This window comes from Lissotriton vulgaris, chromosome 8 (assembly GCF_964263255.1).
Source record: "Lissotriton vulgaris chromosome 8, aLisVul1.2, whole genome shotgun sequence".
NCBI lineage: Eukaryota > Metazoa > Chordata > Amphibia > Caudata > Salamandridae > Lissotriton > Lissotriton vulgaris.
The window spans coordinates 1528245139-1528388157 of NC_141696.1; the positions used below are offsets into that span (position 1 = coordinate 1528245139).

The 143019-nt window shown below is 38.7% G+C and overlaps 38 non-coding genes across 38 annotated transcripts; all 38 read right to left on the reverse strand.

Moving 5' to 3' along the window:
• Window positions 1-9335: 9335 nt before the first annotated feature.
• On the reverse strand, window positions 9336-9408 carry TRNAF-GAA (transfer RNA phenylalanine (anticodon GAA)). The gene has a single exon. It is a non-coding gene; the product is annotated as a tRNA-Phe (tRNA).
• An 8079-nt stretch (window positions 9409-17487) lies between these two features.
• On the reverse strand, window positions 17488-17560 carry TRNAF-GAA (transfer RNA phenylalanine (anticodon GAA)). The gene has a single exon. It is a non-coding gene; the product is annotated as a tRNA-Phe (tRNA).
• Window positions 17561-18651: 1091 nt separating this feature from the next.
• Window positions 18652-18724, reverse strand: TRNAF-GAA (transfer RNA phenylalanine (anticodon GAA)). The gene has a single exon. It is a non-coding gene; the product is annotated as a tRNA-Phe (tRNA).
• Window positions 18725-23305: 4581 nt separating this feature from the next.
• Window positions 23306-23378, reverse strand: TRNAF-GAA (transfer RNA phenylalanine (anticodon GAA)). Its single transcript has one exon. It is a non-coding gene; the product is annotated as a tRNA-Phe (tRNA).
• Window positions 23379-25058: 1680 nt separating this feature from the next.
• Window positions 25059-25131, reverse strand: TRNAF-GAA (transfer RNA phenylalanine (anticodon GAA)). The gene has a single exon. It is a non-coding gene; the product is annotated as a tRNA-Phe (tRNA).
• Window positions 25132-26223: 1092 nt separating this feature from the next.
• On the reverse strand, window positions 26224-26296 carry TRNAF-GAA (transfer RNA phenylalanine (anticodon GAA)). Its single transcript has one exon. It is a non-coding gene; the product is annotated as a tRNA-Phe (tRNA).
• A 2841-nt stretch (window positions 26297-29137) lies between these two features.
• On the reverse strand, window positions 29138-29210 carry TRNAF-GAA (transfer RNA phenylalanine (anticodon GAA)). Its single transcript has one exon. It is a non-coding gene; the product is annotated as a tRNA-Phe (tRNA).
• Window positions 29211-29718: 508 nt separating this feature from the next.
• On the reverse strand, window positions 29719-29791 carry TRNAF-GAA (transfer RNA phenylalanine (anticodon GAA)). The gene has a single exon. It is a non-coding gene; the product is annotated as a tRNA-Phe (tRNA).
• Window positions 29792-32046: 2255 nt separating this feature from the next.
• On the reverse strand, window positions 32047-32119 carry TRNAF-GAA (transfer RNA phenylalanine (anticodon GAA)). Its single transcript has one exon. It is a non-coding gene; the product is annotated as a tRNA-Phe (tRNA).
• Window positions 32120-36700: 4581 nt separating this feature from the next.
• On the reverse strand, window positions 36701-36773 carry TRNAF-GAA (transfer RNA phenylalanine (anticodon GAA)). The gene has a single exon. It is a non-coding gene; the product is annotated as a tRNA-Phe (tRNA).
• A 1091-nt stretch (window positions 36774-37864) lies between these two features.
• TRNAF-GAA (transfer RNA phenylalanine (anticodon GAA)) lies at window positions 37865-37937 on the reverse strand. Its single transcript has one exon. It is a non-coding gene; the product is annotated as a tRNA-Phe (tRNA).
• Window positions 37938-39013: 1076 nt separating this feature from the next.
• Window positions 39014-39086, reverse strand: TRNAF-GAA (transfer RNA phenylalanine (anticodon GAA)). The gene has a single exon. It is a non-coding gene; the product is annotated as a tRNA-Phe (tRNA).
• Window positions 39087-39594: 508 nt separating this feature from the next.
• On the reverse strand, window positions 39595-39667 carry TRNAF-GAA (transfer RNA phenylalanine (anticodon GAA)). Its single transcript has one exon. It is a non-coding gene; the product is annotated as a tRNA-Phe (tRNA).
• Window positions 39668-41342: 1675 nt separating this feature from the next.
• Window positions 41343-41415, reverse strand: TRNAF-GAA (transfer RNA phenylalanine (anticodon GAA)). Its single transcript has one exon. It is a non-coding gene; the product is annotated as a tRNA-Phe (tRNA).
• An 11480-nt stretch (window positions 41416-52895) lies between these two features.
• TRNAF-GAA (transfer RNA phenylalanine (anticodon GAA)) lies at window positions 52896-52968 on the reverse strand. Its single transcript has one exon. It is a non-coding gene; the product is annotated as a tRNA-Phe (tRNA).
• Window positions 52969-54059: 1091 nt separating this feature from the next.
• TRNAF-GAA (transfer RNA phenylalanine (anticodon GAA)) lies at window positions 54060-54132 on the reverse strand. Its single transcript has one exon. It is a non-coding gene; the product is annotated as a tRNA-Phe (tRNA).
• Window positions 54133-55208: 1076 nt separating this feature from the next.
• On the reverse strand, window positions 55209-55281 carry TRNAF-GAA (transfer RNA phenylalanine (anticodon GAA)). Its single transcript has one exon. It is a non-coding gene; the product is annotated as a tRNA-Phe (tRNA).
• Window positions 55282-59829: 4548 nt separating this feature from the next.
• TRNAF-GAA (transfer RNA phenylalanine (anticodon GAA)) lies at window positions 59830-59902 on the reverse strand. Its single transcript has one exon. It is a non-coding gene; the product is annotated as a tRNA-Phe (tRNA).
• Window positions 59903-61573: 1671 nt separating this feature from the next.
• Window positions 61574-61646, reverse strand: TRNAF-GAA (transfer RNA phenylalanine (anticodon GAA)). Its single transcript has one exon. It is a non-coding gene; the product is annotated as a tRNA-Phe (tRNA).
• Window positions 61647-62727: 1081 nt separating this feature from the next.
• On the reverse strand, window positions 62728-62800 carry TRNAF-AAA (transfer RNA phenylalanine (anticodon AAA)). Its single transcript has one exon. It is a non-coding gene; the product is annotated as a tRNA-Phe (tRNA).
• Window positions 62801-65061: 2261 nt separating this feature from the next.
• Window positions 65062-65134, reverse strand: TRNAF-GAA (transfer RNA phenylalanine (anticodon GAA)). Its single transcript has one exon. It is a non-coding gene; the product is annotated as a tRNA-Phe (tRNA).
• A 4005-nt stretch (window positions 65135-69139) lies between these two features.
• Window positions 69140-69212, reverse strand: TRNAF-GAA (transfer RNA phenylalanine (anticodon GAA)). The gene has a single exon. It is a non-coding gene; the product is annotated as a tRNA-Phe (tRNA).
• Window positions 69213-71476: 2264 nt separating this feature from the next.
• TRNAF-GAA (transfer RNA phenylalanine (anticodon GAA)) lies at window positions 71477-71549 on the reverse strand. Its single transcript has one exon. It is a non-coding gene; the product is annotated as a tRNA-Phe (tRNA).
• A 1092-nt stretch (window positions 71550-72641) lies between these two features.
• TRNAF-GAA (transfer RNA phenylalanine (anticodon GAA)) lies at window positions 72642-72714 on the reverse strand. Its single transcript has one exon. It is a non-coding gene; the product is annotated as a tRNA-Phe (tRNA).
• Window positions 72715-81372: 8658 nt separating this feature from the next.
• Window positions 81373-81445, reverse strand: TRNAF-AAA (transfer RNA phenylalanine (anticodon AAA)). Its single transcript has one exon. It is a non-coding gene; the product is annotated as a tRNA-Phe (tRNA).
• Window positions 81446-87190: 5745 nt separating this feature from the next.
• Window positions 87191-87263, reverse strand: TRNAF-GAA (transfer RNA phenylalanine (anticodon GAA)). Its single transcript has one exon. It is a non-coding gene; the product is annotated as a tRNA-Phe (tRNA).
• Window positions 87264-89525: 2262 nt separating this feature from the next.
• On the reverse strand, window positions 89526-89598 carry TRNAF-GAA (transfer RNA phenylalanine (anticodon GAA)). Its single transcript has one exon. It is a non-coding gene; the product is annotated as a tRNA-Phe (tRNA).
• A 1092-nt stretch (window positions 89599-90690) lies between these two features.
• TRNAF-GAA (transfer RNA phenylalanine (anticodon GAA)) lies at window positions 90691-90763 on the reverse strand. The gene has a single exon. It is a non-coding gene; the product is annotated as a tRNA-Phe (tRNA).
• A 3433-nt stretch (window positions 90764-94196) lies between these two features.
• On the reverse strand, window positions 94197-94269 carry TRNAF-GAA (transfer RNA phenylalanine (anticodon GAA)). The gene has a single exon. It is a non-coding gene; the product is annotated as a tRNA-Phe (tRNA).
• A 10387-nt stretch (window positions 94270-104656) lies between these two features.
• TRNAF-GAA (transfer RNA phenylalanine (anticodon GAA)) lies at window positions 104657-104729 on the reverse strand. The gene has a single exon. It is a non-coding gene; the product is annotated as a tRNA-Phe (tRNA).
• A 9792-nt stretch (window positions 104730-114521) lies between these two features.
• Window positions 114522-114594, reverse strand: TRNAF-GAA (transfer RNA phenylalanine (anticodon GAA)). The gene has a single exon. It is a non-coding gene; the product is annotated as a tRNA-Phe (tRNA).
• Window positions 114595-123244: 8650 nt separating this feature from the next.
• TRNAF-GAA (transfer RNA phenylalanine (anticodon GAA)) lies at window positions 123245-123317 on the reverse strand. Its single transcript has one exon. It is a non-coding gene; the product is annotated as a tRNA-Phe (tRNA).
• A 1645-nt stretch (window positions 123318-124962) lies between these two features.
• TRNAF-GAA (transfer RNA phenylalanine (anticodon GAA)) lies at window positions 124963-125035 on the reverse strand. Its single transcript has one exon. It is a non-coding gene; the product is annotated as a tRNA-Phe (tRNA).
• An 8075-nt stretch (window positions 125036-133110) lies between these two features.
• TRNAF-GAA (transfer RNA phenylalanine (anticodon GAA)) lies at window positions 133111-133183 on the reverse strand. The gene has a single exon. It is a non-coding gene; the product is annotated as a tRNA-Phe (tRNA).
• A 6905-nt stretch (window positions 133184-140088) lies between these two features.
• On the reverse strand, window positions 140089-140161 carry TRNAF-GAA (transfer RNA phenylalanine (anticodon GAA)). Its single transcript has one exon. It is a non-coding gene; the product is annotated as a tRNA-Phe (tRNA).
• A 508-nt stretch (window positions 140162-140669) lies between these two features.
• On the reverse strand, window positions 140670-140742 carry TRNAV-GAC (transfer RNA valine (anticodon GAC)). Its single transcript has one exon. It is a non-coding gene; the product is annotated as a tRNA-Val (tRNA).
• A 510-nt stretch (window positions 140743-141252) lies between these two features.
• Window positions 141253-141325, reverse strand: TRNAF-GAA (transfer RNA phenylalanine (anticodon GAA)). Its single transcript has one exon. It is a non-coding gene; the product is annotated as a tRNA-Phe (tRNA).
• Window positions 141326-141835: 510 nt separating this feature from the next.
• Window positions 141836-141908, reverse strand: TRNAF-GAA (transfer RNA phenylalanine (anticodon GAA)). Its single transcript has one exon. It is a non-coding gene; the product is annotated as a tRNA-Phe (tRNA).
• Window positions 141909-143019: the final 1111 nt, after the last annotated feature.

The following is a 143019-nucleotide window of genomic DNA, read 5'->3' on the forward strand; positions in this document are numbered from 1 at the left end:
ATCTGTGCCGAAACCCGGGACTGAACCAGGGACTTTTAGATCTTCAGTCTAACGCTCTCCCAACTGAGCTATTTCGGCCTTCTGATAGCTAGGGTCTTCATACTTTAATTTGAACCATTTAACAAAATAGATGCAGGACCTGGATTTTCAACCTCATATGGTAGAGATATGTTTTAAGGAGTACTGTATCATTCCGCAGTAAACTGGTGCAATGGGTAAATAGCATTTTTGGGATCCAGGTTAGGTAGTTGTTTTTTTAACTCTGAATGGACTAGCACTATATTACCCAGATATATTTGGCATGAGTAGGTAAGCAATGTCATCTGACTACTGACATCTGTGTTCAAGGGGAAGTGGAATGTGATGCAGACAAGAGTTTACTTTACAAAAAAGGACGAAATGGGAAACATTCATAGTCAAACCTGAAGACAAGATAGGTGGAAGAAAGTTTAAAAGGAGGACAGAAAGCAAAGTCTATGTTGAATTGATCATTTTGTAGATCAGTTGATAAAAATGTTGATAGAGAAAAAAGTACTACAGCTGATTCCAAGACCTATTTTGTTAGAAGCAAGGAACCTCTCAACTGTGCCGAAACCCGGGATTGAATCAGGGACCTTTATATCTTCAGTCTAACGCTCTCCCAACTGAGCTATTTCGGCCTGCTTATATTTGTGGTCTTCATACTTTAATTTAAACCATTTAACAAAATCGATGCAGGACCTGGATTTTTAACCTCATATGGTAGAGATATGTTTTAAGGAGTCCTGTATCATTCCGCAATTAACTGGTGCAATGGGTAAATAGCATTTTTGGGATCCAGGTTAGGTAGTTGTTTTTTTTAACTCTGAATGGACTAGCACTATATTACCCAGATATATTTGGCATGAGTAGGTAAGCAATGTCATCTGACTACTGACATCTGTGTTCAAGGGGAAGTGGAAGGTAATGCAGACAAGAGTTTACTTTACAAAAAAGCATGAAATGGGAAATATTCATTGTCAAACCTGAAGGTAAGAGAGGTGGAAGTAAGTTTAGAAGGAGGACATAAAGCAAAGTCTATGTTAAATTGATTGTGTTGTAGATCAGTTGGAAAAAAATTGATGAATAGAGAAAAAGTACTACAGCTTATTCCAAGACCTATTTTGTTAGAAGCAAGGAACCTCTCAACTGTGCCGAAACCTGGGACCTTTAGATCTTCAGTCTAACGCTCTCCCAACTGAGCTATTTCGGCCTTCTGATAGCTGGGGTCTTCATACTTTAATTTGAACCATTTAACAAAATAGATGCAGGACCTGGATTTTTAACCTCATATGGTAGAGATATGTTTTAAGGAGTCCTGTATCATTCCCCAGTTAACTGGTGCAATGGGTAAATAGCCTTTTTGGGATCCAGGTTAGGTAGTTGTTTTTTTAACTCTGAATGGACTAGCACTATATTACCCAGATATATTTGGCATGAGTAGGTAAGCAATGTCATCTGACTACTGACATCTGTGTTCAAGGGGAAGTGGAATGTGATGCAGACAAGAGTTTACTTTACAAAAAAGGACGAAATGGGAAACATTGATAGTCAAACCTGAAGGCAAGATAGGTGGAAGAAAGTTTAAAAGGAGGACAGAAAGCAAAGTCTATGTTGAATTGATCATTTTGTAGATCAGTTGATAAAAATGTTGATAGAGAAAAAAGTACTACAGCTGATTCCAAGACCTATTTTGTTAGAAGCAAGGAACCTCTCAACTGTGCCGAAACCGGGGATTTAACCAGGGACCTTTAGATCTTCAGTCTAATGCTCTCCCATCTGAGCTATTTCGGCCTGCTTATATCTGTGGTCTTCATACTTTAATTTAAACCATTTAACAAAATAGATGCAGGACCTGGATTTTTAACCTCATATGGTAGAGATATGTTTTAAGGAGTCCTGTATCATTCCGCAATTAACTGGTGCAATGGGTAAATAGCATTTTTGGGTTCCAGGTTAGGTAGTTGTTTTTTTAACTCTGAATGGACTAGCACTATATTACCCAGATATATTTGGCATGAGTAGGTAAGCAATGTCATCTGACTACTGACATCTGTGTTCAAGGGGAAGTGGAATGTGATGCAGACAAGAGTTTACTTTACAAAAAAGGACTAAATGGGAAACATTCATAGTCAAACCTGAAGGCAAGATAGGTGGAAGAAAGTTTAAAAGGAGGACAGAAAGCAAAGTCTATGTTGAATTGATCATTTTGTAGATCAGTTGATAAAAATGTTGATAGAGAAAAAAGTACTACAGCTGATTCCAAGACCTATTTTGTTAGAAGCAAGGAATCTCTCAACTGTGCCGAAACCCAGGATTGAACCAGGGACCTTTAGATCTTCAGTCTAACGCTCTACCAACTGAGCTATTTCGGCCTGGTTGTAGCTGTGGTCTTCATACTTTAATTTAAACCATTTAACGAAATAGATGCAGGACCTGGATTTTTAACCTCATATGGTAGAGATATGTGTTAAGGAGTCCTGTATCATTCCGCAATTAACTGGTGCAATGGGTAAATAATATTTTTGGGATCCAGGTTAGGTCATTTTTTTTTTTTAACTCCGAATGGACTAGCACTATATTACCCAGACGTATTTGGCATGAGTAGGTAAGCAATGTCATCTGACTACTGACATCTGTGTTCAAGGGGAAGTGGAAGGTAATGCAGACAAGAGTTTACTTTACAAAAAAGCATGAAATGGGAAATATTCATTGTCAAACCTGAAGGTAAGAGAGGTGGAAGCAAGTTTAGAAGGAGGACATAAAGCAAAGTCTATGTTAAATTGATTGTGTTGTAGATCAGTTGGAAAACGTTGATGAATAGAGAAAAAGTACTACAGCTGATTCCAAGACCTATTTTGTTAGAAGCAAGGAACCTCTCAACTGTGCCAAAACCCGGGATTGAACCAGGGAACTTTAGATCTTCAGTCGAACGCTCTCCCAACTGAGCTATTTCGGCCTTCTGATAGCTGGGGTCTTCATACTTTAATTTGAACCATTTAACAAAATAGATGCAGGACCTGGATTTTCAACCTCATATGGTAAAGATATGTTTTAAGGAGTCCTGTATCATTCCGCAGTTAACTGGTGCAATGGGTAAATAGCATTTTTGGGATCCAGGTTAGGTAGTTGTTTTTTTAACTCTGAATGGACTAGCACTATATTACCCAGATATATTTGCCATGAGTAGGTAAGCAATGTCATCTGACTACTGACATCTGTGTTCAAGGGGAAGTGGAAGGTAATGCAGACAAGAGTTTACTTTACAAAAAAGCATGAAATGGGAAATATTCATTGTCAAACCTGAAGGTAAGAGAGGTGGAAGCAAGTTTAGAAGGAGGACATAAAGCAAAGTCTATGTTAAATTGATTGTGTTGTAGATCAGTTGGAAAACTTTGATGAATAGAGAAAAAGTACTACAGCTGATTCCAAGACCTATTTTTTTAGAAGCAAGGAACCTCTCAACTGTGCCAAAACCTGGGATTGAACCAGGTACCATTAGATCTTCAGTCTAACGCTCTCCCAACTGAGCTATTTCGGCCTTCTGATAGCTGGGGTCTTCATACTTTAATTTGAACCATTTAACAAAATAGATGCAGGACCTGGATTTTTAACCTCAGATGGTAGAGATATGTTTTAAGGAGTCCTGTATCATTCCGCAGTTAACTGGTGCAATGGGTAAATAGCATTTTTGGGATCCAGGTTAGGTAGTTGTTTTTTTAACTCTGAATGCACTAGCACTATATTACCCAGATATATTTGGCATGAGTAGGTAAGCAATGTCATCTGACTACTGACATCTGTGTTCAAGGGGAAGTGGAATGTGATGCAGACAAGAGTTTACTTTACAAAAAAGGACAAAATGAGAAACATTGATTGTCAAACCTGAAGGCAAGATAGGTGGAAGAAAATTTAAAAGGAGGACAGAAAGCAAAGTCTATGTTGAATTGATCATTTTGTAGATCAGTTGATAAAAATGTTGAAAGAGAAAAAAGTACTACAGCTGATTCCAAGAACTATTTTGTTAGAAGCAAGGAACCTCTCAACTGTGCCTAAACCGGGGACTGAACCAGGGACCTTTAGATCTTCAGTCTAATGCTCTCCCAACTGAGCTATTTTGGCCTGCTTATATCTGTGGTCTTCATACTTTAATTTAAACCATTTAACAAAATAGATGCAGGACCTGGATTTTTAACCTCGTATGGTAGAGATATGTTTTAAGGAGTCCTGTATCATTCCGCAATTAACTGGTGCAATGGGTAAATAGCATTTTTGGGTTCCAGGTTAGGTAGTTGTTTTTTTAACTCTGAATGGACTAGCACTATATTACCCAGATATATTTGGCATGAGTAGGTAAGCAATGTCATCTGACTACTGACATCTGTGTTCAAGGGGAAGTGGAAGGTAATGCGGACAAGAGTTTACTTTACAAAAAAGCATGAAATGGGAAATATTAATTGTCAAACCTGAAGGTAAGAGAGGTGGAAGCAAGTTTAGAAGGAGGACATAAAGCAAAGTCTATGTTGAATTGATTGTGTTGTAGATCAGTTGGAAAAAATTTGATGAATAGAGAAAAAGTACTACAGCTGATTCCAAGACCTATTTTGTTAGAAGCAAGGAACTTCTCAACTGTGCCGAAACTCGGGATTGAACCAGAGACCTTTAGATCTTCAGTCTAACGCTCTCCCAACTGAGCTATTTCGGCCTTCTGATACCTGGGGTCTTCATACTTTAATTTGAACCATTTAACAAAATAGATGCAGGACCTGGATTTTTAACCTCATATGGTAGAGATATGTTTTAAGGAGTCCTGTATCATTCCGCAGTTAACTGGTGCAATGGGTAAATAATATTTTTGGGATCCAGGTTAGGTCATTTTTTTTTTTTAACTCCGAATGGACTAGCACTATATTACCCAGACGTATTTGGCATGAGTAGGTAAGCAATGTCATCTGACTACTGACATCTGTGTTCAAGGGGAAGTGGAAGGTAATGCAGACAACAGTTTACTTTACAAAAAAGCATGAAATGGGAAATATTCATTGTCAAGCCTGAAGGTAAGAAAGGTGGAAGCAAGTTTAGAAGGAGGACATAAAGCAAAGTCTATGTTAAATTGATTGTGTTGTAGATCAGTTAGAAAAAATTTGATGAACAGAGAAAAAGTACCTCAGGTGATTCCAAGACCTATTTTGTTAGAAGCATGGAACCTCTCATCTGTGCCGAAACCCGGGATTAAACAAGGGACCTTTAGATCTTCATTGTAACGCTCTCCCAACTGAGCTATTTCGGCCTTCTGATAGCTAGCGTCTTCATACTTTAATTTGAACCATTTAACAAAATAGATGCAGGACCTGGATTTTTAACCTCATATGGTAGAGGTATGTTTTAAGGAGTCCTGTATCATTGCGCAGTTAACTGGTGCAATGGGTAAATAGCATTTTTGGGATCCAGGTTAGGTAGTTGTTTTTTTAACTCTGAATGGACTAGCACTATATTACCCAGATATATTTGGCATGAGTAGGTAAGCAATGTCATCTGACTACTGACATCTGTGTTCAAGGGGAAGTGGAATGTGATGCAGACAAGAGTTTACTTTACAAAAAAGGACGAAATGGGAAACATTCATAGTCAAACCTGAAGGCAAGATAGGTGGAAGAAAGTTTAAAAGGAGGACAGAAAGCAAAGTCTATGTTGAATTGATCATTTTGTAGATCAGTTGATAAAAATGTTGATAGAGAAAAAAGTACTACAGCTGATTCCAAGCCCTATTTTGTTAGAAGCAAGGAACCTCTCAAATGTGCCGAAACCCGGGATTGAACCAGGGACCTTTAGATCTTCAGTCTAATGCTCTCCCAACTAAGCTATTTCGGCCTGCTTATATCTGTGGTCTTCATACTTTAATTTAAACCATTTAACAAAATAGATGCAGGACCTGGATTTTTAACCTCATATGGTAGAGATATGTTTTAAGGAGTCCTGTATCATTCCGCAATTAACTGGTGCAATGGGTAAATAGCATTTTTGGGATCCAGGTTAGGTAGTTGTTTTTTTAACTCTGAATGGACTAGCACTATATTACCCAGATATATTTGGCATGAGTAGGTAAGCAATGTCATCTGACTACTGACATCTGTGTTCAAGGGGAAGTGGAAGGTAATGCAGACAAGAGTTTACTTTACAAAAAAGCATGAAATGGGAAATATTCATTGTCAAACCTGAAGGTAAGAGAGGTGGAAGCAAGTTTAGAAGGAGGACATGAAGCAAGTTTAGAAGGAGGACATAAAGCAAAGTCTATGTTAAATTGATTGTGTTGTAGATCAGTTGGAAAACTTTGATGAATAGAGAAAAAGTACTACAGCTGATTCCAAGACCCATTTTGTTAGAAGCAAGGAACCTCTCAACTGTGCCGAAACCTGAGATTGAACCAGGGACCTTTAGATCTTCAGTCTAACGCTCTCCCAACTGAGCTATTTCGGCCTTCTGATAGCTGGGGTCTTCATACTTTAATTTGAACCATTTAACAAAATAGATGCAGGACCTGGATTTTAACCTCATATGGTAGAGATATGTTTTAAGGAGTCCTGTATCATTCCGCAGTTAACTGGTGCAATGGGTAAATAGCATTTTTGGGATCCAGGTTAGGTCGTTGTTTTTTTAACTCTGAATGGACTAGCACTATATTACCCAGATATATTTGGCATGAGTAGGTAAGCAATGTCATCTGACTACTGACATCTGTGTTCAAGGGGAAGTGGAAGGTAATGCAGACAAGAGTTTACTTTACAAAAAAGCATGAAATGGGAAATATTCATTGTCAAACCTGAAGGTAAGAGAGGTGGAAGCAAGTTTAGAAGGAGGACATAAAGCAAAGTCTATGTTAAATTGATTGTGTTGTAGATCAGTTGGAAAAAATTTGATGAATAGAGAAAAAGTACTACAGCCTATTCCAAGACCTATTCTGTTAGAAGCAAGGAACCTCTCAACTGTGCCGAAACCGGGGACTGAACCAGGAACCTTTAGATCTTCAGTCTAATGCTCTCCCAACTGAGCTATTTTGGCCTGCTTATATCTGTGGTCTTCATACTTTAATTTAAACCATTTAACAAAATAGATGCAGGACCTGGATTTTTAACCTCGTATGGTAGAGATATGTTTTAAGGAGTCCTGTATCATTCCGCAATTAACTGGTGCAATGGGTAAATAGCATTTTTGGGTTCCAGGTTAGGTAGTTGTTTTTTTAACTCTGAATGGACTAGCACTATATTACCCAGATATATTTGGCATGAGTAGGTAAGCAATGTCATCTGACTACTGACATCTGTGTTCAAGGGGAAGTGGAAGGTAATGCGGACAAGAGTTTACTTTACAAAAAAGCATGAAATGGGAAATATTAATTGTCAAACCTGAAGGTAAGAGAGGTGGAAGCAAGTTTAGAAGGAGGACATAAAGCAAAGTCTATGTTGAATTGATTGTGTTGTAGATCAGTTGGAAAAAATTTGATGAATAGAGAAAAAGTACTACAGCTGATTCCAAGACCTATTTTGTTAGAAGCAAGGAACTTCTCAACTGTGCCGAAACTCGGGATTGAACCAGAGACCTTTAGATCTTCAGTCTAACGCTCTCCCAACTGAGCTATTTCGGCCTTCTGATAGCTTGGGTCTTCATACTTTAATTTGAACCATTTAACAAAATAGATGCAGGACCTGGATTTTTAACCTCATATGGTAGAGATATGTTTTAAGGAGTCCTGTATCATTCCGCAGTTAACTGGTGCAATGGGTAAATAATATTTTTGGGATCCAGGTTAGGTCATTTTTTTTTTTTAACTCCGAATGGACTAGCACTATATTACCCAGACGTATTTGGCATGAGTAGGTAAGCAATGTCATCTGACTACTGACATCTGTGTTCAAGGGGAAGTGGAAGGTAATGCAGACAACAGTTTACTTTACAAAAAAGCATGAAATGGGAAATATTCATTGTCAAGCCTGAAGGTAAGAAAGGTGGAAGCAAGTTTAGAAGGAGGACATAAAGCAAAGTCTATGTTAAATTGATTGTGTTGTAGATCAGTTAGAAAAAATTTGATGAACAGAGAAAAAGTACCTCAGGTGATTCCAAGACCTATTTTGTTAGAAGCATGGAACCTCTCATCTGTGCCGAAACCCGGGATTAAACAAGGGACCTTTAGATCTTCATTGTAACGCTCTCCCAACTGAGCTATTTCGGCCTTCTGATAGCTAGCGTCTTCATACTTTAATTTGAACCATTTAACAAAATAGATGCAGGACCTGGATTTTTAACCTCATATGGTAGAGGTATGTTTTAAGGAGTCCTGTATCATTGCGCAGTTAACTGGTGCAATGGGTAAATAGCATTTTTGGGATCCAGGTTAGGTAGTTGTTTTTTTAACTCTGAATGGACTAGCACTATATTACCCAGATATATTTGGCATGAGTAGGTAAGCAATGTCATCTGACTACTGACATCTGTGTTCAAGGGGAAGTGGAATGTGATGCAGACAAGAGTTTACTTTACAAAAAAGGACGAAATGGGAAACATTCATAGTCAAACCTGAAGGCAAGATAGGTGGAAGAAAGTTTAAAAGGAGGACAGAAAGCAAAGTCTATGTTGAATTGATCATTTTGTAGATCAGTTGATAAAAATGTTGATAGAGAAAAAAGTACTACAGCTGATTCCAAGCCCTATTTTGTTAGAAGCAAGGAACCTCTCAAATGTGCCGAAACCCGGGATTGAACCAGGGACCTTTAGATCTTCAGTCTAATGCTCTCCCAACTAAGCTATTTCGGCCTGCTTATATCTGTGGTCTTCATACTTTAATTTAAACCATTTAACAAAATAGATGCAGGACCTGGATTTTTAACCTCATATGGTAGAGATATGTTTTAAGGAGTCCTGTATCATTCCGCAATTAACTGGTGCAATGGGTAAATAGCATTTTTGGGATCCAGGTTAGGTAGTTGTTTTTTTAACTCTGAATGGACTAGCACTATATTACCCAGATATATTTGGCATGAGTAGGTAAGCAATGTCATCTGACTACTGACATCTGTGTTCAAGGGGAAGTGGAAGGTAATGCAGACACGAGTTTACTTTACAAAAAAGCATGAAATGGGAAATATTCATTGTCAAACCTGAAGGTAAGAGAGGTGGAAGCAAGTTTAGAAGGAGGACATAAAGCAAAGTCTATGTTAAATTGATTGTGTTGTAGATCAGTTGGAAAACTTTGATGAATAGAGAAAAAGTACTACAGCTGATTCCAAGACCCATTTTGTTAGAAGCAAGGAACCTCTCAACTGTGCCGAAACCTGGGATTGAACCAGGGACCTTTAGATCTTCAGTCTAACGCTCTCCCAACTGAGCTATTTCGGCCTTCTGATAGCTGGGGTCTTCATACTTTAATTTGAACCATTTAACAAAATAGATGCAGGACCTGGATTTTAACCTCATATGGTAGAGATATGTTTTAAGGAGTCCTGTATCATTCCGCAGTTAACTGGTGCAATGGGTAAATAGCATTTTTGGGATCCAGGTTAGGTCGTTGTTTTTTTAACTCTGAATGGACTAGCACTATATTACCCAGATATATTTGGCATGAGTAGGTAAGCAATGTCATCTGACTACTGACATCTGTGTTCAAGGGGAAGTGGAAGGTAATGCAGACAAGAGTTTACTTTACAAAAAAGCATGAAATGGGAAATATTCATTGTCAAACCTGAAGGTAAGAGAGGTGGAAGCAAGTTTAGAAGGAGGACATAAAGCAAAGTCTATGTTAAATTGATTGTGTTGTAGATCAGTTGGAAAAAATTTGATGAATAGAGAAAAAGTACTACAGCCTATTCCAAGACCTATTCTGTTAGAAGCAAGGAACCTCTCAACTGTGCCGAAACCCGGGATTGAACAAGGGACCTTTAGATCTTCAGTCTAACGCTCTCCCAACTGAGCTATTTCGGCCTTCTGATAGCTGGGGTCTTCATACTTTAATTTGAACCATTTAACAAAATAGATGCAGGACCTGGATTTTTAACCTCATATGGTAGAGATATGTTTTAAGGAGTCCTGTATCATTCCGCAGTTAACTGGTGCAATGGGTAAATAGCATTTTTGGGATCCAGGTTAGGTAGTTGTTTTTTTAACTCTGAATGGACTAGCACTATATTACCCAGATATATTTGGCATGAGTAGGGAAGCAATGTCATCTGACTACTGACATCTGTGTTCAAGGGGAAGTGGAATGTGATGCAGACAAGAGTTTACTTTACAAAAAAGGACGAAATGGGAAACATTCATAGTCAAACCTGAAGGCAAGATAGGTGGAAGAAAGTTTAAAAGGAGGACAGAAAGCAACCTCTATGTTGAATTGATCATTTTGTAGATCAGTTGATAAAAATGTTGATAGAGAAAAAAGTACTACAGCTGATTACAAGACTTACTTTGTGAGAAACAAGAAACCTCTCAACATTGCCGAAAACCGGGATTGAACCAGGGACCTTTAGATATTCAGTCTAACGCTCTCCCAACTGAGCTATTTCGGCCTGCTGCTAGCTGTAGTCTTCATACTTTGATTTTAACAATTTAACTAAATAGATGCATGACCTGGATATTTGAGCTTATATGTTAGAGATATGTTTTAAGGAGTCCTGTATCATTCAGCAGTTAACTGGTGCAATGGGTAAATAATATTTTTGGGATCCAGGTTAGGTCATTTTTTTTTTTAACTCGAATGGACTATCACTATATTACCCAGACGTATTTGGCATGAGTAGGTAAGCAATGTCATCTGACTACTGACATCTGTGTTCAAGGGGAAGTGGAAGGTAATGCAGACAACAGTTTACTTTACAAAAAAGCATGAAATGGGAAATATTCATTGTCAAGCCTGAAGGTAAGAAAGGTGGAAGCAAGTTTAGAAGGAGGACATAAAGCAAAGTCTATGTTAAATTGATTGTGTTGTAGATCAGTTAGAAAAAATTTGATGAACAGAGAAAAAGTACCTCAGGTGATTCCAAGACCTATTTTGTTAGAAGCATGGAACCTCTCATCTGTGCCGGAACCCGGGATTAAACAAGGGACCTTTAGATCTTCATTGTAACGCTCTCCCAACTGAGCTATTTCGGCCTTCTGATAGCTAGCGTCTTCATACTTTAATTTGAACCATTTAACAAAATAGATGCAGGACCTGGATTTTTAACCTCATATGGTAGAGATATGTTTTAAGGAGTCCTGTATCATTGCGCAGTTAACTGGTGCAATGGGTAAATAGCATTTTTGGGATCCAGGTTAGGTAGTTGTTTTTTTAACTCTGAATGGACTAGCACTATATTACCCAGATATATTTGGCATGAGTAGGTAAGCAATGTCATCTGACTACTGACATCTGTGTTCAAGGGGAAGTGGAATGTGATGCAGACAAGAGTTTACTTTACAAAAAAGGACGAAATGGGAAACATTCATAGTCAAACCTGAAGGCAAGATAGGTGGAAGAAAGTTTAAAAGGAGGACAGAAAGCAAAGTCTATGTTGAATTGATCATTTTGTAGATCAGTTGATAAAAATGTTGATAGAGAAAAAAGTACTACAGCTGATTCCAAGCCCTATTTTGTTAGAAGCAAGGAACCTCTCAAATGTGCCGAAACCCGGGATTGAACCAGGGACCTTTAGATCTTCAGTCTAATGCTCTCCCAACTAAGCTATTTCGGCCTGCTTATATCTGTGGTCTTCATACTTTAATTTAAACCATTTAACAAAATAGATGCAGGACCTGGATTTTTAACCTCATATGGTAGAGATATGTTTTAAGGAGTCCTTTATCATTCCGCAATTAACTGGTGCAATTGGTAAATAGCATTTTTGGGATCCAGGTTAGGTAGTTGTTTTTTTAACTCTGAATGGACTAGCACTATATTACCCAGATATATTTGGCATGAGTAGGTAAGCAATGTCATCTGACTACTGACATCTGTGTTCAAGGGGAAGTGGAAGGTAATGCAGACAAGAGTTTACTTTACAAAAAAGCATGAAATGGGAAATATTCATTGTCAAACCTGAAGGTAAGAGAGGTGGAAGCAAGTTTAGAAGGAGGACATAAAGCAAAGTCTATGTTAAATTGATTGTGTTGTAGATCAGTTGGAAAACTTTGATGAATAGAGAAAAAGTACTACAGCTGATTCCAAGACCCATTTTGTTAGAAGCAAGGAACCTCTCAACTGTGCTGAAACCTGGGATTGAACCAGGGACCTTTAGATCTTCAGTCTAACGCTCTCCCAACTAAGCTATTTCGGCCTTCTGATAGCTGGGGTCTTCATACTTTAATTTGAACCATTTAACAAAATAGATGCAGGACCTGGATTTTTAACCTCATATGGTAGAGATATGTTTTAAGGAGTCCTGTATCATTCCCCAGTTAACTGGAGCAATGGGTAAATAGCATTTTTGGGATCCAGGTTAGGTAGTTGTTTTTTTAACTCTGAATGGACTAGCACTATATTACCCAGATATATTTGGCATGAGTAGGTAAGCAATGTCATCTGACTACTGACATCTGTGTTCAAGGGGAAGTGGAATGTGATGCAGACAAGAGTTTACTTTACAAAAAAGGACGAAATGGGAAACATTCATAGTCAAACCTGAAGACAAGATAGGTGGAAGAAAGTTTAAAAGGAGGACAGAAAGCAAAGTCTATGTTGAATTGATCATTTTGTAGATCAGTTGATAAAAATGTTGATAGAGAAAAAAGTACTACAGCTGATTCCAAGACCTATTTTGTTAGAAGCAAGGAACCTCTCAACTGTGCCGAAACCCAGGATTGAACCAGGGACCTTTAGATCTTCAGTCTAACGCTCTCCCAACTGAGCTATTTCGGCCTGCTTATAGCTGTGGTCTTCATACTTTAATTTAAACCATTTAACGAAATAGATGCAGGACCTGGATTTTTAACCTCATATGGTAGAGATATGTTTTAAGGAGTCCTGTATCATTCCGCAATTAACTGGTGCAATGGGTAAATAATATTTTTGGGATCCAGGTTAGGTCATTTTTTTTTTAACTCCGAATGGACTAGCACTATATTACCCAGACGTTTTTGGCATGAGTAGGTAAGCAATGTCATCTGACTACTGACATCTGTGTTCAAGGGGAAGTGGAAGGTAATGCAGACAAGAGTTTACTTTACAAAAAAGCATGAAATGGGAAATATTCATTGTCAAAACTGAAGGTAAGAGAGGTGGAAGCAAGTTTAGAAGGAGGATATAAAGCAAAGTCTATGTTAAATTGATTGTGTTGTAGATCAGTTGGAAAACTTTGATGAATAGAGAAAAAGTACTACAGCTGATTCCAAGACATATTTTGTTAGAAGCAAGGAACCTCTCAACTGTGCCGAAACCCGGGATTGAACCAGGGACCTTTAGATCTTCAGTCTAACGCTCTCCCAACTGAGCAATTTCGGCCTTCTGATAGCTGGGGTCTTCATACTTTAATTTGAACCATTTAACAAAATAGATGCAGGATCTGGATTTTTAAACTCAAATGGTAGAGATATGTTTTAAGGAGTCCTGTATCATTCCCCAGTTAACTGGTGCAATGGGTAAATAGCCTTTTTGGGATCCAGGTTAGGTAGTTGTTTTTTTAACTCTGAATGGACTAGCACTATATTACCCAGATATATTTGGCATGAGTAGGTAAGCAATGTCATCTGACTACTGACATCTGTGTTCAAGGGGGAGTGGAATGTGATGCAGACAAGAGTTTACTTTACAAAAAAGGACGAAATGGGAAACATTGATAGTCAAACCTGAAGGCAAGATAGGTGGAAGAAAGTTTAAAAGGAGGACAGAAAGCAAAGTCTATGTTGAATTGATCATTTTGTAGATCAGTTGATAAAAATGTTGATAGAGAAAAAAGTACTACAGCTGATTCCAAGACCTATTTTGTTAGAAGCAAGGAACCTCTCAACTGTGCCGAAACCGGGGATTTAACCAGGGACCTTTAGATCTTCAGTCTAATGCTCTCCCATCTGAGCTATTTCGGCCTGCTTATATCTGTGGTCTTCATACTTTAATTTAAACCATTTAACAAAATAGATGCAGGACCTGGATTTTTAACCTCATATGGTAGAGATATGTTTTAAGGAGTCCTGTATCATTCCGCAATTAACTGGTGCAATGGGTAAATAGCATTTTTGGGTTCCAGGTTAGGTAGTTGTTTTTTTAACTCTGAATGGACTAGCACTATATTACCCAGATATATTTGGCATGAGTAGGTAAGCAATGTCATCTGACTACTGACATCTGTGTTCAAGGGGAAGTGGAATGTGATGCAGACAAGAGTTTACTTTACAAAAAAGGACTAAATGGGAAACATTCATAGTCAAACCTGAAGGCAAGATAGGTGGAAGAAAGTTTAAAAGGAGGACAGAAAGCAAAGTCTATGTTGAATTGATCATTTTGTAGATCAGTTGATAAAAATGTTGATAGAGAAAAAAGTACTACAGCTGATTCCAAGACCTATTTTGTTAGAAGCAAGGAATCTCTCAACTGTGCCGAAACCCAGGATTGAACCAGGGACCTTTAGATCTTCAGTCTAACGCTCTACCAACTGAGCTATTTCGGCCTGGTTGTAGCTGTGGTCTTCATACTTTAATTTAAACCATTTAACGAAATAGCTGCAGGACCTGGATTTTTAACCTCATATGGTAGAGATATGTTTTAAGGAGTCCTGTATCATTCCGCAATTAACTGGTGCAATGGGTAAATAATATTTTTGGGATCCAGGTTAGGTCATTTTTTTTTTTTAACTCCGAATGGACTAGCACTATATTACCCAGACGTATTTGGCATGAGTAGGTAAGCAATGTCATCTGACTACTGACATCTGTGTTCAAGGGGAAGTGGAAGGTAATGCAGACAAGAGTTTACTTTACAAAAAAGCATGAAATGGGAAATATTCATTGTCAAACCTGAAGGTAAGAGAGGTGGAAGCAAGTTTAGAAGGAGGACATAAAGCAAAGTCTATGTTAAATTGATTGTGTTGTAGATCAGTTGGAAAACGTTGATGAATAGAGAAAAAGTACTACAGCTGATTCCAAGACCTATTTTGTTAGAAGCAAGGAACCTCTCAACTGTGCCAAAACCCGGGATTGAACCAGGGAACTTTAGATCTTCAGTCGAACGCTCTCCCAACTGAGATATTTCGGCCTTCTGATAGCTGGGGTCTTCATACTTTAATTTGAACCATTTAACAAAATAGATGCAGGACCTGGATTTTTAACCTCATATGGTAAAGATATGTTTTAAGGAGTCCTGTATCATTCCGCAGTTAACTGGTGCAATGGGTAAATAGCATTTTTGGGATCCAGGTTAGGTAGTTGTTTTTTTAACTCTGAATGGACTAGCACTATATTACCCAGATATATTTGCCATGAGTAGGTAAGCAATGTCATCTGACTACTGACATCTGTGTTCAAGGGGAAGTGGAAGGTAATGCAGACAAGAGTTTACTTTACAAAAAAGCATGAAATGGGAAATATTCATTGTCAAACCTGAAGGTAAGAGAGGTGGAAGCAAGTTTAGAAGGAGGACATAAAGCAAAGTCTATGTTAAATTGATTGTGTTGTAGATCAGTTGGAAAACTTTGATGAATAGAGAAAAAGTACTACAGCTGATTCCAAGACCCATTTTGTTAGAAGCAAGGAACCTCTCAACTGTGCCGAAACCTGGGATTGAACCAGGGACCTTTAGATCTTCAGTCTAACGCTCTCCCAACAGAGCTATTTCGGCCTTCTGATAGCTGGGGTCTTCATACTTTAATTTGAACCATTTAACAAAATAGATGCAGGACCTGGATTTTAACCTCATATGGTAGAGATATGTTTTAAGGAGTCCTGTATCATTCCGCAGTTAACTGGTGCAATGGGTAAATAGCATTTTTGGGATCCAGGTTAGGTAGTTGTTTTTTTAACTCTGAATGGACTAGCACTATATTACCCAGATATATTTGGCATGAGTAGGTAAGCAATGTCATCTGACTACTGACATCTGTGTTCAAGGGGAAGTGGAAGGTAATGCAGACAAGAGTTTACTTTACAAAAAAGCATGAAATGGGAAATATTCATTGTCAAACCTGAAGGTAAGAGAGGTGGAAGCAAGTTTAGAAGGAGGACATAAAGCAAAGTCTATGTTAAATTGATTGTGTTGTAGATCAGTTGGAAAAAATTTGATGAATAGAGAAAAAGTACTACAGCCTATTCCAAGACCTATTCTGTTAGAAGCAAGGAACCTCTCAACTGTGCCGAAACCCGGGATTGAACAAGGGACCTTAAGATCTTCAGTCTAACGCTCTCCCAACTGAGCTATTTCGGCCTTCTGATAGCTGGGGTCTTCATACTTTAATTTGAACCATTTAACAAAATAGATGCAGGACCTGGATTTTTAACCTCATATGGTAGAGATATGTTTTAAGGAGTCCTGTATCATTCCGCAGTTAACTGGTGCAATGGGTAAATAGCATTTTTGGGATCCAGGTTAGGTAGTTGTTTTTTTAACTCTGAATGGACTAGCACTATATTACCCAGATATATTTGGCATGAGTAGGTAAGCAATGTCATCTGACTACTGACATCTGTGTTCAAGGGGAAGTGGAATGTGATGCAGACAAGAGTTTACTTTACAAAAAAGGACGAAATGGGAAACATTCATAGTCAAACCTGAAGGCAAGATAGGTGGAAGAAAGTTTAAAAGGAGGACAGAAAGCAACCTCTATGTTGAATTGATCTTTTTGTAGATCAGTTGATAAAAATGTTGATAGAGAAAAAAGTACTACAGCTGATTACAAGACTTACTTTGTGAGAAACAAGAAACCTCTCAACATTGCCGAAAACCGGGATTGAACCAGGGACCTTTAGATATTCAGTCTAACGCTCTCCCAACTGAGCTATTTCGGCCTGCTGCTAGCTGTAGTCTTCATACTTTGATTTTAACAATTTAACTAAATAGATGCATGACCTGGATATTTGAGCTTATATGTTAGAGATATGTTTTAAGGAGTCCTGTATCATTCAGCAGTTAACTGGTGCAATGGGTAAATAATATTTTTGGGATCCAGGTTAGGTCATTTTTTTTTTTAACTCGAATGGACTATCACTATATTACCCAGACGTATTTGGCATGAGTAGGTAAGCAATGTCATCTGACTACTGACATCTGCATCTGTGTTCAAGGGGAAGTGGAAGGTAATGCAGACAAGAGTTTACTTTACAAAAAAGCATGAAATGGTTAATATTCATTGTCAAACCTGAAGGTAAGAGAGGTGGAAGCAAGTTTAGAAGGAGGACATAAATCAAAGTCTATGTTAAATTGATTGTGTTGTAGATCAGTTGGAAAAAATTTGATGAATAGAGAAAAAGTACTACAGCTGATTCCAAGACCTATTTTATTTGAAGCAAGGAACCTCTCATCTGTGCCGAAACCCGGGATTGAACCAGGGACCTTTAGATTTTCAGTCTAACGCTCTCCCAACTGAGCTATTTCGGCCTTCGGATAGCTATTGTCTTCATACTTTAATTTGAACCATTTAACAAAATAAATGCAGGACCTGGATTTTTAACCTCATATGGTAGAGATATGTTTTAAGGAGTCCTGTATCATTCCGCAGTTAACTGGTGCAATGGGTAAATAGCATTTTTGGGATCCAGGTTAGTTAGTTGTTTTTTTAACTCTGAATGGACTAGCACTATATTACCCAGATATATTTGGCAGGAGTAGGTAAGCAATGTCATCTGACTACTGACATCTGTGTTCAAGGGGAAGTGGAATGTGATGCAGACAAGAGTTTACTTTACAAAAACGGACGAAATGGGAAACATTCATAGTCAAACCTGAAGGCAAGATAGATGGAAGAAAGTTTAAAAGGAGGACAGAAAGCAAAGTCTATGTTGAATTGATAATTTTGTAGATCAGTTGATAAAAATGTTGATAGAGAAAAAAGTACTACAGCTGATTCCAAGACCTATTTTGTTAGAAGCAAGGAACCTCTCAACTGTGCCGAAACCCGGGATTGAATCAGGGACCTTTATATCTTCAGTCTAACGCTCTCCCAACTGAGCTATTTCGGCCTGCTTATATTTGTGGTCTTCATACTTTAATTTAAACCATTTAACAAAATAGATGCAGGACCTGGATTTTTAACCTCATATGGTAGAGATATGTTTTAAGGAGTCCTGTATCATTCCGCAATTAACTGGTGCAATGGGTAAATAGCATTTTTGGGATCCAGGTTAGGTAGTTGTTTTTTTAACTCTGAATGGACTAGCACTATATTGCCCAGATATATTTGGCATGAGTAGGTAAGCAATGTCATCTGACTACTGACATCTGTGTTCAAGGGGAAGTGGAAGGTAATTCAGACAAGAGTTTACTTTACAAAAAAGCATGAAATGGGAAATATTCATTGTCAAACCTGAAGGTAAGAGAGGTGGAAGCAAGTTTAGAAGGAGGACATAAAGCAAAGTCTATGTTAAATTGATTGTGTTGTAGATCAGTTGGAAAACATTTGATGAATAGAGAAAAAGTACTACAGCTGATTCCAAGACCTATTTTGTTAGAAGCAAGGAGCCTCTCAACTGTGCCGAAACCTGGGATTGAACCAGGGACCTTTAGATCTTCAGTCTAACGCTCTCCCAACTGAGCTATTTCGGCCTTCTGATAGCTGGGGTCTTCATACTTTAATTTGAACCATTTAACAAAATAGATGCAGGACCTGGATTTTTAACCTCATATGGTAGAGATATGTTTTAAGGAGTCCTGTATCATTCCCCAGTTAACTGGTGCAATGGGTAAATAGCATTTTTGGGATCCAGGTTAGGTAGTTGTTTTTTTAACTCTGAATGGACTAGCACTATATTACCCAGATATATTTGGCATGAGTAGGTAAGCAATGTCATCTGACTACTGACATCTGTGTTCAAGGGGAAGTGGAATGTGATGCAGACAAGAGTTTACTTTACAAAAAAGGACGAAATGGGAAACATTCATAGTCAAACCTGAAGACAAGATAGGTGGAAGAAAGTTTAAAAGGAGGACAGAAAGCAAAGTCTATGTTGAATTGATCATTTTGTAGATCAGTTGATAAAAATGTTGATAGAGAAAAAAGTACTACAGCTGATTCCAAGACCTATTTTGTTAGAAGCAAGGAACCTCTCAACTGTGCCGAAACCCAGGATTGAACCAGGGACCTTTAGATCTTCAGTCTAACGCTCTCCCAACTGAGCTATTTCGGCCTGCTTATAGCTGTGGTCTTCATACTTTAATTTAAACCATTTAACGAAATAGATGCAGGACCTGGATTTTTAACCTCATATGGTAGAGATATGTTTTAAGGAGTCCTGTATCATTCCGCAATTAACTGGTGCAATGGGTAAATAATATTTTTGGGATCCAGGTTAGGTCATTTTTTTTTTAACTCCGAATGGACTAGCACTATATTACCCAGTCGTTTTTGGCATGAGTAGGTAAGCAATGTCATCTGACTACTGACATCTGTGTTCAAGGGGAAGTGGAAGGTAATGCAGACAAGAGTTTACTTTACAAAAAAGCATGAAATGGGAAATATTCATTGTCAAACCTGAAGGTAAGAGAGGTGGAAGCAAGTTTAGAAGGAGGATATAAAGCAAAGTCTATGTTAAATTGATTGTGTTGTAGATCAGTTGGAAAACTTTGATGAATAGAGAAAAAGTACTACAGCTGATTCCAAGACATATTTTGTTAGAAGCAAGGAACCTCTCAACTGTGCCGAAACCCGGGATTGAACCAGGGACCTTTAGATCTTCAGTCTAACGCTCTCCCAACTGAGCAATTTCGGCCTTCTGATAGCTGGGGTCTTCATACTTTAATTTGAACCATTTAACAAAATAGATGCAGGACCTGGATTTTTAAACTCAAATGGTAGAGATATGTTTTAAGGAGTCCTGTATCATTCCCCAGTTAACTGGTGCAATGGGTAAATAGCCTTTTTGGGATCCAGGTTAGGTAGTTGTTTTTTTAACTCTGAATGGACTAGCACTATATTACCCAGATATATTTGGCATGAGTAGGTAAGCAATGTCATCTGACTACTGACATCTGTGTTCAAGGGGAAGTGGAATGTGATGCAGACAAGAGTTTACTTTACAAAAAAGGACAAAATGGGAAACATTGATAGTCAAACCTGAAGGCAAGATAGGTGGAAGAAAGTTTAAAAGGAGGACAGAAAGCAAAGTCTATGTTGAATTGATCATTTTGTAGATCAGTTGATAAAAATGTTGATAGAGAAAAAAGTACTACAGCTGATTCCAAGACCTATTTTGTTAGAAGCAAGGAACCTCTCAACTGTGCCGAAACCGGGGATTTAACCAGGGACCTTTAGATCTTCAGTCTAATGCTCTCCCATCTGAGCTATTTCGGCCTGCTTATATCTGTGGTCTTCATACTTTAATTTAAACCATTTAACAAAATAGATGCAGGACCTGGATTTTTAACCTCATATGGTAGAGATATGTTTTAAGGAGTCCTGTATCATTCCGCAATTAACTGGTGCAATGGGTAAATAGCATTTTTGGGTTCCAGGTTAGGTAGTTGTTTTTTTAACTCTGAATGGACTAGCACTATATTACCCAGATATATTTGGCATGAGTAGGTAAGCAATGTCATCTGACTACTGACATCTGTGTTCAAGGGGAAGTGGAATGTGATGCAGACAAGAGTTTACTTTACAAAAAAGGACTAAATGGGAAACATTCATAGTCAAACCTGAAGGCAAGATAGGTGGAAGAAAGTTTAAAAGGAGGACAGAAAGCAAAGTCTATGTTGAATTGATCATTTTGTAGATCAGTTGATAAAAATGTTGATAGAGAAAAAAGTACTACAGCTGATTCCAAGACCTATTTTGTTAGAAGCAAGGAATCTCTCAACTGTGCCGAAACCCAGGATTGAACCAGGGACCTTTAGATCTTCAGTCTAACGCTCTACCAACTGAGCTATTTCGGCCTGGTTGTAGCTGTGGTCTTCATACTTTAATTTAAACCATTTAACGAAATAGATGCAGGACCTGGATTTTTAACCTCATATGGTAGAGATATGTTTTAAGGAGTCCTGTATCATTCCGCAATTAACTGGTGCAATGGGTAAATAATATTTTTGGGATCCAGGTTAGGTCATTTTTTTTTTTTAACTCCGAATGGACTAGCACTATATTACCCAGACGTATTTGGCATGAGTAGGTAAGCAATGTCATCTGACTACTGACATCTGTGTTCAAGGGGAAGTGGAAGGTAATGCAGACAAGAGTTTACTTTACAAAAAAGCATGAAATGGGAAATATTCATTGTCAAACCTGAAGGTAAGAGAGGTGGAAGCAAGTTTAGAAGGAGGACATAAAGCAAAGTCTATGTTAAATTGATTGTGTTGTAGATCAGTTGGAAAACGTTGATGAATAGAGAAAAAGTACTACAGCTGATTCCAAGACCTATTTTGTTAGAAGCAAGGAACCTCTCAACTGTGCCAAAACCCGGGATTGAACCAGGGAACTTTAGATCTTCAGTCGAACGCTCTCCCAACTGAGCTATTTCGGCCTTCTGATAGCTGGGGTCTTCATACTTTAATTTGAACCATTTAACAAAATAGATGCAGGACCTGGATTTTTAACCTCATATGGTAAAGATATGTTTTAAGGAGTCCTGTATCATTCCGCAGTTAACTGGTGCAATGGGTAAATAGCATTTTTGGGATCCAGGTTAGGTAGTTGTTTTTTTAACTCTGAATGGACTAGCACTATATTACCCAGATATATTTGCCATGAGTAGGTAAGCAATGTCATCTGACTACTGACATCTGTGTTCAAGGGGAAGTGGAAGGTAATGCAGACAAGAGTTTACTTTACAAAAAAGCATGAAATGGGAAATATTCATTGTCAAACCTGAAGGTAAGAGAGGTGGAAGCAAGTTTAGAAGGAGGACATAAAGCAAAGTCTATGTTAAATTGATTGTGTTGTAGATCAGTTGGAAAACTTTGATGAATAGAGAAAAAGTACTACAGCTGATTCCAAGACCTATTTTTTTAGAAGCAAGGAACCTCTCAACTGTGCCGAAACCTGGGATTGAACCAGGTACCATTAGATCTTCAGTCTAACGCTCTCCCAACTGAGCTATTTCGGCCTTCTGATAGCTGGGGTCTTCATATTTTAATTTGAACCATTTAACAAAATAGATGCAGGACCTGGATTTTTAACCTCAGATGGTAGAGATATGTTTTAAGGAGTCCTGTATCATTCCGCAGTTAACTGGTGCAATGGGTAAATAGCATTTTTGGGATCCAGGTTAGGTAGTTGTTTTTTTAACTCTGAATGCACTAGCACTATATTACCCAGATATATTTGGCATGAGTAGGTAAGCAATGTCATCTGACTACTGACATCTGTGTTCAAGGGGAAGTGGAATGTGATGCAGACAAGAGTTTACTTTACAAAAAAGGACAAAATGAGAAACATTGATTGTCAAACCTGAAGGCAAGATAGGTGGAAGAAAATTTAAAAGGAGGACAGAAAGCAAAGTCTATGTTGAATTGATCATTTTGTAGATCAGTTGATAAAAATGTTGAAAGAGAAAAAAGTACTACAGCTGATTCCAAGAACTATTTTGTTAGAAGCAAGGAACCTCTCAACTGTGCCTAAACCGGGGACTGAACCAGGGACCTTTAGATCTTCAGTCTAATGCTCTCCCAACTGAGCTATTTTGGCCTGCTTATATCTGTGGTCTTCATACTTTAATTTAAACCATTTAACAAAATAGATGCAGGACCTGGATTTTTAACCTCATATGGTAGAGATATGTTTTAAGGAGTCCTGTATCATTCCGCAATTAACTGGTGCAATGGGTAAATAGCATTTTTGGGTTCCAGGTTAGGTAGTTGTTTTTTTAACTCTGAATGGACTAGCACTATATTACCCAGATATATTTGGCATGAGTAGGTAAGCAATGTCATCTGACTACTGACATCTGTGTTCAAGGGGAAGTGGAAGGTAATGCAGACAAGAGTTTACTTTACAAAAAAGCATGAAATGGGAAATATTCATTGTCAAACCTGAAGGTAAGAGAGGTGGAAGCAAGTTTAGAAGGAGGACATAAAGCAAAGTCTATGTTAAATTGATTGTGTTGTAGATCAGTTGGAAAACTTTGATGAATAGAGAAAAAGTACTACAGCTGATTCCAAGACCCATTTTGTTAGAAGCAAGGAACCTCTCAACTGTGCCGAAACCTGGGATTGAACCAGGGACCTTTAGATCTTCAGTCTAACGCTCTCCCAACTGAGCTATTTCGGCCTTCTGATAGCTGGGGTCTTCATACTTTAATTTGAACCATTTAACAAAATAGATGCAGGACCTGGATTTTAACCTCATATGGTAGAGATATGTTTTAAGGAGTCCTGTATCATTCCGCAGTTAACTGGTGCAATGGGTAAATAGCATTTTTGGGATCCAGGTTAGGTAGTTGTTTTTTTAACTCTGAATGGACTAGCACTATATTACCCAGATATATTTGGCATGAGTAGGTAAGCAATGTCATCTGACTACTGACATCTGTGTTCAAGGGGAAGTGGAAGGTAATGCAGACAAGAGTTTACTTTACAAAAAAGCATGAAATGGGAAATATTCATTGTCAAACCTGAAGGTAAGAGAGGTGGAAGCAAGTTTAGAAGGAGGACATAAAGCAAAGTCTATGTTAAATTGATTGTGTTGTAGATCAGTTGGAAAAAATTTGATGAATAGAGAAAAAGTACTACAGCCTATTCCAAGACCTATTCTGTTAGAAGCAAGGAACCTCTCAACTGTGCCGAAACCCGGGATTGAACAAGGGACCTTTAGATCTTCAGTCTAACGCTCTCCCAACTGAGCTATTTCAGCCTTCTGATAGCTGGGGTCTTCATACTTTAATTTGAACCATTTAACAAAATAGATGCAGGACCTGGATTTTTAACCTCATATGGTAGAGATATGTTTTAAGGAGTCCTGTATCATTCCGCAGTTAACTGGTGCAATGGGTAAATAGCATTTTTGGGATCCAGGTTAGGTAGTTGTTTTTTTAACTCTGAATGGACTAGCACTATATTACCCAGATATATTTGGCATGAGTAGGTAAGCAATGTCATCTGACTACTGACATCTGTGTTCAAGGGGAAGTGGAATGTGATGCAGACAAGAGTTTACTTTACAAAAAAGGACGAAATGGGAAACATTCATAGTCAAACCTGAAGGCAAGATAGGTGGAAGAAAGTTTAAAAGGAGGACAGAAAGCAACCTCTATGTTGAATTGATCATTTTGTAGATCAGTTGATAAAAATGTTGATAGAGAAAAAAGTACTACAGCTGATTACAAGACTTACTTTGTGAGAAACAAGAAACCTCTCAACATTGCCGAAAACCGGGATTGAACCAGGGACCTTTAGATATTCAGTCTAACGCTCTCCCAACTGAGCTATTTCGGCCTGCTGCTAGCTGTAGTCTTCATACTTTGATTTTAACAATTTAACTAAATAGATGCATGACCTGGATATTTGAGCTTATATGTTAGAGATATGTTTTAAGGAGTCCTGTATCATTCAGCAGTTAACTGGTGCAATGGGTAAATAATATTTTTGGGATCCAGGTTAGGTCATTTTTTTTTTTAACTCCGAATGGACTATCACTATATTACCCAGACGTATTTGGCATGAGTAGGTAAGCAATGTCATCTGACTACTGACATCTGCATCTGTGTTCAAGGGGAAGTGGAAGGTAATGCAGACAAGAGTTTACTTTACAAAAAAGCATGAAATGGTTAATATTCATTGTCAAACCTGAAGGTAAGAGAGGTGGAAGCAAGTTTAGAAGGAGGACATAAATCAAAGTCTATGTTAAATTGATTGTGTTGTAGATCAGTTGGAAAAAATTTGATGAATAGAGAAAAAGTACTACAGCTGATTCCAAGACCTATTTTATTTGAAGCAAGGAACCTCTCATCTGTGCCGAAACCCGGGATTGAACCAGGGACCTTTAGATCTTCAGTCTAACGCTCTCCCAACTGAGCTATTTCGGCCTTCGGATAGCTATTGTCTTCATACTTTAATTTGAACCATTTAACAAAATAAATGCAGGACCTGGATTTTTAACCTCATATGGTAGAGATATGTTTTAAGAAGTCCTGTATCATTCCGCAGTTAACTGGTGCAATGGGTAAATAGCATTTTTGGGATCCAGGTTAGTTAGTTGTTTTTTTAACTCTGAATGGACTAGCACTATATTACCCAGATATATTTGGCAGGAGTAGGTAAGCAATGTCATCTGACTACTGACATCTGTGTTCAAGGGGAAGTGGAATGTGATGCAGACAAGAGTTTACTTTACAAAAACGGACGAAATGGGAAACATTCATAGTCAAACCTGAAGGCAAGATAGATGGAAGAAAGTTTAAAAGGAGGACAGAAAGCAAAGTCTATGTTAAATTGATTGTGTTGTAGATCAGTTGGAAAAAATTTGATGAATAGAGAAAAAGTACTACAGCTGATTCCAAGACCTATTTTGTTAGAAGCAAGGAACCTCTCAACTGTGCACGAAACCTGGGATTGAACCAGGGACCTTTAGATCTTCAGTCTAACGCTCTCCCAACTGAGCTATTTCGGCCTTCTGATAGCTGGGGTCTTCATACTTTAATTTGAACCATTTAACAAAATAGATGCAGGACCTGGATTTTTAACCTCATATGGTAGAGATATGTTTTAAGGAGTCCTGTATCATTCCCCAGTTAACTGGTGCAATGGGTAAATAGCATTTTTGGGATCCAGGTTAGGTAGTTGTTTTTTTAACTCTGAATGGACTAGCACTTTATTACCCAGATATATTTGGCATGAGTAGGTAAGCAATGTCATCTGACTACTGACATCTGTGTTCAAGGGGAAGTGGAATGTGATGCAGACAATAGTTTACTTCACAAAAAAGGACGAAATGGGAAACATTCATAGTCAAACCTGAAGACAAGATAGGTGGAAGAAAGTTTAAAAGGAGGACAGAAAGCAAAGTCTATGTTGAATTGATCATTTTGTAGATCAGTTGATAAAAATGTTGATAGAGAAAAAAGTACTACAGCTGATTCCAAGACCTATTTTTTTAGAAGCAAGGAACCTCTCAACTGTGCCGAAACCTGGGATTGAACCAGGGACCTTTAGATCTTCAGTCTAACGCTCTCCCAACTGAGCTATTTCGGCCTTCTGATAGCTGGGGTCTTCATACTTTAATTTGAACCATTTAACAAAATAGATGCAGGACCTGGATTTTTAACCTCATATGGTAGAGATATGTTTTAAGGAGTCCTGTATCATTCCCCAGTTAACTGGTGCAATGGGTAAATAGCATTTTTGGGATCCAGGTTAGGTAGTTGTTTTTTTTAACTCTGAATGGACTAGCACTATATTACCCAGATATATTTGGCATGAGTAGGTAAGCAATGTCATCTGACTACTGACATCTGTGTTCAAGGGGAAGTGGAATGTGATGCAGACAAGAGTTTACTTTACAAAAAAGGACGAAATGGGAAATATTCATTGTCAAACCTGAAGGTAAGAGAGGTGGAAGCAAGTTTTGAAGGAGGACATAAAGCAAAGTCTATGTTAAATTGATTGTGTTGTAGATCAGTTGGAAAAAATTTGATGAATAGAGAAAAAGGACTACAGCTGATTACAAGACCTATTTTGTTAGTAGCAAGGAACCTCTCAACTGTGCCGAAACCTGGGATTGAACCAGGGACCTTTAGATCTTCAGTCTAACGCTCTCCCAACTGAGCTATTGCGGCCTTCTGATAGCTGGGGTCTTCATACTTTAATTTGAACCATTTAACAAAATAGATGCAGGACCTGGATTTTTAACCTCATATGGTAGAGATATGTTTTAAGGAGTCCTGTATCATTCCCCAGTTAACTGGTGCAATGGGTAAATAGCATTTTTGGGATCCAGGTTAGGTAGTTGTTTTTTTAACTCTGAATGGACTAGCACTATATTACCCAGATATATTTGGCATGAGTAGGTAAGCAATGTCATCTGACTACTGACATCTGTGTTCAAGGGGAAGTGGAATGTGATGCAGACAAGAGTTTACTTTACAAAAAAGGACGAAATGGGAAACATTGATAGTCAAACCTGAAGACAAGATAGGTGGAAGAAAGTTTAAAAGGAGGACAGAAAGCAAAGTCTATGTTGAATTGATCATTTTGTAGATCAGTTGATAAAAATGTTGATAGAGAAAAAAGTACTACAGCTGATTCCAAGACCTATTTTGTTAGAAGCAAGGAACCTCTCAACTGTGCCAAAACCCGGGATTGAACCAGGGACCTTTAGACCTTCAGTCTAACGCTCTCCCAACTGAGCTATTTCGACCTGCTTATAGCTGTGGTCTTCATACTTTAATTTAAACCATTTAACGAAATAGATGCAGGACCTGGATTTTTAACCTCATATGGTAGAGATATGTTTTAAGGAGTCCTGTATCATTCCGCAATTAACTGGTGCAATGGGTAAATAATATTTTTGGGATCCAGATTAGGTCATTTTTTTTTTAACTCCGAATGGACTAGCACTATATTACCCAGACGTATTTGGCATGAGTAGGTAAGCAATGTCATCTGACTACTGACATCTGTGTTCAAGGGGAAGTGGAAGGTAATGCAGACAAGAGTTTACTTTACAAAAAAGCATGAAATGGGAAATATTCATTGTCAAACCTGAAGGTAAGAGAGGTGGAAGCAAGTTTAGAAGGAGGACATAAAGCAAAGTCTATGTTAAATTGATTGTGTTGTAGATCAGTTGGAAAACATTTGATGAATAGAGAAAAAGTACTACAGCTGATTCCAAGACCTATTTTGTTAGAAGCAAGGAACCTCTCAACTGTGCCGAAACCTGGGATTGAACCAGGGACCTTTAGATCTTCAGTCTAACGCTCTCCCAACTGAGCTATTTTGGCCTTCTGATAGCTGGGGTCTTCATACTTTAATTTGAACCATTTAACAAAATAGATGCAGGACCTGGATTTTTAACCTCATATGGTAGAGATATGTTTTAAGGAGTCCTGTATCATTCCCCAGTTAACTGGTGCAATGGGTAAATAGCATTTTTGGGATCCAGGTTAGGTAGTTGTTTTTTTAACTCTGAATGGACTAGCACTATATTACCCAGATATATTTGGCATGAGTAGGTAAGCAATGTCATCTGACTACTGACATCTGTGTTCAAGGGGAAGTGGAATGTGATGCAGACAAGAGTTTACTTTACAAAAAAGGACGAAATGGGAAACATTCATAGTCAAACCTGAAGACAAGATAGGTGGAAGAAAGTTTAAAAGGAGGACAGAAAGCAAAGTCTATGTTGAATTGATCATTTTGTAGATCAGTTGATAAAAATGTTGATAGAGAAAAAAGTACTACAGCTGATTCCAAGACCTATTTTGTTAGAAGCAAGGAACCTCTCAACTGTGCCGAAACCCGGGATTGAACCAGGGACCTTTAGATCTTCAGTCTAACGCTCTCCCAACTGAGCTATTTCAGCCTGCTTATAGCTGTGGTCTTCATACTTTAATTTAAACCATTTAACGAAATAGATGCAGGACCTGGATTTTTAACCTCATATGGTAGAGATATATTTTAAGGAGTCCTGTATCATTCCGCAATTAACTGGTGCAATGGGTAAATAATATTTTTGGGATCCAGGTTAGGTCATTTTTTTTTTTTTAACTCCGAATGGACTAGCACTATATTACCCAGACGTATTTGGCATGAGTAGGTAAGCAATGTCATCTGACTACTGACATCTGTGTTCAAGGGGAAGTGGAAGGTAATGCAGACAAGAGTTTACTTTACAAAAAAGCATGAAATGGGAAATATTCATTGTCAAACCTGAAGGTAAGAGAGGTGGAAGCAAGTTTAGAAGGAGGACATAAAGCAAAGTCTATGTTAAATTGATTGTGTTGTAGATCAGTTGGAAAACTTTGATGAATAGAGAAAAAGTACTACAGCTGATTCCAAGACCTATTTTGTTAGAAGCAAGGAACCTCTCAACTGTGCCGAAACCCGGGATTGAACCAGGGACCTTTAGATCTTCAGTCTAACGCTCTCCCAACTGAGCTATTTCGGCCTTCTGATAGCTGGGGTCTTCATACTTTAATTTGAACCATTTAACAAAATAGATGCAGGACCTGGATTTTTAACCTCATATGGTAGAGATATGTTTTAAGGAGTCCTGTATCATTCCCCAGTTAACTGGTGCAATGGGTAAATAGCATTTTTGGGATCCAGGTTAGGTAGTTGTTTTTTTAACTCTGAATGGACTAGCACTTTATTACCCAGATATATTTGGCATGAGTAGGTAAGCAATGTCATCTGACTACTGACATCTGTGTTCAAGGGGAAGTGGAATGTGATGCAGACAAGAGTTTACTTTACAAAAAAGGACGAAATGGGAAACATTCATAGTCAAACCTGAAGACAAGATAGGTGGAAGAAAGTTTAAAAGGAAGACAGAAAGCAAAGTCTATGTTGAATTGATCATTTTGTAGATCAGTTGATAAAAATGTTGATAGAGAAAAAAGTACTACAGCTGATTCCAAGACCTATTTTGTTAGAAGCAAGGAACCTCTCAACTGTGCCGAAACCTGGGATTGAACCAGGGACCTTTAGATCTTCAGTCTAACGCTCTCCCAACTGAGCTATTTCGGCCTTCTGATAGCTGGGGTCTTCATACTTTAATTTGAACCATTTAACAAAATAGATGCAGGACCTGGATTTTTAACCTCATATGGTAGAGATATGTTTTAAGGAGTCCTGTATCATTCCCCAGTTAACTGGTGCAATGGGTAAATAGCATTTTTGGGATCCAGGTTAGGTAGTTGTTTTTTTAACTCTGAATGGACTAGCACTATATTACCCAGATATATTTGGCATGAGTAGGTAAGCAATGTCATCTGACTACTGACATCTGTGTTCAAGGGGAAGTGGAATGTGATGCAGACAAGAGTTTACTTTACAAAAAAGGACGAAATGGGAAATATTCATTGTCAAACCTGAAGGTAAGAGAGGTGGAAGCAAGTTTTGAAGGAGGACATAAAGCAAAGTCTATGTTAAATTGATTGTGTTGTAGATCAGTTGGAAAAAATTTGATGAATAGAGAAAAAGTACTACAGCTGATTACAAGACCTATTTTGTTAGAAGCAAGGAACCTCTCAACTGTGCACGAAACCTGGGATTGAACCAGGGACCTTTAGATCTTCAGTCTAACGCTCTCCCAACTGAGCTATTTCGGCCTTCTGATAGCTGGGGTCTTCATACTTTAATTTGAATCATTTAACAAAATAGATGCAGGACCTGGATTTTTAACCTCATATGGTAGAGATATGTTTTAAGGAGTCCTGTATCATTCCCCAGTTAACTGGTGCAATGGGTAAATAGCATTTTTGGGATCCAGGTTAGGTAGTTGTTTTTTTAACTCGAATGGACTAGCACTATATTACCCAGATATATTTGGCATGAGTAGGTAAGCAATGTCATCTGACTACTGACATCTGTGTTCAAGGGGAAGTGGAATGTGATGCAGACAAGAGTTTACTTTACAAAAAAGGACGAAATGGGAAACATTCATAGTCAAACCTGAAGACAAGATAGGTGGAAGAAAGTTTAAAAGGAGGACAGAAAGCAAAGTCTATGTTGAATTGATCATTTTGTAGATCAGTTGATAAAAATGTTGATAGAGAAAAAAGTACTACAGCTGATTCCAAGACCTATTTTGTTAGAAGCAAGGAACCTCTCAACTGTGCCGAAACCCAGGATTGAACCAGGGACATTTAGATCTTCAGTCTAACGCTCTCCCAACTGAGCTATTTCGGCCTGCTTATAGCTGTGGTCTTCATACTTTAATTTAAACCATTTAACGAAATAGATGCAGGACCTGGATTTTTAACCTCATATGGTAGAGATATGTTTTAAGGAGTCCTGTATCATTCCGCAATTAACTGGTGCAATGGGTAAATAATATTTTTGGGATCCGGGTTAGGTCATTTTTTTTTTAACTCCGAATGGACTAGCACTATATTACCCAGACGTATTTGGCATGAGTAGGTAAGCAATGTCATCTGACTACTGACATCTGTGTTCAAGGGGAAGTGGAAGGTAATGCAGACAAGAGTTTACTTTACGAAAAAGCATGAAATGGGAAATATTCATTGTCAAACCTGAAGGTAAGAGAGGTGGAAGCAAGTTTAGAAGGAGGACATAAAGCAAAGTCTATGTTAAATTGATTGTGTTGTAGATCAGTTGGAAAAAATTTGATGAATAGAGAAAAAGTACTACAGCTGATTCCAAGACCTATTTTGTTAGAAGCAAGGAACCTCTCAACTGTGCCGAAACTTGTGATTGAACCAGGGACCTTTAGATCTTCAGTCTAACTCTCTCCCAACTGAGCTATTTTGGCCTTCTGATAGCTGGGGTCTTCATACTTTAATTTGAACCATTTAACAAAATAGATGCAGGACCTGGATTTTTAACCTCATATGGTAGAGATATGTTTTAAGGAGTCCTGTATCATTCCCCAGTTAACTGGTGCTATGGGTAAATAGCATTTTTGGGATCCAGGTTAGGTAGTTGTTTTTTTAACTCTGAATGGACTAGCACTATATTACCCAGATATATTTGGCATGAGTAGGTAAGCAATGTCATCTGACTACTGACATCTGTGTTCAAGGGGAAGTGGAATGTGATGCAGACAAGAGTTTACTTTACAAAAAAGGACGAAATGGGAAACATTCATAGTCAAACCTGAAGACAAGATAGGTGGAAGAAAGTTTAAAAGGAGGACAGAAAGCAAAGTCTATGTTGAATTGATCATTTTGTAGATCAGTTGACAAAAATGTTGATAGAGAAAAAAGTACTACAGCTGATTCCAAGACCTATTTTGTTAGAAGCAAGGAACCTCTCAACTGTGCCGAAACCCGGGATTGAACCAGGGACCTTTAGATCTTCAGTCTAACGCTCTCCCAACTGAGCTATTTCGGCCTGCTTATAGCTGTGGTCTTCATACTTTAATTTAAACCATTTAACGAAATAGATGCAGGACCTGGATTTTTAACCTCATATGGTAGAGATATGTTTTAAGGAGTCCTGTATCATTCCGCAATTAACTGGTGCAATGGGTAAATAATATTTTTGGGATCCAGGTTAGGTCATTTTTTTTTAACTCCGAATGGACTAGCACTATATTACCCAGACGTATTTGGCATGAGTAGGTAAGCAATGTCATCTGATTACTGACATCTGTGTTCAAGGGGAAGTGGAAGGTAATGCAGACAAGAGTTTACTTTACAAAAAAGCATGAAATGGGAAATATTCATTGTCAAACCTGAAGGTAAGAGAGGTGGAAGCAAGTTAGAAGGAGGACATAAAGCAAAGTCTATGTTAAATTGATTGTGTTGTAGATCAGTTGGAAAACTTTGATGAATAGAGAAAAAGTACTACAGCTGATTCCAAGACCTATTTTGTTAGAAGCAAGGAACCTCTCAACTGTGCCGAAACCCGGGATTGAACCAGGGACCTTTAGAGCTTCAGTCTATCGATCTCCCAACTGAGCTATTTCGGCCTTCTGATAGCTGGGGTCTTCGTACTTTAATTTGAACCATTTAACAAAATAGATGCAGGACCTGGATTTTTAACCTCATACGGTAGAGATATGTTTTAAGGAGTCCTGTATCATTCTGCAGTTAACTGGTGCAATGGGTAAATAGCATTTTTGGGATCCAGGTTAGGTAGTTGTTTTTTTAACTCTGAATGGACTAGCACTATATTACCCAGATATATTTGGCATGAGTAGGTAAGCAATGTCATCTGACTACTGACATCTGTGTTCAAGGGGAAGTGGAATGTAATGCAGACAAGAGTTTACTTTACAAAAAAGGACGAAATGGGAAACATTGATAGTCAAACCTGAAGGCAAGATAGGTGGAAGAAAGTTTAAAAGGAGGACAGAAATCAAAGTCTATGTTGAATTGATCATTTTGTAGATCAGTTGATAAAAATGTTGATAGAGAAAAAAGTACTACAGCTGATTCCAAAACCTATTTTGTTAGAAGCAAGGAACCTCTCAACTGTGCCGAAACCGGGGATTTAACCAGGGACCTTTAGATCTTCAGTCTAATGCTCTCCCAACTGAGCTATTTCGGCCTGCTTATATCTGTGGTCTTCATACTTTAATTTAAACCATTTAACAAAATAGATGCAGGACCTGGATTTTCAACCTCATATGGTAGAGATATGTTTTAAGGAGTCCTGTATCATTTCGCAATTAACTGGTGCAATGGGTAAATAGCATTTTTGGGTTCCAGGTTAGGTAGTTGTTTTTTTAACTCTGAATGGACTAGCACTATATTACCCAGATATATTTGGCATGAGTAGGTAAGCAATGTCATCTGACTACTGACATCTGTGTTCAAGGGGAAGTGGAATGTGATGCAGACAAGAGTTTACTTTACAAAAAAGGACTAAATGGGAAACATTCATAGTCAAACCTGAAGGCAAGATAGGTGGAAGAAAGTTTAAAAGGAGGACAGAAAGCAAAGTCTATGTTGAATTGATCATTTTGTAGATCAGTTGATAAAAATGTTGATAGAGAAAAAAGTACTACAGCTGATTCCAAGACCTATTTTGTTAGAATCAAGGAATCTCTCAACTGTGCCGAAACCCAGGATTGAACCAGGGACCTTTAGATCTTCAGTCTAACGCTCTACCAACTGAGCTATTTCGGCCTGGTTGTAGCTGTGGTCTTCATACTTTAATTTAAACCATTTAACGAAATAGATGCAGGACCTGGATTTTTAACCTCATATGGTAGAGATATGTTTTAAGGAGTCCTGTATCATTCCGCAATTAACTGGTGCAATGGGTAAATAATATTTTTTGGATCCAGGTTAGGTCATTTTTTTTTTTAACTCCGAATGGACTAGCACTATATTACCCAGACGTATTTGGCATGAGTAGGTAAGCAATGTCATCTGACTACTGACATCTGTGTTCAAGGGGAAGTGGAAGGTAATGCAGACAAGAGTTTACTTTACAAAAAAGCATGAAATGGGAAATATTCATTGTCAAACCTGAAGGTAAGAGAGGTGGAAGCAAGTTTAGAAGGAGGACATAAAGCAAAGTCTATGTTAAATTGATTGTGTTGTAGATCAGTTGGAAAACGTTGATGAATAGAGAAAAAGTACTACAGCTGATTCCAAGACCTATTTTGTTAGAAGCAAGGAACCTCTCAACTGTGCCAAAACCCGGGATTGAACCAGGGAACTTTAGATCTTCAGTCGAACACTCTCCCAACTGAGCTATTTCGGCCTTCTGATAGCTGGGGTCTTCATACTTTAATTTGAACCATTTAACAAAATAGATGCAGGACCTGGATTTTTAACCTCATATGGTAAAGATATGTTTTAAGGAGTCCTGTATCATTCCGCAGTTAACTGGTGCAATGGGTAAATAGCATTTTTGGGATCCAGGTTAGGTAGTTGTTTTTTTAACTCTGAATGGACTAGCACTATATTACCCAGATATATTTGGCATGAGTAGGTAAGCAATGTCATCTGACTACTGACATCTGTGTTCAAGGGGAAGTGGAAGGTAATGCAGACAAGAGTTTACTTTACAAAAAAGCATGAAATGGGAAATATTCATTGTCAAACCTGAAGGTAAGAGAGGTGGAAGCAAGTTTAGAAGGAGGACATAAAGCAAAGTCTATGTTGAATTGATTGTGTTGTAGATCAGTTGGAAAACATTTGATGAATAGAGAAAAAGTACTACAGCTGATTCCAAGACATATTTTGTTAGAAGCAAGGAACTTCTCAACTGTGCCGAAACCCGGGATTGAACCAGAGACCTTTAGATCTTCAGTCTAACGCTCTCCCAACTGAGTTATTTCGGCCTTCTGATAGCTGGGGTCTTCATACTTTAATTTGAACCATTTAACAAAATAGATGCAGGACCTGGATTTTTAACCTCATATGGTAGAGATATGTTTTAAGGAGTCCTGTATCATTCCGTAGTTAACTGGTGCAATGGGTAAATAATATTTTTGGGATCCAGGTTAGGTCATTTTTTTTTTACTCCGAATGGACTAGCACTATATTACCCAGACGTATTTGGCATGAGTAGGTAAGCAATGTCATCTGACTACTGACATCTGTGTTCAAGGGGAAGTGGAAGGTAATGCAGACAACAGTTTACTTTACAAAAAAGCATGACATGGGAAATATTCATTGTCAAGCCTGAAGGTAAGAAAGGTGGAAGCAAGTTTAGAAGGAGGACATAAAGCAAAGTCTATGTTAAATTGATTGTGTTGTAGATCAGTTAGAAAAAATTTGATGAACAGAGAAAAAGTACCTCAGGTGATTCCAAGACCTATTTTGTTAGAAGCATGGAACCTCTCATCTGTGCCAAAACCCGGGATTGAACAAGGGACCTTTAGATCTTCATTGTAATGCTCTCCCAACTGAGCTATTTCGGCCTTCTGATAGCTAGTGTCTTCATACTTTAATTTGAACCATTTAACAAAATAGATGCAGGACCTGGATTTTTAACCTCATATGGTAGAGATATGTTTTAAGGAGTCCTGTATCATTGCGCAGTTAACTGGTGCAATGGGTAAATAGCATTTTTGGGATCCAGGTTAGGTAGTTGTTTTTTTAACTCTGAATGGACTAGCACTATATTACCCAGATATATTTGGCATGAGTAGGTAAGCAATGTCATCTGACTACTGACATCTGTGTTCAAGGGGAAGTGGAATGTGATGCAGACAAGAGTTTACTTTACAAAAAAGGACGAAATGGGAAACATTCATAGTCAAACCTGAAGGCAAGATAGGTGGAAGAAAGTCTAAAAGGAGGACAGAAAGCAAAGTCTATGTTGAATTGATCATTTTGTAGATCAGTTGATAAAAATGTTGATAGAGAAAAAAGTACTACAGCTGATTCCAAGACCTATTTTGTTAGAAGCAAGGAACCTCTCAAATGTGCCGAAACCCGGGATTGAACCAGGGACCTTTAGATCTTCAGTCTAATGCTCTCCCAACTAAGCTATTTCGGCCTGCTTAAATCTGTGGTCTTCATACTTTAATTTAAACCATTTAACAAAATAGATGCAGGACCTGGATTTTTAACCTCATATGGTAGAGATATGTTTTAAGGAGTCCTGTATCATTCCGCAATTAACTGGTACAATAGGTAAATAGCATTTTTGGGATCCAGGTTAGGTAGTTGTTTTTTTAACGCTGAATGGACTAGCACTATATTACCAAGATATATTTGGCATGAGTAGGTAAGCAATGTCATCTGACTACTGACATCTGTGTTCAAGGGGAAGTGGAAGGTAATGCAGACAAGAGTTTACTTTACAAAAAAGCATGAAATGGGAAATATTCATTGTCAAACCTGAAGGTAAGAGAGGTGGAAGCAAGTTTAGAAGGAGGACATAAAGCAAAGTCTATGTTAAATTGATTGTGTTGTAGATCGGTTGGAAAAAATTCAATGAATAGAGAAAAAGTACTACAGCTGATTCCAAGACCTATTTTGTTAGAAGCAAGGAACCTCTCAACTGTGCCGAAACCCGGGATTGAACCAGGGACCTTTAGATCTTCAGTCTAACGCTCTCCCAACTGAGCTATTTCGGCCTGCTTATATTTGTGGACTTCATACTTTAATTTAAACCATTTAACAAAATAGATGCAGGACCTGGATTTTTAACCTCATATGGTAGAGATATGTTTTAAGGAGTCCTGTATCATTCCGCAGTTAACTGGTGCAATGGGTAAATAGCATTTTTGGGATCCAGGTTAGGTAGTTGTTTTTTTAACTCTGAATGGACTAGCACTATATTACCCAGCTATATTTGGCATGAGTAGGTAAGCAATGCCATCTGACTACTGACATCTGTGTTCAAGGGGAAGTGAAATGTGATGCAGACAAGAGTTTACTTTACAAAAAAGGACTAAATGGGAAACATTCATAGTCAAACCTGAAGGCAAGATAGGTGGAAGAAAGTTTAAAAGGAGGACAGAAAGCAAAGTCTATGTTGAATTGATCATTTTGTAGATCAGTTGATAAAAATGTTGATAGAGAAAAAAGTACTACAGCTGATTCCAAGAACTATTTTGTTAGAAGCAAGGAACCTCTCAACTGTGCCGAATCCCAGGATTGAACCAGGGACCTTTAGATCTTCAGTCTAACGCTCTCCCAACTGAGCTATTTCAGCCTGCTTATTGCTGTGGTCTTCATACTTTAATTTAAACTATTTAACGAAATAGATGCAGGACCTGGATTTTTAACCTCATATGGTAGAGATATGTTTTAAGGAGTCCTGTATCATTCCGCAATTAACTGGTGCAATGGGTAAATAGCATTATTGGGATCCAGGTTAGGTAGTTGTTTTTTTAACTCTGAATGGACTAGCACTATATTACCCAGATATATTTGGCATGAGTAGGTAAGCAATGTCATCTGACTACTGACATCTGTGTTCAAGGGGAAGCGGAAGGTAATGCAGACAAGAGTTTACTTTACAAAAAAGCATGAAATGGGAAATATTCATTGTCAAACCTGAAGGTAAGAGAGGTGGAAGCAAGTTTAGAAGGAGGACATAAAGCAAAGTCTATGTTAAATTGATTGTGTTGTAGATCAGTTGGAAAAAATTTGATGAATAGAGAAAAAGTACTACAGCTGATTCCAAGACCTATTTTGTTAGAAGCAAGGAACCTCTCAAATGTGCCGAAACCTGGGATTGAACCAGGGACCTTTAGATCTTCAGTCTAACGCTCTCCCAACTGAGCTATTTCGGCCTTCTGATAGCTGGGTCTTCATACTTTAATTTGAACCATTTAACAAAATAGATGCAGGACCTGGATTTTTAACCTCATATGGTAGAGATATGTTTTAAGGAGTCCTGTATCATTCCCCAGTTAACTGGTGCAATGGGTAAATAGCATTTTTGGGATCCAGGTTAGGTAGTTGTTTTTTTAACTCTGAATGGACTAGCACTATATTACCCAGATATATTTGGCATGAGTAGGTAAGCAATGTCATCTGACTACTGACATCTGTGTTCAAGGGGAAGTGGAATGTGATGCAGACAAGAGTTTACTTTACAGAAAAGGACGAAATGGGAAACATTCATAGTCAAACCTGAAGACAAGATAGGTGGAAGAAAGTTTAAAAGGAGGACAGAAAGCAAAGTCTATGTTGAATTGATCATTTTGTAGATCAGTTGATAAAAATGTTGATAGAGAAAAAAGTACTACAGCTGATTCCAAGACCTATTTTGTTAGAAGCAAGGAACCTCTCAACTGTGCCGAAACCCGGGACCTTTAGATCTTCAGTCTAACGCTCTCCCAACTGAGCTATTTCGGCCTGCTTATAGCTGTGGTCTTCATACTTTAATTTAAACCATTTAACGAAATAGATGCAGGACCTGGATTTTTAACCTCATATGGTAGAGATATGTTTTAAGGAGTCCTGTATCATTCCGCAATTAACTGGTGCAATGGGTAAATAATATTTTTGGGATCCAGGTTAGGTCATTTTTTTTTAACTCCGAATGGACTAGCACTATATTACCCAGACGTATTTGGCATGAGTAGGTAAGCAATGTCATCTGACTACTGACATCTGTGTTCAAGGGGAAGTGGAAGGTAATGCAGACAAGAGTTTACTTTACAAAAAAGCATGAAATGGGAAATATTCATTGTCAAACCTGAAGGTAAGAGAGGTGGAAGCAAGTTTAGAAGGAGGACATAAAGCAAAGTCTATGTTAAATTGATTGTGTTGTAGATCAGTTGGAAAACTTTGATGAATAGAGAAAAAGTACTACAGCTGATTCCAAGACCTATTTTGTTAGAAGCAAGGAACCTCTCAACTGTGCCGAAACCCGGGATTGAACCAGGGACCTTTAGATCTTCAGTCTAACGCTCTCCCAACTGAGCTATTTCGGCCTTCTGATAGCTGGGGTCTTCATACTTTAATTTGAACCATTTAACAAAATAGATGCAGGACCTGGATTTTTAACCTCATATGGTAGAGATATGTTTTAAGGAGTCCTGTATCATTCCCCAGTTAACTGGTGCAATGGGTAAATAGCATTTTTGGGATCCAGGTTAGGTAGTTGTTTTTTTAACTCTGAATGGACTAGCACTTTATTACCCAGATATATTTGGCATGAGTAGGTAAGCAATGTCATCTGACTACTGACATCTGTGTTCAAGGGGAAGTGGAATGTGATGCAGACAAGAGTTTACTTTACAAAAAAGGACGAAATGGGAAACATTCATAGTCAAACCTGAAGACAAGATAGGTGAAAGAAAGTTTAAAAGGAAGACAGAAAGCAAAGTCTATGTTGAATTGATCATTTTGTAGATCAGTTGATAAAAATGTTGATAGAGAAAAAAGTACTACAGCTGATTCCAAGACCTATTTTGTTAGAAGCAAGGAACCTCTCAACTGTGCCGAAACCTGGGATTGAACCAGGGACCTTTAGATCTTCAGTCTAACGCTCTCCCAACTGAGCTATTTCGGCCTTCTGATAGCTGGGGTCTTCATACTTTAATTTGAACCATTTAACAAAATAGATGCAGGACCTGGATTTTTAACCTCATATGGTAGAGATATGTTTTAAGGAGTCCTGTATCATTCCCCAGTTAACTGGTGCAATGGGTAAATAGCATTTTTGGGATCCAGGTTAGGTAGTTGTTTTTTTAACTCTGAATGGACTAGCACTATATTACCCAGATATATTTGGCATGAGTAGGTAAGCAATGTCATCTGACTACTGACATCTGTGTTCAAGGGGAAGTGGAATGTGATGCAGACAAGAGTTTACTTTACAAAAAAGGACGAAATGGGAAATATTCATTGTCAAACCTGAAGGTAAGAGAGGTGGAAGCAAGTTTTGAAGGAGGACATAAAGCAAAGTCTATGTTAAATTGATTGTGTTGTAGATCAGTTGGAAAAAATTTGATGAATAGAGAAAAAGTACTACAGCTGATTACAAGACCTATTTTGTTAGAAGCAAGGAACCTCTCAACTGTGCACGAAACCTGGGATTGAACCAGGGACCTTTAGATCTTCAGTCTAACGCTCTCCCAACTGAGCTATTTCGGCCTGCTTATAGCTGTGGTCTTCATACTTTAATTTAAACCATTTAACGAAATAGATGCAGGACCTGGATTTTTAACCTCATATGGTAGAGATATGTTTTAAGGAGTCCTGTATCATTCCGCAATTAACTGGTGCAATGGGTAAATAATATTTTTGGGATCCGGGTTAGGTCATTTTTTTTTTAACTCCGAATGGACTAGCACTATATTACCCAGACGTATTTGGCATGAGTAGGTAAGCAATGTCATCTGACTACTGACATCTGTGTTCAAGGGGAAGTGGAAGGTAATGCAGACAAGAGTTTACTTTACGAAAAAGCATGAAATGGGAAATATTCATTGTCAAACCTGAAGGTAAGAGAGGTGGAAGCAAGTTTAGAAGGAGGACATAAAGCAAAGTCTATGTTAAATTGATTGTGTTGTAGATCAGTTGGAAAAAATTTGATGAATAGAGAAAAAGTACTACAGCTGATTCCAAGACCTATTTTGTTAGAAGCAAGGAACCTCTCAACTGTGCCGAAACTTGTGATTGAACCAGGGACCTTTAGATCTTCAGTCTAACTCTCTCCCAACTGAGCTATTTTGGCCTTCTGATAGCTGGGGTCTTCATACTTTAATTTGAACCATTTAACAAAATAGATGCAGGACCTGGATTTTTAACCTCATATGGTAGAGATATGTTTTAAGGAGTCCTGTATCATTCCCCAGTTAACTGGTGCTATGGGTAAATAGCATTTTTGGGATCCAGGTTAGGTAGTTGTTTTTTTAACTCTGAATGGACTAGCACTATATTACCCAGATATATTTGGCATGAGTAGGTAAGCAATGTCATCTGACTACTGACATCTGTGTTCAAGGGGAAGTGGAATGTGATGCAGACAAGAGTTTACTTTACAAAAAAGGACGAAATGGGAAACATTCATAGTCAAACCTGAAGACAAGATAGGTGGAAGAAAGTTTAAAAGGAGGACAGAAAGCAAAGTCTATGTTGAATTGATCATTTTGTAGATCAGTTGACAAAAATGTTGATAGAGAAAAAAGTACTACAGCTGATTCCAAGACCTATTTTGTTAGAAGCAAGGAACCTCTCAACTGTGCCGAAACCCGGGATTGAACCAGGGACCTTTAGATCTTCAGTCTAACGCTCTCCCAACTGAGCTATTTCGGCCTGCTTATAGCTGTGGTCTTCATACTTTAATTTAAACCATTTAACGAAATAGATGCAGGACCTGGATTTTTAACCTCATATGGTAGAGATATGTTTTAAGGAGTCCTGTATCATTCCGCAATTAACTGGTGCAATGGGTAAATAATATTTTTGGGATCCAGGTTAGGTCATTTTTTTTTAACTCCGAATGGACTAGCACTATATTACCCAGACGTATTTGGCATGAGTAGGTAAGCAATGTCATCTGATTACTGACATCTGTGTTCAAGGGGAAGTGGAAGGTAATGCAGACAAGAGTTTACTTTACAAAAAAGCATGAAATGGGAAATATTCATTGTCAAACCTGAAGGTAAGAGAGGTGGAAGCAAGTTAGAAGGAGGACATAAAGCAAAGTCTATGTTAAATTGATTGTGTTGTAGATCAGTTGGAAAACTTTGATGAATAGAGAAAAAGTACTACAGCTGATTCCAAGACCTATTTTGTTAGAAGCAAGGAACCTCTCAACTGTGCCGAAACCCGGGATTGAACCAGGGACCTTTAGAGCTTCAGTCTATCGATCTCCCAACTGAGCTATTTCGGCCTTCTGATAGCTGGGGTCTTCGTACTTTAATTTGAACCATTTAACAAAATAGATGCAGGACCTGGATTTTTAACCTCATACGGTAGAGATATGTTTTAAGGAGTCCTGTATCATTCTGCAGTTAACTGGTGCAATGGGTAAATAGCATTTTTGGGATCCAGGTTAGGTAGTTGTTTTTTTAACTCTGAATGGACTAGCACTATATTACCCAGATATATTTGGCATGAGTAGGTAAGCAATGTCATCTGACTACTGACATCTGTGTTCAAGGGGAAGTGGAATGTAATGCAGACAAGAGTTTACTTTACAAAAAAGGACGAAATGGGAAACATTGATAGTCAAACCTGAAGGCAAGATAGGTGGAAGAAAGTTTAAAAGGAGGACAGAAATCAAAGTCTATGTTGAATTGATCATTTTGTAGATCAGTTGATAAAAATGTTGATAGAGAAAAAAGTACTACAGCTGATTCCAAGACCTATTTTGTTAGAAGCAAGGAACCTCTCAACTGTGCCGAAACCGGGGATTTAACCAGGGACCTTTAGATCTTCAGTCTAATGCTCTCCCAACTGAGCTATTTCGGCCTGCTTATATCTGTGGTCTTCATACTTTAATTTAAACCATTTAACAAAATAGATGCAGGACCTGGATTTTCAACCTCATATGGTAGAGATATGTTTTAAGGAGTCCTGTATCATTTCGCAATTAACTGGTGCAATGGGTAAATAGCATTTTTGGGTTCCAGGTTAGGTAGTTGTTTTTTTAACTCTGAATGGACTAGCACTATATTACCCAGATATATTTGGCATGAGTAGGTAAGCAATGTCATCTGACTACTGACATCTGTGTTCAAGGGGAAGTGGAATGTGATGCAGACAAGAGTTTACTTTACAAAAAAGGACTAAATGGGAAACATTCATAGTCAAACCTGAAGGCAAGATAGGTGGAAGAAAGTTTAAAAGGAGGACAGAAAGCAAAGTCTATGTTGAATTGATCATTTTGTAGATCAGTTGATAAAAATGTTGATAGAGAAAAAAGTACTACAGCTGATTCCAAGACCTATTTTGTTAGAATCAAGGAATCTCTCAACTGTGCCGAAACCCAGGATTGAACCAGGGACCTTTAGATCTTCAGTCTAACGCTCTACCAACTGAGCTATTTCGGCCTGGTTGTAGCTGTGGTCTTCATACTTTAATTTAAACCATTTAACGAAATAGATGCAGGACCTGGATTTTTAACCTCATATGGTAGAGATATGTTTTAAGGAGTCCTGTATCATTCCGCAATTAACTGGTGCAATGGGTAAATAATATTTTTTGGATCCAGGTTAGGTCATTTTTTTTTTTAACTGCGAATGGACTAGCACTATATTACCCAGACGTATTTGGCATGAGTAGGTAAGCAATGTCATCTGACTACTGACATCTGTGTTCAAGGGGAAGTGGAAGGTAATGCAGACAAGAGTTTACTTTACAAAAAAGCATGAAATGGGAAATATTCATTGTCAAACCTGAAGGTAAGAGAGGTGGAAGCAAGTTTAGAAGGAGGACATAAAGCAAAGTCTATGTTAAATTGATTGTGTTGTAGATCAGTTGGAAAACGTTGATGAATAGAGAAAAAGTACTACAGCTGATTCCAAGACCTATTTTGTTAGAAGCAAGGAACCTCTCAACTGTGCCAAAACCCGGGATTGAACCAGGGAACTTTAGATCTTCAGTCGAACACTCTCCCAACTGAGCTATTTCGGCCTTCTGATAGCTGGGGTCTTCATACTTTAATTTGAACCATTTAACAAAATAGATGCAGGACCTGGATTTTTAACCTCATATGGTAAAGATATGTTTTAAGGAGTCCTGTATCATTCCGCAGTTAACTGGTGCAATGGGTAAATAGCATTTTTGGGATCCAGGTTAGGTAGTTGTTTTTTTAACTCTGAATGGACTAGCACTATATTACCCAGATATATTTGGCATGAGTAGGTAAGCAATGTCATCTGACTACTGACATCTGTGTTCAAGGGGAAGTGGAAGGTAATGCAGACAAGAGTTTACTTTACAAAAAAGCATGAAATGGGAAATATTCATTGTCAAACCTGAAGGTAAGAGAGGTGGAAGCAAGTTTAGAAGGAGGACATAAAGCAAAGTCTATGTTGAATTGATTGTGTTGTAGATCAGTTGGAAAACATTTGATGAATAGAGAAAAAGTACTACAGCTGATTCCAAGACATATTTTGTTAGAAGCAAGGAACTTCTCAACTGTGCCGAAACCCAGGATTGAACCAGAGACCTTTAGATCTTCAGTCTAACGCTCTCCCAACTGAGTTATTTCGGCCTTCTGATAGCTGGGGTCTTCATACTTTAATTTGAACCATTTAACAAAATAGATGCAGGACCTGGATTTTTAACCTCATATGGTAGAGATATGTTTTAAGGAGTCCTGTATCATTCCGTAGTTAACTGGTGCAATGGGTAAATAATATTTTTGGGATCCAGGTTAGGTCATTTTTTTTTTACTCCGAATGGACTAGCACTATATTACCCAGACGTATTTGGCATGAGTAGGTAAGCAATGTCATCTGACTACTGACATCTGTGTTCAAGGGGAAGTGGAAGGTAATGCAGACAACAGTTTACTTTACAAAAAAGCATGACATGGGAAATATTCATTGTCAAGCCTGAAGGTAAGAAAGGTGGAAGCAAGTTTAGAAGGAGGACATAAAGCAAAGTCTATGTTAAATTGATTGTGTTGTAGATCAGTTAGAAAAAATTTGATGAACAGAGAAAAAGTACCTCAGGTGATTCCAAGACCTATTTTGTTAGAAGCATGGAACCTCTCATCTGTGCCGAAACCCGGGATTGAACAAGGGACCTTTAGATCTTCATTGTAATGCTCTCCCAACTGAGCTATTTCGGCCTTCTGATAGCTAGCGTCTTCATACTTTAATTTGAACCATTTAACAAAATAGATGCAGGACCTGGATTTTTAACCTCATATGGTAGAGATATGTTTTAAGGAGTCCTGTATCATTGCGCAGTTAACTGGTGCAATGGGTAAATAGCATTTTTGGGATCCAGGTTAGGTAGTTGTTTTTTTAACTCTGAATGGACTAGCACTATATTACCCAGATATATTTGGCATGAGTAGGTAAGCAATGTCATCTGACTACTGACATCTGTGTTCAAGGGGAAGTGGAATGTGATGCAGACAAGAGTTTACTTTACAAAAAAGGACGAAATGGGAAACATTCATAGTCAAACCTGAAGGCAAGATAGGTGGAAGAAAGTCTAAAAGGAGGACAGAAAGCAAAGTCTATGTTGAATTGATCATTTTGTAGATCAGTTGATAAAAATGTTGATAGAGAAAAAAGTACTACAGCTGATTCCAAGACCTATTTTGTTAGAAGCAAGGAACCTCTCAAATGTGCCGAAACCCGGGATTGAACCAGGGACCTTTAGATCTTCAGTCTAATGCTCTCCCAACTAAGCTATTTCGGCCTGCTTAAATCTGTGGTCTTCATACTTTAATTTAAACCATTTAACAAAATAGATGCAGGACCTGGATTTTTAACCTCATATGGTAGAGATATGTTTTAAGGAGTCCTGTATCATTCCGCAATTAACTGGTACAATAGGTAAATAGCATTTTTTTTTTTTTTTTTTTTTGGTGTAAGAACTTTATTGCACTTATTTATCACACATAGGTCAAATCGTTAATCTCCCATGTTGCGGTCGCCTACAACCACATCGGGCCGGCACCTCGCATCCATGGTTACGAGCAACTGTTCCAGAACTACACAGCCCATCAGCCGACATCCAGCGGACCGGCGGCGCATTAGTAGATAGAAATCCGTCGCGCGGCAGTGCTATGGTCGCTTTCTTATACATCAATAATCTTACATTTTCTCGGTTTTTTGTACATGTAACTGAAACTTAACTGAACTTTACAGTCCCCAACTTGTATTACTACCTCTGCAACCCTCCCTCTGCATCACAGCATCCTCCCCCCCATGAGCCTGCACAGTACAACCATTTGTCTCATGTTGTCATCAACGTACGTTTATTCAATCAACTTCTGCTTCTGAATTTGCTGTGCCGTGTACCAGTAAGTAGTCACGCAGGTATCCCCAATAATCCTTGGGCCTAGAGCCGATCGGCAGCTCCTCCTCATACGTGTTGAGCGTGTCTCGGCAGTACACCATGTCCTCAATCCAGCGTTGCACCCCTGGTGCCCTTTTACTATTCCAGTGGATTGACACCCGTCTTTTAGCTAACAGTAGTGCGACCGCACAGAATTTACGCTTCAACGCTCTCAGGTGTGGAGTGATGCCCAATAGGCAGACTTTTGCATCACAGGACATGTTAATCCCCAACATTTCATTCAAAACCTGCACAACTTGTTCCCAATAACCCGCCACCCTTCTACAATGCCATGCCAGATGCATGAAGTCAGCTCCCGCCTGGTTACACCTGCAGCAATTGGAGTCCTCTCGTAAGCCGTATTTGTGTAGTCTTTGTGGGGTGTGGTAGACCTGATGCAGATACTTATAATGTATTATTTTCAGGTTCCCGTTAGGGGTGAGCATGCCCGTAAGCATGCATGCGGAGTCCCATTCCACCTCCGTCAGAGGCTCTGCAAGCCCAGCGCTCCACCTGTCCCTGGCCTTGTGTGTTGTGTTTCCCACTGCCCCTTGCGCACTTGCATAGAGTTTAGATACCATATGAGATGCCTTGGGTGTGGTCAGGAGTAGGTGTAAGGGTGCAAGGGTAGGCGGCTCTTCTGGATATGACGGGTAGTGTTCACGTATAGCTCTATGTAGCCTAAAGAAGTTGAAAGTGAACAGTTGAGACGGGTTTGTGATGTAATGTAATTTATCGAGTGTCTGAAACGCTCCATCCCTGTATAGGTCCCCCAGTGTGTCTATTCCGGCCCGCCGGAACAGCTCCATTCCCACCTGTTCCTGTGTCACCGAGAGGGCAGGGTGGTGTGCCAGTGGGAGAGTGGGTGCGTACAGCGGTAAACAGTTTGCCTCTTTGCCCAGGAGCCTCCATGCTTCAACGGTCGCATCGACTGTGTTAATGTCACGTTCATGTAGTCTGGTGCGTTTGTGCGTGAGTATACTAGTCAGAGGGATCGGGTCAGTGTCCCCCGCTTCTATCGCTACGTGTGTCAGAAAGGGCACTTCATGATACCAGAAGTGTGCGTATTGTGCCTGCGCGCATAAATAATAGAGATAAAAGTCTGGCACCTTGAACCCTCCCTTTGCGTAAGGCAAGGTCATGGTACGTAGGTCCATCCTCGCTTGCTTGCCCGCCCATAGCAGGTTGAGCACAAGCTTCTTGACGTTACGGAAGACCGCCGCGGGAGGTTTTATGGGGATGTTGTTGAATAGATAAAGAAATTTCGGTAAGAGCACCATTTTCACTATCGCTGCCCTGTCCGCCAATGAGAGAGGAAGTCTGTTCCATTTTTTAACTTTTTCCTCCAGGGCTGCAATCGTCCGCCCATAATTGGTCCTGACAACTACCTCTTGGTCTCTGTGAAACCATATACCCAGATATTTTGTGGGTTCCTCCTGCCACTCCAACGGATAGTCCAGGGGAGTTGGCTGCGTGCTGTCTGTTAGCGCCAGTATCAGGGATTTATCCCAGTTGATTTGCAAGCCGGCTTGATGACCAAACTTGATATATTCCCGCAGGAGAGGATTTAGGTGTTGTTCCGGATTTTTGACATATAGCACCATGTCGTCCGCGTACAGTGAAATGTGTATGGGACGGGAGGGCATTTGAATCGCTGAGTGATGATAGTGCTGTCGAATTTTGCAGGCCAGAGGTTCCAGCACCAAAGCAAAAAGCATTGGGGAAAGGGGGCAACCCTGTCTAGTGCCTCTGCAGATAGGTATGGGCTCCGATATGTATCTGTTGACTCTGATGCGTGCCGTCAAGTTTGTGTAGAGCATCGTTATCCATCCCTGAAATATCCATGGGAATCCCATGCGCACCAGCACCGCGTGGATAAATGGCCAGCCAATGGTGTCAAACGCCTTAGCAGCGTCTAACAGCACAGCCACTGCCTTCGTCTCTGGCTCCAGATAGTGCGCTAACGCGAACAGTGTGCGGGTGTTGTGTGAGGTGGCCCTGTCTGGGATGAATCCCGACTGATCCGGTCGGATTAACATTGGCATGAGGGGCTTTAGCCTGTCTGCCAGCAGACTAGCTATGATTTTGGTGTCTACATTTAACAAGGACAGCGGACGGTAGGAGTCACATTTATCTGCGTCCTTGCCGGGCTTCAGCAATGTGATGAGCAGGGCTTCCCTTAGAGACGCCGGCAGTGTCCGGGCTTCATGTGCCGCCCCATACATTCGTACTAAGTGAGGTGCAAGCGTGTCAGCGTATGCTTTATAAAATTCCGCTACAAATCCGTCGGGCCCAGGTGCTTTGTTGTTAGGTAAGCGTTTAATGGTGTCAGTGACTTCCTCTATTGTGATCGGGCGCTCTAGGTACTTTCTATGGTCGTCTGCTAACCATGCCATCTCAATGTCCTCCATATATTTCAATAGATCAGCCTGCGAAGGTGAGGGGTGTGATTCATATAGCGTACCATATGTGTTCATAAATGCACTCAGTATGCCTTTAGTGTCTGTGATCACCTCCCCGGTGCTGGTGGTGATATGTGTGACATTTTGTGGCGTTCTGCCTGCGCATATCTTGGCGGCCAGCTCCCTGCCCGGCCTACCCCCTTCGCCATATCTCCTCGCGGTAACTCGCTTGGTCACATAGTTCACTTCGTCTGCCGCAAAGCTAGCATGTTCCGTTAATAGCACTTGGATATCCCCCAAGAGTGTAGTATCTCCTGTTTGTGTGTATGCCTGCTCGAGAGTTTGAATGGCTTGCTCACGCGTGCGTAGTTGGTGCCTGATGTCTTTCAGGATGCCTGACGCTGTACTGAGGCAGACTCCCCGGATGGTAGCCTTGAAGGCTTCCCATAGCAAGCCTGGGTCCTCTGTCGTCGGTGCATTGATGTCAAAGTATTCCTTTATAGCGTTGTGTATGGTGTCGACAAACACTTGGTCTTTTAATGCTGACGCTTGGAAGCGCCAGGTGAAGGGAGGCGGGTCGTAGTGTGGGATGTCTAATTCTAACAGTACCGGACTGTGATCCGAGAGTGTGCGTGGCAAGTGCCCAACATCCGATACCCATGAGAGTATATCTTGAGTGCCCAGCCAGTAGTCGATCCTGGACCAACTATTGTTCGCCGCATTTATGTGTGTTGCTGCTGTCGCCCCTGGGTTACGAACTCTCCAGAAGTCCACCAAATTAAGGTCCTCCATAGCTTCCCCCACCATTGTCCTAGCGTTCCCATGCTGTTCCGATGTGTGTGCTGCTCTATCTAGTGCGTCTTGCATCGTGACATTGAAATCCCCTCCCCACAGTATATGAGGCATTGCCATGTTTGCGATGTTGTGCCATACTTTGCTGTAAAACCCCGGGTCATCCACATTAGGGCCATAAGTGTTCACCAGTAGGATCTGTTGGCGCCTAAGTCTGCCAGCCAGCAGCACGCATCGCCCAGCAGTGTCTCTTTGTACGTCGGTAACTTCTAGGCCTGTACCCTTCCTGATTAATATGCTAACGCCCCTGGAATACGTCGAGTAGCTAGAGTGAACTACCGTTTCAGCCCAACGTGCCCCCAGTGTTGAGGTGCCATCCCGCTCTAGGTGCGTTTCCTGTAAAAAAACAATGTTAATGTGCAGTCTATCAAAATATGCAAATAGCCGCCTGATCTTTTTCGGGTTGCCTAGCCCCCTCACATTCCAAGTGACCAGTTTTAGCGTGTCCCTACGCGACATGTATACGTATAAGGTGATAAATTAACCACAGCATATCATGCAGAATAGACAATGTTGTTCGCTTACTATGAACATTATTCATTGAACTGTGCGCCCCAAAGGAGTTCGCCATGCTTCTCAGACACAGAGGTTGCAGTGTATTAGGTCCTGGTTGTCTCAATCCCCCCCCACCCACTTTAGCGCCCAAACTTTGCCAAAGCCATCCCTGAGTTAACTTCAACTTGAACAGTAACGTCTTCATCCAACTTAGTTCGGGGTACACCCTCCTGGGGGTGTCACCAGGTTCACACATCTCCATCCACATAATGGATGTGGACGGTCGCATATGCGCTGTACTAGTGAATAACTTGCGTGCGATGTCCTCCAACCCCGTTTCCCCCCCAACACATCTGGTATCACTCAATTGTCAATTCTCCGTTACGCTGTCCTCTCCTTTGTCCCCAGATTCAGCTCGAACTAGAGGTGACACTAATCAAAGTACGCAGTGCCTCCCGCTCAGCTAGAGGTCAAGTAATGAGGCCGGTCAGGGTCTCGGCCACCCACCCATTGCCACTCGGTTCAGTGGCCTGCCCATCCCGCCTGCAATCGCACTGCGTATACTCACATCCGGATCAGCACCTCCACGGCAACACTTACTCGGAGCCAGTACTCACTGCAAGTCTGTAAGTGCTTTTCCGGTCCAATCACCTCCACCCATGTTGCTTTCACGGTCTGTGTGATTGTCTATAAGTGTCCGTGCATAGAAAAATCCTTGTCACGGTCATGCAGGACCAAACTTGTCGCCGGCTTGGTAATGGTTCGACTCACTCATTCCACATCACTTGTCGGTTCAGTTCGGTCATGTTGTTTCCTCCGCTTTCCTTGTTGTTTGACGAAGTCTTGTGCCGCCTGCACCGTTGGCAGTATGACAGGTTTCCCGCCTGTGAGGACTTTGAGTTTCGCCGGATACAGCATGGCATATTCCATGCCCAGTTCTCTCAGCTTTTTCTTGACAGGGGCAAATTCTTTTCGAGCTTGCTGTACCGCCATGGTGTGGTCTGGGTAGAACTCAAGCGTGTTCCCCTGATGCGTAATTTTCCCCAGCTCTCTCGCCAGCCGTAGGACCGTGTCTCTGTCCCTGTAATTAAGCAGACGTGCTATGATCATTCGCGGGGCGGCTCCGGGTTTTGGCACCGGGGCCAGCGACCGGTGCGCACGTTCCACTAGGAACACTGGAGATAGATGTTCAGCTCCAAATAGTTCTTTGAGTAGGGTTTCTATGTAGGTCTCCATTTTCCCCGTGTTTGTGGATTCCGGAAGGCCCGAAATCCGAACGTTGTTCCTCCTGGACCTAGCTTCCTGGTCTTCCACCCTAGCTCGCAGGACCTCCACTGTTTTCTCCAGGGCTCCGCATGTTTTGGCTGTGGCGCTCTGTACATCCTCAAGCTTCGAAATCCGCTGTTCTGCTTCCGTAAGGCGCCCGTCGTGCTGTTCAATTTTTGCCGCCATGCTGTCGACCCTCTGCACCACGTTATCAAGCTTGCCGTTCATCTCCTGTAAACTCTGCTGTATCGCCTTCAGCACTGACTCCATGCCCGTGTTTTCCGGTGTTTCCCGGCCCCCCTCCATCTCCGAGTCTGCTGTTTTGTTGCTGCCTTGGTTCCGCTTCTCGAATTGGAGCTTGGATTGGTTCCGGTCGGGCTTCCCCATTTCGAGATGTCGTTTCGACTGGTGTCGCTCCGCTGTGGCAGGGCTGCAGCCCGATGGTGTGCTTGTATTTGGACCGGCACGAGTCGCTGTTGCCGCAGTCCCCCCTCTCTCAGGCTCGTTCAGTTGTAGTCAGGCCCCATGTGAGGTCTCAGTCGGCGGGCGCGGCAGGTGCCCCTCTGGGCCGGTCGTAGTTGGGGCACTGCGGGGGTTCACATCCACAGCCCCCTCTGCTTGCTAGGTCGCCCGAGCTTTCAATGTGGCCAGCGTGTGTTTTTTCTTTTGTTTTTTTTTTCCTTTTAGTCCCCCTTGCATGCAGCGCCTTGTTAGAGATAGCGCTTGTGAAGGTTAGGTGCCTCTGCACGTTGCATATAACTCCTGCCGGCAGCAGAGGCGTGCTCGGTACTCACTGCGTGTCCTCGCCGGCCGAGCGCTCCACAGGCGCCTACTGCTGATGAGGATTCAAATGCTTCGTCTCTCCCTCATGTGCGAGTGGCACCGCTGGTCTCCGAGGGGCTCCGACCGGCCCGATCGACCGTTGCCGCCGCCAGTGTCGTGCGTTCCACGGGCGCCGCCATCTTGCCCACAGTGGAACGCACGCCGATTTGGAGTTGCGTTAAGTTCTGGGGACCTGCGGGGGCCTCACCGAGCCCCAGGTGTTGTTAGACAGCCATACACCAAGCCGCGCCGAGTGTCAGCTTCAGTCCGGACGCGCTAGGTGCTGGCAATCGCTCCGGGTCCCTGAGCCTCCGGAGCGGCCATTTTGAGCGGCGTCCGCGAGGGCTCCGGTTTTTCAGCCGTTTCGTCTGCTTCTCGCACAGTGGGCCGTGTCACCGTGTCAGGAGAGGTCGGCCCCACATTCCGACGCACAAATCCCTGCTCAGCGCTTGTGTTGGTGGGGTTTTAGGGGGTCAGAAGTCGTTAGAAGCGCGACCGCCCGGCGGAGCTGACTCGCTAGCCAGCCATGCCGCAGTGCGCCCTCTAGCGCCCCATAGGTAAATAGCATTTTTGGGATCCAGGTTAGGTAGTTGTTTTTTTAACGCTGAATGGACTAGCACTATATTACCAAGATATATTTGGCATGAGTAGGTAAGCAATGTCATCTGACTACTGACATCTGTGTTCAAGGGGAAGTGGAAGGTAATGCAGACAAGAGTTTACTTTACAAAAAAGCATGAAATGGGAAATATTCATTGTCAAACCTGAAGGTAAGAGAGGTGGAAGCAAGTTTAGAAGGAGGACATAAAGCAAAGTCTATGTTAAATTGATTGTGTTGTAGATCGGTTGGAAAAAATTCAATGAATAGAGAAAAAGTACTACAGCTGATTCCAAGACCTATTTTGTTAGAAGCAAGGAACCTCTCAACTGTGCCGAAACCCGGGATTGAACCAGGGACCTTTAGATCTTCAGTCTAACGCTCTCCCAACTGAGCTATTTCGGCCTGCTTATATTTGTGGACTTCATACTTTAATTTAAACCATTTAACAAAATAGATGCAGGACCTGGATTTTTAACCTCATATGGTAGAGATATGTTTTAAGGAGTCCTGTATCATTCCGCAGTTAACTGGTGCAATGGGTAAATAGCATTTTTGGGATCCAGGTTAGGTAGTTGTTTTTTTAACTCTGAATGGACTAGCACTATATTACCCAGCTATATTTGGCATGAGTAGGTAAGCAATGCCATCTGACTACTGACATCTGTGTTCAAGGGGAAGTGAAATGTGATGCAGACAAGAGTTTACTTTACAAAAAAGGACTAAATGGGAAACATTCATAGTCAAACCTGAAGGCAAGATAGGTGGAAGAAAGTTTAAAAGGAGGACAGAAAGCAAAGTCTATGTTGAATTGATCATTTTGTAGATCAGTTGATAAAAATGTTGATAGAGAAAAAAGTACTACAGCTGATTCCAAGAACTATTTTGTTAGAAGCAAGGAACCTCTCAACTGTGCCGAATCCCAGGATTGAACCAGGGACCTTTAGATCTTCAGTCTAACGCTCTCCCAACTGAGCTATTTCAGCCTGCTTATTGCTGTGGTCTTCATACTTTAATTTAAACTATTTAACGAAATAGATGCAGGACCTGGATTTTTAACCTCATATGGTAGAGATATGTTTTAAGGAGTCCTGTATCATTCCGCAATTAACTGGTGCAATGGGTAAATAGCATTTTTGGGATCCAGGTTAGGTAGTTGTTTTTTTAACTCTGAATGGACTAGCACTATATTACCCAGATATATTTGGCATGAGTAGGTAAGCAATGTCATCTGACTACTGACATCTGTGTTCAAGGGGAAGCGGAAGGTAATGCAGACAAGAGTTTACTTTACAAAAAAGCATGAAATGGGAAATATTCATTGTCAAACCTGAAGGTAAGAGAGGTGGAAGCAAGTTTAGAAGGAGGACATAAAGCAAAGTCTATGTTAAATTGATTGTGTTGTAGATCAGTTGGAAAAAATTTGATGAATAGAGAAAAAGTACTACAGCTGATTCCAAGACCTATTTTGTTAGAAGCAAGGAACCTCTCAAATGTGCCGAAACCTGGGATTGAACCAGGGACCTTTAGATCTTCAGTCTAACGCTCTCCCAACTGAGCTATTTCGGCCTTCTGATAGCTGGGTCTTCATACTTTAATTTGAACCATTTAACAAAATAGATGCAGGACCTGGATTTTTAACCTCATATGGTAGAGATATGTTTTAAGGAGTCCTGTATCATTCCCCAGTTAACTGGTGCAATGGGTAAATAGCATTTTTGGGATCCAGGTTAGGTAGTTGTTTTTTTAACTCTGAATGGACTAGCACTATATTACCCAGATATATTTGGCATGAGTAGGTAAGCAATGTCATCTGACTACTGACATCTGTGTTCAAGGGGAAGTGGAATGTGATGCAGACAAGAGTTTACTTTACAGAAAAGGACGAAATGGGAAACATTCATAGTCAAACCTGAAGACAAGATAGGTGGAAGAAAGTTTAAAAGGAGGACAGAAAGCAAAGTCTATGTTGAATTGATCATTTTGTAGATCAGTTGATAAAAATGTTGATAGAGAAAAAAGTACTACAGCTGATTCCAAGACCTATTTTGTTAGAAGCAAGGAACCTCTCAACTGTGCCGAAACCCGGGACCTTTAGATCTTCAGTCTAACGCTCTCCCAACTGAGCTATTTCGGCCTGCTTATAGCTGTGGTCTTCATACTTTAATTTAAACCATTTAACGAAATAGATGCAGGACCTGGATTTTTAACCTCATATGGTAGAGATATGTTTTAAGGAGTCCTGTATCATTCCGCAATTAACTGGTGCAATGGGTAAATAATATTTTTGGGATCCAGGTTAGGTCATTTTTTTTTAACTCCGAATGGACTAGCACTATATTACCCAGACGTATTTGGCATGAGTAGGTAAGCAATGTCATCTGACTACTGACATCTGTGTTCAAGGGGAAGTGGAAGGTAATGCAGACAAGAGTTTACTTTACAAAAAAGCATGAAATGGGAAATATTCATTGTCAAACCTGAAGGTAAGAGAGGTGGAAGCAAGTTTAGAAGGAGGACATAAAGCAAAGTCTATGTTAAATTGATTGTGTTGTAGATCAGTTGGAAAACTTTGATGAATAGAGAAAAAGTGCTACAGCTGATTCCAAGACCTATTTTGTTAGAAGCAAGGAACCTCTCAACTGTGCCGAAACCCGGGATTGAACCAGGGACCTTTAGATCTTCAGTCTAACGCTCTCCCAACTGAGCTATTTCGGCCTTCTGATAGCTGGGGTCTTCATACTTTAATTTGAACCATTTAACAAAATAGATGCAGGACCTGGATTTTTAACCTCATATGGTAGAGATATGTTTTAAGGAGTCCTGTATCATTCCGCAGTTAATTGGTGCAATGGGTAAATAGCATTTTTGGGATCCAGGTTAGGTAGTTGTTTTTTTAACTCTGAATGGACTAGCACTATATTACCCAGATATATTTGGCATGAGTAGGTAAGCAATGTCATCTGACTACTGACATCTGTGTTCAAGGGGAAGTGGAATGTGATGCAGACAAGAGTTTACTTTACAAAAAAGGACGAAATGGGAAACATTCATAGTCAAACCTGAAGGCAAGATAGGTGGAAGAAAGTTTAAAAGGAGGACAGAAAGCAACGTCTATGTTGAATTGATCATTTTGTAGATGTTGATAGAGAAAAAAGTACTACAGCTGATTACAAGACTTACTTTGTGAGAAACAAGAAACCTCTCAACATTGCCGAAAACCGGGATTGAACCAGGGACCTTTAGATATTCAGTCTAACGCTCTCCCAACTGAGCTATTTCGGCCTGCTGCTAGCTATAGTCTTCATACGTTGATTTTAACCATTTAACTAAATAGATGCATGACCTGGATATTTGACCTTATATGTTAGAGATATATTTTAAGGAGTCCTGTATCATTCAGCAGTTAACTGGTGCAATGGGTAAATAATATTTTTGGGATCCAGGTTAGGTCATTTTTTTTTTTAACTCCGAATGGACTAGCACTATATTACCCAGACGTATTTGGCATGAGTAGGTAAGCAATGTCATCTGACTACTGACATCTGTGTTCAAGGGGAAGTGGAAGGTAATGCAGACAAGAGTTTACTTTACAAAAAAGCATGAAATGGGAAATATTCATTGTCAAACCTGAAGGTAAGAGAGGTAGAAGCAAGTTTAGAAGGAGGACATAAAAAAAAGTCTATGTTAAATTGATTGTGTTGTAGATCAGTTGGAAAAAATTCGATGAATAGAGAAAAAGTACTACAGCAGATTCCAAGACCTATTTTGTTAGAAGCAAGGAACCTCTCAACTGTGCCGAAACCCGGGATTGAACCAGGGACCTTTAGATCTTCAGTCTAACGTTCTCCCAACTGAGCTATTTCGGCCTTCTGATGGCTGGGGTCTTCATACTTTAATTTGAACCATTTAACAAAATAGATGCAGGACCTGGATTTTTAACCTCATATGGTAGAGATATGTTTTAAGGAGTCCTGTATCATTCCGCAGTTAACTGGTGCAATGGATAAATAGCATTTTTGGGATCCAGGTTAGGTAGTTGTTTTTTTAACTCTGAATGGACTAGCACTATATTACCCAGATATATTTGGCATGAGTAGGTAAGCAATGTCATCTGACTACTGACATCTGTGTTCAAGGGGAAGTGGAATGTGATGCAGACAAGAGTTTACTTTACAAAAAAGGACGAAATGGGAAACATTCATAGTCAAACCTGAAGGCAAGATAGGTGGAAGAAAGTTTAAAAGGAGGACAGAAAGCAAAGTCTATGTTGAATTGATCATTTTGTAGATCAGTTGATAAAAATGTTGATAGAGAAAAAAGTACTACAGCTGATTCCAACACCTATTTTGTTAGAAGCAAGGAACCTCTCAACTGTGCCAAAACCCGGGATTGAATCAGGGACCTTTATATCTTCAGTCTAACGCTCTCCCAACTGAGCTATTTCGGCCTGCTTATATTTGTGGACTTCATACTTTAATTTAAACCATTTAACAAAATAGATGCAGGACATGGATTTTTAACCTCATATGGTAGAGATATGTTTTAAGGAGTCCTGTATCATTCCGCAATTAACTGGTGCAATGGGTAAATAATATTTTTGGGATCCAGGTTAGGTCATTTTTTTTTTAACTCCGAATGGACTAGCACTATATTACCCAGACGTATTTGGCATGAGGAGGTAAGCAATGTCATCTGACTACTGACATCTGTGTTCAAGGGGAAGTGGAAGGTAATGCAGACAAGAGTTTACTTTACAAAAAAGCATGAAATGGGAAATATTCATTGTCAAACCTGAAGGTAAGAGAGGTGGAAGCAAGTTTAGAAGTTAGGACATAAAGCAAAGTCTATGTTAAATTGATTGTGTTGTAGATCAGTTGGAAAACATTTGATGAATAGAGAAAAAGTACTACAGCTGATTCCAAGACCTATTTTGTTAGAAGCAAGGAACCTCTCAACTGTGCCGAAACCTGGTATTGAACCAGGGACCTTTAGATCTTCAGTCTAACCCTCTCCCAACTGAGCTATTTCAGCCTTCTGATAGCTGGGGTCTTCATACTTTAATTTGAACCATTTAACAAAATAGATGCAGGACCTGGATTTTTAACCTCATATGGTAGAGATATGTTTTAAGGAGTCCTGTATCATTCCCCAGTTAACTGGTGCAATGGGTAAATAGCATTTTTTGGGATCCAGGTTAGGTAGTTATTTTTTTAACTCTGAATGGACTAGCACTATATTACCCAGATATATTTGGCATGAGTAGGTAAGCAATGTCATCTGACTACTGACATCTGTGTTCAAGGGGAAGTGGAATGTGATGCAGACAAGAGTTTACTTTACAGAAAAGGACGAAATGGGAAACATTCATAGTCAAACCTGAAGACAAGATAGGTGGAAGAAAGTTTAAAAGGAGGACAGAAAGCAAAGTCTATGTTGAATTGATCATTTTGTAGATCAGTTGATAAAAATGTTGATAGAGAAAAAAGTACTACAGCTGATTCCAAGACCTATTTTGTTAGAAGCAAGGAACCTCTCAACTGTGCCGAAACCCGGGACCTTTAGATCTTCAGTCTAACGCTCTCCCAACTGAGCTATTTCGGCCTGCTTATAGCTGTGGTCTTCATACTTTAATTTAAACCATTTAACGAAATAGATGCAGGACCTGGATTTTTAACCTCATATGGTAGAGATATGTTTTAAGGAGTCCTGTATCATTCCGCAATTAACTGGTGCAATGGGTAAATAATATTTTTGGGATCCAGGTTAGGTCATTTTTTTTTTAACTCCGAATGGACTAGCACTATATTACCCAGACGTATTTGGCATGAGTAGGTAAGCAATGTCATCTGACTACTGACATCTGTGTTCAAGGGGAAGTGGAAGGTAATGCAGACAAGAGTTTACTTTACAAAAAAGCATGAAATGGGAAATATTCATTGTCAAACCTGAAGCTAAGAGAGGTGGAAGCAAGTTTAGAAGGAGGACATGAAGCAAAGTCTATGTTAAATTGATTGTGTTGTAGATCAGTTGGAAAAAATTTGATGAATAGAGAAAAAGTACTACAGCCTATTCCAAGACCTATTCTGTTAGAAGCAAGGAACCTCTCAACTGTGCCGAAACCCGGGATTGAACGAGGGACCTTTAGATCTTCAGTCTAACGCTCTCCCAACTGAGCTATTTCGGCCTTCTGATAACTGGGGTCTTCATACTTTAATTTGAACCATTTAACAAAATAGATGCAGGACCTGGATTTTTAACCTCATATGGTAGAGATATGTTTTAAGGAGTCCTGTATCATTCCCCAGTTAACTGGTGCAATGGGTAAATAGCATTTTTGGGATCCAGGTTAGGTAGTTGTTTTTTTAACTCTGAATGGACTAGCACTATATTACCCAGATATATTTGGCATGAGTAGGTAAGCAATGTCATCTGACTACTGACATCTGTGTTCAAGGGGAAGTGGAATGTGATGCAGACAAGAGTTTGCTTTACAAAAAAGGACGAAATGGGAAACATTCATAGTCAAACCTGAAGGCAAGATAGGTGGAAGAAAGTTTAAAAGGAGGACAGAAAGCAACGTCTATGTTGAATTGATCATTTTGTAGATCAGTTGATAAAAATGTTGATAGAGAAAAAAGTACTACAGCTGATTCCAAGACCTATTTTGCTAGAAGCAAGGAACCTCTCAAATGTGCCGAAACCCAGGATTGAACCAGGGACCTTTAGATCTTCAGTCTAATGCTCTCCCAACTAAGCTATTTCGGCCTGCTTATATCTGTGGTCTTCATACTTTAATTTAAACCATTTAACAAAATAGATGCAGGACCTGGATTTTTAACCTCATATGGTAGAGATATGTTTTAAGGAGTCCTGTATCATTCCGCAATTAACTGGTGCAATAGGTAAATAGCATTTTTTGGATCCAGGTTAGGTAGTTGTTTTTTTAACGCTGAATGGACTAGCACTATATTACCAAGATATATTTGGCATGAGTAGGTAAGCAATGTCATCTGACTACTGACATCTGTGTTCAAGGGGAAGTGGAAGGTAATGCAGACAAGAGTTTACTTTACAAATAAGCATGAAATGGGAAATATTCATTGTCAAACCTGAAGGTAAGAGAGGTGGAAGAAAGTTTAGAAGGAGGACATAAAGCATAGTCTATGTTAAATTGATTGTGTTGTAGATCAGTTGGAAAAAATTTGATGAATAGAGAAAAAGTACTACAGCCTATTCTGTTAGAAGCAAGGAACCTCTCAACTGTGCCGAAACCCGGGATTGAACCAGGGACCTTTAGATCTTCAGTCTAACGCTCTCCCAACTGAGCTATTTCGGCCTTCTGATAACTGGGGTCTTCATACTTTAATTTGAACCATTTAACAAAATAGATGCAGGACCTGGATTTTTAACCTCATATGGTAGAGATATGTTTTAAGGAGTCCTGTATCATTCCCCAGTTAACTGGTGCAATGGGTAAATAGCATTTTTGGGATCCAGGTTAGGTAGTTGTTTTTTTAACTCTGAAAGGACTAGCACTATATTACCCAGAAATATTTGGCATGAGTAGGTAAGCAATGTCATCTGACTACTGACATCTGTGTTCAAGGGGAAGTGGAATGTGATGCAGACAAGAGTTTGCTTTACAAAAAAGGACGAAATGGGAAACATTCATAGTCAAACCTGAAGGCAAGATAGGTGGAAGAAAGTTTAAAAGGAGGACAGAAAGCAACGTCTATGTTGAATTGATCATTTTGTAGATCAGTTGATAAAAATGTTGATAGAGAAAAAAGTACTACAGCTGATTACAAGACTTACTTTGTGAGAAACAAGAAACCTCTCAACATTGCTGAAAACCGGGATTGAACCAGGGACCTTTAGATCTTCAGTCTAACGCTCTCCTAACTGAGCTATTTCGGCCTGCTGCTAGCTGTAGTCTTCATACTTTGCTTTGAACCATTTAACTAAATAGATGCATGACCTGGATATTTGACCTTATATGTTAGAGATATGTTTTAAGGAGTCCTGTATCATTCAGCAGTTAACTGGTGCAATGGGTAAATAATATTTTTGGGATCCAGGTTAGGTCATTTTTTTTTTAACTCCGAATAGACTAGCACTATATTACCCAGATGTATTTGGCATGAGTAGGTAAGCAATGTCATCTGAATACTGACATCTGTGTTCAAGGGGAAGTGGAAGGTAATGATGACAAGAGTTTACTTTACAAAAAAGCATGAAATGGGAAATATTCATTGTCAAACCTGAAGGTAAGAGAGGTGGAAGCAAGTTTAGAAGGAGGACATAAAGCAAAGTCTATGTTAAATTGATTGTGTTGTAGATCAGTTGGAAAAAATTTGATGAATAGAGAAAAAGTACTACAGCTGATTCCAAGACCTATTTTGTTAGAAGCAAGGAACCTCTCATCTGTGCCGAAACCCAGGATTGAACCAGGGACCTTTAGATCTTCAGTCTAACGCTCTCCCAACTGAGCTATTTCGGCCTTCTGATAGCTGGGGTCTTCATACTTTAATTTGAACCATTTAACAAAATAGATGCAGGACCTGGATTTTTAACCTCATATGGTAGAGATATGTTTTAAGGAGTCCTGTATCATTCCGCAGTTAACTGGTGCAATGGGTAAATAGCATTTTTGGGATCCAGGTTAGGTAGTTGTTTTTTTAACTCTGAATGGACTAGCACTATATTACCCAGATATATTTGTCATGAGTAGGTAAGCAATGTCATCTGACTACTGACATCTGTGTTCAAGGGGAAGTGGAATGTGATGCAGACAAGAGTTTACTTTACAAAAAAGGACGAAATGGGAAACATTCATAGTCAAACCTGAAGGCAAGATAGGTGGAAGAAAGTTTAAAAGGTGGACAGAAAGCAAAGTCTATGTTGAATTGATCATTTTGCGATCAGTTGATAAAAATGTTGATAGAGAAAAAAGTACTACAGCTGATTCCAAAACCTATTTTGTTAGAAGCAAGGAACCTCTCAACTGTGCCGAAACCCGGGATTGAACCAGGGACCTTTAGATCTTCAGTCTAACGCTCTCCCAACTGAGCTATTTCGGCCTGCTTATATCTGTGGTCTTCATACTTTAATTTAAACCATTTAACAAAATAGATGCAGGACCTGGATTTTTAACCTCATATGGTAGAGATATGTTTTAAGGAGTCCTGTATCATTCCCCAGTTAACTGGTGCAATGGGGAAATAGCATTTTTGGGATCCAGGTTAGGTAGTTGTTTTTTTAACTCTGAATGGACTAGCACTATATTACCCAGATATATTTGGCATGAGTAGGTAAGCAATGTCATCTGACTACTGACATCTGTGTTCAAGGGGAAGTGGAATGTGATGCAGACAAGAGTTTACTTTACAAAAATCATGAAATGGGAAATATTCATTGTCAAACCTGAAGGTAAGAGAGGTGGAAGCAAGTTTAGAAGGAGGACATAAAGCAAAGTCAATGTTAAATTGATTGTGTTGTAGATCAGTTGATAAAAATGTTGATAGAGAAAAAAGTACTACAGCTGATTCCAAGACCTATTTTGTTAGAAGCAAGGAACCTCTCAACTGTGCCGAAACCCGGGATTGAACCAGGGACCTTTAGATCTTCAGTCTAACGCCCTCCCAACTGAGCTATTTTGGCCAGCTGCTATCTGTAGTCTTCATACTTTGATTTGAACCATTTAACTAAATAGATGCATGACCTGGATATTTGACCTTATATGTTAGAGATATGTTTTAAGGAGTCCTGCATCATTCAGCAGTTAACTGGTGCAATGAGTAAATAATATTTATGTGATCCAGGTTAGGTCATTTTTTTCCGAATGGACTAGCACTATATTACCCAGACGTATTTGGCATGAGTAGGTAAGCAATGTCATCTGACTACTGACATCTGTGTTCAAGGGGAAGTGGAATGTGATGCAGACAAGAGTTTACTTTACAAAAAAGGACGAAATGGGAAACATTCATAGTCAAACCTGAAGGCAAGATAGGTGGAAGAAAGTTTAAAAGGAGGACAGAAAGCAACGTCTATGTTGAATTGATCATTTTGTAGATCAGTTGATAAAAATGTTGATAGAGAAAAAAGTACTACAGCTGATTACAAGACTTACTTTGTGAGAAACAAGAAACCTCTCAACATTGCCGAAAAACGGGATTGAACCAGGGACCTTTAGATATTTAGTCTAACGCTCTCCCAACTGAGCTATTTCGGCCTGCTGCTAGCTGTAGTCTTCATACTTTGATTTGAACCATTTAACTAAATAGATGCATGACCTGGATATTTGACCTTATATGTTAGAGATATGTTTTAAGGAGTCCTGTATCATTCAGCAATTAACTGGTGCAATGGGTAAATAATATGTTTGGGATCCAGGTTAGGTCATTTTTTTTTAACTCCGAATGGACTATCACTATATTACCCAGACGTATTTGGCATGAGTAGGTAAGCAATGTCATCTGACTACTGACATCTGCATCTGTGTTCAAGGGGAAGTGGAAGGTAATGCAGACAAGAGTTTACTTTACAAAAAAGCATGAAATGGGAAATATTCATTGTCAAACCTGAAGCTAAGAGAGGTGGAAGCAAGTTTAGAAGGAGGACATAAAGCAAAGTCTATGTTAAATTGATTGTGTTGTAGATCAGTTGGAAAAAACTTGATGAATAGAGAAAAAGTACTACAGCTGATTCCAAGACCTATTTTGTTAGAATCAAGAAACCTCTCATCTGTGCCGAAACCCGGGATCGAACCAGGGACCTTTAGATCTTCTGTCTAACGCTCTCCCAACTGACCTATTTCAGCCTTCTGATAGCTGGAGTCTTCATACTTTAATTTGAACCATTTAACAAAATAGATGCAGGACCTGGATTTTTAACCTCATATGGTAGAGATATGTTTTAAGGAGTCCTGTATCATTCCGCAGTTAACTGGTGCAATGGGTAAATAGCATTTTTGGGATCCAGGTTAGGTAGTTGTTTTTTTAACTCTGAATGGACTAGCACTATATCACCCAGATATATTTGGCATGAGTAGGTAAGCAATGTCATCTGACTACTGACATCTGTGTTCAAGGGGAAGTGGAATGTGATGCAGACAAGAGTTTACTTTACAAAAAAGGACGAAATGGGAAACATTCATAGTCAAACCTGAAGGCAAGATAGGTGGAAGAAAGTTTAAAAGGAGGACAGAAAGCAAAGTATATGTTGAATTGATCATTTTGTAGATCAGTTGATAAAAATGTTGATAGAGAAAAAAGTACTACAGCTGATTCCAATACCTATTTTGTTAAAAGCAAGGAACCTCTCAACTCTGCCGAAACCCGGGATTGAACCAGGGACCTTTAGATCTTCAGTCTAATGCTCTCCTAACTGAGCTATTTCGGACTGCTTATATCTGTAGTCTTCATACTTTAATTTAAACCATTTAACAAAATAGATGCAGGACCTGGATTTTTAACCTCATATGGTAGAGATATGTTTTAAGGAGTCCTGTATCATTCCGCAATTAACTGGTGCAATGGGTAAATAGCATTTTTGGGATCCAGGTTAGGTAGTTGTTTTTTTAACGTTGAATGGACTAGCACTATATTACCCAGATATATTTGGCATGAGTAGGTAAGCAATGTCATCTGACTACTGACATCTGTGTTCAAGGGGAAGTGGAAGGTAATGCAGACAAGAGTTTACTTTACAAAAAAGCATGAAATGGGAAATATTCATTGTCAAACCTGAAGGTAAGAGAGGTGGAAGCAAGTTTAGAAGGAGGACAGAAAGCAAAGTCTATGTTAAATTGATTGTGTTGTAGATCAGTTGGAAAAAATTTGATGAATAGAGAAAAAGTACTACAGCTGATTCCAAGACCTATTCTGTTAGAAGCAAGTAACCTCTCAACTGTGCCAAAACCCGGGATTGAACCAGGGACCTTTAGATCTTCAGTCTAACGCTCTCCCAACGAGCTATTTTGGCCTTCTGATAACTGGAGTCTTCATACTTTAATTTGAACCATTTAACAAAATAGATGCAGGACCTGGATTTTTAACCTCATATGGTAGAGATATGTTTTAAGGAGTCCTGTATAATTCCCCAGTTAACTGGTGCAATGGGTAAATAGCATTTTTGGGATCCAGGTTAGGTAGTTGTTTTTTTAACTCTGAATGGACTAGCACTATATTACCCAGATATATTTGGCATGAGTAGGTAAGCAATGTCATCTGACTACTGACATCTGTGTTCAAGGGGAAGTGGAAGGTAATGCAGACAAAAGTTTACTTTACAAAAAATCATGAAATGGGAAATATTCATTGTCAAACCTGAAGATAAGAGAGGTGGAAGCAAGTTTAGAAGGAGGACATAAAGCAAAGTCTATGTTAAATTGATTGTGTTGTAGATCAGTTGGAAAAAATTTGACGAATAGAGAAAAAGTACTACAGCTGATTCCAAGACCTACTTTGTTAGAAACAAGGAACCTCTCAACTGTGCCGAAACCTGGGATTGAACCAGGGACCTTTAGATCTTCAGTCTAACGCTCTCCCAACTGAGCTATTTCGGCCTTCTGATAGATGGGGTCTTCATACTTTAATTTGAACCATTTAACAAAATAGATGCAGGACCTGGATTTTTAACATCATATGGTAGAGATATGTTTTAAGGAGTCCTGTATCATTCCCCAGTTAACTGGTGCAATGGGTAAATAGCATTTTTGGGATCCAGGTTAGGTAGTTGTTTTTTTAACTCTGAATGGACTAGCACTATATTACCCAGATATATTTGGCATGAGTAGGTAAGCAATGTCATCTGACTACTGACATCTGTGTTCAAGGGGAAGTGGAATGGGATGCAGACAAGAGTTTACTTTACAAAAAAGGACTAAATGGGAAACATTCATAGTCAAACCTGAAGGCAAGATAGGAGGAAGAAAGTTTAAAAGGAGGACAGAAAGCAAAGTCTATGTTGAATTGATCATTTTGTAGATCAGCTGATAAAAATGTTGATAGAGAAAAAAGTACTACAGCTGATTCCAAGACCTATTTTGTTAGAAACAAGGAACCTCTCAACTGTTCCGAAACCCAGAATTGAACCAGGGACCTTTAGATCTTCAGTCTAACGCTCTCCCAACTGAGCTATTTCGGCCTACTTATACCCCTGGTCTTCATACTTTAATTTAAACCATTTAACGAAATAGATGCAGGACCTGGATTTTTAACCTCATATGGTAGAGATATGTTTTAAGGAGTCCTGTATCATTCCGCAATTAACTGGTGCAATGGGTAAATAATATTTTTGGGATCCAGGTTAGGTCATTTTTTTTTTTAACTCCGAATGGACTAGCACTATATTACCCAGACGTATTTGGCATGAGTAGGTAAGCAATGTCATCTGACTACTGACATCTGTGTTCAAGGGGAAGTGGAAGGTAATGCAGACAAGAGTTTACTTTACAAAAAAGCATGAAATGGGATATATTCATTGTCAAACCAGAAGGTAAGAGAGGTGGAAGCAAGTTTAGAAGGAGGACATAAAGCAAAGTCTATGTTAAATTGATTGTGCTGTAGATCAGTTGGAAAACTTTGATGAATAGAGAAAAAGTACTACAGCTGATTCCAGGACCTATTTTGTTAGAAGCAAGGAACCTCTCAACTGTGCCGAAAGCCGGGATTGAACCAGGAACCTTTAGATCTTCAGTCTAACGCTCTCCAAACTGAACTATTTTGGCCTTCTGAGAGTTGGGGTCTTCATACTTTAATTTGAACCATTTAACAAAATAGATGCAGGACCTGGATTTTAACCTCATATGGGAGAGATATGTTTTAAGGAGTCCTGTATCATTCCGCAGTTAACTGGTGCAATGGGTAAATAGCATTTTTGGGATCCAGGTTAGGTAGTTGTTTTTTTAACTCTGAATGGACTGGCACTATATTACCCAGATATATTTGGCATGAGTAGGTAAGCAATGTCATCTGACTACTGACATCTGTGTTCAAGAGGAAGTGGAATGTGATGCAGACAAGAGTTTACTTTACAAAAAAGGACGAAATGGGAAACATTCATAGTCAAACCTGAAGGCAAGATAGGTGGAAGAAAGTTTAAAAGGAGGACAGAAAGCAACGTCTATGTTGAATTGATCATTTTGTAGATCAGTTGATAAAAATGTTGATAGAGAAAAAAGTACTACAGCTGATTACAAGACTTACTTTGTGAGAAACAAGAAACCTCTCAACATTGCCGAAAACCGGGATTGAACCAGGGACCTTTAGATATTCAGTCTAACGCTCTCCCAACTGAGCTATTTCAGCCTGCTGTTAGCTGTAATCTTCATACTTTGATTTTAACCATTTAACTAAATAGATGCATGACCTGGATATTTGACCTTATATGTTAGAGATATGTTTTAAGGAGTCCTTTATCATTCAGCAATTAACTGGTGCAATGGGTAAATAATATTTTTGGGATCCAGGTTAGGTCATTTTTTTTTAACTCCGAATGGACTATCACTATATTACCCAGACGTATTTGGCATGAGTAGGTAAGCAATGTCATCTGACTACTGACATCTGCATCTGTGTTCAAGGGGAAGTGGAAGGTAATGCAGACAAGAGTTTACTTTACAAAAAAGCATGAAATGGGAAATATTCATTGTCAAACCTGAAGCTAAGAGAGGTGGAAGCAAGTTTAGAAGGAGGACATAAAGCAAAGTCTATGTTAAATTGATTGTGTTGTAGATCAGTTGGAAAAAACTTGATGAATAGAGAAAAAGTACTACAGCTGATTCCAAGACCTATTTTGTTAGAATCAAGAAACCTCTCATCTGTGCCGAAACCCGGGATCGAACCAGGGACCTTTAGATCTTCTGTCTAACGCTCTCCCAACTGACCTATTTCAGCCTTCTGATAGCTGGAGTCTTCATACTTTAATTTGAACCATTTAACAAAATAGATGCAGGACCTGGATTTTTAACCTCATATGGTAGAGATATGTTTTAAGGAGTCCTGTATCATTCCGCAGTTAACTGGTGCAATGGGTAAATAGCATTTTTGGGATCCAGGTTAGGTAGTTGTTTTTTTAACTCTGAATGGACTAGCACTATATCACCCAGATATATTTGGCATGAGTAGGTAAGCAATGTCATCTGACTACTGACATCTGTGTTCAAGGGGAAGTGGAATGTGATGCAGACAAGAGTTTACTTTACAAAAAAGGACGAAATGGGAAACATTCATAGTCAAACCTGAAGGCAAGATAGGTGGAAGAAAGTTTAAAAGGAGGACAGAAAGCAAAGTATATGTTGAATTGATCATTTTGTAGATCAGTTGATAAAAATGTTGATAGAGAAAAAAGTACTACAGCTGATTCCAATACCTATTTTGTTAAAAGCAAGGAACCTCTCAACTCTGCCGAAACCCGGGATTGAACCAGGGACCTTTAGATCTTCAGTCTAATGCTCTCCTAACTGAGCTATTTCGGACTGCTTATATCTGTAGTCTTCACACTTTAATTTAAACCATTTAACAAAATAGATGCAGGACCTGGATTTTTAACCTCATATGGTAGAGATATGTTTTAAGGAGTCCTGTATCATTCCGCAATTAACTGGTGCAATGGGTAAATAGCATTTTTGGGATCCAGGTTAGGTAGTTGTTTTTTTAACGTTGAATGGACTAGCACTATATTACCCAGATATATTTGGCATGAGTAGGTAAGCAATGTCATCTGACTACTGACATCTGTGTTCAAGGGGAAGTGGAAGGTAATGCAGACAAGAGTTTACTTTACAAAAAAGCATGAAATGGGAAATATTCATTGTCAAACCTGAAGGTAAGAGAGGTGGAAGCAAGTTTAGAAGGAGGACAGAAAGCAAAGTCTATGTTAAATTGATTGTGTTGTAGATCAGTTGGAAAAAATTTGATGAATAGAGAAAAAGTACTACAGCTGATTCCAAGACCTATTCTGTTAGAAGCAAGTAACCTCTCAACTGTGCCAAAACCCGGGATTGAACCAGGGACCTTTAGATCTTCAGTCTAACGCTCTCCCAACGAGCTATTTTGGCCTTCTGATAACTGGAGTCTTCATACTTTAATTTGAACCATTTAACAAAATAGATGCAGGACCTGGATTTTTAACCTCATATGGTAGAGATATGTTTTAAGGAGTCCTGTATAATTCCCCAGTTAACTGGTGCAATGGGTAAATAGCATTTTTGGGATCCAGGTTAGGTAGTTGTTTTTTTAACTCTGAATGGACTAGCACTATATTACCCAGATATATTTGGCATGAGTAGGTAAGCAATGTCATCTGACTACTGACATCTGTGTTCAAGGGGAAGTGGAAGGTAATGCAGACAAAAGTTTACTTTACAAAAAATCATGAAATGGGAAATATTCATTGTCAAACCTGAAGATAAGAGAGGTGGAAGCAAGTTTAGAAGGAGGACATAAAGCAAAGTCTATGTTAAATTGATTGTGTTGTAGATCAGTTGGAAAAAATTTGACGAATAGAGAAAAAGTACTACAGCTGATTCCAAGACCTACTTTGTTAGAAACAAGGAACCTCTCAACTGTGCCGAAACCTGGGATTGAACCAGGGACCTTTAGATCTTCAGTCTAACGCTCTCCCAACTGAGCTATTTCGGCCTTCTGATAGATGGGGTCTTCATACTTTAATTTGAACCATTTAACAAAATAGATGCAGGACCTGGATTTTTAACATCATATGGTAGAGATATGTTTTAAGGAGTCCTGTATCATTCCCCAGTTAACTGGTGCAATGGGTAAATAGCATTTTTGGGATCCAGGTTAGGTAGTTGTTTTTTTAACTCTGAATGGACTAGCACTATATTACCCAGATATATTTGGCATGAGTAGGTAAGCAATGTCATCTGACTACTGACATCTGTGTTCAAGGGGAAGTGGAATGGGATGCAGACAAGAGTTTACTTTACAAAAAAGGACTAAATGGGAAACATTCATAGTCAAACCTGAAGGCAAGATAGGAGGAAGAAAGTTTAAAAGGAGGACAGAAAGCAAAGTCTATGTTGAATTGATCATTTTGTAGATCAGCTGATAAAAATGTTGATAGAGAAAAAAGTACTACAGCTGATTCCAAGATCTATTTTGTTAGAAACAAGGAACCTCTCAACTGTTCCGAAACCCAGAATTGAACCAGGGACCTTTAGATCTTCAGTCTAACGCTCTCCCAACTGAGCTATTTCGGCCTACTTATACCCCTGGTCTTCATACTTTAATTTAAACCATTTAACGAAATAGATGCAGGACCTGGATTTTTAACCTCATATGGTAGAGATATGTTTTAAGGAGTCCTGTATCATTCCGCAATTAACTGGTGCAATGGGTAAATAATATTTTTGGGATCCAGGTTAGGTCATTTTTTTTTTTAACTCCGAATGGACTAGCACTATATTACCCAGACGTATTTGGCATGAGTAGGTAAGCAATGTCATCTGACTACTGACATCTGCATCTGTGTTCAAGGGGAAGTGGAAGGTAATGCAGACAAGAGTTTACTTTACAAAAAAGCATGAAATGGTTAATATTCATTGTCAAACCTGAAGGTAAGAGAGGTGGAAGCAGGTTTAGAAGGAGGACATAAAGCAAAGTCTATGTTAAATTGATTGTGTTGTAGATCAGTTGGAAAAAATTTGATGAATAGAGAAAAAGTACTACAGCTGATTCCAAGACCTATATTTGTTTGAAGCAAGGAACCTCTCATCTGTGCCGAAACCCAGGATTGAACCAGGGACCTTTAGATCTTCAGTCTAACGCTCTCCCAACTGAGCTATTTCGGCCTTCTGATAGCTGCGGTCTTCATACTTTAATTTGAACCATTTAACAAAATAGATGCAGGACCTGGATTTTTAACCTCATATGGTAGAGATATGTTTTAAGGAGTCCTGTATCATTCCGCAGTTAACTGGTGCAATGGGTAAATAGCATTTTTGGGATCCAGGTTAGGTAGTTGTTTTTTTTAACTCTGAATGGACTAGCACTATATTACCCAGATATATTTGGCATGAGTAGGTAAGCAATGTCATCTGACTGCTGACATCTGTGTTCAAGGGGAAGTGGAATGTGATGCAGACAAGAGTTTACTTTACAAAAAAGGACGAAATGGGAAACATTCATAGTCAAACCTGAAGGCAAGATAGGTGGAAGAAAGTTTAAAAGGAGGACAGAAAGCAAAGTCTATGTTGAATTGATAATTTTGTAGATCAGTTGATAAAAATGTTGATAGAGAAAAAAGTACTACAGCTGATTCCAAGACCTATTTTGTTAGAAGCAAGGAACCTCTCAACTGTGCCGAAACCCGGGATTGAATCAGGGGCCTTTATATCTTCAGTCTAACGCTCTCCCAACTGAGCTATTTCGGCCTACTTATATTTGTGGTCTTCATACTTTAATTTAAACCATTTAACAAAATAGATGCAGGACCTGGATTTTTAACCTCATATGGTAGAGATATGTTTTAAGGAGTCCTGTATCATTCCGCAATTAACTGGTGCAATGGGTAAATAGCATTTTTGGGATCCAGGTTAGGTAGTTGTTTTTTTAACTCTGAATGGACTAGCACTATATTACCCAGATATATTTGGCATGAGTAGGTAAGCAATGTCATCTGACTACTGACATCTGTGTTCAAGGGGAAGCGGAAGGTAATGCAGACAAGAGTTTACTTTACAAAAAAGCATGAAATGGGAAATATTCATTGTCAAACCTGAAGGTAAGAGAGGTGGAAGCAAGTTTAGAAGGAGGACATAAAGCAAAGTCTATGTTAAATTGATTGTGTTGTAGATCAGTTGGAAAAAATTTGATGAATAGAGAAAAAGTACTACAGCTGATTCCAAGACCTATTTTGTTAGAAGCAAGGACCCTCTCAAATGTGCCGAAACCTGGGATTGAACCAGGGACCTTTAGATCTTCAGTCTAACGCTCTCCCAACTGAGCTATTTCGGCCTTCTGATAGCTGGGTCTTCATACTTTAATTTGAACCATTTAACAAAATAGATGCAGGACCTGGATTTTTAACCTCATATGGTAGAGATATGTTTTAAGGAGTCCTGTATCATTCCCCAGTTAACTGGTGCAATGGGTAAATAGCATTTTTGGGATCCAGGTTAGGTAGTTGTTTTTTTAACTCTGAATGGACTAGCACTATATTACCCAGATATATTTGGCATGAGTAGGTAAGCAATGTCATCTGACTACTGACATCTGTGTTCAAGGGGAAGTGGAATGTGATGCAGACAAGAGTTTACTTTACAAAAAAGCATGAAATGGGAAATATTCATTGTCAAACCTGAAGGTAAGAGAAGTCGAAGCAAGTTTAGAAGGAGGACATAAAGCAAAGTCTATGTTAAATTGATTGTGTTGTAGATCAGTTGGAAAAAATTTGATGAATAGAGAAAAAGTAGTACAGCTGATTCCAAGACCTATTTTGTTAGAAGCAAGGAACCTCTCAACTGTGCCGAAACCCGGGATTGAATGAAGGACCTTTAGATTTTCAATCTAACGCTCTCCCAACTGAGCTATTTCGGCCTGCTTATATTTGTGGTCTTCATACTTTAATTTAAACCATTTAACAAAATAGATGCAGGACCTAGATATTTAACCGCATATCGTAGAGATATGTTTTAAGGACTCCTGTATCATTCCTCAATTAACTGGTGCAATGGGTAAATAGAATTTTTGGGATCCAGGTTAGGTAGTTGTTTTTTTAACTCTGAATGGACTAGCACTATATTACCCAGATATATTTGGCATGATTTGGTAAGCAATGTCATCTGACTACTGACATCTGTGTTCAAGATGAAGTGGAAGGTAATGCAGACAAGAGTTTACTTTACAAAAAAGCATAAAATGGGAAATATTCATTGTCAAACCTGAAGGTAAGAGAAGTCGAAGCAAGTTTAGAAGGAGGACATGAAGCAAAGTCTATGTTAAATTGATTGTGTTGTAGATCAGTTGGAAAAAATTTGATGAATAGAGAAAAAGTAGTACAGCTGATTCCAAGACCTATTTTGTTAGAAGCAAGGAACCTCTCAACTGTGCCGAAACCTGGGATTGAACCAGGGACCTTTAGATCTTCAGTCTAACACTCTCCCAACTGAGCTATTTCGGCCTTCTGATAGCTGGGGTTTTCATACTTTAATTTGAACCATTTAACAAAATAGATGCAGGACCTGGATTTTTAACCTCATATGGTAGAGATATGTTTTAAGGAGTCCTGTATCATTCCCCAGTTAACTGGTGCAATGGGTAAATAGCATTTTTGGGATCCAGGTTAGGTAGTTGTTTTTTTAACTCTGAATGGACTAGCACTATATTACCCAGATATATTTGGCATGAGTAGGTAAGCAATGTCATCTGACTACTGACATCTGTGTTCAAGGGGAAGTGGAATGTGATGCAGACAAGAGTTTACTTTACAAAAAAGCATGAAATGGGAAATATTCATTGTCAAACCTGAAGGTAAGAGAGGTGGAAGCAAGTTTAGAAGGAGGACATAAAGCAAAGTCTATGTTAAATTGATTGTGTTGTAGATCAGTTGGAAAAAATTTGATGAATAGAGAAAAAGTACTACAGCTGATTCCAAGACCTATTTTGTTAGAAGCAAGGAACCTCTCAACTGTGCCGAAACCCAGGATTGAACAAGGGACCTTTAGATCTTCAGTGTGACGCTCTCCCAACTGAGCTATTTCGGCCTGCTTATAGATGTGGTCTTCATACTTTAATTTAAACCATTTAACAAAATAGATGCAGGACCTGGATTTTTAACCTCATATGGTAGAGATATGTTTTAAGGAGTCCTGTATCATTCCGCAATTAACTGGTACAATGGGTAAATAGCATTTTTTTGATCCAGGTTAGGTAGTTGTTTTTTTAACTCTGAATGGACTAGCACTATATTATCCAGATATATTTGGCATGAGTAGGTAAGCAATGTCATCTGACTACTGACATCTGTGTTCAAGGGGAAGTGGAAGGTAATGCAGACAAGAGTTTACTTTACAAAAAAGCATGAAATGGGAAATATTCATTGTCAAACCTGAAGGTAAGAGAGATGGAAGCAAGTTTAGAAGGAGGACATAAAGCAAAGTCTATGTTAAATTGATTGTGTTGTAGATCAGTTGGAAAAAATTTGATGAATAGAGAAAAAGTACTACAGCTGATTCCAAGACCTATTTTGTTAGAAGCAAGGAACCTCTCAACTGTGCCGAAACCCGGGATTGAACAAGGGACCTTTAGATCTTCAGTGTGACGCTCTCCCAACTGAGCTATTTCGGCCTGCTTATAGATGTGGTCTTCATACTTTAATTTAAACCATTTAACAAAATAGATGCAGGACCTGGATTTTTAACCTCATATGGTAGAGATATGTTTTAAGGAGTCCTGTATCATTCCGCAATTAACTGGTGCAATGGGTAAATAGCATTTTTTGGATCCAGGTTAGGTAGTTGTTTTTTTAACTGTGAATGGACTAACACTATATTACCCAGATATATTTGGCATGAGTAGGTAAGCAATGTCATCTGACTACTGACATCCGTGTTCAAGGGGAAGTGGAAGCTAATGCAGACAAGAGTTTACTTTACAAAAAAGCATGAAATGGGAAATATTCATTGTCAAACCTGAAGGTAAGAGAGGTGGAAGCAAGTTTAGAAGGAGGACATAAAGCAAAGTCTATGTTAAATTGATTGTGTTGTAGATCAGTTGGAAAAAATTTGATGAATAGAGAAAAAGTACTACAGCTGATTCCAAGACCTATTTTGTTAGAAGCAAGGAACCTCTCAACTGTGCCGAAACCCGGGATTGAAACAGGGACCTTTAGATCTTCAGTCTAACGCTCTCCCAACTGAGTTATTTCGGCCTTCTGATAGCTGTGGTCTTCATACTTCAATTTGAAACATTTAACAAAATAGATGCAGGACCTGGATTTTTAACCTCATATGGTAGAGATATGTTTTAAGGAGTCCTGTATCATTCCCCAGTTAACTGGTGCAATGGGTAAATAGCATTTTTGGGATCCAGGTTAGGTAGTTGTTTTTTTAACTCTGAATGGACTAGCATACACCCAGATATATTTGGCATGAGTAGGTAAGCAATGTCATCTGACTACTGACATCTGTGTTCAAGGGGAAGTGGAATGTGATGCAGACAAGAGTTTACTTTACAAAAAAGGACAAAATGGGAAACATTCATAGTCAAACCTGAAGGCAAGATAGGTGGAAGAAAGTTTAAAAGGAGGACAGAAAGCAAAGTCTATGTTGAATTGATCATTTTGTGGATCAGTTGATAAAAATGTTGATAGAGAAAAAAGTACTACAGCTGATTCCAAGACTTATTTTGTGAGAAGCAAGGAACCTCTCAACAGTGCCGAAACCCGGGATTAAACCAGGGACCTTTAGATCTTCAGTCTAACGGTCTCCCAACTGAGATTTTTCTGCCTCCTGCTAGCTGTAGTCTACATACTTTGATTTGAACCATTTAACAAAATAGATGCATGACCTGGATATTTGACCTTATAGGTTAGAGATATGTTTTAAGGAGTCCTGTATCATTCAGCAGTTAACTGGTGCAATGGGTAAATACTATTTTTGGGATCCAGGTTAGGTCATTTTTTTTTAACTCCGTATGGACTAGCACTATATTACCCAGACATATTTTGCCTGAGTTAGGTAAGCAATGTCATCTGACCACTGACATCTGTGTTCAAGGGGAAGTGGAAGGTAATGCAGACCAGAGTTTACTTTACAAAAAAGCATGACATGGGAAACATTCATAGTCAAACCTGAAGGCAAGAGAGTTGGAAGCAAGTCTAGAAGGAGGACAGAAAGCAAAGTCTATGTTAAATTGATTGTGTTGTAGATCAGTTAGAAAAAAAATGATGAATACAGAAAAAGGACAACAGCTGATTCTAAGACCTATTTTGTTAGAAGCAAGGAACCTCTCAACAGTGCCGAAACCCGGGATTGAACCAGGGACCTTTAGATCTTCAGTCTAACACTCTCCCAACTGAGCTATTTCGGCCTGCTGATATCTGTGGTCTTCATACTTTAATTTGAACCATTTAACAAAATAGATGCAGGACCTGGATTTTTAACCTCATATGGTAGTGATATGTTTTAAGGAGTCCAGTATCATTCCCCAGTTAACTGGTGCAATGGGTAAATAGCATTTTTGGGATCCAGGTTAGGTAGTTGTTTTTTTAACTCTGAATGGACTAGCACTATATTACCCAGATATATTTGGCATGAGTAGGTAAGCAATGTCATCTGACTACTGACATCTGTGTTCAAGGGGAAGTGGAATGTGATGCAGACAAGAGTTTACTTTACAAAAAAGGACGAAATGGGAAACATTCATAGTCAAACCTGAAGGCAAGATAGGTGGAAGAAAGTTTAAAAGGAGGACAGAAAGCAAAGTCTATGTTGAATTGATCATTTTGTAGATCAGTTCGATAAAAATGTTGATAGAGAAAAAGGTACTACAGCTGATTCCAAGACCTATTTTGTTAGAAGCAAGGAACCTCTCAACTGTGCCAAAACCCGGGATTGAAACAGGGACCTTTAGATCTTCAGTCTAACGCTCTCCCAACTGAGCTATTTCGGCCTGCTTATAGCTGTGGTCTTCATACTTTAATTTAAACCATTTAACAAAATAGATGCAGGACCTGGATTTTTAACCTCATATGGTAGAGATATGTTTTAAGGAGTCCTGTATCATTCCCCAGTTAACTGGTGCAATGGGTAAATAGCATTTTTGGGATCCAGGTTAGGTAGTTGTTTTTTTAACTCTGAATGGACTAGAACTATATTACCCAGATATATTTGGCATGAGTAGGTAAGCAATGTCATCTGACTACTGACATCTGTGTTCAAGCGGAAGTGGAATGTGATGCAGACAAGAGTTTACTTTACAAAAAAGGACGAAATGGGAAACATTCATAGTCAAACCTGAAGGCAAGATAGGTGGAAGAAAGTTTAAAAGGAGGACAGAAAGCAAAGTCTATCTTGAATTGATCATTTTGTAGATCAGTTGATAAAAATGTTGATAGAGAAAAAAGTACTACAGCTGATTCCAAGACCTATTTTGTTAGAAGCATGGAACCTCTCAACTGTGCCAAAACCCGGGATTGAAACAGGGACCTTTAGATCTTCAGTCTAACGCTCTCCCAACTGAGCTATTTCGGCCTGCTTATAGCTGTGGTCTTCATACTTTAATTTAAACCATTTAACAAAATAGATGCAGGACATGGATTTTTAACCTCATATGGTAGAGATATGTTTTAAGGAGTCCTGTATCATTCCGCAATTAACTGGTGCAATGGGTAAATAGCATTTTGGGGATCCAGGTTAGGTAGTTGTTTTTTTAACTCTGAATGGACTAGCACTATATTACCCAGATATATTTGGCATGAGTAGGTAAGCAATGTCATCTGACTACTGACATCTGTGTTCAAGGGGAAGTGGAAGGTAATGCAGACAAGAGTTTACTTTACAAAAAAGCATGAAATGGGAAATATTCATTGTCAAACCTGAAGGTAAGAGAGGTGGAAGCAAGTTTAGAAGGAGGACATAAAACAAAGTCTATGTTAAATTGATTGTGTTGTAGATCAGTTGGAAAAAATTTGATGAATAGAGAAAAAGTACTACAGCTGATTCCAAGACCTATTTTGTTAGAAGCAAGGAACCTCTCAACTGTGCCAAAACCCAGGATTGAACCAGGGACCTTTAGATCTTCAGTCGAACGCTCTCCCAACTGAGCTATTTCGGCCTTCTGATAGCTGGGGTCTTCATACTTTAATTTGAACCATTTAACAAAATAGATGCAGGACTTGGATTTTTAACCTCATATGGTAGAGATATGTTTTAAGGAGTCCTGTATCATTCCGCAGTTAACTGGTGCAATGGGTAAATAGCATTTTTGGGATCCAGGTTAGGTAGTTGTTTTTTTAACTCTGAATGGACTAGCACCATATTACCCAGATATATTTGGCATGAGTAGGTAAGCAATGTCATCTGACTACTGACATCTGTGTTCAAGGGGAAGTGGAATGTGATGCAGACAAGAGTTTACTTTACAAAAAAGGACGAAATGGGAAACATTCATAGTCAAACCTGAAGGCAAGATAGGTGGAATTAAGTTTAAAAGGAGGACAGAAAGCAAAGTCTATGTTGAATTGATCATTTTGTAGATCAGTTGATAAAAATGTTCATAGACAAAAAAGTACTACAGCTGATTCCAAGACCTATTTTGTTAGAAGCAAGGAACCTCTCAACTGTGCCGAAACCCGGGATTGAACCAGGGACCTTTAGATCTTCAGTCTAACGCTCTCCCAACTTAGCTATTTCGGCCTGCTTATAGCTGTGGTCTTCATACTTTAATTTAAACCATTTAACAAAATAGATGCAGGACCTGGATTTTTAACCTCATATGGTAGAGATATGTTTTACCGAGTCCTGTATCATTCCGCAATTAACTGGTGCAATGGGTAAATAGCATTTTTGGGATCCAGGTTAGGTAGTTGTTTTTTAACTCTGAATGGACTAGCACTATATTACCCAGATATATTTGGCATGAGTAGGTAAGCAATGTCATCTGACTACTGACATCTGTGTTCAAGGGGAAGTGGAAGGTAATGCAGACAAGAGTTTACTTTACAAAAAAGCATGAAATGGGAAATATTCATTGTCAAACCTGAAGGTAAGAGAGGTGGAAGCAAGTTTAGAAGGAGGACATAAAGCAAAGTCTATGTTAAATTGATTATGTTGTAGATCAGTTGGAAACAATTTGATGAATAGAGAAAAAGTACTACAGCTGATTCCAAGACGTATTTTGTTAGAAGCAAGGAACCTCTAAACTGTGCTGAAACCCGGGATTGAACCAGGGACCTTTAGATCTTCAGTCTAAGGCTCTCCCAACTGAGCTATTTCTGCCTTCTGATATCTGGGGTCTTCATACTTTAATTTGAACCATTTAACAAAATAGATGCAGGACCTGGATTTTTAACCTCATATGGTAGAGATATGTTTTAAGGAGTCCTGTATCATTCCCCAGTTAACTGGTGCAATGGGTAAATAGCATTTTTGGGATCCAGGTTAGGTAGTTGTTTTTTAAACTCTGAATGGACTAGAACTATATTACCCAGATATATTTGGCATGAGTAGGTAAGCAATGTCATCTGACTACTGACATCTGTGTTCAAGCGGAAGTGGAATGTGATGCAGACAAGAGTTTACTTTACAAAAAAGGACGAAATGGGAAACATTCATGGTCAAACCTGAAGGCAAGATAGGTGGAAGAAAGTTTAAAAGGAGGACAGAAAGCAAAGTCTATCTTGAATTGATCATTTTGTAGATCAGTTGATAAAAATGTTGATAGAGAAAAAAGTACTACAGCTGATTCCAAGACCTATTTTGTTAGAAGCATGGAACCTCTCAACTGTGCCGAAACCCGGGTTTGAAACAGGGACCTTTAAATCTTCAGTCTAACGCTCTCCCAACTGAGCTATTTTGGCCTGCTTATAGCTGTGGTCTTCATACTTTAATTTAAACCATTTAACAAAATAGATGCAGGACCTGGATTTTTAACCTCATATGATAGAGATATGTTTTAAGGAGTCCTGTATCATTCCGCAATTAACTGGTGCAATGGGTAAATAGCATTTTGGGGATCCAGGTTAGGTAGTTGTTTTTTTAACTCTGAATGGACTAGCACTATATTACCCAGATATATTTGGCATGAGTAGGTAAGCAATGTCATCTGACTACTGACATCTGTGTTCAAGGGGAAGTGGAAGGTAATGCAGACAAGAGTTTACTTTACAAAAAAACATGAAATGGGAAATATTCATTGTCAAACCTGAAGGTAAGAGAGGTGGAAGCAAGTTTAGAAGGAGGACATAAAGCAAAGTCTATGTTAAATTGATTGTGTTGTAGATCAGTTGGAAAAAATTTGATGAATAGAGAAAAAGTACTACAGCTGATTCCAAGACCTATTTTGTTAGAAGCAAGGAACCTCTCAACTGGGCCAAAACCCAGGATTGAACCAGGGACCTTTAGATCTTCAGTCTAACGCTCTCCCAACTGAGCTATTTCGGCCTTCTGATAGCTGGGGTCTTCATACTTTAATTTGAACCATTTAACAAAATAGATGCAGGACTTGGATTTTTAACCTCATATGGTAGAGATATGTTTTAAGGAGTCCTGTATCATTCCGCAGTTAACTGGTGCAATGGGTAAATAGCATTTTTGGGATCCAGGTTAGGTAGTTGTTTTTTTAACTCTGAATGGACTAGCACCATATTACCCAGATATATTTGGCATGAGTAGGTAAGCAATGTCATCTGACTACTGACATCTGTGTTCAAGGGGAAGTGGAATGTGATGCAGACAAGAGTTTACTTTACAAAAAAGGACGAAATGGGAAACATTCATAGTCAAACCTGAAGGCAAGATAGGTGGAAGAAAGTTTAAAAGGAGGACTGAAAGCAAAGTCTATGTTGAATTGATCATTTTGTAGATCAGTTGATAAAAATGTTGATAGAGAAAAAAGTACTACAGCTGATTGCAAGACTTACTTTGTGAGAAACAAGAAACCTCTCAACATTGCCGAAAACCGGGATTGAACGAGGGACCTTTAGATATTCAGTCTAACTCTCTCCCAACTGAGCTATTTCGGCCTTCTGATAGCTGGGGTCTTCATACTTTAATTTGAACCATTTAACAAAATAGATGCAGGACCTGGATTTTTAACCTTATATGGTAGAGATATGTTTTAAGGAGTCCTGTATCATTCCGCAGTTAACTGGTGCAATGGGTAAATAGCATTTTTGGGATCCAGGTTAGGTAGTTGTTTTTTAACTCTGAATGGACTAGCACTATATTACCCAGATATATTTGGCATTAGTAGGTAAGCAATGTAATCTGACTACTGACATCTGTGTTCAAGGGGAAGTGGAATGCGATGCAGACAAGACTTTACTTTACAAAAAAGGACGAAATGGGAAACATTCATAGTCAAACCTGAAGGCAAGATAGGTGGAAGAAAGTTTAAAAGGAGGACAGAAAGCAACGTATATGTTGAATTGATCATTTTGTAGGTCAGTTGATAAAAATGTTGATAGAGAAAAAGTACTACAGCTGATTACAAGACTTACTTTGTGAGAAACAAGAAACCTCTCAACATTGCCGAAAACCGGGATTGAACCAGGGACCTTTAGATATTCAGTCTAACGCTCTCCCAACTGAGCTATTTCGGCCTGCTGCTAGCTGTAGTCTTATTACTTTGATTTGAACCATTTAACTAAATAGATGCATGACCTGGATATTTGACCTTATATGTAAGAGATATGTTTTAAGGAGTCCTGTATCATTAAGCAGTTAACTGGTGCAATGGGTAAATAATATTTTTGGGATCCAGGTTAGGTCATTTTTTTTTTAACTCCGAATGGACTATCACTATATTACCCAGACGTATTTGGCATGAATAGGTAAGCAATGTCATCTGACTACTGACATCTGCATCTGTGTTCAAGGGGAAGTGGAGGGTAATGCAGACAAGAGTTTACTTTACAAAAAAGCATGAAATGGTTAATATTCATTGTCAAACCTGAAGGTAAGAGAGGTGGAAGCAAGTTTAGAAGGAGGACATAAAGCAAAGTCTATGTTAAATTGATTGTGTTGTAGATCAGTTGGAAACAATTTGATGAATAGAGAAAAAGTACTACAGCTGATTCCAAGAGAAATTTTGTTAGAAGAAAGGAACCTCTCAACTGTGCCAAAACCCGGGATTGAACCAGGGACCTTTAGATCTTTGGTCTAACGCTCTCCCAACTGAGCTATTTCAGCCTTCTAATAGCTGGTGTCTTAATACTTTAATTTGAACCATTTAACAAAATAGATGCAGGACCTGGATTTTTAACCTCATATGGTAGAGATATGTTTTAAGGAGTCCTGTATCATTCCGCAATTAACTGGTACAATGGGTAAATAGCATTTTTTGGATCCAGGTTAGGTAGTTGTTTTTTTAACTCCGAATGGACTAGCACTATATTACCCAGACGTATTTGGCATGAGTAGGTAAGCAATGTCATATGACTACTGACATCTGTGTTCAAGGGGAAGTGGAAGGTAATGCAGACAAGAGTTTACTTTACAAAAAAGCATGAAATGGGAAATATTCATTGTCAAACCTGAAGGTAAGAGAGGTGGAAGCAAGTTTAGAAGGAGGACATAAAGCAAAGTCTATGTTAAATTGATTGTGTTGTAGATCAGTTGGAAAAAATTTGATGAATAGAGAAAAAGTACTACAGCTGATTCCAAGACCTATTTTGTTAGAAGCAAGGAACCTCTCAACTGTGCCGAAACCCAGGATTGAACCAGGGACCTTTAGATCTTCAGTCTAACGCTCTCCCAACTGAGCTATTTCGGCCTGCTTATAGCTGTGGTCTTCATACTTTAATTTAAACCATTTAACAAAATAGATGCAGGACCTGGATTTTTAACCTCATATGGTAGAGATATGTTTTAAGGAGTCCTGTATCATTCCGCAATTAACTGGTACAATGGGTAAATAGCATTTTTTTGATCCAGGTTAGGTAGTTGTTTTTTTAACTCTGAATGGACTAGCACTATATTATCCAGATATATTTGGCATGAGTAGGTAAGCAATGTCATCTGACTACTGACATCTGTGTTCAAGGGGAAGTGGAAGGTAATGCAGACAAGAGTTTACTTTACAAAAAAGCATGAAATGGGAAATATTCATTGTCAAACCTGAAGGTAAGAGAGATGGAAGCAAGTTTAGAAGGAGGACATAAAGCAAAGTCTATGTTAAATTGATTGTGTTGTAGATCAGTTGGAAAAAATTTGATGAATAGAGAAAAAGTACTACAGCTGATTCCAAGACCTATTTTGTTAGAAGCAAGGAACCTCTCAACTGTGCCGAAACCCGGGATTGAACAAGGGACCTTTAGATCTTCAGTGTGACGCTCTCCCAACTGAGCTATTTCGGCCTGCTTATAGATGTGGTCTTCATACTTTAATTTAAACCATTTAACAAAATAGATGCAGGACCTGGATTTTTAACCTCATATGGTAGAGATATGTTTTAAGGAGTCCTGTATCATTCCGCAATTAACTGGTGCAATGGGTAAATAGCATTTTTTGGATCCAGGTTAGGTAGTTGTTTTTTTAACTGTGAATGGACTAACACTATATTACCCAGATATATTTGGCATGAGTAGGTAAGCAATGTCATCTGACTACTGACATCCGTGTTCAAGGGGAAGTGGAAGCTAATGCAGACAAGAGTTTACTTTACAAAAAAGCATGAAATGGGAAATATTCATTGTCAAACCTGAAGGTAAGAGAGGTGGAAGCAAGTTTAGAAGGAGGACATAAAGCAAAGTCTATGTTAAATTGATTGTGTTGTAGATCAGTTGGAAAAAATTTGATGAATAGAGAAAAAGTACTACAGCTGATTCCAAGACCTATTTTGTTAGAAGCAAGGAACCTCTCAACTGTGCCGAAACCTGGGATTGAAACAGGGACCTTTAGATCTTCAGTCTAACGCTCTCCCAACTGAGTTATTTCGGCCTTCTGATAGCTGTGGTCTTCATACTTCAATTTGAAACATTTAACAAAATAGATGCAGGACCTGGATTTTTAACCTCATATGGTAGAGATATGTTTTAAGGAGTCCTGTATCATTCCCCAGTTAACTGGTGCAATGGGTAAATAGCATTTTTGGGATCCAGGTTAGGTAGTTGTTTTTTTAACTCTGAATGGACTAGCATACACCCAGATATATTTGGCATGAGTAGGTAAGCAATGTCATCTGACTACTGACATCTGTGTTCAAGGGGAAGTGGAATGTGATGCAGACAAGAGTTTACTTTACAAAAAAGGACAAAATGGGAAACATTCATAGTCAAACCTGAAGGCAAGATAGGTGGAAGAAAGTTTAAAAGGAGGACAGAAAGCAAAGTCTATGTTGAATTGATCATTTTGTGGATCAGTTGATAAAAATGTTGATAGAGAAAAAAGTACTACAGCTGATTCCAAGACTTATTTTGTGAGAAGCAAGGAACCTCTCAACAGTGCCGAAACCCGGGATTAAACCAGGGACCTTTAGATCTTCAGTCTAACGGTCTCCCAACTGAGATTTTTCTGCCTCCTGCTAGCTGTAGTCTACATACTTTGATTTGAACCATTTAACAAAATAGATGCATGACCTGGATATTTGACCTTATAGGTTAGAGATATGTTTTAAGGAGTCCTGTATCATTCAGCAGTTAACTGGTGCAATGGGTAAATACTATTTTTGGGATCCAGGTTAGGTCATTTTTTTTTAACTCCGTATGGACTAGCACTATATTACCCAGACATATTTTGCCTGAGTTAGGTAAGCAATGTCATCTGACCACTGACATCTGTGTTCAAGGGGAAGTGGAAGGTAATGCAGACCAGAGTTTACTTTACAAAAAAGCATGACATGGGAAACATTCATAGTCAAACCTGAAGGCAAGAGAGTTGGAAGCAAGTCTAGAAGGAGGACAGAAAGCAAAGTCTATGTTAAATTGATTGTGTTGTAGATCAGTTAGAAAAAAAATGATGAATACAGAAAAAGGACAACAGCTGATTCTAAGACCTATTTTGTTAGAAGCAAGGAACCTCTCAACAGTGCCGAAACCCGGGATTGAACCAGGGACCTTTAGATCTTCAGTCTAACACTCTCCCAACTGAGCTATTTCGGCCTGCTGATATCTGTGGTCTTCATACTTTAATTTGAACCATTTAACAAAATAGATGCAGGACCTGGATTTTTAACCTCATATGGTAGTGATATGTTTTAAGGAGTCCAGTATCATTCCCCAGTTAACTGGTGCAATGGGTAAATAGCATTTTTGGGATCCAGGTTAGGTAGTTGTTTTTTTAACTCTGAATGGACTAGCACTATATTACCCAGATATATTTGGCATGAGTAGGTAAGCAATGTCATCTGACTACTGACATCTGTGTTCAAGGGGAAGTGGAATGTGATGCAGACAAGAGTTTACTTTACAAAAAAGGACGAAATGGGAAACATTCATAGTCAAACCTGAAGGCAAGATAGGTGGAAGAAAGTTTAAAAGGAGGACAGAAAGCAAAGTCTATGTTGAATTGATCATTTTGTAGATCAGTTCGATAAAAATGTTGATAGAGAAAAAGGTACTACAGCTGATTCCAAGACCTATTTTGTTAGAAGCAAGGAACCTCTCAACTGTGCCAAAACCCGGGATTGAAACAGGGACCTTTAGATCTTCAGTCTAACGCTCTCCCAACTGAGCTATTTCAGCCTGCTTATAGCTGTGGTCTTCATACTTTAATTTAAACCATTTAACAAAATAGATGCAGGACCTGGATTTTTAACCTCATATGGTAGAGATATGTTTTAAGGAGTCCTGTATCATTCCCCAGTTAACTGGTGCAATGGGTAAATAGCATTTTTGGGATCCAGGTTAGGTAGTTGTTTTTTTAACTCTGAATGGACTAGAACTATATTACCCAGATATATTTGGCATGAGTAGGTAAGCAATGTCATCTGACTACTGACATCTGTGTTCAAGCGGAAGTGGAATGTGATGCAGACAAGAGTTTACTTTACAAAAAAGGACGAAATGGGAAACATTCATAGTCAAACCTGAAGGCAAGATAGGTGGAAGAAAGTTTAAAAGGAGGACAGAAAGCAAAGTCTATCTTGAATTGATCATTTTGTAGATCAGTTGATAAAAATGTTGATAGAGAAAAAAGTACTACAGCTGATTCCAAGACCTATTTTGTTAGAAGCATGGAACCTCTCAACTGTGCCAAAACCCGGGATTGAAACAGGGACCTTTAGATCTTCAGTCTAACGCTCTCCCAACTGAGCTATTTCGGCCTGCTTATAGCTGTGGTCTTCATACTTTAATTTAAACCATTTAACAAAATAGATGCAGGACATGGATTTTTAACCTCATATGGTAGAGATATGTTTTAAGGAGTCCTGTATCATTCCGCAATTAACTGGTGCAATGGGTAAATAGCATTTTGGGGATCCAGGTTAGGTAGTTGTTTTTTTAACTCTGAATGGACTAGCACTATATTACCCAGATATATTTGGCATGAGTAGGTAAGCAATGTCATCTGACTACTGACATCTGTGTTCAAGGGGAAGTGGAAGGTAATGCAGACAAGAGTTTACTTTACAAAAAAGCATGAAATGGGAAATATTCATTGTCAAACCTGAAGGTAAGAGAGGTGGAAGCAAGTTTAGAAGGAGGACATAAAACAAAGTCTATGTTAAATTGATTGTGTTGTAGATCAGTTGGAAAAAATTTGATGAATAGAGAAAAAGTACTACAGCTGATTCCAAGACCTATTTTGTTAGAAGCAAGGAACCTCTCAACTGTGCCGAAACCTGGGATTGCACCAGGGACCTTTAGATCTTCAGTCTAACGCTCTCCCAACTGAGCTATTTCGGCCTTCTGATAGATGGGGTCTTCATACTTTAATTTGAACCATTTAACAAAATAGATGCAGGACCTGGATTTTTAACATCATATGGTAGAGATATGTTTTAAGGAGTCCTGTATCATTCCCCAGTTAACTGGTGCAATGGGTAAATAGCATTTTTGGGATCCAGGTTAGGTAGTTGTTTTTTTAACTCTGAATGGACTAGCACTATATTACCCAGATATATTTGGCATGAGTAGGTAAGCAATGTCATCTGACTACTGACATCTGTGTTCAAGGGGAAGTGGAATGGGATGCAGACAAGAGTTTACTTTACAAAAAAGGACTAAATGGGAAACATTCATAGTCAAACCTGAAGGCAAGATAGGTGGAAGAAAGTTTAAAAGGAGGACAGAAAGCAACGTCTATGTTGAATTGATCATTTTGTAGATCAGTTGATAAAAATGTTGATAGAGAAAAAAGTACTACAGCTGATTCCAAGACCTATTTTGTTAGAAGCAATGAACCTCTCAACTGTGCCGAAACCCAGGATTAAACCAGGGACCTTTAGATCTTCAGTCTAACGGTCTCCCAACTGAGCTATTTCGTCCTGCTTAAAGCTGTGGTCTTCATACTTTAATTTAAACCATTTAACGAAATAGATGCAGGACCTGGATTTTTAACCTCATATGGTAGAGATATGTTTTAAGGAGTCCTGTATCATTCCGCAATTAACTGGTGCAATGGGTAAATAATATTTTTGGGATCCAGGTTAGGTCATTTTTTTTTTAACTCCGAATGGACTAGCACTATATTACCCAGACGTATTTGGCATGAGTAGGTAAGCAATGTCATCTGACTACTGACATCTGTGTTCAAGGGGAAGTGGAAGGTAATGCAGACAAGAGTTTACTTTACAGAAAAGCATGAAATGGGAAATATTCATTGTCAAACCTGAAGGTAAGAGAGGTGGAAGCAAGTTTAAAAGGAGGACATAAAGCAAAGTCTATGTTAAATTGATTGTGTTGTAGATCAGTTGGAAAACGTTGATGAATAGAGAAAAAGTACTACAGCTGATTCCAAGACCTATTTTGTTAGAAGCAAGGAACCTCTAAACTGTGCCGAAACCCGGGATTGAACCAGGGACCTTTAGATCTTCAGTCTAACGCTCTCCCAACTGAGCTATTTCGGCCTTCTGATAGCCGGGGTCTTCATACTTTAATTTGAACCATTTAACAAAATAGATGCAGGACCTGGATTTTTAACCTCATATGGTAGAGATATGTTTTAAGGAGTCCTGTATCATTCCGCAGTTAACTGGTGCAATGGGTAAATAGCATTTTTGGGATCCAGGTTAGGTAGTTGTTTTTTTAACTCTGAATGGACTAGCACTATATTACCCAGATATATTTGGCATGAGTAGGTAAGCAATGTAATCTGACTACTGACATCTGTGTTCAAGGGGAAGTGGAATGTGATGCAGACAAGAGTTTACTTTACAAAAAAGGACGAAATGGGAAACATTCATAGTCAAACCTGAAGGCAAGATAAGTGGAAGAAAGTTTAAAAGGAGGACAGAAAGCAACGTCTATGTTGAATTGATCATTTTGTAGATCAGTTGATAAAAATGTTGATAGAGAAAAAAGTACTACAGCTGATTGCAAGACTTACTTTGTGAGAAACAAGAAACCTCTCAACATTGCCGAAAACCGGGATTGAACGAGGGACCTTTAGATATTCAGTCTAACGCTCTCCCAACTGAGCTATTTCGGCCTGCTGCTAGCTGTAGTCTTCATACTTTGATTTTAACCATTTAACTAAATAGATGCATGACCTGGATATTTGACCTTATATGTTAGAGATATGTTTTAAGGTGTCCTGTATCATTCAGCAGTTAACTAGTGCAATGGGTAAATAATATTTTTGGGATCCAGGTTAGGTCATTTTTTTTTTAACTCCGAATGGACGATCACTATATTACCCAGACGTATTTGGCATGAGTAGGTAAGCAATGTCATCTGACTACTGACATCTGCATCTGTGTTCAAGGGGAAGTGGAAGGTAATGCAGACAAGAGTTTACTTTACAAAAAAGCATGAAATGGTTAATATTCATTGTCAAACCTGAAGGTAAGAGAGGTGGAAGCAGGTTTAGAAGGAGGACATAAAGCAAAGTCTATGTTAAATTGATTGTGTTGTAGATCAGTTGGAAAAAATTTGATGAATAGAGAAAAAGTACTACAGCTGATTCCAAGACCTATTTTGTTTGAAGCAAGGAACCTCTCATCTGTGCCGAAACCCAGGATTGAACCAGGGACCTTTAGATCTTCAGTCTAACGCTCTCCCAACTGAGCTATTTCGGCCTTCTGATAGCTGCGGTCTTCATACTTTAATTTGAACCATTTAACAAAATAGATGCAGGACCTGGATTTTTAACCTCATATGGTAGAGATATGTTTTAAGGAGTCCTGTATCATTCCGCAGTTAACTGGTGCAATGGGTAAATAGCATTTTTGGGATCCAGGTTAGGTAGTTGTTTTTTTTAACTCTGAATGGACTAGCACTATATTACCCAGATATATTTGGCATGAGTAGGTAAGCAATGTCATCTGACTGCTGACATCTGTGTTCAAGGGGAAGTGGAATGTGATGCAGACAAGAGTTTACTTTACAAAAAAGGACGAAATGGGAAACATTCATAGTCAAACCTGAAGGCAAGATAGGTGGAAGAAAGTTTAAAAGGAGGACAGAAAGCAAAGTCTATGTTGAATTGATAATTTTGTAGATCAGTTGATAAAAATGTTGATAGAGAAAAAAGTACTACAGCTGATTCCAAGACCTATTTTGTTAGAAGCAAGGAACCTCTCAACTGTGCCGAAACCCGGGATTGAATCAGGGGCCTTTATATCTTCAGTCTAACGCTCTCCCAACTGAGCTATTTCGGCCTACTTATATTTGTGGTCTTCATACTTTAATTTAAACCATTTAACAAAATAGATGCAGGACCTGGATTTTTAACCTCATATGGTAGAGATATGTTTTAAGGAGTCCTGTATCATTCCGCAATTAACTGGTGCAATGGGTAAATAGCATTTTTGGGATCCAGGTTAGGTAGTTGTTTTTTTAACTCTGAATGGACTAGCACTATATTACCCAGATATATTTGGCATGAGTAGGTAAGCAATGTCATCTGACTACTGACATCTGTGTTCAAGGGGAAGCGGAAGGTAATGCAGACAAGAGTTTACTTTACAAAAAAGCATGAAATGGGAAATATTCATTGTCAAACCTGAAGGTAAGAGAGGTGGAAGCAAGTTTAGAAGGAGGACATAAAGCAAAGTCTATGTTAAATTGATTGTGTTGTAGATCAGTTGGAAAAAATTTGATGAATAGAGAAAAAGTACTACAGCTGATTCCAAGACCTATTTTGTTAGAAGCAAGGAACCTCTCAAATGTGCCGAAACCTGGGATTGAACCAGGGACCTTTAGATCTTCAGTCTAACGCTCTCCCAACTGAGCTATTTCGGCCTTCTGATAGCTGGGTCTTCATACTTTAATTTGAACCATTTAACAAAATAGATGCAGGACCTGGATTTTTAACCTCATATGGTAGAGATATGTTTTAAGGAGTCCTGTATCATTCCCCAGTTAACTGGTGCAATGGGTAAATAGCATTTTTGGGATCCAGGTTAGGTAGTTGTTTTTTTAACTCTGAATGGACTAGCACTATATTACCCAGATATATTTGGCATGAGTAGGTAAGCAATGTCATCTGACTACTGACATCTGTGTTCAAGGGGAAGTGGAATGTGATGCAGACAAGAGTTTACTTTACAAAAAAGCATGAAATGGGAAATATTCATTGTCAAACCTGAAGGTAAGAGAAGTCGAAGCAAGTTTAGAAGGAGGACATAAAGCAAAGTCTATGTTAAATTGATTGTGTTGTAGATCAGTTGGAAAAAATTTGATGAATAGAGAAAAAGTAGTACAGCTGATTCCAAGACCTATTTTGTTAGAAGCAAGGAACCTCTCAACTGTGCCGAAACCCGGGATTGAATGAAGGACCTTTAGATTTTCAATCTAACGCTCTCCCAACTGAGCTATTTCGGCCTGCTTATATTTGTGGTCTTCATACTTTAATTTAAACCATTTAACAAAATAGATGCAGGACCTAGATATTTAACCGCATATGGTAGAGATATGTTTTAAGGACTCCTGTATCATTCCTCAATTAACTGGTGCAATGGGTAAATAGAATTTTTGGGATCCAGGTTAGGTAGTTGTTTTTTTAACTCTGAATGGACTAGCACTATATTACCCAGATATATTTGGCATGATTTGGTAAGCAATGTCATCTGACTACTGACATCTGTGTTCAAGATGAAGTGGAAGGTAATGCAGACAAGAGTTTACTTTACAAAAAAGCATAAAATGGGAAATATTCATTGTCAAACCTGAAGGTAAGAGAAGTCGAAGCAAGTTTAGAAGGAGGACATGAAGCAAAGTCTATGTTAAATTGATTGTGTTGTAGATCAGTTGGAAAAAATTTGATGAATAGAGAAAAAGTAGTACAGCTGATTCCAAGACCTATTTTGTTAGAAGCAAGGAACCTCTCAACTGTGCCGAAACCTGGGATTGAACCAGGGACCTTTAGATCTTCAGTCTAACACTCTCCCAACTGAGCTATTTCGGCCTTCTGATAGCTGGGGTTTTCATACTTTAATTTGAACCATTTAACAAAATAGATGCAGGACCTGGATTTTTAACCTCATATGGTAGAGATATGTTTTAAGGAGTCCTGTATCATTCCCCAGTTAACTGGTGCAATGGGTAAATAGCATTTTTGGGATCCAGGTTAGGTAGTTGTTTTTTTAACTCTGAATGGACTAGCACTATATTACCCAGATATATTTGGCATGAGTAGGTAAGCAATGTCATCTGACTACTGACATCTGTGTTCAAGGGGAAGTGGAATGTGATGCAGACAAGAGTTTACTTAACAAAAAAGGACGAAATGGGAAACATTCATAGTCAAACCTGAAGGCAAGATAGGTGGAAGAAAGTTTAAAAGGAGGACAGAAAGCAAAGTCTATGTTGAATTGATCATTTTGTAGATCAGTTGATAAAAATGTTGATAGAGAAAAAAGTACTACAGCTGACTCCAAGATCTATTTCGTTAGAAGCAAGGAACCTCTCAACTGTGCCGAAACCCGGGATTGAACCAGGGACCTTTAGATCTTCAGTCTAACGCGCTCCCAACTGAGCTATTTCGGCCTGCTTATAGCTGTGGTCTTCATACTTTAATTTAAACCATTTAACGAAATAGATGCAGGACCTGGATTTTTAACCTCATATGGTAGAGATATGTTTTAAGGAGTCCTGTATCATTCCGCAATTAACTGGTGCAATGGGTAAATAATATTTTTGGGATCCAGGTTAGGTCATTTTTTTTTTTAACTCCGAATGGACTAGCACTATATTACCCAGACGTATTTGGCATGAGTAGGTAAGCAATGTCATCTGACTACTGACATCTGTGTTCAAGGGGAAGTGGAAAGTAATGCAGACAAGAGTTTACTTTACAAAAAAGCATGAAATGGGAAATATTCATTGTCAAACCTGAAGGTAAGAGAGGTGGAAGCAAGTTTAGAAGGAGGATATAAAGCAAAGTCTATGTTAAATTGATTGTGTTGTAGATCAGTTGGAAAACTTTGATGAATAGAGAAAAAGTACTACAGCTGATTCCAAGACCTATTTTGTGAGAAACAAGAAACCTCTCAACATTGCCAAAAACCGGGATTGAACCAGGGACCTTTAGATATTCAGTCTAACGCTCTCCCAACTGAGCTATTTCGGCCTGCTGCTAGCTGTATGCTTCATACTTTGATTTGAACCATTTAACTAAATAGATGCATGACCTGGATATTTGACCTTATATGTTAGAGATATGTTTTAAGGAGTCTGTATCATTCAGCAGTTAACTGGTGCAATGGGTAAATAATATTTTTGGGATCCAGGTTAGGTCATTTTTTTTTTTAACTCCAAATGGACTATCACTATATTACCCAGACGTATTTGGCATGAGTAGGTAAGCAATGTCATCTGACTACTGACATCTGCATCTGTGTTCAAGGGGAAGTGGAGGGTAATGCAGACAAGAGTTTACTTTACAAAAAGCATGAAATGGGAAATATTCATTGTCAAACCTGAAGGTAAGAGAGGTGGAAGCAAGTTTAGAAGGAGGACATAAAGCAAAGTCTATGTTAAATTGATTGTGTTGTAGATCAGTTGGAAAAAATTTGATGAATAGAGAAAAGGTACTACAGCTGATTCCAAGAGAAACTTTGTTAGAAGAAAGGAACCTCTCATCTGTGCTGAAACCCGGGATTGAACCAGGGACCTTTAGATCTTCGGTCTAACGCTCTCCCAACTGAGCTATTTCAGCCTTCTAATAGCTGGGGTCTTAATACTTTAATTTGAACCATTTAACACAATAGATGCAGGACCTGGATTTTTAACCTCATATGGTAGAGATATGTTTTAAGGAGTCCTGTATCATTCCGCAGTTAACTGGTACAATGGGTAAATGGCATTTTTGGGATCCAGGTTAGGTAGTTGTTTTTTTAAATCTGAATGGACTAGCACTATATTACCCAGATATATTTGGCATGAGTAGGTAAGCAATGTCATCTGACTACTGACATCTGTGTTCAAGGGGAAGTGGAATGTGATGCAGACAAGAGTTTACTTTACAAAAAAGGACGAAATGGGAAACATTCATAGTCAAACCTGAAGGCAAGATAGGTGGAAGAAAGTTTAAAAGGAGTACAGAAAGCAAAGTATATGTTGAATTGATCATTTTGTAGATCAGTTGATAAAAATGTTGATAGAGAAAAAAGTACTACAGCTGATACCAAGACCTATTTTGTTAGAAGCAAGGAACCTCTCAACTGTGCCGAAACCCAGGATTGAACGAGGGACCTGTAGATCTTCAGTCTAATGCTCTCCCAACTGAGCTATTTTGGCCTGCTTATATCTGTGGTCTTCATACTTTAATTTAAACCATTTAACAAAATAGATGAAGGACCTGGATTTTTAACCTCATATGGTAGAGATATGTTTTAAGGAGTCCTGTATCATTCCGCAATTAACTGGTGCATCGGGTAAATAATATTTTTGGGATCCAGGTTAGGTCATTTTTTTTTTTAACTCCGAATGGACTAGCACTATATTACCCAGACGTATTTGGCATGAGTAGGTAAGCAATGTCATCTGACTACTGACATCTGTGTTCAAGGGGAAGTGGAAGGTAATGCAGACAAGAGTTTACTTTACAAAAAAGCATGAAATGGGAAATATTCATTGTCAAACCTGAAGGTAAGAGAGGTGGAAGCAAGTTTAGAAGGAGGATATAAAGCAAAGTCTATGTTAAATTGATTGTGTTGTAGATCAGTTGGAAAACTTTGATGAATAGAGAAAAAGTACTACAGCTGATTCCAAGACCTATTTTGTGAGAAACAAGAAACCTCTCAACATTGCCGAAAACCAGGATTGAACCAGGGACCTTTAGAAATTCAGTCTAACGCTCTCCCAACTGAGCTATTTCGGCCTGCTGCTAGCTGTAGTCTTCATACTTTGATTTGAACCATTTAACTAAATAGATGCATGACCTGGATATTTGACCTTATATGTTAGAGATATGTTTTAAGGAGTCCTGTATCATTCAGCAGTTAACTGGTGCAATGGGTAAATAATATTTTTGGGATCCAGGTTAGGTCATTTTTTTTTTTAACTCCAAATGGACTATCACTATATTACCCAGACGTTTTTGGCATGAGTAGGTAAGCAATGTCATCTGACTACTGACATCTGCATCTGTGTTCAAGGGGAAGTGGAAGGTAATGCAGAAAAGAGTTTACTTTACAAAAAAGCATGAAATGGGAAATATTCATTGTCAAACCTGAAGGTAAGAGAGGTGGAAGCAAGTTTAGAAGGAGGACATAAAGCAAAGTCTATGTTAAATTTATTGTGTTGTAGATCAGTTTGAAAAAATTTGATGAATAGAGAAAAAGTACTACAGCTGATTCCAAGACCTATTTTGTTAGAAGCAAGGAACCTCTCAACTGTGCCGAAACCTGGGATTGAACCAGGGACCTTTAGATCTTCAGTCTAACACTCTCCCAACTGAGCTATTTCGGCCTTCTGATAGCTGGGGTCTTCATACTTTAATTTGAACCATTTAACAAAATAGATGCAGGACCTGGATTTTTAACCTCATATGGTAGAGATATGTTTTAGGGAGTCCTGTATCATTCCCCAGTTAACTGGTGCAATGGGTAAATAGCATTTTTGGGATCCAGGTTAGGTAGTTGTTTTTTTAACTCTGAATGGACTAGCACTATATTACCCAGATATATTTGGCATGAGTAGGTAAGCAATGTCATCTGACTACTGACATCTGTGTTCAAGGGGAAGTGGAATGTGATGCAGACAAGAGTTTACTTAACAAAAAAGGACGAAATGGGAAACATTCATAGTCAAACCTGAAGGCAAGATAGGTGGAAGAAAGTTTAAAAGGAGGACAGAAAGCAAAGTCTATGTTGAATTGATCATTTTGTAGATCAGTTGATAAAAATGTTGATAGAGAAAAAAGTACTAAAGCTGATTCCAAGATCTATTTCGTTAGAAGCAAGGAACCTCTCAACTGTGCCGAAACCCAGGATTGAACCAGGGACCTTTAGATCTTCAGTCTAACGCTCTCCCAACTGAGCGCTGGGGTCTTCATACTTTAATTTGAACCATTTAACAAAATAGATGCAGGACCTGGATTTTTAACCTCATATGGTAGAGATATGTTTTAAGGAGTCCTGTATCATTCCGCACTTAACTGGTGCAATGGGTAAATAATATTTTTGGGATCCAGGTTAGGTCATTTCTTTTTTTTTAACTCCGAATGGACTAGCACTATATTACCGAGACGTATTTGGCATGAGTAGGTAAGCAATGTCATCTGACTACTGACATATGTGTTCAAGGGGAAGTGGAAGGTAATGCAGACAAGAGTTTACTTTACAAAAAAGCATGAAATGGGAAATATTCATTGTCAAACCTGAAGGTAAGAGAGGTGGAAGCAAGTTTAGAAGGAGGATATAAAGCAAAGTCTATGTTAAATTGATTGTGTTGTAGATCAGTTGGAAAACTTTGATGAATAGAGAAAAAGTACTACAGCTGATTCCAAGACCTATTTTGTTAGAAGCAAGGAACCTCTCAACTGTGCCGAAACACGGGATTGAACCAGGCACCTTTAGATCTTCAGTCTAACTCTCTCCCAACTGAGCTATTTCGGCCTTCTGATAGCTGGGGTCTTCATACTTTAATTTGAACCATTTAACAAAATAGATGCAGGACCTGGATTTTTAACCTTATATGGTAGAGATATGTTTTAAGGAGTCCTGTATCATTCCGCAGTTAACTGGTGCAATGGGTAAATAGCATTTTTGGGATCCAGGTTAGGTAGTTGTTTTTTAACTCTGAATGGACTAGCACTATATTACCCAGATATATTTGGCATTAGTAGGTAAGCAATGTAATCTGACTACTGACATCTGTGTTCAAGGGGAAGTGGAATGCGATGCAGACAAGACTTTACTTTACAAAAAAGGACGAAATGGGAAACATTCATAGTCAAACCTGAAGGCAAGATAGGTGGAAGAAAGTTTAAAAGGAGGACAGAAAGCAACGTCTATGTTGAATTGATCATTTTGTAGGTCAGTTGATAAAAATGTTGATAGAGAAAAAGTACTACAGCTGATTACAAGACTTACTTTGTGAGAAACAAGAAACCTCTCAACATTGCCGAAAACCGGGATTGAACCAGGGACCTTTAGATATTCAGTCTAACGCTCTCCCAACTGAGCTATTTCGGCCTGCTGCTAGCTGTAGTCTTATTACTTTGATTTGAACCATTTAACTAAATAGATGCATGACCTGGATATTTGACCTTATATGTAAGAGATATGTTTTAAGGAGTCCTGTATCATTAAGCAGTTAACTGGTGCAATGGGTAAATAATATTTTTGGGATCCAGGTTAGGTCATTTTTTTTTTAACTCCGAATGGACTATCACTATATTACCCAGACGTATTTGGCATGAATAGGTAAGCAATGTCATCTGACTACTGACATCTGCATCTGTGTTCAAGGGGAAGTGGAGGGTAATGCAGACAAGAGTTTACTTTACAAAAAAGCATGAAATGGTTAATATTCATTGTCAAACCTGAAGGTAAGAGAGGTGGAAGCAAGTTTAGAAGGAGGACATAAAGCAAAGTCTATGTTAAATTGATTGTGTTGTAGATCAGTTGGAAACAATTTGATGAATAGAGAAAAAGTACTACAGCTGATTCCAAGAGAAATTTTGTTAGAAGAAAGGAACCTCTCAACTGTGCCGAAACCCGGGATTGAACCAGGGACCTTTAGATCTTCGGTCTAACGCTCTCCCAACTGAGCTATTTCAGCCTTCTAATAGCTGGTGTCTTAATACTTTAATTTGAACCATTTAACAAAATAGATGCAGGACCTGGATTTTTAACCTCATATGGTAGAGATATGTTTTAAGGAGTCCTGTATCATTCCGCAATTAACTGGTACAATGGGTAAATAGCATTTTTTGGATCCAGGTTAGGTAGTTGTTTTTTTAACTCCGAATGGACTAGCACTATATTACCCAGACGTATTTGGCATGAGTAGGTAAGCAATGTCATATGACTACTGACATCTGTGTTCAAGGGGAAGTGGAAGGTAATGCAGACAAGAGTTTACTTTACAAAAAAGCATGAAATGGGAAATATTCATTGTCAAACCTGAAGGTAAGAGAGGTGGAAGCAAGTTTAGAAGGAGGACATAAAGCAAAGTCTATGTTAAATTGATTGTGTTGTAGATCAGTTGGAAAAAATTTGATGAATAGAGAAAAAGTACTACAGCTGATTCCAAGACCTATTTTGTTAGAAGCAAGGAACCTCTCAACTGTGCCGAAACCCAGGATTGAACCAGGGACCTTTAGATCTTCAGTCTAACGCTCTCCCAACTGAGCTATTTCGGCCTGCTTATAGCTGTGGTCTTCATACTTTAATTTAAACCATTTAACAAAATAGATGCAGGACCTGGATTTTTAACCTCATATGGTAGAGATATGTTTTAAGGAGTCCTGTATCATTCCGCAATTAACTGGTACAATGGGTAAATAGCATTTTTTTGATCCAGGTTAGGTAGTTGTTTTTTTAACTCTGAATGGACTAGCACTATATTATCCAGATATATTTGGCATGAGTAGGTAAGCAATGTCATCTGACTACTGACATCTGTGTTCAAGGGGAAGTGGAAGGTAATGCAGACAAGAGTTTACTTTACAAAAAAGCATGAAATGGGAAATATTCATTGTCAAACCTGAAGGTAAGAGAGATGGAAGCAAGTTTAGAAGGAGGACATAAAGCAAAGTCTATGTTAAATTGATTGTGTTGTAGATCAGTTGGAAAAAATTTGATGAATAGAGAAAAAGTACTACAGCTGATTCCAAGACCTATTTTGTTAGAAGCAAGGAACCTCTCAACTGTGCCGAAACCCGGGATTGAACAAGGGACCTTTAGATCTTCAGTGTGACGCTCTCCCAACTGAGCTATTTCGGCCTGCTTATAGATGTGGTCTTCATACTTTAATTTAAACCATTTAACAAAATAGATGCAGGACCTGGATTTTTAACCTCATATGGTAGAGATATGTTTTAAGGAGTCCTGTATCATTCCGCAATTAACTGGTGCAATGGGTAAATAGCATTTTTTGGATCCAGGTTAGGTAGTTGTTTTTTTAACTGTGAATGGACTAACACTATATTACCCAGATATATTTGGCATGAGTAGGTAAGCAATGTCATCTGACTACTGACATCCGTGTTCAAGGGGAAGTGGAAGCTAATGCAGACAAGAGTTTACTTTACAAAAAAGCATGAAATGGGAAATATTCATTGTCAAACCTGAAGGTAAGAGAGGTGGAAGCAAGTTTAGAAGGAGGACATAAAGCAAAGTCTATGTTAAATTGATTGTGTTGTAGATCAGTTGGAAAAAATTTGATGAATAGAGAAAAAGTACTACAGCTGATTCCAAGACCTATTTTGTTAGAAGCAAGGAACCTCTCAACTGTGCCGAAACCCGGGATTGAAACAGGGACCTTTAGATCTTCAGTCTAACGCTCTCCCAACTGAGTTATTTCGGCCTTCTGATAGCTGTGGTCTTCATACTTCAATTTGAAACATTTAACAAAATAGATGCAGGACCTGGATTTTTAACCTCATATGGTAGAGATATGTTTTAAGGAGTCCTGTATCATTCCCCAGTTAACTGGTGCAATGGGTAAATAGCATTTTTGGGATCCAGGTTAGGTAGTTGTTTTTTTAACTCTGAATGGACTAGCATACACCCAGATATATTTGGCATGAGTAGGTAAGCAATGTCATCTGACTACTGACATCTGTGTTCAAGGGGAAGTGGAATGTGATGCAGACAAGAGTTTACTTTACAAAAAAGGACAAAATGGGAAACATTCATAGTCAAACCTGAAGGCAAGATAGGTGGAAGAAAGTTTAAAAGGAGGACAGAAAGCAAAGTCTATGTTGAATTGATCATTTTGTGGATCAGTTGATAAAAATGTTGATAGAGAAAAAAGTACTACAGCTGATTCCAAGACTTATTTTGTGAGAAGCAAGGAACCTCTCAACAGTGCCGAAACCCGGGATTAAACCAGGGACCTTTAGATCTTCAGTCTAACGGTCTCCCAACTGAGATTTTTCTGCCTCCTGCTAGCTGTAGTCTACATACTTTGATTTGAACCATTTAACAAAATAGATGCATGACCTGGATATTTGACCTTATAGGTTAGAGATATGTTTTAAGGAGTCCTGTATCATTCAGCAGTTAACTGGTGCAATGGGTAAATACTATTTTTGGGATCCAGGTTAGGTCATTTTTTTTTAACTCCGTATGGACTAGCACTATATTACCCAGACATATTTTGCCTGAGTTAGGTAAGCAATGTCATCTGACCACTGACATCTGTGTTCAAGGGGAAGTGGAAGGTAATGCAGACCAGAGTTTACTTTACAAAAAAGCATGACATGGGAAACATTCATAGTCAAACCTGAAGGCAAGAGAGTTGGAAGCAAGTCTAGAAGGAGGACAGAAAGCAAAGTCTATGTTAAATTGATTGTGTTGTAGATCAGTTAGAAAAAAAATGATGAATACAGAAAAAGGACAACAGCTGATTCTAAGACCTATTTTGTTAGAAGCAAGGAACCTCTCAACAGTGCCGAAACCCGGGATTGAACCAGGGACCTTTAGATCTTCAGTCTAACACTCTCCCAACTGAGCTATTTCGGCCTGCTGATATCTGTGGTCTTCATACTTTAATTTGAACCATTTAACAAAATAGATGCAGGACCTGGATTTTTAACCTCATATGGTAGTGATATGTTTTAAGGAGTCCAGTATCATTCCCCAGTTAACTGGTGCAATGGGTAAATAGCATTTTTGGGATCCAGGTTAGGTAGTTGTTTTTTTAACTCTGAATGGACTAGCACTATATTACCCAGATATATTTGGCATGAGTAGGTAAGCAATGTCATCTGACTACTGACATCTGTGTTCAAGGGGAAGTGGAATGTGATGCAGACAAGAGTTTACTTTACAAAAAAGGACGAAATGGGAAACATTCATAGTCAAACCTGAAGGCAAGATAGGTGGAAGAAAGTTTAAAAGGAGGACAGAAAGCAAAGTCTATGTTGAATTGATCATTTTGTAGATCAGTTCGATAAAAATGTTGATAGAGAAAAAGGTACTACAGCTGATTCCAAGACCTATTTTGTTAGAAGCAAGGAACCTCTCAACTGTGCCAAAACCCGGGATTGAAACAGGGACCTTTAGATCTTCAGTCTAACGCTCTCCCAACTGAGCTATTTCGGCCTGCTTATAGCTGTGGTCTTCATACTTTAATTTAAACCATTTAACAAAATAGATGCAGGACCTGGATTTTTAACCTCATATGGTAGAGATATGTTTTAAGGAGTCCTGTATCATTCCCCAGTTAACTGGTGCAATGGGTAAATAGCATTTTTGGGATCCAGGTTAGGTAGTTGTTTTTTTAACTCTGAATGGACTAGAACTATATTACCCAGATATATTTGGCATGAGTAGGTAAGCAATGTCATCTGACTACTGACATCTGTGTTCAAGCGGAAGTGGAATGTGATGCAGACAAGAGTTTACTTTACAAAAAAGGACGAAATGGGAAACATTCATAGTCAAACCTGAAGGCAAGATAGGTGGAAGAAAGTTTAAAAGGAGGACAGAAAGCAAAGTCTATCTTGAATTGATCATTTTGTAGATCAGTTGATAAAAATGTTGATAGAGAAAAAAGTACTACAGCTGATTCCAAGACCTATTTTGTTAGAAGCATGGAACCTCTCAACTGTGCCAAAACCCGGGATTGAAACAGGGACCTTTAGATCTTCAGTCTAACGCTCTCCCAACTGAGCTATTTCGGCCTGCTTATAGCTGTGGTCTTCATACTTTAATTTAAACCATTTAACAAAATAGATGCAGGACATGGATTTTTAACCTCATATGGTAGAGATATGTTTTAAGGAGTCCTGTATCATTCCGCAATTAACTGGTGCAATGGGTAAATAGCATTTTGGGGATCCAGGTTAGGTAGTTGTTTTTTTAACTCTGAATGGACTAGCACTATATTACCCAGATATATTTGGCATGAGTAGGTAAGCAATGTCATCTGACTACTGACATCTGTGTTCAAGGGGAAGTGGAAGGTAATGCAGACAAGAGTTTACTTTACAAAAAAGCATGAAATGGGAAATATTCATTGTCAAACCTGAAGGTAAGAGAGGTGGAAGCAAGTTTAGAAGGAGGACATAAAACAAAGTCTATGTTAAATTGATTGTGTTGTAGATCAGTTGGAAAAAATTTGATGAATAGAGAAAAAGTACTACAGCTGATTCCAAGACCTATTTTGTTAGAAGCAAGGAACCTCTCAACTGTGCCAAAACCCAGGATTGAACCAGGGACCTTTAGATCTTCAGTCGAACGCTCTCCCAACTGAGCTATTTCGGCCTTCTGATAGCTGGGGTCTTCATACTTTAATTTGAACCATTTAACAAAATAGATGCAGGACTTGGATTTTTAACCTCATATGGTAGAGATATGTTTTAAGGAGTCCTGTATCATTCCGCAGTTAACTGGTGCAATGGGTAAATAGCATTTTTGGGATCCAGGTTAGGTAGTTGTTTTTTTAACTCTGAATGGACTAGCACCATATTACCCAGATATATTTGGCATGAGTAGGTAAGCAATGTCATCTGACTACTGACATCTGTGTTCAAGGGGAAGTGGAATGTGATGCAGACAAGAGTTTACTTTACAAAAAAGGACGAAATGGGAAACATTCATAGTCAAACCTGAAGGCAAGATAGGTGGAATTAAGTTTAAAAGGAGGACAGAAAGCAAAGTCTATGTTGAATTGATCATTTTGTAGATCAGTTGATAAAAATGTTCATAGACAAAAAAGTACTACAGCTGATTCCAAGACCTATTTTGTTAGAAGCAAGGAACCTCTCAACTGTGCCGAAACCCGGGATTGAACCAGGGACCTTTAGATCTTCAGTCTAACGCTCTCCCAACTTAGCTATTTCGGCCTGCTTATAGCTGTGGTCTTCATACTTTAATTTAAACCATTTAACAAAATAGATGCAGGACCTGGATTTTTAACCTCATATGGTAGAGATATGTTTTACCGAGTCCTGTATCATTCCGCAATTAACTGGTGCAATGGGTAAATAGCATTTTTGGGATCCAGGTTAGGTAGTTGTTTTTTAACTCTGAATGGACTAGCACTATATTACCCAGATATATTTGGCATGAGTAGGTAAGCAATGTCATCTGACTACTGACATCTGTGTTCAAGGGGAAGTGGAAGGTAATGCAGACAAGAGTTTACTTTACAAAAAAGCATGAAATGGGAAATATTCATTGTCAAACCTGAAGGTAAGAGAGGTGGAAGCAAGTTTAGAAGGAGGACATAAAGCAAAGTCTATGTTAAATTGATTATGTTGTAGATCAGTTGGAAACAATTTGATGAATAGAGAAAAAGTACTACAGCTGATTCCAAGACCTATTTTGTTAGAAGCAAGGAACCTCTAAACTGTGCTGAAACCCGGGATTGAACCAGGGACCTTTAGATCTTCAGTCTAAGGCTCTCCCAACTGAGCTATTTCTGCCTTCTGATATCTGGGGTCTTCATACTTTAATTTGAACCATTTAACAAAATAGATGCAGGACCTGGATTTTTAACCTCATATGGTAGAGATATGTTTTAAGGAGTCCTGTATCATTCCCCAGTTAACTGGTGCAATGGGTAAATAGCATTTTTGGGATCCAGGTTAGGTAGTTGTTTTTTAAACTCTGAATGGACTAGAACTATATTACCCAGATATATTTGGCATGAGTAGGTAAGCAATGTCATCTGACTACTGACATCTGTGTTCAAGCGGAAGTGGAATGTGATGCAGACAAGAGTTTACTTTACAAAAAAGGACGAAATGGGAAACATTCATAGTCAAACCTGAAGGCAAGATAGGTGGAAGAAAGTTTAAAAGGAGGACAGAAAGCAAAGTCTATCTTGAATTGATCATTTTGTAGATCAGTTGATAAAAATGTTGATAGAGAAAAAAGTACTACAGCTGATTCCAAGACCTATTTTGTTAGAAGCATGGAACCTCTCAACTGTGCCGAAACCCGGGTTTGAAACAGGGACCTTTAAATCTTCAGTCTAACGCTCTCCCAACTGAGCTATTTTGGCCTGCTTATAGCTGTGGTCTTCATACTTTAATTTAAACCATTTAACAAAATAGATGCAGGACCTGGATTTTTAACCTCATATGATAGAGATATGTTTTAAGGAGTCCTGTATCATTCCGCAATTAACTGGTGCAATGGGTAAATAGCATTTTGGGGATCCAGGTTAGGTAGTTGTTTTTTTAACTCTGAATGGACTAGCACTATATTACCCAGATATATTTGGCATGAGTAGGTAAGCAATGTCATCTGACTACTGACATCTGTGTTCAAGGGGAAGTGGAAGGTAATGCAGACAAGAGTTTACTTTACAAAAAAACATGAAATGGGAAATATTCATTGTCAAACCTGAAGGTAAGAGAGGTGGAAGCAAGTTTAGAAGGAGGACATAAAGCAAAGTCTATGTTAAATTGATTGTGTTGTAGATCAGTTGGAAAAAATTTGATGAATAGAGAAAAAGTACTACAGCTGATTCCAAGACCTATTTTGTTAGAAGCAAGGAACCTCTCAACTGGGCCAAAACCCAGGATTGAACCAGGGACCTTTAGATCTTCAGTCTAACGCTCTCCCAACTGAGCTATTTCGGCCTTCTGATAGCTGGGGTCTTCATACTTTAATTTGAACCATTTAACAAAATAGATGCAGGACTTGGATTTTTAACCTCATATGGTAGAGATATGTTTTAAGGAGTCCTGTATCATTCCGCAGTTAACTGGTGCAATGGGTAAATAGCATTTTTGGGATCCAGGTTAGGTAGTTGTTTTTTTAACTCTGAATGGACTAGCACCATATTACCCAGATATATTTGGCATGAGTAGGTAAGCAATGTCATCTGACTACTGACATCTGTGTTCAAGGGGAAGTGGAATGTGATGCAGACAAGAGTTTACTTTACAAAAAAGGACGAAATGGGAAACATTCATAGTCAAACCTGAAGGCAAGATAGGTGGAAGAAAGTTTAAAAGGAGGACTGAAAGCAAAGTCTATGTTGAATTGATCATTTTGTAGATCAGTTGATAAAAATGTTGATAGACAAAAAAGTACTACAGCTGATTCCAAGACCTATTTTGTTAGGACCAAGGAACCTCTCAACTGTGCCGAAACCCGGGATGGAACCAGGGACCTTTAGATCTTCAGTCTAACGCTCTCCCAACTTAGCTTTCTCGGCCTGCTTATAGCTGTGGTCTTCATACTTTAATTTAAACCATTTAACAAAATAGATGCAGGACCTGGATTTTTAACCTCATATGGTAGAGATATGTTTTAAGGAGTCCTGTATCATTCCCCTGTTAACTGGTGCAATGGGTAAATAGCATTTTTGGGATCCAGGTTAGGTAGTTGTTTTTTTAACTCTGAATGGACTAGCACTATATTACCCAGATATATTTGGCATGAGTAGGTAAGCAATGTCATCTGACTACTGACATCTGTGTTCAAGGGGAAGTGGAATGTTATGCAGACAAGAGTTTACTTTACAAAAAAGGACGAAATGGAAAACATTCATAGTCAAACCTGAAGGTAAGATAGGTGGAAGAAAGTTTAAAAGGAGGACAGAAAGCAAAGTCTATGTTGAATTGATCATTTTGTAGATCAGTTGATAAAAATGTTGATAGAGAAAAAAGTACTACAGCTGATTCCAAGACCTATTTTGTTAGAATCAAGGAACCTCTCAACTGTGCCGAAACCCGGGATTGAACCAGGGACCTTTAGATCTTCAGTCTAACGCTCTCCCAACTGAGCTATTTCGGCCTGCTTATATCTGTGGTCTTCATACTTTAATTTAAACCATTTAACAAAATAGATGCAGGACCTGGATTTTTAACCTCATATGGTGAGATATGTTTTAAGGAGTCCTGTATCATTCCGCAATTAACTGGTGCAATGGGTAAATAGCATTTTTGGGATCCAAGTTAGGTAGTTGTTTTTTTAACTCTGAATGGACTAGCCCTATATTACCCAGATATATTTGGCATGAGTAGGTAAGCAATGTCATCTGACTACTGACATCTGTATTCAAGGGGAAGTGGAAGGTAATGCAGACAAGAGTTTACTTTACAAAAAAGCATGACATGGGAAATATTCATTGTCAAACCTGAAGGTAAGAGAGGTGGAAGCAAGTTTAGAAGGAGGATATAAAGCAAAGTCTATGTTAAATTGATTGTGTTGTAGATCAGTTGGAAAAAATTTGATGAATAGAGAAAAAGTACTACAGCTGATTCCAAGACCTATTTTGTTAGAAGCAAGGAACCTCTCAACTATGCCGAAACCCGGGATTGAACCAGGGACTTTTAGATCTTCAGTCTAACGCTCTCCCAACTGAGCTATTTCGGCCTTCTGATAGCTGGGGTCTTCATACTTTAATTTGAACCATTTAAAAAAATAGATGCAGGACCTGGATTTTTAACCTCATATGGTAGAGATATGTTTTAAGGAGTCCTGTATCATTCCCCAGTTAACTGGTGCAATGGGTAAATAGCATTTTTGGGATCCAGGTTAGGTAGTTGTTTTTTTAACTCTGAATGGACTAGCACTATATTACCTAGATATATTTGGCATGAGTAGGTAAGCAATGTCATCTGACTACTGACATCTGTGTTCAAGGGGAAGTGGAATGTGATGCAGACAAGAGTTTACTTTACAAAAAAGGACGAAATGGGAAACATTCATTGTCAAACCTGAAGGCAAGATAGGTGGAAGAAAGTTTAAAAGGAGGACAGAAAGCAAAGTCTATGTTGAATTGATCATTTTGTGGATCAGTTGATAAAAATGTTGATAGAGAAAAAAGTACTACAGCTGATTCCAAGACCTATTTTGTTAGAAGCAAGGAACCTCTCAAATGTGCCGAAACCCGGGATCGAACCAGGGACCTTTAGATCTTCAGTCTAACGCTCTCCCAACTTAGCTATTTCGGCCTGCTTATATCTGTGGTCTTCATACTTTAATTTAAACCATTTAACAAAATAGATGCAGGACCTGGATTTTTAACCTCATATGGTGAGATATGTTTTAAGGAGTCCTGTATCATTCCGCAATTAACTGGTGCAATGGGTAAATAGCATTTTTGGGATCCAGGTTAGGTAGTTGTTTTTTTAAATCGGAATGGACTAGCACTATATTACCCAGATATATTTGGCATGAGTAGGTAAGCAATGTCATCTGACTACTGACATCTGTGTTCAAGGGGAAGTGGAAGGTAATGCAGACAAGATTTTACTTTACAAAAAAGCATGAAATGGGAAATATTCATTGTCAAACCTGAAGGTAAGAGAGGTGGAAGCAAGTTTAGAAGGAGGATATAAAGCAAAGTCTATGGTAAATTGATTGTGTTGTAGATCAGTTGGAAAAAATTTGATGAATAGAGAAAAAGTACTACAGCTGATTCCAAGACCTATTTTGTTAGAAACAAGGAACCTCTCAACTGTGCCGAAACCCGGGATTGAACCAGGGACCTTCAGATCTTCAGTCTAACGCTCTCCCAACTGAGCTATTTCGGCCTGCTTATAGCTGTGGTCTTCATACTTTAATTTAAACCATTTAACAAAATAGATGCAGGACCTGGATTTTTAACCTCACATGGTAGAGATATGTTTTAAGGAGTCCTGTATCATTCCGCAATTAACTGGTGCAATGGGTAAATAGCATTTTTTGGATCCAGGTTAGGTAGTTGTTTTTTTAACTCTGAATGGACTAGCACTATATTACCCAGATATATTTGGCATGAGTAGGTATGCAATGTCATCTGACTACTGACATCTGTGTTCAAGGGGAAGTGGAAGGTAATGCAGACAAGAGTTTACTTTACAAAAAAGCATGAAATGGGAAATATTCATTGTCAAACCTGAAGGTAAGAGAGGTGGAGGCAAGTTTAGAAGGAGGACATAAAGCAAAGTCTATGTTAAATTGATTGTGTTGTAGATCAGTTGGAAAAAATTTGATGAATAGAGAAAAAGAACTACAGCTGATCCCAAGACCTATTTTGTTAGAAGCAAGGAACCTCTCAACTGTGCCAAAACCCGGGATTGAACCAGGGACCTTTAGATCTTCAGTCTAACGCTCGCCCAACTGAGCTATTTCGGCCTGCTTATAGCTATGGTCTTCATACTTTAATTTAAACCATTTAACAAAATAGATGCAGGACCTGGATTTTTAACCTCATATGGTAGAGATATGTTTTAAGGAGTCCTGTATCATTCCCCAGTTAACAGGTGCAATGGGTAAATAGCATTTTTGGGATCCAGGTTAGGTAGTTGTTTTTTTAACTCTGAATGGACTAGCACTATATTACCCAGATATATTTGGCATGAGTAGGTAAGCAATGTCATCTGACTACTGACATCTGTGTTCAAGGGGAAGTGGAATGTGATGCAGACAAGAGTTTACTTTACAAAAAAGGACGAAATGGAAAACATTCATAGTCAAACCTGAAGGCAAGATAGGTGGAAGAAAGTTTAAAAGGAGGACAGAAAGCAAAGTCTATGTTGAATTGATCATTTTGTAGATCAGTTGATAAAAATGTTGATAGAGAAAAAAGTACTACAGCTGATTCCAAGACCTATTTTGTTAGAAGCAAGGAACCTCTCAACTGGGCCGAAACCCAGGATTGAACCAGGGACCTTTAGATCTTCAGTCTAACACTCTCCCAACTGAGCTATTTCGGCCTTTTGATAGCTGGGGTCTTCATACTTTAATTTGAACCATTTAACAAAATAGATGCAGGACCTGGATTTTTAACCTCATATGGTAGAGATATGTTTTAAGGAGTCCTGTATCATTCCCCAGTTAACTGGTGCAATGGGTAAATAGCATTTTTGGGATCCAGGTTAGGTAGTTGTTTTTTTAACTCTGAATGGACTAGCACTATATTACCTAGATATATTTGGCATGAGTAGGTAAGTAATGTCATCTGACTACTGACATCTGTGTTCAAGGGGAAGTGGAATGTGATGCAGACAAGAGTTTACTTTACAAAAAAGGACGAAATGGGAAACATTCATTGTCAAACTTGAAGGCAAGATAGGTGGAAGAAAGTTTAAAAGGAGGACAGAAAGCAAAGTCTATCTTGAATTGATCATTTTGTAGATCAGTTGATAAAAATGTTGATAGAGAAAAAAGTACTACAGCTGATTCCAAGACCTATTTTGTTAGAAGCATGGAACCTCTCAACTGTGCCAAAACCCGGGATTGAAACAGGGACCTTTAGATCTTCAGTCTAACGCTCTCCCAACTGAGCTATTTCGGCCTGCTTATAGCTGTGGTCTTCATACTTTAATTTAAACCATTTAACAAAATAGATGCAGGACATGGATTTTTAACCTCATATGGTAGAGATATGTTTTAAGGAGTCCTGTATCATTCCGCAATTAACTGGTGCAATGGGTAAATAGCATTTTGGGGATCCAGGTTAGGTAGTTGTTTTTTTAACTCTGAATGGACTAGCACTATATTACCCAGATATATTTGGCATGAGTAGGTAAGCAATGTCATCTGACTACTGACATCTGTGTTCAAGGGGAAGTGGAAGGTAATGCAGACAAGAGTTTACTTTACAAAAAAGCATGAAATGGGAAATATTCATTGTCAAACCTGAAGGTAAGAGAGGTGGAAGCAAGTTTAGAAGGAGGACATAAAACAAAGTCTATGTTAAATTGATTGTGTTGTAGATCAGTTGGAAAAAATTTGATGAATAGAGAAAAAGTACTACAGCTGATTCCAAGACCTATTTTGTTAGAAGCAAGGAACCTCTCAACTGTGCCAAAACCCAGGATTGAACCAGGGACCTTTAGATCTTCAGTCGAACGCTCTCCCAACTGAGCTATTTCAGCCTTCTGATAGCTGGGGTCTTCATACTTTAATTTGAACCATTTAACAAAATAGATGCAGGACTTGGATTTTTAACCTCATATGGTAGAGATATGTTTTAAGGAGTCCTGTATCATTCCGCAGTTAACTGGTGCAATGGGTAAATAGCATTTTTGGGATCCAGGTTAGGTAGTTGTTTTTTTAACTCTGAATGGACTAGCACCATATTACCCAGATATATTTGGCATGAGTAGGTAAGCAATGTCATCTGACTACTGACATCTGTGTTCAAGGGGAAGTGGAATGTGATGCAGACAAGAGTTTACTTTACAAAAAAGGACGAAATGGGAAACATTCATAGTCAAACCTGAAGGCAAGATAGGTGGAAGAAAGTTTAAAAGGAGGACAGAAAGCAAAGTCTATGTTGAATTGATCATTTTGTAGATCAGTTGATAAAAATGTTCATAGACAAAAAAGTACTACAGCTGATTCCAAGACCTATTTTGTTAGAAGCAAGGAACCTCTCAACTGTGCCGAAACCCGGGATTGAACCAGGGACCTTTAGATCTTCAGTCTAACGCTCTCCCAACTTAGCTATTTCGGCCTGCTTATAGCTGTGGTCTTCATACTTTAATTTAAACCATTTAACAAAATAGATGCAGGACCTGGATTTTTAACCTCATATGGTAGAGATATGTTTTACCGAGTCCTGTATCATTCCGCAATTAACTGGTGCAATGGGTAAATAGCATTTTTGGGATCCAGGTTAGGTAGTTGTTTTTTAACTCTGAATGGACTAGCACTATATTACCCAGATATATTTGGCATGAGTAGGTAAGCAATGTCATCTGACTACTGACATCTGTGTTCAAGGGGAAGTGGAAGGTAATGCAGACAAGAGTTTACTTTACAAAAAAGCATGAAATGGGAAATATTCATTGTCAAACCTGAAGGTAAGAGAGGTGGAAGCAAGTTTAGAAGGAGGACATAAAGCAAAGTCTATGTTAAATTGATTATGTTGTAGATCAGTTGGAAACAATTTGATGAATAGAGAAAAAGTACTACAGATGATTCCAAGACCTATTTTGTTAGAAGCAAGGAACCTCTAAACTGTGCTGAAACCCGGGATTGAACCAGGGACCTTTAGATCTTCAGTCTAAGGCTCTCCCAACTGAGCTATTTCTGCCTTCTGATATCTGGGGTCTTCATACTTTAATTTGAACCATTTAACAAAATAGATGCAGGACCTGGATTTTTAACCTCATATGGTAGAGATATGTTTTAAGGAGTCCTGTATCATTCCCCAGTTAACTGGTGCAATGGGTAAATAGCATTTTTGGGATCCAGGTTAGGTAGTTGTTTTTTAAACTCTGAATGGACTAGAACTATATTACCCAGATATATTTGGCATGAGTAGGTAAGCAATGTCATCTGACTACTGACATCTGTGTTCAAGCGGAAGTGGAATGTGATGCAGACAAGAGTTTACTTTACAAAAAAGGACGAAATGGGAAACATTCATAGTCAAACCTGAAGGCAAGATAGGTGGAAGAAAGTTTAAAAGGAGGACAGAAAGCAAAGTCTATCTTGAATTGATCATTTTGTAGATCAGTTGATAAAGAAAAAAGTACTACAGCTGATTCCAAGACCTATTTTGTTAGAAGCATGGAACCTCTCAACTGTGCCGAAACCCGGGTTTGAAACAGGGACCTTTAAATCTTCAGTCTAACGCTCTCCCAACTGAGCTATTTTGGCCTGCTTATAGCTGTGGTCTTCATACTTTAATTTAAACCATTTAACAAAATAGATGCAGGACCTGGATTTTTAACCTCATATGGTAGAGATATGTTTTAAGGAGTCCTGTATCATTCCGCAATTAACTGGTGCAATGGGTAAATAGCATTTTGGGGATCCAGGTTAGGTAGTTGTTTTTTTAACTCTGAATGGACTAGCACTATATTACCCAGATATATTTGGCATGAGTAGGTAAGCAATGTCATCTGACTACTGACATCTGTGTTCAAGGGGAAGTGGAAGGTAATGCAGACAAGAGTTTACTTTACAAAAAAACATGAAATGGGAAATATTCATTGTCAAACCTGAAGGTAAGAGAGGTGGAAGCAAGTTTAGAAGGAGGACATAAAGCAAAGTCTATGTTAAATTGATTGTGTTGTAGATCAGTTGGAAAAAATTTGATGAATAGAGAAAAAGTACTACAGCTGATTCCAAGACCTATTTTGTTAGAAGCAAGGAACCTCTCAACTGTGCCAAAACCCAGGATTGAACCAGGGACCTTTAGATCTTCAGTCGAACGCTCTCCCAACTGAGCTATTTCAGCCTTCTGATAGCTGGGGTCTTCATACTTTAATTTGAACCATTTAACAAAATAGATGCAGGACTTGGATTTTTAACCTCATATGGTAGAGATATGTTTTAAGGAGTCCTGTATCATTCCGCAGTTAACTGGTGCAATGGGTAAATAGCATTTTTGGGATCCAGGTTAGGTAGTTGTTTTTTTAACTCTGAATGGACTAGCACCATATTACCCAGATATATTTGGCATGAGTAGGTAAGCAATGTCATCTGACTACTGACATCTGTGTTCAAGGGGAAGTGGAATGTGATGCAGACAAGAGTTTACTTTACAAAAAAGGACGAAATGGGAAACATTCATAGTCAAACCTGAAGGCAAGATAGGTGGAAGAAAGTTTAAAAGGAGGACAGAAAGCAAAGTCTATGTTGAATTGATCATTTTGTAGATCAGTTGATAAAAATGTTCATAGACAAAAAAGTACTACAGCTGATTCCAAGACCTATTTTGTTAGAAGCAAGGAACCTCTCAACTGTGCCGAAACCCGGGATTGAACCAGGGACCTTTAGATCTTCAGTCTAACGCTCTCCCAACTTAGCTATTTCGGCCTGCTTATAGCTGTGGTCTTCATACTTTAATTTAAACCATTTAACAAAATAGATGCAGGACCTGGATTTTTAACCTCATATGGTAGAGATATGTTTTACCGAGTCCTGTATCATTCCGCAATTAACTGGTGCAATGGGTAAATAGCATTTTTGGGATCCAGGTTAGGTAGTTGTTTTTTAACTCTGAATGGACTAGCACTATATTACCCAGATATATTTGGCATGAGTAGGTAAGCAATGTCATCTGACTACTGACATCTGTGTTCAAGGGGAAGTGGAAGGTAATGCAGACAAGAGTTTACTTTACAAAAAAGCATGAAATGGGAAATATTCATTGTCAAACCTGAAGGTAAGAGAGGTGGAAGCAAGTTTAGAAGGAGGACATAAAGCAAAGTCTATGTTAAATTGATTATGTTGTAGATCAGTTGGAAACAATTTGATGAATAGAGAAAAAGTACTACAGATGATTCCAAGACCTATTTTGTTAGAAGCAAGGAACCTCTAAACTGTGCTGAAACCCGGGATTGAACCAGGGACCTTTAGATCTTCAGTCTAAGGCTCTCCCAACTGAGCTATTTCTGCCTTCTGATATCTGGGGTCTTCATACTTTAATTTGAACCATTTAACAAAATAGATGCAGGACCTGGATTTTTAACCTCATATGGTAGAGATATGTTTTAAGGAGTCCTGTATCATTCCCCAGTTAACTGGTGCAATGGGTAAATAGCATTTTTGGGATCCAGGTTAGGTAGTTGTTTTTTAAACTCTGAATGGACTAGAACTATATTACCCAGATATATTTGGCATGAGTAGGTAAGCAATGTCATCTGACTACTGACATCTGTGTTCAAGCGGAAGTGGAATGTGATGCAGACAAGAGTTTACTTTACAAAAAAGGACGAAATGGGAAACATTCATAGTCAAACCTGAAGGCAAGATAGGTGGAAGAAAGTTTAAAAGGAGGACAGAAAGCAAAGTCTATCTTGAATTGATCATTTTGTAGATCAGTTGATAAAGAAAAAAGTACTACAGCTGATTCCAAGACCTATTTTGTTAGAAGCATGGAACCTCTCAACTGTGCCGAAACCCGGGTTTGAAACAGGGACCTTTAAATCTTCAGTCTAACGCTCTCCCAACTGAGCTATTTTGGCCTGCTTATAGCTGTGGTCTTCATACTTTAATTTAAACCATTTAACAAAATAGATGCAGGACCTGGATTTTTAACCTCATATGGTAGAGATATGTTTTAAGGAGTCCTGTATCATTCCGCAATTAACTGGTGCAATGGGTAAATAGCATTTTGGGGATCCAGGTTAGGTAGTTGTTTTTTTAACTCTGAATGGACTAGCACTATATTACCCAGATATATTTGGCATGAGTAGGTAAGCAATGTCATCTGACTACTGACATCTGTGTTCAAGGGGAAGTGGAAGGTAATGCAGACAAGAGTTTACTTTACAAAAAAACATGAAATGGGAAATATTCATTGTCAAACCTGAAGGTAAGAGAGGTGGAAGCAAGTTTAGAAGGAGGACATAAAGCAAAGTCTATGTTAAATTGATTGTGTTGTAGATCAGTTGGAAAAAATTTGATGAATAGAGAAAAAGTACTACAGCTGATTCCAAGACCTATTTTGTTAGAAGCAAGGAACCTCTCAACTGGGCCAAAACCCAGGATTGAACCAGGGACCTTTAGATCTTCAGTCTAACGCTCTCCCAACTGAGCTATTTCGGCCTTCTGATAGCTGGGGTCTTCATACTTTAATTTGAACCATTTAACAAAATAGATGCAGGACTTGGATTTTTAACCTCATATGGTAGAGATATGTTTTAAGGAGTCCTGTATCATTCCGCAGTTAACTGGTGCAATGGGTAAATAGCATTTTTGGGATCCAGGTTAGGTAGTTGTTTTTTTAACTCTGAATGGACTAGCACCATATTACCCAGATATATTTGGCATGAGTAGGTAAGCAATGTCATCTGACTACTGACATCTGTGTTCAAGGGGAAGTGGAATGTGATGCAGACAAGAGTTTACTTTACAAAAAAGGACGAAATGGGAAACATTCATAGTCAAACCTGAAGGCAAGATAGGTGGAAGAAAGTTTAAAAGGAGGACTGAAAGCAAAGTCTATGTTGAATTGATCATTTTGTAGATCAGTTGATAAAAATGTTGATAGACAAAAAAGTACTACAGCTGATTCCAAGACCTATTTTGTTAGGACCAAGGAACCTCTCAACTGTGCCGAAACCCGGGATGGAACCAGGGACCTTTAGATCTTCAGTCTAACGCTCTCCCAACTTAGCTTTCTCGGCCTGCTTATAGCTGTGGTCTTCATACTTTAATTTAAACCATTTAACAAAATAGATGCAGGACCTGGATTTTTAACCTCATATGGTAGAGATATGTTTTAAGGAGTCCTGTATCATTCCCCTGTTAACTGGTGCAATGGGTAAATAGCATTTTTGGGATCCAGGTTAGGTAGTTGTTTTTTTAACTCTGAATGGACTAGCACTATATTACCCAGATATATTTGGCATGAGTAGGTAAGCAATGTCATCTGACTACTGACATCTGTGTTCAAGGGGAAGTGGAATGTTATGCAGACAAGAGTTTACTTTACAAAAAAGGACGAAATGGAAAACATTCATAGTCAAACCTGAAGGTAAGATAGGTGGAAGAAAGTTTAAAAGGAGGACAGAAAGCAAAGTCTATGTTGAATTGATCATTTTGTAGATCAGTTGATAAAAATGTTGATAGAGAAAAAAGTACTACAGCTGATTCCAAGACCTATTTTGTTAGAATCAAGGAACCTCTCAACTGTGCCGAAACCCGGGATTGAACCAGGGACCTTTAGATCTTCAGTCTAACGCTCTCCCAACTGAGCTATTTCGGCCTGCTTATAGCTGTGGTCTTCATACTTTAATTTAAACCATTTAACAAAATAGATGCAGGACCTGGATTTTTAACCTCATATGGTGAGATATGTTTTAAGGAGTCCTGTATCATTCCGCAATTAACTGGTGCAATGGGTAAATAGCATTTTTGGGATCCAAGTTAGGTAGTTGTTTTTTTAACTCTGAATGGACTAGCCCTATATTACCCAGATATATTTGGCATGAGTAGGTAAGCAATGTCATCTGACTACTGACATCTGTATTCAAGGGGAAGTGGAAGGTAATGCAGACAAGAGTTTACTTTACAAAAAAGCATGACATGGGAAATATTCATTGTCAAACCTGAAGGTAAGAGAGGTGGAAGCAAGTTTAGAAGGAGGATATAAAGCAAAGTCTATGTTAAATTGATTGTGTTGTAGATCAGTTGGAAAAAATTTGATGAATAGAGAAAAAGTACTACAGCTGATTCCAAGACCTATTTTGTTAGAAGCAAGGAACCTCTCAACTATGCCGAAACCCGGGATTGAACCAGGGACTTTTAGATCTTCAGTCTAACGCTCTCCCAACTGAGCTATTTCGGCCTTCTGATAGCTGGGGTCTTCATACTTTAATTTGAACCATTTAAAAAAATAGATGCAGGACCTGGATTTTTAACCTCATATGGTAGAGATATGTTTTAAGGAGTCCTGTATCATTCCCCAGTTAACTGGTGCAATGGGTAAATAGCATTTTTGGGATCCAGGTTAGGTAGTTGTTTTTTTAACTCTGAATGGACTAGCACTATATTACCTAGATATATTTGGCATGAGTAGGTAAGCAATGTCATCTGACTACTGACATCTGTGTTCAAGGGGAAGTGGAATGTGATGCAGACAAGAGTTTACTTTACAAAAAAGGACGAAATGGGAAACATTCATTGTCAAACCTGAAGGCAAGATAGGTGGAAGAAAGTTTAAAAGGAGGACAGAAAGCAAAGTCTATGTTGAATTGATCATTTTGTGGATCAGTTGATAAAAATGTTGATAGAGAAAAAAGTACTACAGCTGATTCCAAGACCTATTTTGTTAGAAGCAAGGAACCTCTCAACTGTGCCGAAACCCGGGATCGAACCAGGGACCTTTAGATCTTCAGTCTAACGCTCTCCCAACTTAGCTATTTCAGCCTGCTTATATCTGTGGTCTTCATACTTTAATTTAAACCATTTAACAAAATAGATGCAGGACCTGGATTTTTAACCTCATATGGTGAGATATGTTTTAAGGAGTCCTGTATCATTCCGCAATTAACTGGTGCAATGGGTAAATAGCATTTTTGGGATCCAGGTTAGGTAGTTGTTTTTTTAAATCGGAATGGACTAGCACTATATTACCCAGATATATTTGGCATGAGTAGGTAAGCAATGTCATCTGACTACTGACATCTGTGTTCAAGGGGAAGTGGAAGGTAATGCAGACAAGATTTTACTTTACAAAAAAGCATGAAATGGGAAATATTCATTGTCAAACCTGAAGGTAAGAGAGGTGGAAGCAAGTTTAGAAGGAGGATATAAAGCAAAGTCTATGTTAAATTGATTGTGTTGTAGATCAGTTGGAAAAAATTTGATGAATAGAGAAAAAGTACTACAGCTGATTCCAAGACCTATTTTGTTAGAAACAAGGAACCTCTCAACTGTGCCGAAACCCGGGATTGAACCAGGGACCTTCAGATCTTCAGTCTAACGCTCTCCCAACTGAGCTATTTCGGCCTGCTTATAGCTGTGGTCTTCATACTTTAATTTAAACCATTTAACAAAATAGATGCAGGACCTGGATTTTTAACCTCACATGGTAGAGATATGTTTTAAGGAGTCCTGTATCATTCCGCAATTAACTGGTGCAATGGGTAAATAGCATTTTTTGGATCCAGGTTAGGTAGTTGTTTTTTTAACTCTGAATGGACTAGCACTATATTACCCAGATATATTTGGCATGAGTAGGTATGCAATGTCATCTGACTACTGACATCTGTGTTCAAGGGGAAGTGGAAGGTAATGCAGACAAGAGTTTACTTTACAAAAAAGCATGAAATGGGAAATATTCATTGTCAAACCTGAAGGTAAGAGAGGTGGAGGCAAGTTTAGAAGGAGGACATAAAGCAAAGTCTATGTTAAATTGATTGTGTTGTAGATCAGTTGGAAAAAATTTGATGAATAGAGAAAAAGAACTACAGCTGATCCCAAGACCTATTTTGTTAGAAGCAAGGAACCTCTCAACTGTGCCAAAACCCGGGATTGAACCAGGGACCTTTAGATCTTCAGTCTAACGCTCGCCCAACTGAGCTATTTCGGCCTGCTTATAGCTATGGTCTTCATACTTTAATTTAAACCATTTAACAAAATAGATGCAGGACCTGGATTTTTAACCTCATATGGTAGAGATATGTTTTAAGGAGTCCTGTATCATTCCCCAGTTAACAGGTGCAATGGGTAAATAGCATTTTTGGGATCCAGGTTAGGTAGTTGTTTTTTTAACTCTGAATGTACTAGCACTATATTACCCAGATATATTTGGCATGAGTAGGTAAGCAATGTCATCTGACTACTGACATCTGTGTTCAAGGGGAAGTGGAATGTGATGCAGACAAGAGTTTACTTTACAAAAAAGGACGAAATGGAAAACATTCATAGTCAAACCTGAAGGCAAGATAGGTGGAAGAAAGTTTAAAAGGAGGACAGAAAGCAAAGTCTATGTTGAATTGATCATTTTGTAGATCAGTTGATAAAAATGTTGATAGAGAAAAAAGTACTACAGCTGATTCCAAGACCTATTTTGTTAGAAGCAAGGAACCTCTCAACTGGGCCGAAACCCAGGATTGAACCAGGGACCTTTAGATCTTCAGTCTAACACTCTCCCAACTGAGCTATTTCGGCCTTTTGATAGCTGGGGTCTTCATACTTTAATTTGAACCATTTAACAAAATAGATGCAGGACCTGGATTTTTAACCTCATATGGTAGAGATATGTTTTAAGGAGTCCTGTATCATTCCCCAGTTAACTGGTGCAATGGGTAAATAGCATTTTTGGGATCCAGGTTAGGTAGTTGTTTTTTTAACTCTGAATGGACTAGCACTATATTACCTAGATATATTTGGCATGAGTAGGTAAGTAATGTCATCTGACTACTGACATCTGTGTTCAAGGGGAAGTGGAATGTGATGCAGACAAGAGTTTACTTTACAAAAAAGGACGAAATGGGAAACATTCATTGTCAAACTTGAAGGCAAGATAGGTGGAAGAAAGTTTAAAAGGAGGACAGAAAGCAAAGTCTATGTTGAATTGATCATTTTGTGGATCAGTTGATAAAAATGTTGATAGAGAAAAAAGTACTACAGCTGATTCCAAGACCTATTTTGTTAGAAGCAAGGAACCTCTCAACTGTGCCGAAACCCGGGATTGAACCTGGGACCTTTAGATCTTCAGTCTAACGCTCTCCCAACTTAGCTATTTCGGCCTGCTAATAGCTGTGGTCTTCATACTTTAATTTAAACCATTTAACAAAATAGATGCAGGACCTGGATTTTTAACCTCATATGGTGAGATATGTTTTAAGGAGTCCTGTATCATTCCGCAATTAACTGGTGCAATGGGTAAATAGCATTTTTGGGATCCAGGTTAGGTAGTTGTTTTTTTAACTCTGAATGGACTAGCACTATATTACCCAGATATATTTGGCATGAGTAGGTAAGCAATGTCATCTGACTACTGACATCTGTGTTCAAGGGGAAGTGGAAGGTAATGCAGACAAGAGTTTACTTTACAAAAAAGCATGAAATGGGAAATATTCATTGTCAAACCTGAAGGTAAGAGAGGTGGAAGCAAGTTTAGAAGGAGGATATAAAGCAAAGTCTATGTTAAATTGATTGTGTTGTAGATCAGTTGGAAAAAATTTGATGAATAGAGAAAAAGTACTACAGCAGATTCCAAGACCTATTTTGCTAGAAGCAAGGAACCTCTCAACTGTGCCGAAACCCGGGATTGAACAAGGGACCTTTAGATCTTCAGTATAACGCTCTCCCAACTGAGCTATTTCGGCCTTCTGATAGCTGGGGTCTTCATACTTTAATTTGAACCATTTAACAAAATAGATGCAGGACCTGGATTTTTAACCTCATATGGTAGAGATATGTTTTAAGGAGTCCTGTATCATTCCCCAGTTAACTGGTGCAATGGGTAAATAGCATTTTTGGGATCCAGGTTAGGTAGTTGTTTTTTTAACTCTGAATGGACTAGCACTATATTACCTAGATATATTTGGCATGAGTAGGTAAGCAATGTCATCTGACTACTGACATCTGTGTTCAAGGGGAAGTGGAATGTGATGCAGACAAGAGTTTACTTTACAAAAAAGGACGAAATGGGAAACATTCATTGTCAAACCTGAAGGCAAGATAGGTGGAAGAAAGTTTAAAAGGAGGACAGAAAGCAAAGTCTATGTTGAATTGATCATTTTGTAGATCAGTTGATAAAAATGTTGATAGAGAAAAAAGTACTACAGATGATTCCAAGACCTATTTTGTTAGAAGCAAGGAACCTCTCAACTGTGCCGAAACCCGGGATTGAACCAGGGACCTTTAGATCTTCAGTCTAACGCTCTCCCAACTTAGCTATTTCGGCCTGCTTATAGCTGTGGTCTTCATACTTTAATTTAAACCATTTAACAAAATAGATGCAGGACCTGGATTTTTAACCTCATATGGTGAGATATGTTTTAAGGAGTCCTGTATCATTCCGCAATTAACTGGTGCAATGGGTAAATAGCATTTTTGGGATCCAGGTTAGGTAGTTGTTTTTTTAACTCTGAATGGACTAGCACTATATTACCCAGATATATTTGGCATGAGTAGGTAAGCAATGTCATCTGACTACTGACATCTGTATTCAAGTGGAGGTGGAAGGTAATGCAGACAAGAGTTTACTTTACAAAAAAGCATGAAATGGGAAATATTCATTGTCAAACCTGAAGGTAAGAGAGGTGGAAGCAAGTTTAGAAGGAGGACATAAAGCAAAGTCTATGTTAAATTGATTGTGTTGTAGATCAGTTGGAAAAAATTTGATTAATAGAGAAAAAGTACTACAGCTGATTCCAAGACCTATTTTGTTAGAAGCAAGGAACCTCTCAACTGTGCCGAAACCCGGGATTGAACCTGGGACCTTTAGATCTTCAGTCTAACGCTCTCCCAACTGAGCTATTTTGGCCTTCTGATAGCTGGGGTCTTCATACTTTAATTTGAACCATTTAACAAAATAGATGCAGGACCTGGATTTTTAACCTCATATGGTAGAGATATGTTTTAAGGAGTCCTGTATCATTCCCCAGTTAACTGGTGCAATGGGTAAATAGCATTTTTGGGATCCAGGTTAGGTAGTTGTTTTTTTAACTCTGAATGGACTAGCACTATATTACCCAGATATATTTGGCATGGGTAGGTAAGCAATGTCATCTGACTACTGACATCTGTGTTCAAGGGGAAGTGGAAGGTAATGCAGACAAGAGTTTACTTTACAAAAAAGCATGAAATGGGAAATATTCATTGTCAAACCTGAAGGTAAGAGAGGTGGAAGCAAGTTTAGAAGGAGGACATGAAGCAAAGTCTATGTTAAATTGATTGTGTTGTAGATCAGTTGGAAAAAATTTGATGAATAGAGAAAAAGTACTACAGCTGATTCCAAGACCTATTTTGTTAGAAGCAAGGAGCCTCTCAAGTGTGCCGAAACTCGGGATTGAACCAGGGACCTTTAGATCTTCAGTCTAACGTTCTCCCAACTGAGCTATTTCGGCCTGCTTATAGCTGTGGTCTTCATACTTTAATTTAAACCATTTAACAAAATAGATGCAGGACCTGGATTTTTAACCTCATATGGTAGAGATATGTTTTAAGGGGTCCTGTATCCTTCCGCAATTAACTGGTGCAATGGGTAAATAGCATTTTTTGGATCCAGGTTAGGTAGTTGTTTTTTTAACTCTGAATGGACTAGCACTATATTACCCAGATATATTTGGCATGAGTAGGTAAGCAATGTCATCTGACTACTGACATCTGTGTTCAAGGGGAAGTGGAAGGTAATGCAGACAAGAGTTTACTTTACAAAAAAGCATGAAATGGGAAATATTCATTGTCAAACCTGAAGGTAAGAGAGGTGGAAGCAAGTTTAGAAGGAGGACATAAAGCAAAGTCTATGTTAAATTGATTGTGTTGTAGATCAGTTGGAAAAAATGTGATGAATAGAGAAAAAGAACTACAGCTGATCCCAAGACCTATTTTGTTAGAAGCAAGGAACCTCTCAACTGTGCCGAAACCCGGGATTGAACCAGGGACCTTTAGATCTTCAGTCTAACACTCTCCCAACTGAGCTATTTCAGCCTTCTGATAGCTGGGGTCTTCATACTTTAATTTGAACCATTTAACAAAATAGATGCAGGACCTGGATTTTTAACCTCATATGGTAGAGATATGTTTTAAGGAGTCCTGTATCATTCCCCAGTTAACTGGTGCAATGGGTAAATAGCATTTTTGGGATCCAGGTTAGGTAGTTGTTTTTTTAACTCTGAATGGACTAGCACTATATTACCCAGATATATTTGGCATGAGTAGGTAAGCAATGTCATCTGACTACTGACATCTGTGTTCAAGGGGAAGTGGAATGTGATGCAGACAAGAGTTTACTTTACAAAAAAGGACGAAATGGAAAACATTCATAGTCAAACCTGAAGGCAAGATAGGTGGAAGAAAGTTTAAAAGGAGGACAGAAAGCAAAGTCTATGTTGAATTGATCATTTTGTAGATCAGTTGATAAAAATGTTGATAGAGAAAAAAGTACTACAGCTGATTCCAAGACCTATTTTGTTAGAAGCAAGGAACCTCTCAACTGTGCCGAAAGCCAGGATTGAACCAGGGACCTTTAGATCTTCAGTCTAACGCTCTCCCACCCGAGCTATTGCGGCCTGCTTATAGCTGTGGTCTTCATACTTTAATTTAAACCATTTAACAAAATAGATGCAGGACCTGGATTTTTAACCTGATATGGTAGAGATATGTTTTAAGGAGTCCTGTATCATTCCGCAATTAACTGGTGCAATGGGCAAATAGCATTTTTGGGATCCAGGTTAGGTAGTTGTTTTTTTAACTCTGAATGGACTAGCACTATATTACCCAGATATATTTGGCATGAGTAGGTAAGCAATGTCATCTGACTACTGACATCTGTGTTCAAGGGGAAGTGGAAGGTAATGCAGACAAGAGTTTACTTTACAAAAAAGCATGAAATGGGAAATATTCATTGTCAAACCTGAAGGTAAGAGAGGTGGAAGCAAGTTTAGAAGGAGGACATAAAGCAAAGTCTATGTTAAATTGATTGTGTTGTAGATCAGTTGGAAAAAATTTGATGAATAGAGAAAAAGAACTACAGCTGATCCCAAGACCTATTTTGTTAGAAGCAAGGAACCTCTCAACTGTGCCGAGACCCGGGATTGAACCAGGGACCTTTAGATCTTCAGTCTAACGCTCTCCCAACTGAGCTATTTCGGCCTTCTGATAGCTGGGGTCTTCATACTTTAATTTGAACCATTTAACAAAATAGATGCAGGACCTGGATTTTTAACCTCATATGGTAGAGATATGTTTTAAGGAGTCCTGTATCATTCCCCAGTTAACTGGTGCAATGGGTAAATAGCATTTTTGGGATCCAGGTTAGGTAGTTGTTTTTTTAACTCTGAATGGACTAGCATTATATTACCCAGATATATTTGGCATGAGTAGGTAAGCAATGTCATCTGACATCTGTGTTCAAGGGGAAGTGGAATGTGATGCAGACAAGAGTTTACTTTACAAAAAAGGACGAAATGGGAAACATTCATAGTCAAACCTGAAGGCAAGATAGGTGGAAGAAAGTTTAAAAGGAGGACAGAAAGCAAAGTCTATGTTGAATTGATCATTTTGTGGATCAGTTGATAAAAATGTTGATAGAGAAAAAAGTACTACAGCTGATTCCAAGACTTATTTTGTGAGAAGCAAGGAACCTCTCAACAGTGCCGAAACCCAGGATTAAACCAGGGACCTATAGATCTTCAGTCTTTACGCTCTCCCAACTGAGCTATTTCTGCCTCCTGCTAGCTGTAGTCTTCATACTTTAATTTAAACCATTTAACAAAATAGATGCAGGACCTGGATTTTTAACCTCATATGGTAGAGATATGTTTTAAGGAGTCCTGTATCATTCCGCAATTAACTGGTGCAATGGGCAAATAGCATTTTTGGGATCCAGGTTAGGTAGTTGTTTTTTTAACTCTGAATGGACTAGCACTATATTACCCAGATATATTTGGCATGAGTACGTAAGCAATGTCATCTGACTACTGACATCTGTGTTCAAGGGGAAGTGGAAGGTAATGCAGACAAGAGTTTACTTTACAAAAAAGCATGAAATGGGAAATATTCATTGTCAAACCTGAAGGTAAGAGAGGTGGAAGCAAGTTTAGAAGGAGGACATAAAGCAAAGTCTATGTTAAATTGATTGTGTTGTAGATCAGTTGGAAAAAATTTGATGAATAGAGAAAAAGAACTACAGCTGATCCCAAGACCTATTTTGTTAGAAGCAAGGAACCTCTCAACTGTGCCGAAACCCGGGATTGAACCAGGGACCTTTAGATCTTCAGTCTAATGCTCTCCCAACTGAGCTATTTCGGCCTTCTGATAGCTGAACCGTTTTAACAAAATAGATGCAGGACCTGGATTTTTAACCTCATATGGTAGAGATATGTTTTAAGGAGTCCTGTATCATTCCCCAGTTAACTGGTGCAATGGGTAAATAGCATTTTTGGGATCCAGGTTAGGTAGTTGTTTTTTTAACTCTGAATGGACTAGCATTATATTACCCAGATATATTTGGCATGAGTAGGTAAGCAATGTCATCTGACATCTGTGTTCAAGGGGAAGTGGAATGTGATGCAGACAAGAGTTTACTTTACAAAAAAGGACGAAATGGGAAACATTCATAGTCAAACCTGAAGGCAAGATAGGTGGAAGAAAGTTTAAAAGGAGGACAGAAAGCAAAGTCTATGTTGAATTGATCATTTTGTGGATCAGTTGATAAAAATGTTGATAGAGAAAAAAGTACTACAGCTGATTCCAAGACTTATTTTGTGAGAAGCAAGGAACCTCTCAACAGTGCCGAAACCCAGGATTAAACCAGGGACCTATAGATCTTCAGTCTAACGCTCTCCCAACTGAGCTATTTCTGCCTCCTGCTAGCTGTAGTCTTCATACTTTAATTTAAACCATTTAACAAAATAGATGCAGGACCTGGATTTTTAACCTCATATGGTAGAGATATGTTTTAAGGAGTCCTGTATCATTCCGCAATTAACTGGTGCAATGGGCAAATAGCATTTTTGGGATCCAGGTTAGGTAGTTGTTTTTTTAACTCTGAATGGACTAGCACTATATTACCCAGATATATTTGGCATGAGTAGGTAAGCAATGTCATCTGACTACTGACATCTGTGTTCAAGGGGAAGTGGAAGGTAATGCAGACAAGAGTTTACTTTACAAAAAAGCATGAAATGGGAAATATTCATTGTCAAACCTGAAGGTAAGAGAGGTGGAAGCAAGTTTAGAAGGAGGACATAAAGCAAAGTCTATGTTAAATTGATTGTGTTGTAGATCAGTTGGAAAGAATTTGATGAATAGAGAAAAAGAACTACAGCTGATCCCAAGACCTATTTTGTTAGAAGCAAGGAACCTCTCAACTGTGCCGAAACCCGGGATTGAACCAGGGACCTTTAGATCTTCAGTCTAACGCTCGCCCAACTGAGCTATTTCGGCCTTCTGATAGCTAGGGTCTTCATACTTTAATTTGAACCATTTAACAAAATAGATGCAGGACCTGGATTTTTAACCTCATATGGTAGAGATATGTTTTAAGGAGTCCTGTATCATTCCCCTGTTAACTGGTGCAATGGGTAAATAGCATTTTTGGGATCCAGGTTAGGTAGTTGTTTTTTTAACTCTGAATGGACTAGCACTATATTACCCAGATATATTTGGCATGAGTAGGTAAGCAATGTCATCTGACTACTGACATCTGTGTTCAAGGGGAAGTGGAATGTTATGCAGACAAGAGTTTACTTTACAAAAAAGGACGAAATGGAAAACATTCATAGTCAAACCTGAAGGTAAGATAGGTGGAAGAAAGTTTAAAAGGAGGACAGAAAGCAAAGTCTATGTTGAATTGATCATTTTGTAGATCAGTTGATAAAAATGTTGATAGAGAAAAAAGTACTACAGCTGATTCCAAGACCTATTTTGTTAGAATCAAGGAACCTCTCAACTGTGCCGAAACCCGGGATTGAACCAGGGACCTTTAGATCTTCAGTCTAACGCTCTCCCAACTGAGCTATTTCGGCCTGCTTATAGCTGTGGTCTTCATACTTTAATTTAAACCATTTAACAAAATAGATGCAGGACCTGGATTTTTAACCTCATATGGTGAGATATGTTTTAAGGAGTCCTGTATCATTCCGCAATTAACTGGTGCAATGGGTAAATAGCATTTTTGGGATCCAAGTTAGGTAGTTGTTTTTTTAACTCTGAATGGACTAGCCCTATATTACCCAGATATATTTGGCATGAGTAGGTAAGCAATGTCATCTGACTACTGACATCTGTATTCAAGGGGAAGTGGAAGGTAATGCAGACAAGAGTTTACTTTACAAAAAAGAATGAAATGGGAAATATTCATTGTCAAACCTGAAGGTAAGAGAGGTGGAAGCAAGTTTAGAAGGAGGATATAAAGCAAAGTCTATGTTAAATTGATTGTGTTGTAGATCAGTTGGAAAACATTTGATGAATAGAGAAAAAGTACTACAGCTGATTCCAAGACCTATTTTGTTAGAAGCAAGGAACCTCTCAACTATGCCGAAACCCGGGATTGAACCAGGGACTTTTAGATCTTCAGTCTAACGCTCTCCCAACTGAGCTATTTCGGCCTTCTTATAGCTGGGGTCTTCATACTTTAATTTGAACCATTTAAAAAAATAGATGCAGGACCTGGATTTTTAACCTCATATGGTAGAGATATGTTTTAAGGAGTCCTGTATCATTCCCCAGTTAACTGGTGCAATGGGTAAATAGCATTTTTGGGATCCAGGTTAGGTAGTTGTTTTTTTAACTCTGAATGGACTAGCACTATATTACCTAGATATATTTGGCATGAGTAGGTAAGCAATGTCATCTGACTACTGACATCTGTGTTCAAGGGGAAGTGGAATGTGATGCAGACAAGAGTTTACTTTACAAAAAAGGACGAAATGGGAAACATTCATTGTCAAACCTGAAGGCAAGATAGGTGGAAGAAAGTTTAAAAGGAGGACAGAAAGCAAAGTCTATGTTGAATTGATCATTTTGTGGATCAGTTGATAAAAATGTTGATAGAGAAAAAAGTACTACAGCTGATTCCAAGACCTATTTTGTTAGAAGCAAGGAACCTCTCAACTGTGCCGAAACCCGGGATCGAACCAGGGACCTTTAGATCTTCAGTCTAACGCTCTCCCAACTTAGCTATTTCGGCCTGCTTATATCTGTGGTCTTCATACTTTAATTTAAACCATTTAACAAAATAGATGCAGGACCTGGATTTTTAACCTCATATGGTGAGATATGTTTTAAGGAGTCCTGTATCATTCCGCAATTAACTGGTGCAATGGGTAAATAGCATTTTTGGGATCCAGGTTAGGTAGTTGTTTTTTTAAATCTGAATGGACTAGCACTATATTACCCAGATATATTTGGCATGAGTAGGTAAGCAATGTCATCTGACTACTGACATCTGTGTTCAAGGGGAAGTGGAAGGTAATGCAGACAAGAGTTTACTTTACAAAAAAGCATGAAATGGGAAATATTCATTGTCAAACCTGAAGGTAAGAGAGGTGGAAGCAAGTTTAGAAGGAGGATATAAAGCAAAGTCTATGTTAAATTGATTGTGTTGTAGATCAGTTGGAAAAAATTTGATGAATAGAGAAAAAGTACTACAGATGATTCCAAGACCTATTTTGTTAGAAACAAGGAACCTCTCAACTGTGCCGAAACCCGGGATTGAACCAGGGACCTTCAGATCTTCAGTCTAACGCTCTCCCAACTGAGCTATTTCGGCCTGCTTATAGCTGTGGTCTTCATACTTTAATTTAAACCATTTAACAAAATAGATGCAGGACCTGGATTTTTAACCTCACATGGTAGAGATATGTTTTAAGGAGTCCTGTATCATTCCGCAATTAACTGGTGCAATGGGTAAATAGCATTTTTTGGATCCAGGTTAGGTAGTTTTTTTTTTAACTCTGAATGGACTAGCACTATATTACCCAGATATATTTGGCATGAGTAGGTATGCAATGTCATCTGACTACTGACATCTGTGTTCAAGGGGAAGTGGAAGGTAATGCAGACAAGAGTTTACTTTACAAAAAAGCATGAAATGGGAAATATTCATTGTCAAACCTGAAGGTAAGAGAGGTGGAAGCAAGTTTAGAAGGAGGACATAAAGCAAAGTCTATGTTAAATTGATTGTGTTGTAGATCAGTTGGAAAAAATTTGATGAATAGAGAAAAAGAACTACAGCTGATCCCAAGACCTATTTTGTTAGAAGCAAGGAACCTCTCAACTGTGCCAAAACCCGGGATTGAACCAGGGACCTTTAGATCTTCAGTCTAACGCTCGCCCAACTGAGCTATTTCGGACTGCTTATAGCTATGGTCTTCATACTTTAATTTAAACCATTTAACAAAATAGATGCAGGACCTGGATTTTTAACCTCATATGGTAGAGATATGTTTTAAGGAGTCCTGTATCATTCCCCAGTTAACAGGTGCAATGGGTAAATAGCATTTTTGGGATCCAGGTTAGGTAGTTGTTTTTTTAACTCTGAATGGACTAGCACTATATTACCCAGATATATTTGGCATGAGTAGGTAAGTAATGTCATCTGACTACTGACATCTGTGTTCAAGGGGAAGTGGAATGTGATGCAGACAAGAGTTTACTTTACAAAAAAGGACGAAATGGAAAACATTCATAGTCAAACCTGAAGGCAAGATAGGTGGAAGAAAGTTTAAAAGGAGGACAGAAAGCAAAGTCTATGTTGAATTGATCATTTTGTAGATCAGTTGATAAAAATGTTGATAAAGAAAAAAGTACTACAGCTGATTCCAAGACCTATTTTGTTAGAAGCAAGGAACCTCTCAACTGTGCCGAAACCCGGGATTGAACCAGGGACCTTTAGATCTTCAGTCTAACACTCTCCCAACTGAGCTATTTCGGCCTTTTGATAGCTGGGGTCTTCATACTTTAATTTGAACCATTTAACAAAATAGATGCAGGACCTGGATTTTTAACCTCATATGGTAGAGATATGTTTTAAGGAGTCCTGTATCATTCCCCAGTTAACTGGTGCAATGGGTAAATAGCATTTTTGGGATCCAGGTTAGGTAGTTGTTTTTTTAACTCTGAATGGACTAGCACTATATTACCTAGATATATTTGGCATGAGTAGGTAAGCAATGTCATCTGACTACTGACATCTGTGTTCAAGGGGAAGTGGAATGTGATGCAGACAAGAGTTTACTTTACAAAAAAGGACGAAATGGGAAACATTCATTGTCAAACTTGAAGGCAAGATAGGTGGAAGAAAGTTTAAAAGGAGGACAGAAAGCAAAGTCTATGTTGAATTGATCATTTTGTGGATCAGTTGATAAAAATGTTGATAGAGAAAAAAGTACTACAGCTGATTCCAAGACCTATTTTGTTAGAAGCAAGGAACCTCTCAACTGTGCCGAAACCCGGGATTGAACCAGGGACCTTTAGATCTTCAGTCTAACGCTCTCCCAACTTAGCTATTTCGGCCTGCTTATGGCTGTGGTCTTCATACTTTAATTTAAACCATTTAACAAAATAGATGCAGGACCTGGATTTTTAACCTCATATGGTGAGATATGTTTTAAGGAGTCCTGTATCATTCCGCAATTAACTGGTGCAATGGGTAAATAGCATTTTTGGGATCCAGGTTAGGTAGTTGTTTTTTTAACTCTGAATGGACTAGCACTATATTACCCAGATATATTTGGCATGAGTAGGTAAGCAATGTCATCTGACTACTGACATCTGTGTTCAAGGGGAAGTGGAAGGTAATGCAGACAAGAGTTTACTTTACAAAAAAGCATGAAATGGGAAATATTCATTGTCAAACCTGAAGGTAAGAGAGGTGGAAGCAAGTTTAGAAGGAGGATATAAAGCAAAGTCTATGTTAAATTGATTGTGTTGTAGATCAGTTGGAAAAAATTTGATGAATAGAGAAAAAGTACTACAGCTGATTCCAAGACCTATTTTGCTAAAAGCAAGGAACCTCTCAACTGTGCCGAAACCCGGGATTGAACAAGGGACCTTTAGATCTTCAGTCTAACGCTCTCCCAACTGAGCTATTTCGGCCTTCTGATAGCTGGGGTCTTCATACTTTAATTTGAACCATTTAACAAAATAGATGCAGGACCTGGATTTTTAACCTCATATGGTAGAGATATGTTTTAAGGAGTCCTGTATCATTCCCCAGTTAACTGGTGCAATGGGTAAATAGCATTTTTGGGATCCAGGTTAGGTAGTTGTTTTTTTAACTCTGAATGGACTAGCACTATATTACCTAGATATATTTGGCATGAGTAGGTAAGTAATGTCATCTGACTACTGACATCTGTGTTCAAGGGGAAGTGGAATGTGATGCAGACAAGAGTTTACTTTACAAAAAAGGACGAAATGGGAAACATTCATTGTCAAACTTGAAGGCAAGATAGGTGGAAGAAAGTTTAAAAGGAGGACAGAAAGCAAAGTCTATGTTGAATTGATCATTTTGTGGATCAGTTGATAAAAATGTTGATAGAGAAAAAAGTACTACAGCTGATTCCAAGACCTATTTTGTTAGAAGCAAGGAACCTCTCAACTGTGCCGAAACCCGGGATTGAACCAGGGACCTTTAGATCTTCAGTCTAACGCTCTCCCAACTTAGCTATTTCGGCCTGCTTATAGCTGTGGTCTTCATACTTTAATTTAAACCATTTAACAAAATAGATGCAGGACCTGGATTTTTAACCTCATATGGTGAGATATGTTTTAAGGAGTCCTGTATCATTCCGCAATTAACTGGTGCAATGGGTAAATAGCATTTTTGGGATCCAGGTTAGGTAGTTGTTTTTTTAACTCTGAATGGACTAGCACTATATTACCCAGATATATTTGGCATGAGTAGGTAAGCAATGTCATCTGACTACTGACATCTGTGTTCAAGGGGAAGTGGAAGGTAATGCAGACAAGAGTTTACTTTACAAAAAAGCATGAAATGGGAAATATTCATTGTAAAAACCTGAAGGTAAGAGAGGTGGAAGCAAGTTTAGAAGGAGGATATAAAGCAAAGTCTATGTTAAATTGATTGTGTTGTAGATCAGTTGGAAAAAATTTGATGAATAGAGAAAAAGTACTACAGCTGATTCCAAGACCTATTTTGCTAGAAGCAAGGAACCTCTCAACTGTGCCGAAACCCGGGATTGAACAAGGGACCTTTAGATCTTCAGTATAACGCTCTCCCAACTGAGCTATTTCGGCCTTCTGATAGCTGGGGTCTTCATACTTTAATTTGAACCATTTAACAAAATAGATGCAGGACCTGGATTTTTAACTTCATATGGTAGAGATATGTTTTAAGGAGTCCTGTATCATTCCCCAGTTAACTGGTGCAATGGGTAAATAGCATTTTTGGGATCCAGGTTAGGTAGTTGTTTTTTTAACTCTGAATGGACTAGCACTATATTACCTAGATATATTTGGCATGAGTAGGTAAGCAATGTCATCTGACTACTGACATCTGTGTTCAAGGGGAAGTGGAATGTGATGCAGACAAGAGTTTACTTTACAAAAAAGGACGAAATGGGAAACATTCATAGTCAAACCTGAAGGAAAGATAGGTGGAAGAAAGTTTAAAAGGAGGACAGAAAGCAAAGTCTATGTTGAATTGATCATTTTGTGGATCAGTTGATAAAAATGTTGATAGAGAAAAAAGTACTACAGCTGATTCCAAGACTTATTTTGTGAGAAGCAAGGAACCTCTCAACAGTGCCAAAACCCGGGATTAAACCAGGGACCTTTAGATCTTCAGTCTAACGCTCTCCCAACTGAGCTATTTCTGCCTCCTGCTAGCTGTAGTCTTCATACTTTAATTTAAACCATTTAACAAAATAGATGCAGGACCTGGATTTTTAACCTCATATGGTAGAGATATGTTTTAAGGAGTCATGTATCATTCCGCAATTAACTGGTGCAATGGGCAAATAGCATTTTTGGGATCCAGGTTAGGTAGTTGTTTTTTTTAACTCTGAATGGACTAGCACTATATTACCCAGATATATTTGGCATGAGTAGGTAAGCAATGTCATCTGACTACTGACATCTGTGTTCAAGGGGAAGTGGAAGGTAATGCAGACAAGAGTTTACTTTACAAAAAAGCATGAAATGGGAAATATTCATTGTCAAACCTGAAGGTAAGAGAGGTGGAAGCAAGTTTAGAAGGAGGACATAAAGCAAAGTCTATGTTAAATTGATTGTGTTGTAGATCAGTTGGAAAAAATTTGATGAATAGAGAAAAAGTACTACAGCTGATTCCAAGACCTATTTTGTTAGAAGCAAGGAACCTCTCAACTGTGCCGAAACCCGGGATTGAACCAGGGACCTTCAGATCTTCAGTCTAATGCTCTCCCAACTGAGCTATTTCGGCCTGCTTTTAGCTGTGGTCTTCATACTTTAATTTAAACCATTTAACAAAATAGATGCAGGACCTGGATTTTTAACCTCACATGGTAGAGATATGTTTTAAGGAGTCCTGTATCATTCCGCAATTAACTGGTGCAATGGGTAAATAGCATTTTTGGGATCCAGGTTAGGTAGTTGTTTTTTTAACTCTGAATGGACTAGCACTATATTACCCAGATATATTTGGCATGAGTAGGTAAGCAATGTCATCTGACTACTGACATCTGTGTTCAAGGGGAAGTGGAAGGTAATGCAGACAAGAGTTTACTTTACAAAAAAGCATGAAATGGGAAATATTCATTGTCAAACCTGAAGGTAAGAGAGGTGGAAGCAAGTTTAGAAGGAGGATATAAAGCAAAGTCTATGTTAAATTGATTGTGTTGTAGATCAGTTGGAAAAAATTTGATGAATAGAGAAAAAGTACTACAGCTGATTCCAAGACCTATTTTGCTAGAAGCAAGGAACCTCTCAACTGTGCCGAAACCCGGGATTGAACAAGGGACCTTTAGATCTTCAGTATAACACTCTCCCAACTGAGCTATTTCGGCCTTCTGATAGCTGGGGTCTTCATACTTTAATTTGAACCATTTAACAAAATAGATGCAGGACCTGGATTTTTAACCTCATATGGTAGAGATATGTTTTAAGGAGTCCTGTATCATTCCCCAGTTAACTGGTGCAATGGGTAAATAGCATTTTTGGGATCCAGGTTAGGTAGTTGTTTTTTTAACTCTGAATGGACTAGCACTATATTACCCAGATATATTTGGCATGAGTAGGTAAGCAATGTCATCTGACTACTGACATCTGTGTTCAAGGGGAAGTGGAAGGTAATGCAGACAAGAGTTTACTTTACAAAAAAGCATGAAATGGGAAATATTCATTTTCAAACCTGAAGGTAAGAGAGGTGGAAGCAAGTTTAGAAGGAGGACATAAAGCAAAGTCTATGTTAAATTGATTGTGTTGTAGATCAGTTGGAAAAAATTTGATGAATAGAGAAAAACAACTACAGCTGATCCCAAGACCTATTTTCTTAGAAGCAAGGAACCTCTCAACTGTGCCGAAACCCGGGATTGAACGAGGGACCTTTAGATCTTCAGTCTAACGCTCGCCCAACTGAGCTATTTCGGCTTGCTTATAGCTGTGGTCTTCATACTTTAATTTAAACCATTTAACAAAATAGATGCAGGACCTGGATTTTTAACCTCATATGGTAGAGATATGTTTTAAGGAGTCCTGTATCATTCCCCAGTTAACTGGTGCAATGGGTAAATAGCATTTTTGGGATCCAGGTTAGGTAGTTGTTTTTTTAACTCTGAATGGACTAGCACTATATTACCCAGATATATTTGGCATGAATAGGTAAGCAATGTCATCTGACTACTGACATCTGTGTTCAAGGGGAAGTGGAATGTGATGCAGACAAGAGTTTACTTTACAAAAAAGGACGAAACGGAAAACATTCATAGTCAAACCTGAAGGCAAGATAGGTGGAAGAAAGTTTAAAAGGAGGACAGAAAGCAAAGTCTATGTTGAATTGATCATTTTGTAGATCAGTTGATAAAAATGTTGATAGAGAAAAAAGTACTACAGCTGATTCCAAGACCTATTTTGTTAGAAGCAAGGAACCTCTCAACTGTGCCAAAACCCGGGATTGAACCAGGGACCTTTAGATCTTCAGTCTAACGCTCTCCCAACTGAGCTATTTCGGCCTTCTGATAGCTGGGGTCTTCATACTTTAATTTGAACCATTTACCAAAATAGATGCAGGACCTGGATTTTTAACCTCATATGGTAGAGATATGTTTTAAGGAGTCCTGTATCATTCCCCAGTTAACTGGTGCAATGGGTAAATAGCATTTTTGGGATCCAGGTTAGGTAGTTGTTTTTTTAACTCTGAATGGACTAGCACTATATTACCCAGATATATTTGGCATGAGTAGGTAAGCAATGTCATCTGACTACTGACATCTGTGTTCAAGGGGAAGTGGAATGTGATGCAGACAAGAGTTTACTTTACAAAAAAGGACGAAATGGAAAACATTCATAGTCAAACCTGAAGGCAAGATAGGTGGAAGAAAGTTTAAAAGGAGGACAGAAAGCAAAGTCTATGTTGAATTGATCATTTTGTGGATCAGTTGATAAAAATGTTGATAGAGAAAAAAGTACTACAGCTGATTCCAAGACTTATTTTGTGAGAAGCAAGGAACCTCTCAACAGTGCCAAAACCCGGGGTTAAACCAGGGACCTTTAGATCTTCAGTCTAACGCTCTCCCAACTGAGCTATTTCTGCCTCCTGCTAGCTGTAGTCTTCATACTTTAATTTAAACCATTTAACAAAATAGATGCAGGACCTGGATTTTTAACCTCATATGGTAGAGATATGTTTTAAGGAGTCATGTATCATTCCGCAATTAACTGGTGCAATGGGCAAATAGCATTTTTGGGACCCAGGTTAGGTAGTTGTTTTTTTTAACTCTGAATGGACTAGCACTATATTACCCAGATATATTTGGCATGAGTAGGTAAGCAATGTCATCTGACTACTGACATCTGTGTTCAAGGGGAAGTGGAAGGTAATGCAGACAAGAGTTTACTTTACAAAAAAGCATGAAATGGGAAATATTCATTGTCAAACCTGAAGGTAAGAGAGGTGGAAGCAAGTTTAGAAGGAGGACATAAAGCAAAGTCTATGTTAAATTGATTGTGTTGTAGATCAGTTGGAAAAAAATTGATGAATAGAGAAAAAGTACTACAGCTGATTCCAAGACCTATTTTGTTAGAAGCAAGGAACCTCTCAACTGTGCCGAAACCCGGGATTGAACCAGGGACCTTCAGATCTTCAGTCTAACGCTCGCCCAACTGAGCTATTTCGGCTTGCTTATAGCTGTGGTCTTCATACTTTAATTTAAACCATTTAACAAAATAGATGCAGGACCTGGATTTTTAACCTCATATGGTAGAGATATGTTTTAAGGAGTCCTGTATCATTCCCCAGTTAACTGGTGCAATGGGTAAATAGCATTTTTAGGATCCAGGTTAGGTAGTTGTTTTTTTAACTCTGAATGGACTAGCACTATATTACCCAGATATATTTGGCATGAATAGGTAAGCAATGTCATCTGACTACTGACATCTGTGTTCAAGGGGAAGTGGTATGTGATGCAGACAAGAGTTTACTTTACAAAAAAGGACGAAATGGAAAACATTCATAGTCAAACCTGAAGGCAAGATAGGTGGAAGAAAGTTTAAAAGGAGGACAGAAAGCAAAGTCTATGTTGAATTGATCATTTTGTAGATCAGTTGATAAAAATGTTGATAGAGAAAAAAGTACTACAGCTGATTCCAAGACCTATTTTGTTAGAAGCAAGGAACCTCTCAACTGTGCCGAAACCCGGGATTGAACCAGGGACCTTTAGATCTTCAGTCTAACGCTCTCCCAACTGAGCTATTTTGGCCTTCTGATAGCTGGAGTCTTCATACTTTAATTTGAACCATTTAACAAAATAGATGCAGGACCTGGATTTTTAACCTCATATGGTAGAGATATGTTTTAAGGAGTCCTGTATCATTCCCCAGTTAACTGGTGCAATGGGTAAATAGCATTTTTGGGATCCAGGTTAGGTAGTTGTTTTTTTAACTCTGAATGGACTAGCACTATATTACCCAGATATATTTGGCATGAGTAGGTAAGCAATGTCATCTGACTACTGACATCTGTGTTCAAGGGGAAGTGGTATGTGATGCAGACAAGAGTTTACTTTACAAAAAAGGACGAAATGGGAAACATTCATAGTCAAACCTGAAGGCAAGATAGGTGGAAGAAAGTTTAAAAGGAGGACAGAAAGCAAAGTCTATGTTGAATTGATCATTTTGTAGATCAGTTGATAAAAATGTTGATAGAGAAAAAAGTACTACAGCTGATTCCAAGACCTATTTTGTTAGAAGCAAGGAACCTCTCAACTGTGCCGAAACCCGGGATTGAACCAGGGACCTTTAGATCTTCAGTCTAACAGTCTCCCAACTTAGCTATTTCGGCCTGCTTATAGCTGTGGTCTTCATACTTTAATTTAAACCATTTAACAAAATAGATGCAGGACCTGGATTTTTAACCTCATATGGTGAGATATGTTTTAAGGAGTCCTGTATCATTCTGCAATTAACTGGTGCAATGGATAAATAGCATTTTTGGGATCCAGGTTAGGTAGTTGTTTTTTTAACTCTGAATGGGCTAGCACTATATTACCCAGATATATTTGGCATGAGTAGGTAAGCAATGTCCTCTGACTACTGACATCTGTGTTCAAGGGGAAGTGGAAGGTAATGCAGACAAGAGTTTACTTTACAAAAAAGCATGAAATGGGAAATATTCATTGTCAAACCTGAAGGTAAGAGAGGTAGAAGCAAGTTTAGAAGGAGGATATAAAGCAAAGTCTATGTTAAATTGATTGTGTTGTAGATCAGTTGGAAAAAATTTGATGAATAGAGAAAAGTACTACAGCTGATTCCAAGACCTATTTTGTTAGAAGCAAGGAACCTCTCAACTGTGCCGAAACCCGGGATTGAACCAGGGACCTTTACATCTTCAGTCTAACGCTCTCCCAACTGAGCTATTTCGGCCTTCTGATAGCTGGGGTCTTCATACTTTAATTTGAACCATTTAACAAAATAGATGCAGGACCTGGATTTTTAACCTCATATGGTAGAGATATGTTTTAAGGAGTCCTGTATCATTCCCCAGTTAACTGGTGCAATGGGTAAATAGCATTTTTGGGATCCAGGTTAGGTAGTTGTTTTTTTAACTCTGAATGGACTAGCACTATATTACCCAGATATATTTGGCATGAGTAGGTAAGCAATGTCATCTGACTACTGACATCTGTGTTCAAGGGGAAGTGGAATGTGATGCAGACAAGAGTTTACTTTACAAAAAAGGACGAAATGGAAAACATTCATAGTCAAACCTGAAGGCAAGATAGGTGGAAGAAAGTTTAAAAGGAGGACAGAAAGCAAAGTCTATGTTGAATTGATCATTTTGTGGATCAGTTGATAAAAATGTTGATAGAGAAAAAAGTACTACAGCTGATTCCAAGACTTATTTTGTGAGAAGCAAGGAACCTCTCAACAGTGCCAAAACCCGGGGTTAAACCAGGGACCTTTAGATCTTCAGTCTAACGCTCTCCCAACTGAGCTATTTCTGCCTCCTGCTAGCTGTAGTCTTCATACTTTAATTTAAACCATTTAACAAAATAGATGCAGGACCTGGATTTTTAACCTCATATGGTAGAGATATGTTTTAAGGAGTCATGTATCATTCCGCAATTAACTGGTGCAATGGGCAAATAGCATTTTTGGGACCCAGGTTAGGTAGTTGTTTTTTTTAACTCTGAATGGACTAGCACTATATTACCCAGATATATTTGGCATGAGTAGGTAAGCAATGTCATCTGACTACTGACATCTGTGTTCAAGGGGAAGTGGAAGGTAATGCAGACAAGAGTTTACTTTACAAAAAAGCATGAAATGGGAAATATTCATTGTCAAACCTGAAGGTAAGAGAGGTGGAAGCAAGTTTAGAAGGAGGACATAAAGCAAAGTCTATGTTAAATTGATTGTGTTGTAGATCAGTTGGAAAAAAATTGATGAATAGAGAAAAAGTACTACAGCTGATTCCAAGACCTATTTTGTTAGAAGCAAGGAACCTCTCAACTGTGCCGAAACCCGGGATTGAACCAGGGACCTTCAGATCTTCAGTCTAACGCTCGCCCAACTGAGCTATTTCGGCTTGCTAATAGCTGTGGTCTTCATACTTTAATTTAAACCATTTAACAAAATAGATGCAGGACCTGGATTTTTAACCTCATATGGTAGAGATATGTTTTAAGGAGTCCTGTATCATTCCCCAGTTAACTGGTGCAATGGGTAAATAGCATTTTTAGGATCCAGGTTAGGTAGTTGTTTTTTTAACTCTGAATGGACTAGCACTATATTACCCAGATATATTTGGCATGAATAGGTAAGCAATGTCATCTGACTACTGACATCTGTGTTCAAGGGGAAGTGGTATGTGATGCAGACAAGAGTTTACTTTACAAAAAAGGACGAAATGGAAAACATTCATAGTCAAACCTGAAGGCAAGATAGGTGGAAGAAAGTTTAAAAGGAGGACAGAAAGCAAAGTCTATGTTGAATTGATCATTTTGTAGATCAGTTGATAAAAATGTTGATAGAGAAAAAAGTACTACAGCTGATTCCAAGACCTATTTTGTTAGAAGCAAGGAACCTCTCAACTGTGCCGAAACCCGGGATTGAACCAGGGACCTTTAGATCTTCAGTCTAACGCTCTCCCAACTGAGCTATTTTGGCCTTCTGATAGCTGGGGTCTTCATACTTTAATTTGAACCATTTAACAAAATAGATGCAGGACCTGGATTTTTAACCTCATATGGTAGAGATATGTTTTAAGGAGTCCTGTATCATTCCCCAGTTAACTGGTGCAATGGGTAAATAGCATTTTTGGGATCCAGGTTAGGTAGTTGTTTTTTTAACTCTGAATGGACTAGCACTATATTACCCAGATATATTTGGCATGAGTAGGTAAGCAATGTCATCTGACTACTGACATCTGTGTTCAAGGGGAAGTGGAATGTGATGCAGACAAGAGTTTACTTTACAAAAAAGGACGAAATGGGAAACATTCATAGTCAAACCTGAAGGCAAGATAGGTGGAAGAAAGTTTAAAAGGAGGACAGAAAGCAAAGTCTATGTTGAATTGATCATTTTGTAGATCAGTTGATAAAAATGTTGATAGAGAAAAAAGTACTACAGCTGATTCCAAGACCTATTTTGTTAGAAGCAAGGAACCTCTCAACTGTGCCGAAACCCGGGATTGAACCAGGGACCTTTAGATCTTCAGTCTAACAGTCTCCCAACTTAGCTATTTCGGCCTGCTTATAGCTGTGGTCTTCATACTTTAATTTAAACCATTTAACAAAATAGATGCAGGACCTGGATTTTTAACCTCATATGGTGAGATATGTTTTAAGGAGTCCTGTATCATTCTGCAATTAACTGGTGCAATGGATAAATAGCATTTTTGGGATCCAGGTTAGGTAGTTGTTTTTTTAACTCTGAATGGGCTAGCACTATATTACCCAGATATATTTGGCATGAGTAGGTAAGCAATGTCCTCTGACTACTGACATCTGTGTTCAAGGGGAAGTGGAAGGTAATGCAGACAAGAGTTTACTTTACAAAAAAGCATGAAATGGGAAATATTCATTGTCAAACCTGAAGGTAAGAGAGGTAGAAGCAAGTTTAGAAGGAGGATATAAAGCAAAGTCTATGTTAAATTGATTGTGTTGTAGATCAGTTGGAAAAAATTTGATGAATAGAGAAAAGTACTACAGCTGATTCCAAGACCTATTTTGTTAGAAGCAAGGAACCTCTCAACTGTGCCGAAACCCGGGATTGAACCAGGGACCTTTACATCTTCAGTCTAACGCTCTCCCAACTGAGCTATTTCGGCCTTCTGATAGCTGGGGTCTTCATACTTTAATTTGAACCATTTAACAAAATAGATGCAGGACCTGGATTTTTAACCTCATATGGTAGAGATATGTTTTAAGGAGTCCTGTATCATTCCCCAGTTAACTGGTGCAATGGGTAAATAGCCTTTTTGGGATCCAGGTTAGGTAGTTGTTTTTTTAACTCTGAATGGACTAGCACTATATTACCCAGATATATTTGGCATGAGTAGGTAAGCAATGTCATCTGACTACTGACATCCGTGTTCAAGGGGAAGTGGAATGTGATGCAGACAAGAGTTTACTTTACAAAAAAGGACGAAATGGAAAACATTCATAGTCAAACCTGAAGGCAAGATAGGTGGAAGAAAGTTTAAAAGGAGGACAGAAAGCAAAGTCTATGTTGAATTGATCATTTTGTAGATCAGTTGATAAAAATGTTGATAGAGAAAAAAGTACTACAGCTGATTCCAAGACCTATTTTGTTAGAAGCAAGGAACCTCTCAACTGTGCCGAAACCCGGGATTGAACCAGGGACCTTTAGATCTTCAGTCTAACAGTCTCCCAACTTAGCTATTTCGGCCTGCTTATAGCTGTGGTCTTCATACTTTAATTTAAACCATTTAACAAAATAGATGCAGGACCTGGATTTTTAACCTCATATGGTGAGATATGTTTTAAGGAGTCCTGTATCATTCCGCAATTAACTGGTGCAATGGATAAATAGCATTTTTGGGATCCAGGTTAGGTAGTTGTTTTTTTAACTCTGAATGGGCTAGCACTATATTACCCAGATATATTTGGCATGAGTAGGTAAGCAATGTCATCTGACTACTGACATCTGTGTTCAAGGGGAAGTGGAAGGTAATGCAGACAAGAGTTTACTTTACAAAAAAGCATGAAATGGGAAATATTCATTGTCAAACCTGAAGGTAAGAGAGGTAGAAGCAAGTTTAGAAGGAGGATATAAAGCAAAGTCTATGTTAAATTGATTGTGTTGTAGATCAGTTGGAAAAAATTTGATGAATAGAGAAAAGTACTACAGCTGATTCCAAGACGTATTTTGTTAGAAGCAAGGAACCTCTCAACTGTGCCGAAACCCGGGATTGAACCAGGGACCTTTAGATCTTCAGTCTAACGCTCTCCCAACTGAGCTATTTCGGCCTTCTGATAGCTGGGGTCTTCATACTTTAATTTGAACCATTTAACAAAATAGATGCAGGACCTGGATTTTTAACCTCATATGGTAGAGATATGTTTTAAGGAGTCCTGTATCATTCCCCAGTTAACTGGTGCAATGGGTAAATAGCCTTTTTGGGATCCAGGTTAGGTAGTTGTTTTTTTAACTCTGAAGGGACTAGCACTATATTACCTAGATATATTTGGCATGAGTAGGTAAGCAATGTCATCTGACTACTGACATCTGTGTTCAAGGGGAAGTGGAATGTGATGCAGACAAGAGTTTACTTTACAAAAAAGGACGAAATGGGAAACATTCATTGTCAAACCTGAAGGCAAGATAGGTGGAAGAAAGTTTAAAAGGAGGACAGAAAGCAAAGTCTATGTTGAATTGATCATTTTGTAGATCAGTTGATAAAAATGTTGATAGAGAAAAAAGTACTACAGCTGATTCCAAGACCTATTTTGTTAGAAGCAAGGAACCTCTCAACTGTGCCGAAACCCAGGATTGAACCAGGGACCTTTAGATCGTCAGTCTAACACTCTCCCAACTGAGCTATTGCGGCCTGCTTATAGCTGTGGTCTTCATACTTTAATTTAAACCATTTAACAAAATAGATGCAGGACCTGGATTTTTAACCTCATATGGTAGAGATATGTTTTAAGGAGTCCTGTATCATTCCGCAATTAACTGGTGCAATGGGCAAATAGCAGTTTTGGGATCCAGGTTAGGTAGTTGTTTTTTTAACTCTGAATGGACTAGCACTATATTACCCAGATATATTTGGCATGAGTAGGTAAGCAATGTCATCTGACTACTGACATCTGTATTCAAGGGGAGGTGGAAGGTAATGCAGACAAGAGTTTACTTTACAAAAAAGCATGAAATGGGAAATATTCATTGTCAAACCTGAAGGTAAGAGAGGTGGAAGCAAGTTTAGAAGGAGGACATAAAGCAAAGTCTATGTTAAATTGATTGTGTTGTAGATCAGTTGGAAAAAATTTGATGAATAGAGAAAAAGTACTACAGCTGATTCCAAGACCTATTTTGTTAGAAGCAAGGAACCTCTCAACTGTGCCGAAACCCGGGATTGAACCAGGGACCTTTAGATCTTCAGTCTAACGCTCTCCCAACTGAGCTATTTCGGCCTGCTTATAGCTGTGGTCTTCATACTTTAATTTAAACCATTTAACAAAATAGATGCAGGACCTGGATTTTTAACCTCATATGGTAGAGATATGTTTTAAGGAGTCCTGTATCATTCCGCAATTAACTGGTGCAATGGGTAAATAGCATTTTTTGGATCCAGGTTAGGTAGTTGTTTTTTTAACTCTGAATGGACTAGCACTATATTACCCAGATATATTTGGCATGAGTAGGTAAGCAATGTCATCTGACTACTGACATCTGTGTTCAAGGGGAAGTGGAAGGTAATGCAGACAAGAGTTTACTTTACAAAAAAGCATGAAATGGGAAATATTCATTGTCAAACCTGAAGGTAAGAGAGGTGGAAGCAAGTTTAGAAGGAGGACATAAAGCAAAGTCTATGTTAAATTGATTGTGTTGTAGATCAGTTGGAAAAAATTTGATGAATAGAGAAAAAGTACTACAGCTGATTCCAAGACCTATTTTGTTAGAAGCAAGGAACCTCTCAACTGTGCCGAAACCCGGGATTGAACCAGGGACCTTTAGATCTTCAGTCTAACGCTCTCCCAACTGAGCTATTTCGGCCTGCTTATAGCTGGGGTCTTCATACTTTAATTTAAACCATTTAACAAAATAGATGCAGGACCTGGATTTCAACCTCATATGGTAGAGATATGTTTTAAGGAGTCCTGTATCATTCCCCAGTTAACTGGTGCAATGGGTAAATAGCATTTTTGGGATCCAGGTTAGGTAGTTGTTTTTTTAACTCTGAATGGACTAGCACTATATTACCTAGATATATTTGGCATGAGTAGGTAAGCAATGTCATCTGACTACTGACATCTGTGTTCAAGGGGAAGTGGAATGTGATGCAGACAAGAGTTTACTTTACAAAAAAGGACGAAATGGAAACATTCATTGTCAAACCTGAAGGCAAGATAGGTGGAAGAAAGTTTAAAAGGAGGACAGAAAGCAAAGTCTATGTTGAATTGATCATTTTGTAGATCAGTTGATAAAAATGTTGATAGAGAAAAAAGTACTACAGCTGATTCCAAGACCTATTTTGTTAGAAGCAAGGAACCTCTCAACTGTGCCGAAACCCGGGATGGAACCAGGGACCTTTAGATCTTCAGTCTAACGCTCTCCCAACTGAGCTATTGCGGCCTGCTTATAGCTGTGGTCTTCATACTTTAATTTAAACTATTTAACAAAATAGATGCAGGACCTGGATTTTTAACCTCATATGGTAGAGATATCTTTTAAGGAGTCCTGTATCATTCTGCAATTAACTGGTGCAATGGGCAAATAGCAGTTTTGGGATCCAGGTTAGGTAGTTGTTTTTTTAACTCTGAATGGACTAGCACTATATTACCCAGATATATTTGGCATGAGTAGGTAAGCAATGTCATCTGACTACTGACATCTGTATTCAAGGGGAGGTGGAAGGTAATGCAGACAAGAGTTTACTTTACAAAAAAGCATAAAATGGGAAATATTCATTGTCAAACCTGAAGGTAAGAGAGGTGGAAGCAAGTTTAGAAGGAGGACATAAAGCAAAGTCTATGTTAAATTGATTGTGTTGTAGATCAGTTGGAAAAAATTTGATGAATAGAGAAAAAGTACTACAGCTGATTCCAAGACCTATTTTGTTAGAAGCAAGGAACCTCTGAACTGTGCCGAAACCCAGGATTGAACC